At 40.4% G+C, this 144,179-nt stretch overlaps 1 protein-coding gene and 1 pseudogene across 3 annotated transcripts; one reads left to right on the forward strand and one right to left on the reverse strand.

Annotated features, from left to right (window-relative positions):
* Window positions 1–50,908: 50,908 nt before the first annotated feature.
* Window positions 50,909–100,384, forward strand: MTAP (methylthioadenosine phosphorylase). Of its 3 annotated transcripts, XM_066257355.1 has the most exons (9): window positions 58,639–58,684; window positions 59,894–59,936; window positions 62,348–62,434; window positions 63,676–63,734; window positions 65,517–65,684; window positions 82,027–82,129; window positions 87,815–88,054; window positions 92,423–92,545; window positions 99,392–100,384. In XM_066257355.1, the coding sequence occupies exons 2-9, from the start codon at window positions 59,934–59,936 to the stop codon at window positions 99,428–99,430; spliced, it is 822 nt and encodes a 273-aa protein (XP_066113452.1). In that variant the 5' UTR covers window positions 58,639–58,684; window positions 59,894–59,933; the 3' UTR covers window positions 99,431–100,384. The 3 variants fall into 3 exon arrangements, with proteins under 3 accessions (XP_066113450.1, XP_066113451.1, XP_066113452.1); XM_066257353.1 differs by lacking the exons at window positions 58,639–58,684; window positions 59,894–59,936 and adding an exon at window positions 50,909–51,285; XM_066257354.1 differs by lacking the exons at window positions 58,639–58,684; window positions 59,894–59,936 and adding an exon at window positions 53,605–53,628.
* Window positions 100,385–137,386: 37,002 nt separating this feature from the next.
* LOC136322883 (eukaryotic translation initiation factor 2 subunit 3, X-linked pseudogene) lies at window positions 137,387–138,801 on the reverse strand (annotated as a pseudogene).
* Window positions 138,802–144,179: the final 5,378 nt, after the last annotated feature.

Raw genomic sequence — 144,179 nt, forward strand, 5'->3', positions numbered from 1 at the left:
AGTTAAAGTACAGTATATCCTTTAGCAAAACTGTCGTTGTAGAGTCCTTTAATTTCCTGTGATGGCTTTAACTTGGATATAACTCACAATACTCTTTCTGTGGATCTACATAAACTGGATTACTACAAGTCAACCTAATGGAAGCGTCACAGTTTATAGTAATAAACTCTGCAATGTGACTGCCTTGGTCTAAATTCCTACTCTTTTACCTAAGGTTTACTCTTTTTGAATCACACAAGCTCCCTTGGCCTCAGTTATTTTATCTGTAAAATGTAGATAACAGTTGTATCTGTCTTAAGGGGCTGTTCTGAGGATTAAATGAAATGGTGCGTGTGAAGTATATTCAGTCTGGCACCTATATAGCACAAGTGTGTGTGAACTGCTGTTGTGGAGTGGAGTAGAGGGGAGTAACCTGAGTGTCCTTCTATTCTCCCCTAGATCTGCTTCTGTGGGATCTTTGGTAATTTATTTAGTTTTTAAACCTTGGTTTTCTCATCTATAAATAAGGAAATAACAGATAACTGTGAAGATTAAATTAGAAAAGTATATGTCAATAAAAAAAAATAAAGTCATATTGAGAAAACAAAAGAAAGAATATGTAAAGTAATCATGATACCTAGCACTTAGTAGGTACTCAAAAAAGACAGCCCTTGTTGCTAATATTGCTAATATTAATATTATATAAATCAAAGGGAAAGTAAAATATTCTCAGTAGTCTTATTTTCTAAACTTTTAAAATTATTTCTTAGGGTAAAGTAATTTGAAGACATTCTTGAGATATATATATATATTTATTTTTGTTTATATAAAACAAAAATATATATATATTTGTATTTTTCCGAAGATAGAAGCAAGGAGTCAGTCAGACTCCGGCATGCTCCCCACTGGGATCCATTTGGCATACCCACCAGGGGGCGATGCTCTGCCAATCTGAGCCTTTGTACCTCTGCAACTGGAGCCATTCTAGCACCTGAGGCAGAGGTGGGGGAGCTATCCTCAGCGCCTGGGCCAACTTTGCTCCAATGGAGCCTTGACTGCGGGAGGGGAAGCGAGAGACAGAGAGAAAGGAGAGAGGTAAAGGTGAAGAAGCAGATGGGCACTTCTTCTGTGTGCCCTGGCCAGGAACTGAACCTGGGACTTCCACACACCCGGCCGACGCTCTACCGCGGAGCCAACCGGCCAGGGCTGAAGACATTCTTAATATTTAATGAGAACCCATGATTGCCCCTTTTTACAGTGAAAATCATTTAATGGGTGTCTTTTTATTTGTATTAGAAATTTCCCGGAGGGTTTCTACTTGCCAGCAGCATTTACTCCTTTCCATTTTAGTACTTAGTCTTTATATCTATTAATATATATCAGCAATTTTCAACCATTTTTATCTATGGTACACATAAACTAATTACTAAAATTCTACGGCCCATGAAAAATCTATTTATTGTCAATCTCACACACAAAAAATAGATATAATTTTAATTCATTCAAACTGCATGGCTATTGTTGTGTTGGCTGTTGTCATTTTTTAATTTGACAGTCTATGGGAAAAACGGTCAGTGCCCTGACTAAATTGTCAGGTATTGCATATTTAAAAGTCCTTGCTGCACACCTGTTGAAAATCACTGGTTTATATATCTGTTTGGGGGGGACTGTTGCTATTTATTGCCTACCTCAGAGACCAGGAGAGAGGGATGTCAGCTTCCTTAATGATTACATTTCAAAATATTAGCTCTCAGTCCTTTGAGAACAGTCTTGGGTGTACAACTGGCTAGAGGCTTCAGAAAGAATTTACAATGGCATGTTTAAACGGTCTAAGGGAGGTAAGGGTCTAGAGTCAGGAAGAAGCTTGTCTAAAGTTTACTCATGCTGAGGAAAACAGAAAGCCATTTTAGTCAATATGTACACATATACTTGCTCATAATTTATCTTCAAATTATAGGCTATACTACCAGTGTTCACAATGTTTTCTTTATGATGTCATATTTACTTGATAGAATCTGCACATAAGCATTTTAAAAATGTTTTATAATTATATGAAAATTGCCTTATAGCACAAACAATATAACGGCAAAAATAATATGCTTTGTACATAAGCTTCATTGCTAATCAAATATAGACAAACCAACAGAGGTATGATATAGGTGTTCAATAAAGGCTTCTTTGCTGATTGATTATTGAAATTTGTCTGATTTTAAGGTTTGTTTTCTCCTAAAGTTTTAGAAGCTGTTTATCAAATGCTTTTTTATCTTTGAAGAGCATTTGGAAAGTATTTCAGGATATTCCTTGAAACTATTCATGCCACTAAAGAATATCACATACAAGGCTGAGAATGATATTTAAAGACTAATACCCCTGACTCTGGAGCAATGTTTGAAAAGCCCCCAAACTCTAAAATCAGGATAGATTCTGAAGAACTGACATAGCATTATTCAAATTCCTAAAAGCTTTAATAGCAGAAACTTATACATGTGGACACAGAGCTGCTTCCTCCCAGGTGGTGGGCCAGGCAAAATCCACACTCCTCCCAGGACGGGGTCCCATTTTCATAGGGGGTTAACAGCCAAACCATATGGTGGTTTGTCACATAGACCACTGGAAAGAACCATTTATTTCTCAGTTAAAAGATAACATAAGTCAGTTGCTACATTCTATACATTTATTAACCTCCCTCCTTTGGGCAGCAGCATTCCGGCTTTGGCGCAGTCAGCCCAGAGTGAGGTTGCAGAGTCACAGAGAACTCAACACTGAGAGCATAGTACTTCCCAGAAACCTCTGCTGCGGGAGCTATAACACATCTGTATAATGAGTTCCCTACATGCAGCCAAGGAGCAAATACAATATGTTTACATAGGAAATGTTTACATGGCATTCATCTTTCTATCAAATGGAGTATCTACTCTCAACTCCAACTCAGTCTGGAAGTTCTTTCTGAATGAAGTAAAACATAACAATTCCTTTTTTTTTTTTCTTTTTCATTTTTCTGAAGCTGGAAACAGGGAGAGACAGTCAGACAGACTCCCGCATGCGCCCGACCGGGATCCACCCGGCACGCCCACCATGGGGCCACGCTCTGCCCACCAGGGGGCGGTGCTCTACCCATCCTGGGTGTCGCCATGTTGCGACCAGAGCCACTCTAGCGCCTGGGGCAGAGGCCAAGGAGCCATCCCCAGTGCCCGGGCCATCTTTGCTCCAATGGAGCCTTGGCTGCGGGAGGGGAAGAGAGAGACAGAGAGGAAAGCGCGGCGGAGGGGTGGAGAAGCAAATGGGCGCTTCTCCTGTGTGCCCTGGCCGGGAATCGAACCCGGGTCCTCCGCACGCTAGGCCGATGCTCTACCGCTGAGCCAACCGGCCAGGGCAACAATTCCTTTCTTAAGAAGTAGGAGGCACCTGACCTGTGGTGGCGCGGTGGATAAAGCGTCGACCTGGAAATGCTGAGGTCGCCGGTTCGAAACCCTGGGCTTGCCTGGTCAAGGCACATATGGGAGTTGATGCTTCCAGCTCCTCCCCCCTTCTCTCTCTCTCTGTGTGTCTTTCTCTCCTCTCTTTCCTTCTCTGTCTCTCTCCCTCTCTCTCTCCTCTCTAAAAATGAATAAATAAAATAAAATAAAATAAAGAAGTAGTAGGCAGCAGACTGACAGAGAGATAGCAACCAGACAGTGCCCAAGAGTGATAGAAAGCAGGAGATTCAGGCAAATGGAAAAAGAGGTCATTCCAGAGGGATTCCGAGAGGCCAGCAGTGTGGGGAAGTGTCACTTTCTAGTAATACACTTATTAAAGACCATAAAGGAAATAATTCCATGACCAAATTTTTTTTTGCTATAATGGACGAACACTGACATGAGGAAATGACCATCTTAGTAAGGTCAGCAAGGATCGTAGAGGTGAGAATAAAAGGGATCTAGAAAACAAAGGAAAAAATTCAAATGAGACAAACCAGAGATGGTTAACCAACACATATTGGCTTATTCTTGGAAAGAAATGATTTGAAATTTTGGCAGAGACCTACAAATTTCACTTATAATATGTAATTATATATTATAATTTAAATAATAATTTATAATGAGTAATTATTCCTAAGTGAATGTACTATAAACTCTATATAGTTTCTATTCTAAAATTAATTTCAATGATTATTAATCCTTTATATTTTTTATAAAGTCTGAAGATAAAAGACCTGTCCAGATATTGAAGATAGGAAACCAGGTCAGAGGAACCCCAACTGACAACTGCAGCTAAAACTCTGGTGTCCTATAGGACGAGGAAGACAAATAAAGCCCTCTTCACAGGCCTTCTTCATGTCTGGGTCTGCTCCCACGACCAAGCTTGGAATAATGAGGACTACCAGCAACCTATTTTCCTGTACTTCAAGTAATACCTTCAGGTGTTTTCTCACAAGAAATACATGAGTAGCATTTAAGGAAACTTGGCAGTACTCCTTGCAAACTGAACTCCCCAAGCTTGCCATTGGAGATCAACCACTTATTGTCTAAACAAAGATCAAGATTAAGCTTGAAGGATTTAACTAAATCTCTAATACAAGAAGATTCAATTGAGATTGGAGCTCATCTCCTTCTACCTAAACTTCAAAAGAGATAAAATCTGTCTGAGGTACTGGGGAGCAAGGATGCCTGCATAAATATTATTTATAATATTGTCCTCTAGAACTTCGTGAAAATGAATCTACAGGAGGCATTTAAACTCCATCCATTTTTTTTCTTTCTACTTTCATTTTATTTACTTCAACCCAGGATCATCACATGGTTGGAATGATTAAGTCCTAAAGAGAAGGAAAAATGGTTGGGTGAGTTTCCGTTTCATTTTTTATATCTGGCTTGATAGATCATTGCAGCAAGAACGTATGTATATTCAAAAATGCATCAGGCAGGTGTAAGTAATCTCTATTCTCTTGACATTTTAATCAAGTTATCAAATAGAAGACATTAGACAATACTTTTGCCAGCAATGGCATTTTCTTTAAATAAAATTGATCAGTTGAAAGTGGAACTAGTATTGTTTAATACAAGTCCATTTTCAGCTCATTTAAGCATTTATATATCTCTATTAACATCTTCTATTTCTGACAGTCCTGTGAGCCTAGCATCTGGAAAATTATAATAGCCAACTTCTCTACCTGTGTATCTACAGGGAATTGACAGGCATGTGAATTTAAGAGATATATGGTGTCATGGAGTCACAGAAAATATCACAGTGGCTCCAGGAAGGGGTCAAAAGAATCTCTTAAAAGGCAGAACGAGGTATCAGTTTCCTCTGCCTTGGTTTTTATTACAAATCATTTTTTTTCCTTTGGAAAATCTAAAAATTTTGATATATCCAGGTTTTTAAACTTACCAAGAAAACATTATACATTTGAGATTATCAAGAAGATAGCACTGCCTGCTCTTAATAGCCAGGAAAAATGAAAAAAAAAATCAAACCACAAAGAAGACCCTAGAGGACTGAGCTTGTAAGTAAAACACATTATTTCCTTTAGTTTGAGATTTTTCATTTTGTGAGGAAAACTCTAAGATATACAAAAAAGAGTTCTTTATGGCTAGAGGTTCTTATATTGCTTATTGACTTTTGACAGTGAGTTACAGTTTGTTTAACCCAATTGAATCTGGTTACTCATATCAGTAGCAAAGCAAAGTAGTTGACAGCGGGCGTATTTTTCAGCCACCAGTTCACATCAAACCTGCAAATTCAGTTGTCTGAAAAGAACAGATAGGGACAGAGAGAAGCCAGAGAGATATAATTCTAATCCAGGCTATTCCAAAATTTGAATTTGACTATGGAGAAGATATTAATTATAAAAACAATTTTTGCTCATTCTCTAAAAAACAGTGTGAAAACTTTCTAGTGGAGTATAACCCACTCACTCATGGAAAGATAGTCCCAAATTATAAATATATTATCAACCATGTACAGCATATTTACACACACACACACACACACACACACACACACACACACACACACAACCTATGCTGGTTATACAAATCCTTGAGGTTTTCAAAATATACATAGAATAAATTCCCACTTTCCTGTTTCTATGCTTTTACAAATTGTCTCCTTTGCCCAGATATCTTCTTTGTACTGACCAAGTTATCCTTCAGAATGCAGCAGAAACTCCCTGGTCGGTTAGCTCAGTTGCTTAAGAGTGTAGTCCCGGAACAACAAGGTTGCAGGTTTGATCCCTGGTCAGGGCACACATGGGAAACAATAAAAAAAAAATGCACAACTGAGTGGAATAACAAATACTCTCCTTTCCTCTCCCCTCTCTCTCCCTTCCTCTCTCAGTCACTCTAAAAATCAACAAAAATTAAGTCCTGGCAGGATAGCTCAGTCCCAGAGCATGGTGGGTTGCTGTTTAACTCTACAGTCAGGGCACATACAGGAGCAGCTATATGTTTCTGTCTCTCTCTCTGTCCCTGCCTCTCTCAAAAAAACAGAAATGCAGCAAAAACTCTACCTTCTCTACGAAGTCATCCAGGATCCCCTAATGTCCATAGCACTTTGTAAATCCTCTTAATTCAATGTCCCTCAACCTTCTTAGTGCTCCTGCACCTCTGGGATATTGCACGATCCTGTTAGTAATGTGGCTCAGTGGGATTCTGTATGAAAAAGGAATGCCGCTGTGAGACATGGAGGGCAATGCCTCTCTCCTTTGGGGTTGAAATTTTTAGGATAGAAGTATAATTTGAAACACCCACAGTTTTCTTGCCCAATTCACACACCAACAAAAATTATGGTTTATCCACCTCTAATTCCATAGTCAATTAGTGCTCCACTTTTTCCTTTTGTCATGATATCTTCTATTTGTTTACAGATCTGTCTCTGATACTAGATAGTATTATTCCTCTTGATAGTTCTCTTGCCCTCTACCCTCAGTACATTTCCTCATACATAGTAGGTGCTCAATAAATGTTTGGTCAATGAACAAGGATATGTGAACAAGTAAACAATTGAGTAAAGGAATGATTTCTGAGACATGATAGGCAGTTGGCATCCAAAATATGTGTCTATCAACAGATGAATGAGTAAAGAAAATATGGTGTATAAATATATACAATGGAATATTATTCACCCTTTAAAAAGAAGGAAATTCTGCTATATGCAAAAATATGGATTAACCTGTAGGACATTATATAAATATTAAGTGAAACAAGGCAAACACAGAAAGCCAAATATTGCATGATCTAATATATATGTGGAATCTAAAAAAAAAAGAAAGAAAAAAGTCAAAGTTATAGTAACAAATTTAAATGGTTGTTACCAGAGGTTGGGGGGGGGAGTAGGGAAGATATTGATCAAAGAGTATAAATTTTGTTATTAAATGAATAATTTCTAGAGACTTAATGTACAGCATGGTGAACATAGTTAATAATAATATATTGTATACTTAAATTTTGCTAAGAGAATAGATCTCAAGTGTCCTCACTGCCGCCCCCTCCACACACATACATAAAGTTAACTATGCAAGGTGATGTATATATTTATTTGTCTGTGGTGAACCATTTTACAATGTATACATATATCAAAATATATTGTACACCTTAAATGCACACAATTTTTATTTATCAAAAATATATCAATAATTTTTTAAATAAAATAAGGAAATGCTCACTTGAACGTCAAGTTGAGCAGTTTCTCTCCCATTAATTCATATGCTTTTGGCCAAGATAAATATTTATAGATGTTGTTATATAGAGCTGTATTGTGCTTGTGTGTAAGAGGAAGCAAGCTTTTACAAGTGGGGCCCTCCTGACAAACCATTTATTTACACAGCTTATGGAGCCTTTTCCCAAAATACTTTAGACCTTTTATTTCTACATAAGGACTGAATTTTGTCCATCAGTTAGAAAAATTGCAACACATTCACTTGATTATTTAGAGATTTAACTTTCCTGAGTGGTGGGAGGGCTGAGAATAAAACATAAATATCCTTATACCTGTATGTCCTAAAATTTTACTTCTGATTTCATTTTACCACCATCTACCTAGAATGATGCAGTAATAAGGGAATGGTGGCAGAGAGAGAGCAGGAACTATGACTACTGTTTTAAAGTTTTATTTCCACATCCAGTTTTCAAGACCGGTTCTCATTTTCATTTATTGGAAATTCGTTCAGAGTGAAGATTGTAAACCTATCCATTCCTGTGAAATGTTTGAAATATTGTCAACTTAAATGCAAACATCTGTAAAAGCAAAAAACTAAACCAGTCCATCAATCTTAGGTTTCAGAAATACCTAGATGCACTGAACAGAATAGCTTAATGACTGGAGTTTCAGTTTTCTCCCAGACAAAATTTTTTGATAGAGTCTTTCAGTTGTTTAAGATTCTCTCAATTCTCTCAAGCATACAACAAATTATAAATAACATAAAACTATAACTTCAGTATACTCTGATGTTACTTACCAATTCTTCTTCAGTTGGGTATAGATGATGCTTGCTCTTAAGCAGCTGTGACTAGACTAGAAATTTGTGTCAATATTAGTCTGGATCTGCTTCTCCCTTCTCCTAAATTTGTATTTATAACCCTTGTTGGTTTTTCTACATCTCCACACTGCTGTATGCCAGACTAGTTAGTCACTTCCTGGTAACAGGACAGTGCACTAAAGGTGGAGCTTTTTTGTCTACTTTGCAACTGTTCTAAACTCAGAGCTGCAAATGTAGGCTTTGATCTTAACTATGCTGACTTCATCAACCACATTTCTATAGCTCTTGCCATTTCTAATTCTGTTTGAATAGCTCTTCTATAAGTTCCTAGAGCAAGAAGTAGACTTGACGCTTTTATGTGAATAATGTCAAATGCTCTAGCCTTCTTGAGTGAATCTCTATGAGTGGAAGTGTTGGGATGCCATTTGTGGCTTTCAGAATGAATTAACCCTTTCACTCAAAGGCTGTCCTTAAAGTTTCCCTTACTGTTTAATTCCAAGAATGATTATGTTCTGATTGTTACTAATATGCTTTTTCCCCCTGCTTTATTGAGTATAATTGACATATAACATTGTAAGATACACTCTTTATATAGGTGGCAGACTAGTCTACCAAATGACTTGGCTTTTTAACTCATAGTCCTCAGTGTCCTCAATAGATATTTTTGAAAGATGCTGATTAACTGTTCAATGAGAAAAACCAGGTTACACTCTGTCTAAACTCCTCCATCACCTTGCCAGTGCTTCTTTCAGTATGGAGCTTTTATTCCTTCTTTGAAAGGTTTTAATGGAATTTCAGTGTTATGATCTCAGAGACTTCCAGCTTGATAATGACAGAACACCTTGTATCAAACTACTCTTTCCTCAGAAAAAAATTACAAACTCTGCACAAAATATTTAAAAACCAATAATTTAAAGGCACTGGAGAATGACCAAGAGCATATAATAAGATGATGTAACCCTTGAAATTAGGGAATCACACTGGATTTATACAGTCTTTCACCTGAGGGTGTCTCTGGTCTCTGTGGTGCTTGAACATAGAGCTCAAAAAAAAAAAATCTGCGGTCTTATTGGCCTGAAGAGTCAAATTAGGAATTTTCTTCCTGCCTGACCTGAGGTAGCTCTGTGGATAAAGCATCGACCTGGAACATTGAGGTTGCCAGTTCAAAACCCTGGGCTTGCCTGGTCAAGGCACATATGGGAGTTGATGCTTCCTGCTCCTCTCCCCTTCTCTCTTTCTGCCTCTCACCTCTCTCCCTAAAAATAAATAAATTAAAAAGAATCTAAAAAACTTAAAAAAAAATTTCCTCCTAGCTTGACCCGGCAGTGATGCAGTGGATAGAGAGTCAGCCAAGGATGCTGAAGACCCAGGTTGAAAACCCTGAGGTTGCCAGCTTGAATGGGGAGCTCATCTAGCTTGAGCCCAGGGTTGCGAGCTTGAGCTCAAGGTCATTAGCTTAAGCAAGGGGTCACTGGCTCTGCTGGATTTCCCTGGTCAAGGCACATATGAGAAAGCAATCAATTAACAACTCAAGTGCTGCAGCCAAGAATTGATGCTTCTCATCTGTCTCTTTCTCTTTTTCTCTCTCTCTTGCAAAAAAAAAAAAAAAATCCTAGAAAAGATGAAATCAGAGAAAAAGCAGCCTCAAAAATGAACAAAGCATCAATGATCTAGGATAATATCAAGCAATCTGACTTGCATGTACCATATTTTTCACTCCATAAGACGCACCTATGACCTGGAAATGCTGAGGTCGTCGGTTCGAAACCCTGGGCTTGCCTGGTCAAGGCACATATGGGAGTTGATGCTTCCAGCTCCTCCCCCCCCTTCTCTCTCTCTGGTCTCTTCTCTCTCTCTCTCTCTCTGTCTCTCCCTCTCCTCTCTAAAATGAGTAAAAGACGCACCTAACCATAAGACGCACCTAGGGTTTTAAGGAGGAAAATAAGAAAAAAAAATATTCTGAACCAAATGATGTGTTAAAATATGTATATTTAATAAAATATACCACAATAGTATTTCAACAAGGTAAACTCAATAGCAGTATTAACAACCATTATTAGCTCTGTTATTAACAAATGAGAAGAGACTTTATGTTCAAATACCCTTCTAGTTGTCCAGGAAGCCCAGGAACTCATCATCGCTAGTGTCAGAATTTAAGAAGCTCAGTTGCTCAGAATCACTGGGTCACTTTCTTCACTATTTGCATATATGATACCAACTCAGTGCCATCTAAGGCATTGCTAATGTCACATTTTTTGAATGACCATACTACGGTTTCATTCTTCACTGACTGCCATGATGTTTTCATCCATTCACAAACTTGTGATAGTGAGTCTCTTCATTCATCAGTTGGTGTCAGATCATGATTACCAGCAGCCATCCATTTGTTCCACTCTTCTTGCATAAAGACTTTAAATGGTTTGTTGATGGAAATGTCGAGAGGTTGTAACTGGCTGGTAAGACCCCCAGGAATTACAGCTAGATGAGTCTTCACTTCTTTAAATTTATTTATTTTTTTTTTGCAGTTTTACTAATATGTGCTCTAAACTAGTCAAGCACTAATAGGGCAGAAAGTGAAGTCAGCACTTCACACAGAGCTCCAGCAGCTGCAGTGCAGCCCTCCACCACTGCAGTGCGCCTCTCACGTCTGCCCTCGATGATGCCAGATGAATGCGCCCACACAAGTCATTTGCCTTCCCTCCTGTGCTACATGCAACTGTGGAAACCAGAACCAGGATATCACTCAGCAGATGTTGGCATTCCACACACCACAGGGGCAGGTATGATTATGCTTCTGTTGGTACTCGTTCTACATATGTTTACCAGCACAGTGCCCCATAGCAGCTCAAAAAAATGAACATTCATTCCATAAGATGCATGGGCATTTTCCCCTCATCTTTTGGAGGAAAAAAAAATGCATCTCAAGGAGCAAAAATTACGGTAATTAAAATTTCATCGGAAGTCAATGAGTTTTTAAAACAGAATGCCAGTCAAAAAAAAATTTCCATATAAGATTAAATATGGTACTCCAAAGATCCAAGAAGTTCAGTGAATTTCAAACATAATAAATCTAAATGTTATATTTTAAGTTTGCTTTAGAGACACAAGAAACACTTGAAGTTGGAGCCTCACTTCAAAGAGCTTGTTGGCCCTGGCTGGTTGGCTCAGTGGTAGAGTGTCGGCTTAGCATGCAGGAGTCCCGGGTTCGATTTTTGGCCAGGGCACACAGGAGAAGCACCCATCTGCTTCTCCACCCCTCCCCCTCTCCTTCCTCTCTGTCTCTCTCTTCCCCTCCCACAGCCAGGGCTCCATTGGAGCAAAGTTGGCCTGGGCGCTGAGGATGGCTCTGTGGCCTCTGCCTCAGGTGCTAAAATGGCTCTGGTTGCAACAGAGCAACGCCCCAGATGGGCAGAGCATCGCCCCCTGGTGGGCGTGCAGGGTGGATCCCGGTCGGGCATATACGGGAGTCTGTCTGACTGCCTCCCTGTTTCCAACTTCAGAAAAATACAAAAAAAAAAAAAAAGAGAGAGAGAGAGAGAAAGAGCTTGTCAATATCTCCACAAAGAGTGCTTTTCTCTCCATGAAGACAAAGGTCTTGGTTCCTGGTTATAATCATTGAAAAAGAAAAAAACAAAAAAAAGAGCTTTATTCTCCATTGTCAAATTGGTATACATTTCTCATTTATTGAGTTTCTACTATGTGCTAGGTCCGTGATGGCGAACCTTCTTATAAAAACCACCCACTTTTGCAGTGCTGGTCAACCTGGTCCCTCCCGCCCACTAGTGGGCATTCCAGCTTTCATGGTGGGCCAATTGCAACGCCGTTTGGTTGCTCTGCTATTGCCTACAATGAAAGCTTTCCGAGGGACACAATCTCCTCCAACGCTTCTACCTCGTTCTTGGTCTCTGGTTCGAATCCTTTGAAGTCCCTGTCTGCAACAACATCAGGCCATAACTTTTTCATGCTGAGTTCAAGGCTCTTCTTGTAACCTCTTGCCATGCCAAGTCAATAATGCATAAACATATCACAATGATGTAGTGATCTTTCCAAAACTCTCAAAGGGTTAGAATTGTATTCTCAGTCACCTCAAAGCAGCAGTGGAACAAGTGCTGTGTTGTAAAGCTTTTTAAAATTGGGAATGAACTGCTGATCCATAGGTTGCAAGATTAAAGTCGTGTTGCATGGGAGGTAGAGGACTTTCACGAATTTGAACTCATCCAGAATGTCATCTTCAAGACCAGGTGGGTGGGCTGAAGCATTATCAAGGATTAGTAATGCTTTCATCGGGAGTTTATTTTCTTGAAGATATTTCTTCACCACAGGACCAAAGACTAGATTTACCCATTCAATAAAAAACTGCCGCATAACCCATGCCCTAGCAGTTATGGGTTAACTGCCGCAAAACCCATAACCTGCAGTTTTTCTTTAAGAATCTTGTGAGTCTTAAAGGCTTGAGGATTTTCAGAATGATAAACTAGCAGTGGCTTTATTTTACAGTAACCACTAGCATTTGCACACAATGCAAGGGTCAGACGGTCCTTCATGGGTTTATGGCCTGGCAGCTTCTTCTCCTCTGCAGTGATGAAAGTCCTCCGGGGCATTTTTTCCCAAAACAATCCTGTTTTGTAACAGTTGAAAACTTGTTGAGAGATGTAGCCTTCCTTTGTGATAAGCGCAGCAAAATGTGCGATGTACTCCTCAGCTGCCTGAACATCAGCACTTGCAGCTTCACCATGCCTCACCACTGAGTGGATGCCAGATCTCTTCTTGAAATTTTCAAACAAGCCATGACTTGCCTTAAACGTATCTTCTGCTGCCTCTTTTGAGGTTGACAGTTCTTTCTTCTTCAAGTCGCCATAAATAATGCATGCCTTTTCGCGTATTACAGTCTCCATCACTGCATCTCCTGCCAGCTCTTTCTCTTTCACCCACACCAGCAGAAGCTTCTCCATTTCTTCATGGATATTTGTCCTTAATTGGCACAGAATTGTAGTTCCTTTCGCTGGATTTGCACTTTTGATGGCATCCTTTTGTTTAAGGATGGTACAAATTGTAGATGTACTGCAGTCATAAAGCCTTGCCAGTTCAATCACTCATACACCACGCTCATGTTTTTCTATTATTTCTTGCTTTATTTCTATCAACATCCTTCTCTTCTTCTTCTCACCATTGTCCTTTATACTCACTTTCTTCAGCTCCATGATACCACACAAAAAAGTTAGTAAAAATGCAAAAATGATGCAAGAATGAGTACAGCACACCAGATTCTACTTGATTCTGCAGGTAACACATGAGAAAGAACAAGATGCTGGTGTTGTGCTGCCAATACTGGACCCGTGTGCCAACGTGCCAACTAGTGGCAGTTTCCCGAATCATGACTCGTATCTCAGAATTTCACTCTGATCTCGAACAAAAATACGGACCAAGTTGCAGCTTGTATCTTAAAAAAAAAATTTCATATGTTGGTCTGCTCGTATCTCAAGGTTCCACATTATATACATACGTACATACACAGAGTTCAATAACTATTTGTTAAATTAATGACTAATTTTAAACAACCATAGGAATCTAGTGATATGTCATACACTGTCATCTCCCAGGTTTGGTCAGCTATGGCCTGCAACCAGCAAGCAAACCCTGATCACACCCTGAGCTAAACCTGGCCAAAGCAGTTAAGTACTTGCTGTTTCAGACTCATCCACTACTTTAATCTAGAATTAGTCTTGTTCCCCTAAAAAGAGTGTGCCAAGATCATCTCACCAGGCTGCTTTCTTTGCTCAGCAACTGGCTTGTTTACTCTGCAGTTCAATACTGAACTTGAACTTTAGTTTCCTACTGGATATTCCATTTACATAGTGCAATGGCTGTCCTTGGCTGAAGTCTGGTTATCATGATACCTTTCAATATGAGTAGACCCTACCCTCTTTATCCATTGGCAGGGGCCTTAACCAAACCAAATAGGGCAAGTGGAATCATGCTAATGACTTGGAAAATGACTTTGTCCCCATGGTTGTCACACACCTACCTAGAATGAGTACCAGTTTACTTTTTGGTCCTTATGGGCATTGAAAAATGGACTGTAGGCTCTGGCTGGTTGGCTCAGCGGTAGAGCGTCGGCCTAGCGTGCGGAGGACCCGGGTTCGATTCCCAGCCAGGGCACACAGGAGAAGCGCCCATTTGCTTCTCCACCCCCACCCCCTCCTTCCTATCTGTCTCTCTCTTCCCCTCCCCCAGCCAAGGCTCCATTGGAGCAAAGATGGCCCGGGCGCTGGGGATGGCTCCTTGGCCTCTGCCCCAGGCGCTAGAGTGGCTCTGGTTGCGGCAGAGCGACGCCCCGGAGGGGCAGAGCATCGCCCCCTGGTGGGCAGAGTATCGCCCCTGGTGGGCGTGCCAGGTGGATCCCGGTCGGACGCATGCGGGAGTCTGTCTGACTGTCTCTCCCCGTTTCCAGCTTCAGAAAAATACAAAAAAAAAAAAGAAAAAAAGAAAAATGGACTGTTACGTATGTCTAAGAACCATCCTATCAATGAAAGTCATATCCTGAAAATCATAGCGTTTCCCAATTACTTGGCCTATCCTTTATGAACCAGGCAGAAACTGATGTCCCAAATGCTTAGCAACAAAGCCTGCTAAAAATTGTTGAGTTTGCAAAATCCAATCCCTGTGACTATTTACCTGAATGTACGTGTGCTTGGTGAGCATTCAGTTGGAGGTAACACACCTAAAGCCATGCCTTTACAAAGTAACAGTAACAATATTAACTAGGATTTGAGTATTTGCTATCAGCCAAATTTACATATGTATTGTCTAATTTTTTTCCTCACAACAATCAAAAAGTATGGTAGGTAGAATAATGATCTCTAAAAATTTCTACATCCTAATCCCCCCCCCAACCTATGCATACGACATGTTACAATGCAAAAAACAAGGCAGCCGATGAAATTAAGGTTGCTAATCAGCCACTTTTAAAATAGACAGATTATGCTTTATTTATCTGAGTAAACCCAACATAACCACAAGAGTTCGTAAATATGGAAGAGGCAGAAGAGCCCTGCCGAAGTGATACAATGTGGAAAAAAAGCTCAGCTGGCTCTTGTTGGCTTTGAAAATGGAAGGAGATTATAAACCAAGGAACATGAGCAGCCTCTCAAATGCAGCCCTGCAAATATCTTTATTTAGCCCAGTAGGACCTACATCAGACTTCTGACCTACAAAATAAAAAAATAATCATGTGCTGTTTTAAGCTGGTTAGTTTGTGACAATCTGTTACAGAAGCAGTAGGATGCTAATAGGAGGCCAGGGTGGGTTACTATTATTTTCCTGAATTTTAGATGAGAAATGTTGAATCCCAACTAAGGGGAGTCAATTACCTCAATGTAGAAATACATTTTTAATAAGACAGTCTCTTGAGAGTAATGGCGGAGTAGGAAGCGATACCGATAAATCTCCCCCAAAACTCAACAAGATCTTCAACCAGAAACAGAAAAACCTATACTTGGAGCTTCCAGATTCTTCGCAATACACCCAAAGGTATGATTGAGTGAAAAATTGACTAAATATATAACCAAACCCCGAAGGAAATAGGGAGTAAGAAATGCTCCGCCTTCCTCACTAACCTAAACAGGGCAGCTTTCTCTGGTAACTGTGAATATAGAAACTGAGGCGGGCAAAGGGGGTGAATAGATCCAGGCCCCCGCAGCAAAAATGGCCGAACCAGGCTGTGGCTCAGAGATCCAAGCCGAGGAAAATCTGATCCTGTGGCAACCCGGGCAATACAAGCTAACACTCGCGCCAAACCCAAACAAAGAAAGACAAGCGGAGCGGCCATTTTACCCGGTCACCTGGTCGGTGCGCAGTTAGTGGAAGAGAGATTTCTTCCTAAGCCGCGGAAGTGGGTGCCCGTGTTGCCCCACGGAGAGGCAGGGTCAGAGGCCTTTCTGTGGGCTGAGGGCAGAGTCTCTGGGCAGCCCCAGCGCCCTGGGAAAGCCACACACGGGAGGGAGTGAGAACTAATCCCAACGGTGGAGATTTTCCGTGCTGGAGGCTGTTTCACTCAGAGGGAACCACGGCCGGCCTCATATCCTGGTTTGCGCGCGCAGATAAGGAGTGAGCGATTCCTCCGAGTGCCTCGGCAGTGCGCGCCCGTGTTATCGCAGAGAGGGGCAGAGTCAGGGGCCTTTGTGTGGGCCAAAGCGGAATCTCGGGCCGCCCCAGCGCCTTGCAAAAGCCGCACACGGGGACGGAGCGAGACTCAATTCCAACGCTGCAACTTTTCCCTGCGGTTGGGGGTTTCACTCAGAGCGTGAGACTGCTGGCCGGATATCCTGGTTGCAGACAGTGAGTGAGAGTTTCCTCCAAGCGCCCCGGAAGTGGGCGCCCGCTTGTGTTACCGGATAGAGTGGCAGAGCCAGAGGTCTTCGAGTGGGCGGAAAGCCCGCCTGATTATGCTGGCAGCTCTGACTGACTGAGCCTTACCCAGAGCCCTGTGCTGAGTGGAAATAGAGTGGGGAGTTGCCAGCAATTTGAGCCTCTTACTATCCAGGCAGAGGCAGCAGCAACCCCATACCTGGACTATCAGGCTACTAATTGAGGAAGGAAAGACTAGGAGAAAGGCTCCAGGAACACAGACTCTCTCACTGTCGGAGCCTATAAATGCTAATGAGCCTCGACTCCGAACGAGAATAAAGCACAATACATGACATTGCCATAGAGACTTATCAACTGCAAACCTCTACCTGAGCGTGCCAAAGGGGCAGAACCCGGGGTACAGAGTCACCGACCAGGAAGAGGGAGAGAAAAGAAAAAGCAAGAAGATAACCTCTCAAAATCAAGAATAATCTGCAGACTTTATAACCTATCCCATTTTATTATATTTGTTCGTTTGTTTCTCTTATCTTCATTCTTGAGACTTTTTTTTCCTCCTCCAATTTGGCCGATTAACTCTCTACCGGTCTTACTCTCTCCTCTCCTTGAACTACACTACCCATAAGTGTTACATCTCCCATTATCATTTCTCTTCTCTTCCTTTCTCTCTATGAGGGTTGCACTCCAAAACCCTTAACTCTCTCTCTCTCTCTCCTTTCTTTTTTCTTCTTTTAGTGGTTCCCTCTTTTTTTCTCTCTCTCTCTTTCTTTTCTCCCTCTATATTAGTTTCTTCCTTTCTCCTTTACATCTCCTCTCATTCAAACCTCAATAACAAACAAATTATCTTATCTGGGACTCAAACCTATGTTTGTGGCATTTTGGGGGGTTTTTACTTCACCTTTTTAACTCACTAGCAGTGCTCCCATCCCTGGCTCTCCATATTATCTAGTTCTTGTTCCACTAAATACAATAGTAAGTTTTTAATTTGTCCCCCCATTTTTCCATTTTCCTCTTATTCCTCTCATCATAACTCTTAGAAAACCAACACCTAAAAGCAAATCATTTTATTCTTGACCCAAATTTTTTCCTTATTTGCTTTTTGTGGGTCCATACGCTTTTTTTTTCTTTTTTCTTTTATTTTTTTTCCTTTTTTTTTTTTTTTTTTTTTTCTTTCTCTCTTTTTTGCCCCTTTATTACTTTTCCCCAATTCAGGCCCTCCATCACAGGCATTGTTTGTTATAACTCACAGTCCACCACAAGATTTTCTCAAGAAAGAGGGGAGAGGAGAGGAGAGGAAAAAAAGAGGGGGGGAATAATTTCCTTTTTTAAAAATTTTTATTTTATTTTATTTTTCTTTATTTCATTATTAATTTTTTTTTAAAAAAACAACTCTTTTCGATTTGTTATTTTTTTATTTTTTTTAACTTTTTATTCTTTATTAAATCTCATTAATACTATCAACAAAACCACCCTCAGATGCCATTAAGGAAGAGAAAATCGAATATCATGGATACAAAAGAAAGAGAGGTAACACAGCTAGATGAGGAAAAATCTATGGAGAAAAAATTTAATATATTGGAAACCTTGGAGCTAAATGACAGAGAATTCAAGATAGAAATCCTAAAAATCCTCCGAGATATACAAGAAAACACAGAAAGGCAATATAGGGAAATCAGAAAACAACTCCATGAACACAAAGAATATATGTCCAAGGAAATTGAAACTATAAAAACAAATCAAACAGAGATGAAAAACTCAATTCACGAGCTGAAAAACGAAGTAACAAGCTTAGCTAATAGAACAGGTCAGATAGAAGAGAGGATTAGTGAAATAGAAGACAAGCAACTTGAGGCACAACAGAGAGAAGAAGAAAGAGACTCAAAAATTAAAAAAAATGAGATAGCCCTACAAGAATTATCTGACTCCATCAAAAAGAATAACATAAGAATAATAGGTATATCAGAGGGAGAAGAGAGAGAAAATGGAATGGAGAACATACTTAAACAAATAATTGATGAGAACTTCCCAAGCCTGTGGAAAGAACTAAAGCCTCAAGTTCAAGAAGCAAACAGAACTCCAAGTTTTCTTAACCCCAACAAACCTACTCCAAGGCATATCATAATGAAATTGACACAAACCAACAGCAAAGAAAAAATTCTCAAGGCAGCCAGGGAAAAGAAGAATACAACATATAAAGGAAGGCCCATTAGATTATCATCAGATTTCTCAGCAGAAACTCTACAAGCTAGAAGAGAGTGGACCCCAATATTTAAAGTCCTGAAAGAGAGGAACTTTCAGCCACGAATACTATACCCATCAAAGCTATCCTTCAAATACGAAGGAGAAATAAAAACATTCACAGATACAGAAAAGATGAGGGAATTTATCATCAGAAAACCCCCACTCCAGGAATTACTAAAGGGGGTTCTCCAATCAGATACAAAGAACAAAAAAAAACAGAGCCACAAGTAAAAGCTCCAAGAAGAACACAATAAAACCAAATTTAAACTGTGACAACAACAAAAAGAAAGAGGGGGAGAAGACGGAGATTAACAGTAGCAAAGGACGATGGAGTGCAAAAGTACTCACAAAATAGTTCGCTACAATGAACAGGGTAGGGACCCTTTTCATTACTCAAAGGTAACCACCATTGAAAAAACCACCACAGAAGCACATGAGATAAAAAAGATAGCAACAGAGGAAAGATGTATGGAATACAACCAAATAAAAACAAAAGATAGAAAAACGAAAGAGAAGGATCAAACAAGACACAAAACTAACAGAAAGCAAGATATAAAATGGCAATAGGGAACTCACAAGTATCAATAATTACACTAAATGTAAATGGATTAAACTCACCAATAAAAAGGCACAGAGTAGCAGAATGGATTAAAAAAGAAAATCCAACTGTATGCTGCCTACAGGAAACTCATCTAAGTAACAAGGATAAAAACAAATTCAAAGTGAAAGGCTGGAAAACAATACTCCAAGCAAATAACATCCAAAAAAAAGCAGGTGTAGCAATACTCATATCGGATAATGCTGACTACAAGACAGGAAAAGTACTTAGAGACAAAAATGGCCATTTCATAATGGCTAAGGGGACACTGAATCAAGAAGACATAACAATTCTTAATATATATGCACCAAACCAAGGAGCACCAAAATATATAAGACAGCTACTTATTGATCTTAAAACAAAAACTGACAAAAATACAATCATACTTGGAGACCTCAATACACCGCTGACGGCTCTAGATCGGTCATCCAAACAGAGAATCAACAAAGACATCGTGGCCTTAAACAAAACACTAGAGCACCTGGATATGATAGACATCTACAGGACATTTCATCCCAAAGTGAGTGAGTATACATTTTTCTCCAGTGTACATGGATCATTCTCAAGAATTGACCATATGTTGGGCCACAAAAACAATATCAGCAAATTCAGAAAAATTGAAGTTGTACCAAGCATATTTTCTGATCATAAAGCCTTGAAACTAGAATTCAACTGCAAAAAAGAGGAAAAAAATCCCACAAAAATGTGGAAACTAAACAACATACTTTTAAAAAATGAATGGGTCAAAGAAGAAATAAGTGCAGAGATCAAAAGATATATACAGACTAATGAAAATGACAATACGACATATCAGAATCTATGGGATGCAGCAAAAGCAGTGATAAGAGGGAAGTTCATATCGCTTCAGGCATATATGAACAAACAAGAGAGAGCCCAAGTGAACCACTTAACTTCCCACCTTAAGGAACTAGAAAAAGAAGAACAAAGACAACCCAAAACCAGCCGAAGAAAGGAGATAATAAAAATCAGAGCAGAAATAAATGAATTAGAGAACAGAAAAACTATAGAAAAAATTAATAGAACAAGGAGCTGGTTCTTTGAAAAGATCAACAAAATTGACAAACCCTTGGCAAGACTTACCAAGGAAAAAAGAGAAAGAACTCATATAAACAAAATACAAAATGAAAGAGGAGAAATCACCACGGACACCATAGATATACAAAGAATTATTGTAGAATACTATGAAAAACTTTATGCCACTAAATTCAACAACCTAGAAGAAATGGATAAATTCCTAGAACAATACAACCTTCCTAGACTGAGTCAAGAAGAAGCAGAAAGCCTAAACAGACCTATCAGTAGAGAAGAAATAGAAAAAACCATTAAAAACCTCCCCAAAAATAAAAGTCCAGGCCCTGACGGCTATAGCAGCGAATTTTATCAAACATTCAAAGAAGACTTGGTTCCTATTCTACTCAAAGTCTTCCAAAAAATTGAAGAAGAAGCAATACTTCCAAACACATTTTATGAGGCCAACATAACCCTCATACCAAAACCAGGCAAGGATGGCACAAAAAAAGAAAACTACAGACCAATATCTCTAATGAATACAGATGCTAAAATACTAAACAAAATACTAGCAAATCAAATACAACAACATATTAAAAAAATAATACATCATGATCAAGTGGGATTCATCCCAGAATTTCAAGGATGGTTCAACATACGTAAAACGGTTAATGTAATACACCATATCAACAAAACAAAGAACAAAAACCACATGATCTTATCAATAGACGCAGAAAAGGCTTTCGATAAAATACAACACAATTTTATGTTTAAGACTCTCAACAAAATGGGTATAGAAGGAAAATATCTCAACATGATAAAGGCCATATATGATAAACCATCAGCTAACATCATATTAAATGGCACTAAACTGAAGGCTTTCCCCCTTAAATCAGGAACAAGACAGGGTTGTCCACTCTCTCCACTCTTATTTAATGTGGTACTAGAGGTTCTAGCCAGAGCAATCAGACAAGACAAAGAAATAAAAGGCATCCATATCGGAAAAGAAGAAGTAAAGGTATCACTTTTTGCAGATGATATGATCCTATACATCGAAAACCCCAAAGAATCCACAAAAAGACTACTAGAAACAATAAGCCAATACAGTAAGGTCGCAGGATACAAAATTAACATACAGAAGTCAATAGCCTTTCTATATGCCAACAATGAAACAACTGAGAAGGAACTCAAAAGAATAATCCCCTTCACGATTGCAACAAAAAAAATAAAATACTTAGGAATAAACATAACAAAGAATGTAAAGGACTTATATAATGAAAACTATAAACTATTGTTAAGGGAAATCGAAAAAGATATAATGAGATGGAAGAATATACCTTGTTCTTGGCTAGGAAGAATAAATATAATCAAGATGGCTATATTACCCAAAGCAATATACAAATTTAATGCAATTCCCATCAAAATTCCAATGACATTTTTTAAAGAAATAGAGCAAAAAATCATCAGATTTATATGGAACTATAAAAAACCCCGAATAGCCAAAGCAATCCTAAAGAAAAAGAATGAAGCTGGGGGCATAACAATACCTGACTTCAAACTCTATTATAGGGCCACGACAATCAAAACAGCATGGTATTGGCAGAAAAATAGACACTCAGACCAATGGAACAGAATAGAAAGTCCAGAAATAAAACCACATATATATAGTCAAATAATTTTTGATAAAGGGGCCAACAACACACAATGGAGAAAAGAAAGCCTCTTCAATAAATGGTGCTGGGAAAACTGGAAAGCCACATGCAAAAGAATGAAACTGGACTACAGTCTCTCCCCCTGTACAAAAATTAACTCAAAATGGATCAAAGATCTAAACATAAGACCTGAAACAATTAAGTACATAGAAGAAGACATAGGTACTCAACTCATGGACCTGGGTTTTAAAGAGCATTTTATGAATTTGACTCCAATGGCAAGAGAAGTGAAGGCAAAAATTAATGAATGGGACTACATCAGACTAAGAAGTTTTTGCTCAGCAAGGGAAACTGATAACAAAATAAACAGAAAGCCAACTAAATGGGAAATGATATTTTCAAACAACAGCTCAGATAAGGGCCTAATATCCAAAATATACAAAGAACTCATAAAACTCAACAACAAACAAACAAACAATCCAATAAAAAAATGGGAAGAGGATATGAATAGACACTTCTCCCAGGAAGAAATACAAATGGCCAACAGATATATGAAAAGATGCTCATCTTCTTTAGCTATTAGAGAAATGCAAATCAAAACGGCAATGAGATACCACCTCACACCTGTTCGATTAGCTGTTATTAGCAAGTCAGGTAATAGCAAATGTTGGAGAGGCTGTGGAGAAAAAGGAACCCTCATACACTGTTGGTGGGAATGTAAAGTAGTACAACCATTATGGAAGAAAGTATGGTGGTTCCTCAAAAAACTGAAAATAGAACTACCTTATGACCCAGCAATCCCTCTACTGGGTATATATCCCCAAAACTCAGAAACATTGATACGTAAAGACACATGCAGCCCCATGTTTATTGCAGCATTGTTCACAGTGGCCAGGACATGGAAACAACCAAAAAGCCCATCAATAGATGACTGGATAAAGAAGATGTGGCACATATACACTATGGAATACTACTCAGCCATAAGAAATGATGACATCGGAACATTTACAGCAAAATGGTGGGATCTTGATAACATGATACGAAGCGAAATAAGTAAATCAGAAAAAAACAGGAACTGTATTATTCCATACGTAGGTGGGACATAATAGTGAAACTAAGAGACATGGATAAGAGTGTGGTGGTTACGGGGGGGAGGGGGGAATGGGAGAGGGATAGGGGGTGGGAGGGGCACAAAGAAAACAAGATAGAAGGTGACAGAGGACAATCTGACTTTGGGTGGTGGGTATGCAACATAATTGAACGACAAGATAACCTGGACTTGTTATCTTTGAATATATGTATCCTGATTTATTGATGTCACCCCATTAACAAAATAAAATTATAAAAAAAAAAAAAAAAAAAAAAATAAGACAGTCTCATAATTTTGACTATGAAGAAGATAATAAGGTGAAGTTTGTTTTCTTTAATGACATTATTATTTCTTCCACCCCCTCCCCCAGAATGAATGTGAAACACTGGTTGACTGCACTTATCATCATACAGCATATGGCTTTAAAAATTAAAAAATTAGCCTAATAAAAGAATTTTTCTGAAAAGAAATATTCATCATCTCACTATCTCGAGATGAATACTTCACATAACTCAAGTGACAAAAGCATCCTCCCTGTTCTAGTACAATTTTTTATGTAAAAAGTTCAAGAACCAAAAAAAAAGTCAATAAAAAGGAGTTACTAAGTAACAAAATCTACCAAAAAATGGTTTAAATCTATCAGAAAATGGCTTACATGCAGGAATAGCATATGGCTGTTTTTAACTGAGCTAAAGTGCTATTTTCAGTTGTCTACTGTAGAAATAAAATAGTTATATCTCTTGAATAAAACCACCTTATATTAGTGTCTCTGGCATTATACAGCAGAGCTTTAGTGTTCGTGCCAAATTCCTGAAAGGTGTCAGACACATCACATCAGCATATTTCACGATAAGCCCTGGACGTGTTTTTATTAAATATTACAGTAAATCCTCACCTGCATGAGTCTGAATAATATATTTCTGTGGTAAATCCTTCACTGGGCTATGATCTATATACTGAGACTAAAATTGCCTCAAGCACCTTCATTTTAGTACTTTGTTCCAGTGACTTTAATCTACAGCTTACTTCATGAGCAAAGTATACACCAATATATTTAATGAGGCCTAAACTCTATTTGGCTTAAAATATCATTCTCTTGGGAAATGAAATGTGGTTACTATTATGAAACCAGCTAGCAACATAAAAACTATGTTTAGTAATTTATTAATTTCATTTGTAAGGCTGCAAAACAGAGAACCAAGACAACAATTGCCTTAATCCTTTGTTCCTTATCCTATTTCCACCCACTGACAGGCAGCATTTGGTTGGCTCCTAGGACTTAGCTTCAGAGTCTGGCTGGGGAAGAGCTGTCATTCTGGCAGGCTCTCTTACACACCTGGCCTTCCACCTTTTCCCTGACCATGCAAACAAATCTCAAGAACAGTTCTCTCACATGTGCTTAGGCCATGTGTTCAAGTTCCTTACTCGTGGCTCTTCATTTCTGATTTTCTCTCTCAGATGACTCAGAAAGACTAAAGATCAGAAAGAATATTTTCCTTCTTATGCATCTTTAATAATTTTGAGTGCAACTCGTGGCTACCTAAGTCACTAAAGTCACAATATTGATGCATTACAAACCATCTTTAAAACTCAGAGGTTACAGCGATAAACATTTATTCTTACCCACGTTGAGCTGCAGGTGATGTGGTTTAGCTAATCCAGCTCTTTGAGAATGTGCACTGGTTGACCTTGGCTGTGGCTGTCAGTTCAGTTCAAGTATGCTACAAGGGTCTTGGTTCTGGGACTAGGCTGACGGAAAACAGCTATGCAGGGTATGTTGTCCTCATGATGGAATACGGGCAAGCAGAACCATTCAGGCACGTTTCTGGTCTCTGTTTGTGTCACCAACACCCCATTACCGAAACAAGTTACCTGTCTAAACCCAAAGTCAGAGGAGGAAGAACCCACTTCACTCATACGAGAACAAGGCAAGAGAAAATATAAATCTGTTATTGGAGAATGAAGAATTAAAATAAAAATTCAACCTACCCCAGTAGATTCCGTCTATCCATAGACTGTTGTACTTCCTGGTGATCCAATTCCTGGCATGTTTGGAGAAGAGCAAGGTTTAAAAAATAATAAAACAAACTGCAGTTAGAATAGCAATAAGTTCCCAGCAAGAAATTAAATTAAGCAGTTATACATTTACATAACATTAGATGGATTTATTAGCTAGCATCTTTAATTCTTTTATTTGGAGCATAATTAAACTACATGACACCTTTACAGTTACACATCTGTTTCCTCCCCCCCCCCCTGTGTAGATATTCTTCTACTAGCATTGAGGTGTTTAAAAATAGTGCTAGCTCTGGAGTTTGAAAGATCCAAAGTTTAATGACTTACCTACAATATACTTGCTATGTAACCCTGAGTGAGTCCTTTTTTTATCCTAGCTTTCCTCATCTTTAAATTTCAATATTATCTGTGCTATAGATGTCTTGTAAAGATTAGACATAACACATATGATACATAGTAAGGGTCTAAAAATTGGGAACTGATTTTCTTATCATTTGTCCTTACTTTCTCCCTTCATCCCATCCTTTCATGCACCATGGAATGTTTGTTTAGAACAGTCAGTAGACGGTGCACTCTCTATCCATCCAATCTGACCATTTGTCAGTGGTCATGTCACTTGACACAGCAGAAGCCCTATAAATTGGTCAAATAAATAAATACATAAAAGAATAAATGGACTAAACCCAAATAACAAGTTAAGGCCATGACATTGGGGGTATCAGGAGCACACCATCTAGAGAACTTTCTCACAGATTGGCACATCCTTGACTTTGCTCTCATTCCTGTGGTAAATCTCAGAAAAAAAATGTACGTATGAAATTCCAAGCACTTTAGTGTCTAACTGTGCAATCAACTTTCTACTAGCCTACAGAGAAAAGCAGATCCCTATCCCTGCCAAGGTCCTTTAGATCAGTAGGGTTTAGAAGCTTTTTTTTTTTTTTTTTTGTATTTTTCTGAAGCTAGAAATGGGGAGAGACAGTCAGACAGACTCCCGCATGCGCCCGACCGGGATCCACCAGGCACGCCCACCAGGGGGCGACACTCTGCCCACCAGGGGGCGATGCTCTGCCCATCCTGGGGGTCGCTATGTTAAGACCATAGCCACTCTAGCACCTGAGGCAGGGGCCACAGAGCCATCCCCAGCGCCCGGGCCATCTTTGCTCCAGTGGAGCCTTAGCTGCGGGAGGGGAAGAGAGAGACAGAGAGGAAGGAGAGGGGGAGGGGTGGAGAAGCAGATGGGCGCCTCTCTTGTGTGCCCTGGCCGGGAATCGAACCTGGGATTTCTGCACGCCAGGCCGACGCTCTACCACTGAGCCAACTGGCCAGGGCTGGGTTTAGAAGCTTTTAATATTGCTTTATAAGAAAGAATCCCTTGAGATCCCACATTCCACCTCAAACTTAATGTTTGACTCTACTTCAACTTCCTAATAGAGCAATTTTCAACCTTTTTTTGTCTAGTAGCACACATAAACTAATTACTAAAATTTTATGGCACACCAAAAAATATAGTTTTTGCTGATCTGACCAAAAAATAGGTTTAATTTTAATTCATTTGCAGCAGACAGTTATTGTTGTGTTGGCAGTTGCCATTTTTTTATTTGACAATTTACTGGAAAAGTCAGATATTGCACGTTTTAAAAAATTCTTGCAGCACACCAGGATGGCTCTCACAGCATACCATTGAAAATCACTGTCCTAGTATGCAGCATAAATATAATTTACTCATAAATTATGTAATCAATAGAATACCACACACTATTTCAAGAAGATAAGGTTTATCTCTATTTTCCACCACTATATTCTTAGCACTTGACATTCATAAGTCCTATAAATTTGTCAAATAAATAAATAAGAGAATTAATGGGCTAACCCTAAACTTTAAACAAATTTAAGGGACTTCCTAATTAAATACAAATACAAACTAAGCCCATTAATTATTTTATATTTAGAGAGAGAGGAAGAGAGATAAACAATGAGAGAGATAAACATCAGTTTGTTGTTTTAATTATTTAGATCAACATCGGTTGATTCTTGTATGTACCTTGACCTGGGATCAAATCTACAACCTTGGCATATCAGGATGACACTTTAACCAGTTGAGTTACCCAGTCAAGGATCTAGGCCGATTAATTTTATTTCTCAATCCAAGAGGCATATTTCTGTACCCTCTTACGCCGTTATTTTCAAATAATTTTCAGTTTAAGGCCTCAATTTTTGAATTATAATAAATTACTCTGTAATTTACTGTATCATGGCTCAATTTTCTACTTTGTGAACATGCAGCAATGAGAGGTTAAAGAGGAAGTTATTATAATCTAACCAGAGATGTATCTGAATTTCTAAAACAAATAACAATGTTAAAATGAAGCTCTCATTATCCCATAGTTTGATCTTAAACAAATGGACTTTAATTGTTAAAGTCTCATAAAATGATAAAATTTCACCTAGGCTTATTTGTCTTTATTGTACTTTCTTTAGAATGAAAAGCAAATATTTGGCAATCATTTAAAGAGATTATTATAAAATCACACTTCAGAATTTGAACTGAAGTAGCAGTTCAAGGGCTGCCAAGGAATTTACTAATCCATGAAGTTATGTGTTTGTGCAGCTGTGCATGCGTGTGTGTGGAGATAATATATATAATATATTCTAATCCATTAATTTATATAAATATATACAATGCATAACTACAGGTAATATTTTCTGTACATAGTTTTATATGTAATGCACGCCTAATGCAAAAGAACAAATATAGGTGTATTTAAAGTATAATGTCTTATGGATTTTATAGAAAGGTTTTTAAATAATAACTTTTTGTTCTAATTAACTTAATTTAATTTGACAAAGTTTATAAGCCTATGGGAAAAAATAAAATCACCTATATGAGGAGATTCCTCCTACCTAAGTAGTAATAACCCTTTAGGCCAGATTTTCAAACCAGGCCACCTGTCTGGTTAATAGCCAAACAATAGATTGGTGGTTCTTTGGCTAGATACCTGATCCTGGCTGAACCAGTCAGGGTAGCAGATATCATATATTCACAGGGTTGAGAACAATGCTAATTGAAGTGTGGTACCTGCAAAAATATTCTAAGGTAAACAAGATGCTTTCAGGTGGTACATGAATACATAAGTAGTTATATTATTTTTAAGAAAGATCAATAAGATAACCTCTTTTTAAGAATATGTAAGTCAGTTTAGTAATGATGTACAACTTTCATTCATTCATTCAACAAATATTTAAGAATCTTCTAGATTCTAGGCTCTGTTTATAAACATTGGGGATGACATTATGCACAAGACAGATGAAAGATCTACCAGCAAGAGGCTTACATTCTAGTAAGAGAAACAAATAATTAAAAAGTAAACAAATATTTCATTTAAATTCAGATTGTGATGAGTAATATGGAGCAAATAAAGGAAAGTAAGGGAATAGAATATGTTTAGGCAGCCTTGACTTGATTTTAGATAAGGAGTTCTGAGCATCCTTTCTATAAAAGAAAGGAATGAGCCATGTGAAGATCTAAGGCAACACAGAAACCTGAAAGAGAGCAAGCTTCGTGAATTTCAGAAAGCAAAACCAGCCAGCTTGCCTTAAGTAAATGGAGTAAAGGAGCATTGGTGAATCAGAAAGGTGATTCAGGGGTCAGATGGCAGAGGGTCTTATAAGCCTTGGTAAGGATTTACCTTGTTCAAAGTGTGAGAGCAAGCCACAGGAGGGTTTTAAGCAGGCTTATTAAACAAATTTACATTTTTAAAACATAATCTGCTGCAGTGTGAGGAAATAATTGGACGTGAGGAACTAATTGACCAGGCAGTGATGCAGTGGAGAGAATGTTGGCCTGGATGCTGAGGACCTAGGTTCAGAACCCTGAGGTCACTAGTTTAATGCGGGCACAACAGTTTGAGCAAGGGGTCACTGGCTTGAGCAAGGGACCACTGGCTTGGCTGGAGCCCCTGGTCAAGGCATGTATAAGAAAGCAATCAATGAACAATGAAACTGTCCCAATTATGAGTTAGTTGATGCTTCCCATCTCTCTCCCTTCCAGTCTATCTGTCTCTCTCTTACTCGCTAAAAAAATAAAAACTAAGAAATAAGACAAGTTAGGAATTTAATGTCACAGCCAGATACGGTAATAACTTGAACCAAAATGATAAAGGTGAATGTAGTGAGAACTGTCAGATTCAAGGTCTGTTTTGAAGGTAGAGCTAACAAGGCTTGTTGACAGAAGTATAAGTTTGAGAGAGGATGATGCCTAGATATTTGAAGTAAAATTCAGGCAATGGTGATGCCATGTACTGAATAAGAAAAGAGATGTAAAAAGAAGAAAAATTAATAATTTTTTAATAAATAATATAAATAAACAATAAATTATTAATGAATGATTTTTAGTTATGCTTTTAGACATACAAGTGGAAGTATCCAAACAGATAGTTAGATACTCAAACCAGAACTTAGGGAAGTGGATGAAGCAGGATTGTCATCAGCATGAAGATGCTATTTAAAGCTGTGTGCCTGAATGATGTCACCTTGGAAATGTGTACAGACTGTGAGGAGGGCAGGACCAAGAGCTTGAAGCTGGAATGCTCTGACATTCAGAGTTCTGGAGAAAAAGGGAAGGGTAAAGAGGAAACCAGAAAGCAACAATATGAGATGAGAGATCAACCAGGAGAATGAGGCGTGCAAGGAGGCCAAGAACAATGCCTCAGAGTAGATGGATGATTGTGCCAAATCTTCAGGGAGGTTGCATAAGATGAAAATTGAAAATGGACCCTTGCTCTTAGTAATGTGGAGATCACTGGTAATTTTCTTTTTTTTTAAATTTTTTAATTTTTTATTTATTTATTTTTTTCTGAAGCTGGAAACGGGGAGGCAGTCAGACAGACTCCTGTATGCGCCCGACCTGGATCCACCCGGCATGCCCACCAGGGGGCGATGCTCTGCCCATCCGGGGCGTCGCTCTGTCGCAACCAGAGCCACTCTAGCGCCTGGGGCAGAGGCCAAGGAGCCATCCCCAGCGCCTGGGCCATCTTTTTGCTCCAATGGAGCCTCGGCTGCGGGAGGGGAAGAGAGAGAGAGGAAGGGGGCGGGGTGGAGAAGCAGATGGGCGCTTCTCCTGTATGCCCTGGCCGGGAATCGAACCCGTGACTCCTGCATGCCTGGTAATTTTCACAGAGCAATTTCAGGAGAGTAGTGAAGACAAAATTCCGACTGACAAAAGTTAAAGAGACAGAAGTGAGAAAGTATGACAGGAAGTACAAAAAGTTCTCAATATGTCTTGCTAAAAAAAAAAAAAAACAGCCCAGAAATGCAGCTGGAACTAGATTGTGATGGGAAGTCTAGGAAAAGTTTGTTGTTTGTATTTTTAAGATGGGACATCTCTATTCATAGGCTGATGAGAATGATCTAGTAAGATAGAAGAGTGTAAGTGCAGGAAGTGATGCCCAGAGTGGAGCATTGTCTATAAGAAGAGCAGGAACTGCTCATTCTTTGTAACTGAAGGTATGAAGCAAGGTTGGTAGATTTGGTAAAGGGGGAAAGTAGCAGTTCTTTTCTGCTTGCTTCTATTTTCTCAGTCAAATTTTAACAACTGAGGTTATTAGCTGAGAGTGAGGACTGGGAGGGAGTGTTGGAGATTTAAAAAGAGAGACTAAGATACAAAACAGTCATCTAAAAAAAGTGGATAGGAAACTGATCAGCGTGTTCTGGAAGAATAATCCTGCAGTGCTGAGAACCTACTTGAGATTTGTGGCCATATATGTAAAGTACATGTGTTTTTCTTCCATCCCCCTTAGCTGCTTGAATGCAGATTCACAGAGTTGAATATAACCAGAGTTCAGGTTTTGCCAAGCAAGTACAATGGTGATAGAGGACAAAAGAGTTAAGTGTGCACACAAAGGAGTTATGGTGACAATCTATGGAATCTAAGCTGGGTAAGGAAAGAAGTAAGAATGAGAGAAGAGAATTGAATGAGAAAATGTCATGGGGTAGATACAAATGGTGGTGCTCTTGAGTGAGGACTCAGGAGGAGATGCTATGAATATCAGAAAGTGAGATGATGGAAAACACGTGTGAGATTACTGATAATAGAAAGATTTAATATATGGCTGTGGGAGTAGATAAGCCTGGTTTGGGGGGGGAAAGGTAGAGAGTAGGAAGAGGGGTTGGAGTGAGAAGGTCAACGAACTAGAATGAGTGTCCTAAGTAAGTGGTTCTGAATTATGCCTGCCTGTTCAGACCAAGAGTTTAAAAAAAAAAAAAACAACAAAAAACTAATACCTGAACCCTATCTTGACTAATTAAATCAGAATCTATGGGACTTGTGGATGGTCTGAGCACAGGTAATCTTTAAGTATAACCTCAGGTGATTCAAATGTGCTGCCAAATTTAAGAACCAATGATATATGTAGATGGTGAAGTCGCCAAAAAGTATGTCAAGAGTAGTGGCAGAAAGAAATTCAGTGAGTCGGTTGCTAAAATCTTCCAGGAATAAAGCAGAATGACTGGGTGGAGAGCAAATGAAAGCAGTCTATTATAATCTAAAAGGAACTGGGGTTTCTGAAAGAGACACAATGATAAAAAAAGGAAAATGTCTATTTTCTTATTCCCCCTTCTAGGGCCTAGCAATGTAGGGCATGGAAGCAAAAACAACCACCCTTTGAAAGGGCAGCAGGTAAGCAAGTAAGTGGAGAGAGCCAGGTCTTAGAGCAACAAGGGGAAGGTATTTCCAGAGAAGAGCTTGAAGGTAAAAGTGGTTATGCTCTTCAGGCTATGAGTTCCAATAACTGCACTGGAAGAATTGCAGCTTTGAAAGGATGGGGAGAGTGCATCAAGATAAAGGGACACACTGACATGTATGATGAGAGCTCCTATGTTGATCCAAGAGGCTTAGACTGCCAGTGGCAACTGAGGTCAATGACAGTGGGGGACATGATTAGTCTTGTGGCCTTTTAGGGAAAAGTGGAAAATTAATCCTAAGTATAGCTTTCTTCTTGGGAAAGAGTGCTTTGGTGGATGTGGTGATGAAGCAGGTGGGAGAACTGGGATGGTGAATGGTAAAAAGGGAGCCTGTGATGCTCTGAAGCTCTTTCAAGTTGGACCAGGGACAGTGTCAGTAGGGGCTACGAGAATAGTCTTACTAGGAGTAAAATATGAGCCTCCTTTTTAAAATCTTTGACACAAGAAATTAAAGAGTCTGAACTTCAGGATTTCTTGAATTATATTTCAGTTATCTATGTGCCTGTCTACAACTTGGTTTTAAGTTACCCCAGACAAATCATTTTACTATTTATCTTTTTATCCCCAGCACCTAGCACAGTGCCTGATATAAAGGAGATGATTAATAAGTGTTTCGTGCACTGAAATGAAATGGTTAAAAAGCCAAAGGGTTTTGTTGTGTCTGGAGTGAAGTAACTGAGTGAAACATAATATTTTGTTAGAAAATCTGTATTGTAACCTTACCAGGCTGAACCTTTTGCTAAGTACACTTAGAGTTCTAACCACACTTTTATTTTTTATTCATTAAAATAATTAAATTAAAATAGTCTTTGCCAGGAATCAGTGCCATAATATTATATATGTGTTTAAGTATTACATTAAGAAATCAATATTTCTATCTTGCACAAAGTATGTTAAGCATCTCTTAATTTATATATTTTGTATTTTAGTGAGAGGAGGGGAGGCAGAGAGACAGAGACTCCCACATGCATCCTGACCAGAATCCATCTGGCAAGCACACTAAGAGGCAATGTTCTGCCCATCTGGGGCCATTGCTTTTGCAACTGGAACTATTTTCTTTGGCGCCTGAGGCAGAGGCTGAGCCATTCTCAGTGCTCGCGGTCAACTAACTAGAGCCAACCAAGCCATTGCAGGGGCAGGGGAAGAGAAGAAGGGGGAGGGTGGAAAAGTAGACAGCACTTACTTCTTCTGTGTGCCCTAATGGGGAATAGAACCCGTGACATCCACACATCAGCCTATGATTTACCACTGAGCCAACCAGCCAGGACCTAAGCATCTCTTAATTCAAAAGCTTGAAAAATGCAGTATACATAAGATTAATTTTCTGAAAAGATAAATTTGATCAACTAATCAAAGAAGACAATTAGATCTTAACATTATCTTTAGTTCTAAACTTTTGCTTTATTTGAGGTACAGGTATTTTCCTTGCTTTGGAGTTCATTGTTTGGAATCAAGGCAATCTAACAGCAAAAGCAAAGAGACTCCCTATTCAATCTGCTGTCTGCTCTCAGCCTCTTCAGCATCCTGTTCTATCCTGTTGTAGTTCTCTTTTATTTATAATAGTATATCTCAGAAAACTAAATGCCAGGGTTTAATCTATATGATGGTTTGCTAGAATACATGTTTTTAAATTTTCTTATGCTGTATATCAAAGTAAACTCCAAAGTTAAGAATTTATCTAAGGAAAAAGAAAAGAAAAATTAGAAAAATAAGAGTCCTATTTGGATGCAACAAAAAGAATTCAAAGGAAAATATTCAAATATACAAAAAAATTTTTAAATCACAAATATGTAGATTACAAAGCAAAAATTGAGAGAGAAATTATTTTCACCAAATGTAAAAAGGGTTAATATCTATATTCAAGTATATAAGAAAAATTACCCAAATAGTTAAGTGAACATTAATGTAAATGACTTCACACAAAAAGATTTAAATTATAAAGAAAATAAACAAAATAATAATCAAAATATTAGTTTGTATTTATCAAATGAGCCAAACTAGATTAATAATAATCCAAATGCAAGTGAGGGTGTGGTGCAAAATATTCATACAATAGTGTAATTTAGGGCAACCATTTTGGAAATCTATATTGAAATGTCTTTGTATTAAAGTTCATACCTTCCCCTCTCCTCCTCACCTTCCCCCCAATCCCTTCCCCCTGGTAACCGCTTCGCTTTTATCTATGTCCGTGAGCCTCAGCTTTATATCCCATGTACGTGCAAAATTATATAGTTCTTAGCTTTTCCTGAGTTTCTTATTTCACTTAGTATAGTGCTCTCACGTTCCATCCATGTTGTTGTAAATGGCAATATGTCATCATTTCTTATGGCTGAGTAGTATTCCACTGTATATATGTACCACTTCTTTTTCAATTCCTCCATTGAGGGACACTGATTATTTCCATGTCTTGGTCACTGTGAATAATGCTTCAAAGAACATGGGAGTGCACGTGTCTTTGCATACTGATATTTTCAAGTTTTTTAGGTAGATACCCAGTAGAGGGATTGCTGGGTCATATGGTAGTTCTATTCTTAATTTTTAAGGAAATACCGTACTTTCTTCCATTAATGACTACCAGTTTACATTCCCACAAGCAGTGGATGAGAGTTCCTTTTTCTCCACAGCCTCTCCAACACTTGTTATTACCTGTCTTGTTGATAATAGCCAATCTAACAGATGTGAGGTGGTATCTCATTATAACCTTGCTTTGCATTTCTGTAATAACTAATGAAGATGAGCATCTTTTCATATATCTGTTAACCTTTTATATGTCTTCTTGGGTGAAGTGTCTGTTCAGGTCCTCTCTCCATATTTTAATTAGATCATTTGCCTGCTTGTTGCTGAGCTTTGTGGGTTCTTTATATATTTGGATATTAACCCTTTATCAGTGCTCTTGTTTGTAAATATCATCTCCCATTTGGTTGGTTGCCTTTTTGTTTTGTTGTCGGTTTCTTTTGCTGTGCAGAAGCTTTTTAGTTTGATATAGTCTTATTTATTCATTGTTGCCTTTATATCCCTTGTTTGGGGTCAAATTCATTAAAAAAAAGTTCTCTATGGCCAAGGTCTATGAGTTTAGTACCTATGTTTTCTTCTATGTAAATTATAGTTTCAGATCTTATATTTAGGTCTTTGATCCACTTTGAATTAATTTTTTGTGCAGGGGGATGAGGTGTAGTCAAGTTGCATTCTTTTGCATGCAGCTTTCTAATTTTCTCAACACCATTTATTAAAGAGGTTTTCTTCTTTCTATGGTGTGGTTTTGGCTCCTTTGTGGAAGAGTATTGGTCCGTATATACGTGATGTTATTTCTGGGCTCATGGTTCTGTTCCATTGGTCTGTATGTCTTTTTCTGCCAACACTATGCTGCTTTAATTATCATGTCTCTGTAGCATAATTTGAAGTCAGGTAGTGTGATACCTCTGGCTTCATTCTTTTTTCTCTGATTGCTTTGGGTACTTGGGGTTTTATTTCAATAAAAAATGTTTTAATTGTATGTGTACCCACCTAACTAATGGTGGCACAGTGGATAGAGTGTTGACCTAGGATGGTGAGGTCCCAGGTTCGAAACCCCGAGGTCACTGGCTTGAGCACAGGCTCACCAGCTTGAGCACAGGATTGCCAACTTGAGTGTGGGATCATTGATATAATCCAATGATCACTGGATTAAACCCAAACACTGTTGCCTTTAGAAAGGGGTCATTGGCTTAGCTGGAGTCCCCCAATCAGAGCACATATGAAAAGCAATCAATGAACAACTAAAATGCCATAACTGTGCGTTGATGCTTCTTGTCACTCTCCCTTTCTGTCTGTCTCTCTCTTTGTCTTTCTTTCTCACTAAAAAAAGAAAAAAAAATTGTATGTGCACTGAGATTATACTTCCCCCAAATATGTGGAATTTAGACTAAGATTGAAAGGGATTACAAATTTTAACATAATTAATTTAAAATTAATAAGAATAGTAGTTAATATTTTCTAAGTACTTAATAGTGCCAAGCTCTATTCTAACTAGCTTATATATTTTATCTAATGTAATTCTCAAATAACCAAGTAGGTACTATTTTATAGATGAGGAAATTGAAGCCCAAAGAAGTTTAATAACTTTTTTCAAAGTCACTCAACTACAAAGGGGCATAGTCAGAATTTAACTTCTGGCAAACTAGTCTCATGATGACAGAACGATGAATATTTCTTTGTTTTCAAGCTGTCCTAGAAGAAATTTTATGCAAACTTGTCCATTCAGAGAAAAGGTATAGAAAATAAATCTTTAGTTCTTTGCCAAATGTCATGGGGATTTCTCTAACTCTTTAAGAATTATTTAGGGGTTTTTTTGTTTGTTTGTTTTTATTTAGATAATTAAATTTAACGGGGGTAACATTGATCAATTAGAGTACATAGATTCAGAGAAAACATTTTCAGATTATTTTGACATTTGATTATGTTGTATACACATCACCCAAAGTCAAATTTTCTTCCATCACCTTCTATTTGGTTTTCTTTGTGCCCCTCTCCTCCCCCCACCCTCTCCTTCCCTTCCCTTCCCCTCCTCCTGGTAACCAACACACTCTTGTCCATGTTTATGAGTCTCAATTTTGTGTCCCACCTAGGTATGGAATCATACAGTTCTTAGTTTTTTCTGACTTACTTATTTCACTCAGTATAATGTTATCAGAGGTCCATCCATGTATTCGTAAATGATCCTATGTAATCATTTCTTATGGCTGAATAGTATTCCATAGTATATATTTGTACCACATCTTCTCTACCCAGTCATATATTGAAGGCCTTTTTGGTTGTTTCCATGTCTTGGCCACTGTGAACAATGCTGCAATGAACATGGGGTTGCATGTGTCTTTACGTACCAATGGTTTTGAGTTTGGGAAGTATACATTCAGTAAAGGGATTGCTGGGTCATATGGTAGTTCTATTCTTAATTTTTTGAAGAACCACCATACTTTCTTCCATACTACTTTACATTCCCACCAACAGTGAATGAGGGTTCCTTTTTCTCCACAGCCTTTCCAACATTTGTTATTACCTGTCTTGTTGATAATAGCTAATCTAACAGGCATGAGGTGGTATCTCATTGTAGTTTTGATTTGCATTTCTCTAATAGCTAGTGAAGATGAGCATCTTTTCATATATCTGTTGGCCATTTGTATTTCTTCCTGGGAGAAGTGTCTGTTCATGTCCTCTTCCCATTTTTTATGGGATTGTTTTAAAAAGTAGGAAAAACAAGGAATATCCTTCCTATCACTCTTAATAAACCAGCCTTTACTATAACTTGATTCAGAGAGTGTTAATACAGCCTGTTCTGCATAACAACCCACTCTACCTTGCATGCTGGGATCAAGATTATGTTTATGTGTTTCTCATTGACATGGCACTCTGGTGATCTCTACACTCTACCACAGGTGAGAGCATCTGCCTGGAGAAAGAACTACAGTAGTGTCCCCCACTTATCAGTGGGAGATACAGTTCAAGATACCCATGAATGCCTGACTCCATGGATAGTAGTACAAACCCTACATATGCTATATTGTTTCCTATGCATAAACTGTGATAAAAAGTTTTAATTTATACATTAGGCACAACAATAACAAAATAGAACAATTATAACAATATACTGTAATAAAAAGTTATGTGAATGTGGTCTCTCACTCTCTTCCTCGCTCCCTCTCTCTCTCTCCCAACCCTATCAAAATGTTTCATTGCACTGTATTAATTAGCCTTTCACTTAAAAGAAGCACATTTAGGGCTCCTTTTTACCCTGTCTGAATTGCCATCATCACTACTCTTGCACTTTAGGGCCATTTTTAAGTAAAACAGAATTACTTGAGTATAAGACATTTAATACCACCACAGTCGATCTGATAACCAAGATGGTGACTAAGTGCATAATGGGCGTAGAGCATAGACAGCATGGGTACACTGGACAAAGGGATTATTCACCTCTTGTGAGAGATGGCAGGAGATTTCATCACACTACTCAGAAAGGCGAGCGATTTAAAACATGCACTGTTTACTGTAATTTTCCATTTAATATTTTTGGATCTTGGTTGACTATGGGTAACTGAAACCACAGAAAGTGAAACTGTGGATAGTAGGGGACTACTGCACAATTAAATCACAAAATATCCTCTTTCCTGTGTGAATAAATGCAGAGGCACAGGCTCGAAGAAAGTGTGTTACAACAGTTGGGTAATTTTTCCCTTTAGTAAAGAAAAGCCTGAAGGAAATTCTATCTTGAACATTTGGGCCAGATGAGATAAGATTCTTTTTGCTTTCATTCAACAACAGAGGTTGAATTTCAGTGTCATCCCCACATATATTCAGTTTGGATTTCTTTTAGAGGAGCAGTTCATTGATTCCTCTTGCATAGCATGAGATCACAGGATTGTGCTAACATTTTCAGCAAGCTCCAAATACTGATTCATCACCCCAAACTAGTCCTCTTCTCCAGTTCATTCCTAAGAATCAATATTATTTTTCTTATTTTTAATATATTAAGATTTAAATATTTTAGGAACTTTTCCTATAAGTCTTTAGTAATAATGAAAGAGACCTGAGTCAGAAGACAGAGACAACATGCATAAAGATTAATTTTCAGCTAAAAGAAACTCTGTTGAACTACCTTTGGGTTAGAAATTGCTTTTATTCTCTGGAAATACTCATGACTATTTGGATTTTGCTGATTATTTTCCCTTTGATTTTTATCAGGGCATCCTGGATAGTGTACAAGATGTTCAGCAGATTGTTCAGTACGTGGGATGAAGTCACTAATTTATTCTCCTTGCTTTTTACTGACTAACAAGCAAATTCACTTAGACGCGAGGCTCCAGAAATGCCTTCTACATGATGACTGCGGTTAAACAATGTGGCTTCTGGGACAGGATAATGTCAGCAGCCAGAGTCAAGGCTAAACCTTGCTCATGTTTTTCAATTTTGCATAAGTTGTTCAATTATCAGTCTTGCTTTCTCTTAGTGGCCAGATGAAGAAAGGACAATGATTTAAATCTACTCCATGGCACATTTGTAAAACATTTTAAGATTTTTCTAAAGGGATTTTTTTCCTACAAAGTTCAAAACATAAAATTACATTAGCTATGTATGCTATTTTGGGGGGAGATGTTTATACATATTATATATAATAAATTTCATATATTTAAAGAGCCAATGTGTTGAGGGAGAAAATTTATATATAATATACATCAGCAATTTTCAGCATTTTTTTTCTCAGGGTACACATATACTAATTACTAAGGAAAAAGAAGGGCACTGACCTCTTCCTCTTTAGTAACTAATTTATGTGTGCCATGAGAAAAAACAGAAGTTGAAAATTGCTGATATACATGACATATATTATTTGATACCAGTTGAGGCTTCCCTTTAAAAGAAAAAAATATAGTCAATAATACTGTTCTAACTATGTATGTTTTCAACTGGGTACTGAAAACGTCTAAGGGAACACTATGTAAAGTACACGATTGTCTAACCACTAAGCTTTACATCTGAAACCAATACAAAATAATATCAAAAGTAAAACGTAATTGAAAAAAAAACTATGTAGTAAATTTATTTATTTATTTATTTGTTTGTTTGTTTGTTTTGTATTTTTCTGAAGTCAGAAGCGGGGAGGCAGAGAGACAGACTCCTTCATGCACCCAACTGGGATCCACCAGGCATGCCCACTATGGGGCTATGCTCTGCCCACCTGGGGTATTGCTCCATTGCAACTGGAGCCATTCTAGCACCTGAGGTAGAGGGAGGCTAGGGAGCCATCCTTAGCCCCCAGGGCCAACTTTGCTCCAGTGGAGCCTTGGCTGCGAGAGCAGAAGAGACAGAAATGAAGGAGAGGGGGAAGGATGGAGAAGCAGATGGGCGCTTCTCCTGTGTGTCCTGGCTGGGAATCGAATCCGGGACCTCCATACTCCGGGTGGATGCTATACCTCTGAGCTAGCCAGCCAGGGCATGTAGTAAATTTATTTTTAAGAACATAAATTTATTTAGAAAGGGCATAAAGAAAGATTCATTGACATGGAAGATATTGTGTAAATAAAGCACAATTCAGTGTAAAATTTCTAACACTTAATTTGAATAGAGTTATAGAAAAGATTTCATAGACCTAAATTTTAACAGCTGAAATGCATTTCTTTTCAGTTAGTGTTTTTGATTTTTATTAAAGTGGCCATGATATGAAACAAATAGGAACATCAGTTGCCTGGCATAGAAAGGGGAATTTACTTCTTTAAAGCTGTGGAACTTTTGGCCCTAGCTGGATTGCTCAATGGATAGAGCATTAGCTTGGCATATGGACATCCCGGGTTCAATTCCCTGTCAGGGCACACAGGAGAAGCGCCCATCTACTTCTCTCCCATTTCTCTCCTTCTTCCTTTCCCACAGCTGGTGGCTCGATTGGTCCAAGCATCAGCTCCAGGAGCTGAAGATAGCTTGGTTGTTCAGAGCGTTGGCCTCAGACACTAAAAATAGCTCAGTTGACTCGAGCATCTGCTTCAGACTTGGGTTACTGGGTGGCTCCCAGTTGGGGCACATATGAGAGTCTGTCTCACTATCTCCCTTCCTCTCACTTAAAAAATAACAAGAAAAAAGCTGTGAGATGTTTGCTAGAATTTAGTTTTGATGTAAAGGAGAGGATAGAAAATATTCACCTCTAGTTGATCCCATTTAGCTGTAAGATTCTATTAGTGCTTTTTCCTAAAAATTATTTCTAGAACATTTTCACAGAAAATTCTGAGGAAAAAATATATTCTCATTTGTTTCTTTCCAAACACTGACTGTTTAAAGCCCTCATAAATCAGAACTCATGGCTTCTTCTTCTGAGTCAGGAGCTCCCGCTCTGCCCCTCAAGTACACTCTTATGTCATTGTGCTCCGAGTCACAGTTATTTGTTTGCAGGTTGACTTCCTCCACTAGACTATTATCTCATTGAAGGTCAGAATCAGTGTCTTATTCATGCAAGTATACCCTTTCTATAAATATTTACCATAGCAATAGACCCCCTAAAAACAGAGAATTGGCAAGAGCTTTGCACATAGCAGATTCTCTACATTTGTTCGATAAATATTACGTAAATCAGAAGCTTAAACTTGATTTCCCAGAGATGGGCACGGGTTAGCAGCAGAGTCTCCTTTCTCCCTCCAGTCTATGACACCCTTACAAGCCGGTGCCCTGGTGTGACAGCGAGTTTTATGTATCTATTTGGCTAGGCTATGGAGCCCAGTTGTTTGGTCAAATACCAGTCTAGATCAGGGGTCCCCAAACTTTTTACACAAAGGGCCAGTTCACTGTCCCTCAGACAATTGGAGGGCCAGACTATAAAAAAACTATGAACAAATCCCTATGCACACTGCACATATCTTATTTTAAAGTAAAAAAACAAAGCGGGAACAAATACAATATTGAAAATAAAGAACAAGTAAATTTAAATCAACAAACTGACCATTATTTCAATGGGAACTATGGGCCTGCTTTTGGCTAATGAGATGGTCAATGTGCTCCTCTCACTGACCACCAATGAAAGAGGTGTCCTTTCGGGAAGTGCGGTGGGAGCTGGATAAATGGCCTCAGGGGGCCGCATGCGGCCCGTGGGCCATAGTTTGGGGAACCCTAGTCTAGATGTTTAGGTACGGGCATTTTCTCACATGTGCTTAACATTCAAATGAGTAAGCTGAGAAAAGCAGATGACCCTCCACAGTGTGCTGGGCCTCATCCAATCAGCTGACAGCCTTAAGAGAAAAACTGAGGTCACTTGAGGAGAAGGAATTCAACCTTTAGACTGCCTTCAAACTCAAGACTGCAACAGCAGCTCCTCCCTGGGTCTCCAGCCTGCTGTCTGCCAGCACAGCTCTCCCGTGAGGAACCAAACAGTGCTTTTACAGAAAGCCAGAGCATGAGTATATGATTAGTTTATCCCTCTCACGATAAGCTTCGCTGCCCCCTCTCCCTGGACCAAAGGGAAGTGGGTGTGAGATGCTTTGTGAACATCTGCATCACTCTGCACTCTGACCCCAGCACAGTTGCTGTTGCTCTCCCTCTGCTAACCATTCAGGAGCCTGAACCACAAGACAGAAAAGCCCTGAGTTTATTTGTATCTACCACCCCAATTTAAGTCATGTGCTTTTTCTCTGAAAAGTCATGGATTACCTGAAGATGACAGGTTGTCTCTACTAGTAAGAGTCGGTTTTAGATAGCAAACCCCATTCTGCGAGAAATACTCTGTTGCCTCTCAGTAACTTTTGTTTTGTACCAGCTCCCTCCTCGGTTGAAACGTATGCATTCCCTTTAGCCCTTTCCAGATATGTTAAAATTTGATTTTATTTCCTTATCAATTCCAAGGAGACCATCTACTGGTCCTTAAAGGCGCTGCCAAACTAGATTGAGTTCTCCTCTTAAAATCCTCGACCACTTGTGTACCTTTAAAAATAACACAGAGATGCCTGAAAGATTGATTGATCGCTCTTCTTTAATAAAATGAAAGATCGCAATTTTCAAAGAGTTCTATTTTCTAATACATCTTACAGTAAAAGCTAATAATATTTAATTGTCCTGGTGTATGTCCAGTCACTTCTTATGATAAAACTTTTGTTAAAAGCTGAAGATAATTTCACATCTTGTCCTTCAATCCACACGAAAGTGCAAATTAGATCACAGTAGAGCTTCCTTAAAACACTCCAGTCCTCTGTATTTCCTGTAGAATAAAATCAGAACTCCTTAGCATCTTATATATATATATATAAAGATCAGAGACACAAATGCTGGTCAGCTGGAGAGGGAAAGGTCTGGGACAAACTGGGCAGTACACATGTCATCCACTGGTGCTGTGCTAGAATTAACACATGATTGCAAAACCATCTAAACATACCAGAAAGCCTGGAGATGCACATATTTCCATGTAAAACATCCTAAATTTTAAATGTGGAAACTGTATTTAAAAAAAAAAATTACTGAATGAGCTGAACAAAACCCAATCTGATTTCCGAATTCAACTTATGGGCCCTACTTTGCAATGATTCCACTCTGACGTTCATCCACCTGTATGACTTCACCCCAAACTCTGCTGCTTAGATACTTACACTGTACTCTGATAAGGGATAATGGTGGCTCTGTAAATGCATCACACCGGGTCTCACGTCCATGCCCTCGGTTGCTTATTCCCCAGCCCACCTTTAGTCACATGTTTATATATCCCCTTCTTGCCTCGCCTTTAACTTCTGTGTTAAATAAGGCCAGGGCCTTAAAGTCTGGGCAGTCCTAAATGTTATGTCTTGCCAAATATGAAAATGTAGCGCAGTATTTAGTAGATTCAGCTGTAATCAGGATGAGCTGACAGAAACACAAGGGATGAAAGTACCTAACTGCAAAGAAGAAATCAACAGGTAATTGACCAAATAGTCTATATAAGCAATAGTATATATATAAGCACAGCTCTGGGAAGCAGAGCTTTGGATGTGAATTCCATGTCCTTTACTTGTTGCAAGTAAATAAGACTACCTTGCTACAACAATGTCTCCTTCTTGACTAGAGCACCCCAAAAGGCAAAGCCATTGAATTCGGTACCAAAAACACATAGTCATATTTCATGATTGCTCTCAAGGGCTTTTCCTCAAGGCATCCCTCAACCCTATTCGAGCCACATGCGCCACACTATATCCTATTCCCCAAACTCTATACAACTTTCCCATTACACCTGTAATATTTTGTTGTTGTTTTTTGTATCGTTCCAATTTTAGTATATGTGCTGCTGAAGCGAGCACTGTTTTTTTATTTACCTGATTCCCCTAAAATATTCTAAGCTCCCCAAAGGCAGGAATAGGACCTTATCAATTTCTGTATTCTTAGTACCTAATGCAGTGTCTGGTATACCATCATCATCATTAGCACATATAATACTTATTATGTTTTTAGAGTGTGACAAGTATAAAACTGAACTTTCACACCAACCCCACACTCTCATCCCCATTTTACAGATGAAGAAATTGAAGCAGGCTACAATCGGATTCAACAACAAATAGTAGAAGAGTCAGAGACCATGCTTCTAGTCCACATTTTCTCCCATATGATGCAGTGTTATTGTCACAAGTTTGTGCCACCACATTATTAGTTTATCTTTAAACTATTAACTTTCTTATCTTCTCTCATTCTTCAACATATCCCTGATGAAATATGCTGAACACGTCAGGAAAGGGCAGAAATTCCAGAGCAAGTTAAGCTGCTGGCAAGAACCAGGTAAGAAGCCCAAGAACCACAGCTCAGAAATAGGTTTGCACCAGAAGGATCCAAGAGGTGCCTGAAACCCCTTCCCAAGTGACCTCAAGGAACTATCCCTCACTAACATGATAAAGCTCATACCCAGTGGAGACTTAACATTAAAATGAGATGTCATGTATGGCCAGGCATGTTCCAAGCATGTTCAGAAATTGTTCCTGTTCCCCCACAATTCAGAGAAGTCTGCACCTTTTTTCTCAGAAATCCATACCCCTGAACCCAAATAGCTCCCACTAATCCTTTAGACCTTCCCGATATCCTCAAATCAGGGAAAAGGTATCTTTAGGGCATAAGCTCATCCTTCTCCATTCTTTGATCAAAGAATAAAGTTTCTGCTCCGCTTCAAGTACAATCTCACTTGGCAAGAGTGACACAGAGTAAAAGGGCCTTGTTTTGGGGTCCCTGACCGATAAGAGTCAGAGGCATTATTCTTCGGAGATAAAATTAAATCTAAGGATTAGTTCCTATAGTTGACTACTCTTCCATATTTCTAATCTCTTTCTTATGTATCTTTCAGTTGCTAGTCAAATAGAAGGGCTCAGAGATTGTTTTGCCAAAAAGGCAAAACTTTACTGAAAAAGTGGTGTCCAAAGAACCTAAACCTCACCTTTAGAATTCATCTGCCCTTGATTCAACCCTGGTGAAAAACAGAGTGCAGCCTGACCCAGTGATAACCCCATTAGGGACTTTCTTTTGGTGCAAACTGCAATTTAAGCAAATATACCCTCTTGTTTTTTTCTCCTACTCTTTGTTATTGTACTAAAATTCAAGTTGGGCTTCATGTGGGAAATCAAAGAGCCAAACAGAGAACTTCGCATTATAGGCAGAAATGCCATAGAATGCTTTCATTCCCATTCAAGCAGTTATTATTTATCCCCATGGCTAAGGAGCGGAAGATACCTTAAAAGAGAAACTAAGTGCTAGTCTGGCCTCTGTCCCTTCACCCAGATGGCAGTTTCACAGACCCGTTTGAAGTCTCAAGGCAAGTGCCCTCCCTCTCAGAAACCAGCAGATCTGCATTTTCCTTTGCAGTTAAAGTACTCAAACACAGACATTGTTCTTGTTTTTAATCTGATTATAAGTATCCAACTAAAGTAGTTAAATGTTTAGGAAAGGTGAAGACCCGATAAAATGTAAGAAAAGCTGAGTTACTGTGTTGACACTTAAATAATGTAGTCAAGGACAACGCAGGAAGTCATTTAGTGCTATTAATCAGTAATCTAAAAGCATTGTGTCTGTGTGCAAATGTCTTTCTCTTGGCTAACATCTGTGTACTGATAATCAAAAATCTGATAAATGAACATTCTTAAAGTACACAGTAAAATTCAAATGATTTCTATCAATTACAGCTCACATTTTGTAAGGTTCAAACTTGATGTTTTAAAACATTTTAGTTGTCACCTTGCTTCAAAATAAACAGTGTACATGTGGTCAAAATTCTACCTTCTTTTCATCCAGCTATCTAGACCTAAAAAGCTTGATCCCCTTCTTAATACTGATTTTACTTCTGTAGTTTTTAAAAAAACATTTCATGCCCAAATGTGCTTTAGTTTTCCCCAAAATCTTGTTCTATATTCCTGCGCTTTGAGAGGTGCTGCCATCTGCTGGCCATTGGTATATAACTATATGAATAGTTTGGGGTCCCTGAGTCAAGAATTAAGGAAAACCACACGCATTGTCCTAGAAGCCACTGAAATAAATGACAGTAAACGACACCTGCCTTTTAGAGTTCACCGCACCCATCTGTTTCTTTTCTCTTTCTTTTTTTTTTCTTTCTTGCATGAAGCCAACATGACTTGGGCATTAGACAATGTTGCTTTGTAGGTTAAAAAAAAAGGAAAGAAAAAAACAAACATTTGCTGCCCCCTACTGTTTAGGTTCCTTAACATTTCTGATCTTCGTTGCACTGAAACTAAAAACAATGAATGTATTTTTTCATTCAATCAATGAATGTAAGCTGTACAATGCACCTATAAGCATGCTTTATGCAAGATGACTGGGACACAAAAGTGACCAATATGATATGAAAACAAAAAATTTCAAGACAAAAGTACATGAAAGCCTGTTTTAAAGTGTCCTCAGAATCTGTCAGTTCAGTTGAAGCAAATCTGTGATACCTGGACTTAATAATAGTCTGAGGAAAAGAGGGAGAAGGAATGAAAGGGGAGAACAGGTAAGAAGAGGGAGGGAGAGAAGGGAAGAAGGGGCAGGCACCATGAACACAAGTAATCCAGTCCCTACAGCGACAGCACAACGTGAGGAGGACAACTTGTTGCTTCCTTTCTGTTTTAAGTCAATTATAAGCATAAAACTTTTAAATAAAGAACTACCATATTTCCCCATGTATAAGACGCACCACTTTTCAAAAAAATTGGGGTCTAAAAACTGTGTGCGTCTTATATAGTGGGTTGTAATTTTTTTACTTGCATTTTCTGCCTTTCGCACTTGTTTTTGTGCTCATTGCTGAAGGCAGTGATTCATCATCAGACACAGATGAAGACAAGCTAATGGATGAAAGTTTTGACAGTGATGAGGAGTAGTATGAATTTTATAATGAATAAAACTTGAGTGAGTTCAATAACTTTATGTAATACATTTATTTTCAAATTTTGGGCCCCCAAATTAAGTTGTGTCTTATACATGGGAGTGTTTTATATATGGGGAAATATGGTAAATTAGTTGAATAGGAGTATATTTCTTTTGGTGTAAGATTTGCATTTAATGTTTTAACTTAATTCTGGCAATTACTGTCAGATATCAGGACAAAATTTTGCATCTGGTACAAGCTCTCTGGGGAGGCCTAGGTAATTAAGCAACACCACGCTTCCTTTCTCTTACCTCTGCTCCTTTCGGCCAGCAAGAGATATTTTCACAATTTGATCAGAAGCTGCTTCAGTGATCACCAATACTTCATACCTATTCTTCAATCCAATCACTTGGAACATATGGCAATACCATAGAGGTGCTGTACCTCTATGAAGTATTATCCTTTGGCTTAAAACTTGACATTTATCTCTCCTTTTCACCTCCTTCCTCCTACTTAACTGACTAGGATCTGTCTTTCATGACCCTAATCACATATCACCTCTTCTGGAAGGTTTTCCTGAATCTTACCAAGCTACCAGTTTGATTAAGAACTTCTCTCTTCCATTTTTTCTCAGCATTTTATAAATACACTTCCCACTGCACTCTGTGAAATGGGTGTTTAAAAATTAATAAGCTCCTCTACAACCTCAATCTTCTTCCAGATCATCCCTTCCATCTCTTTGATTTTTTATTTATTTATTTTTTTAATTTTTATTTTATTTATTCATTTTAGAGAGGAGAGAGAGAGGGAGAGAGAGACAGAGAGAGAGAGAAAGAGAGAGAGAGAGAGACAGGGGGGAGGAGCTGGAAGCATCAACTCTCATATGTGCCTTGACCAGGCAAGCCCAGGGTTTCGAACCGGCGACCTCAGCAATTCCAGGTCGACGCTTTATCCACTGCGCCACCACAGGTCAGGCCCTTCCATCTCTTTGACCTCACTGAAACCTAGTCACCATTTCCCTCCACAGATCTCTCATGGGGAGGTTGATATACCTCTGATATAGGACTAGGCCCCCTACCAGTACTTCTGTTACCATCCCTCTGGGATTCTCTGGGATCTTGCCCCATTAGCCTTTCCGTTCTATTAGTATTTTACAGTTTTCCTTCTTTGTAAACTTCCCTTCCGCTAACAAATCTACTAAAAACACTGACTTCCAATCCTTTTCTTATAATGTTCTAATGTCTCCTCCTTCATCCAAACTTCTTTAAAGAGATAGCTACTATCTTTTTCTTTTTTTCTACTATCTCTTTTCCTCACTCCTGGACTATCCCTTATGCTCTTATTTTTTCTTTCTTTCTTTCTCTTTCTTTCTTTCTTTCTTTCTTCTTTCTTTCTTTCTTTCTTTCTTTCTTTCTTTCTTTCTGTGGGAGAGACAGAGAGAGTCAAGAGAGGGACAGATAGGGACAGACAGACAGGAAGGAAGAGAGATGAGAAACATCAATTCTTCATTGCAGTTCCTTAGTTGTTCATTGATTGATTTCTCATATGTTCCTTGACAGGGGGGGGGAGGGCTGTAGCAGACCGAGTGACCCCTTGCTCAAGCCAGCAACCTTGGGCTCAAGCTGGTGAGCCTTGCTCAAACCAGATGAGCTTGCGATCAAACTGGAGACCTCAGGGTCTCAAACCTGGGTCCTCCATATCCCAGTCCGACGCTCTCTCCACTGTGTCACTGTCTGGTCAAGCCCTTATGCTCTTTAATCTGTCCAGAGTTTCCGCTTTTGGTGGAATAGTCAACATGAGTATTTTGTTTTTATGTTTAATATTTTGGAGTTGAGAGCTCTGTATGTATAAAGAAATACTTACAAATTATTTGGTTTTAAAATTAACATTCAATTTATTAAGATCACAAAATACAAAAAAATATTTCTTAAATATTTAAGTTCAACTTATAAGTTTTGCTATTCTATTTCTAAATTAGGTATGATGAGAAATATCACCACTTTTTCATTGATTATTGGATTAATATTTCTATATTGAACAGAATAATTTCCCTTAGTCCTCTTTTATAATTATATTAAATTAAATACTTTAAGCATTTCTCAAAGTCTTAATACATTTTATTTTAAAGTATTTCAAATTCCTGACAAGACAAATTTACAACACCTACAAACAAAACATCTCCAAGAACTCAAATATTTTTGAAAATGAATATTTATATACTTACACTTATCTATATTATTATATACTTACACTTATCTATATTATTTAGAAATATAGCAAATAATTTTCTCCACAGCTTACTATTGTCAGGCCAGAAAGGGAATTACAAGGACTTCAATAATAGCAGCTGCTTTTATATCCAGCTGTTTCCTCTCTATATATATCCATTCCATCAGAAAAATTATTACTTTTTTACTATGAATAGTTGTAAGAACCACTGAGCTATCTCTTGACTTATAACCAGCTAATCACAAAGTTGGCATTCTTTTAGTTCATCCCAAGCAGAATATAGATCATTGATGATCTTACCTGAGATTATATCTTAGAAAATCTGATTATCTGATAATTGTCAAAAATAGTGTGGTCACCACCAATGAGTCAAGGAATTCAACCAATTTAATGGAACAGCCCTCTTATGTGCCAACCCAAAGGGCAACCCAGCTATCATGATAAAAAGAAAACAAATATTTAAGCAAATAACTCCAAAAGATGTTTTATAAAAACTAGTGTCTTGTCATTTGAACTGTAAATTACCATATCTGAAATAAAATGATCAAATGATTAGTTTATTGCTTATATATGGGCATTATGAACCTACAAAAACCTTCCCCTTTAAGCCAATGACACTAAGACAGACTCAGAAATACATCTGGCAACACGGTCCTCTGATCATGACTCCCCTCAAGTTCTACTTGTCCCACTCCCCTCTCACTGTACTGTAAATGTACTTGTCAGTGATGACATTGAGGGTTTTTTAATATTCTAAATTTACACCAATTCAGACACCTCTGAGGATTTTTTGCCAGCCTAGGCTTGCATGCCTGGGAATTTGAAGCAGCAACAACTTTTAAAATTTATTATTACTATTAATTGCTCAGGTGGTGGCGCAGTGGATGGATATTATTACTATTAATTTTCTTATTACCCTCTCTTTAACAATGTTCTGCTATATCCTGAGTGGATCCATGTTCATAGAACTTTCAGTGTTTTGTAAGCTTTCAATCCACAGGCCGTGTGTGTGTGTGTGTGTGTGTGTGTGTGTGTGTGTGTGTGTGTCGAGGTGACCAGCCTATGCGAAATGATGAAGACAAGATCCTGGATTCTGAATCTAGGTGTATGGAATGTTGCTTTGGGTGGGAGTTGTTAAAAATGGTCCAGGCCCGCCTGACCAGGCGGTGGCGCAGTGGATTGAGCGTGGGACTGGGATGCGAGGACCCAGGTTCGGGACCCCGAGGTCGCCAGCTTGAGCGCGGGCTCATCTGGTTTGAGCAAAAAGCCCACCAGCTTGAACCCAAGGTCGCTGGCTCCAGCAAGGGTTTACTCCGTCTGCTGAAGACCCCAGGTCAAGGCACATATGAGAAAGTAATCAATGAACAACTAAGGTGTTCCAACGAAAAACTGATGATTGATGCTTTTCATTCCCCCCCCCCCCCATTCCTATCTGTCAGTCCCTGTCTATCCCTCTCTCTGACTCACTCTCTGTCTCTGTAAAAAAAAAGGTCCAGGCCCTGCTGACTCAGGCTGGAATATAACCACTGTCACATCCGCTCAAAAGGCCCCCTCAAACGGAAGATCAGTAAGCTGTTGTGTGCGGGTGGTGGTGATGAGTCACCCTTCAGCGAGAACTGGAACGCAAACTGGACTGATTCTACAAAAGAGGCAGCTAAGACTTGGCAGAGCCGGGAGCGCTGCTCTTCCTTGCAGGTTTTTTGTTAAAGTTAACGGAGCTCGTTTGAAGTGCAGAGCAGAGTCTGGGACCAGACAAGCGCTCAATAAAATCTCCATTATTAGTAGTACCGTGAACCCATTAGTTTATAATTGGAGATGGAAAAAACAAAAAAGCAAAAAACGGAGAACCGGAAAGGTCTGCAGAGGAGGCGGGACGCGGGAACCTGGAATTGAGGAGGTGGGTGGCCGGGATGATCCCACACCCGCAGCCAATCCAGCTGTCCCCGGGAGGAAGAGGAGGAGCCAGAGTCTCTCGGGGACCCGCACTGCGCGCGAATCCGCCACGGTTTTTCGTACCGTTTGACTACCCTGCAGCCTCATCCTGGTGCAGATATGGCTTCAGATACCACCCCCACGGCCGTGAAGGTGAGATTAGCCTTCCCGGCAGCTACGGTCGGCCCGGCATGATGCTCTCTTGTTCACGCTCCCGGGGACCGCGCCTCGGGCCGTGCGCCTTGCCTATGCGCCCCCACCATGGCGGGAAGGGTCCAGGGCTTAGCACACGGAGCCAATACGCCCAGGGGTGGGAAGCGGAGGGAGAGGGAACGCTTGCAAACTCGCCCCCTCCGCCTTTGGTCTCAGCTGCTCCCTCACCGCACAGGTCGAGGGCAAGCCCTTTGGAGAGGGGCTGTGGGCCACAGCTCCTCCGCGCTCCAGCCTCATTACTCCTCTCCCGGGAGAAGCATCTGGCTGGGGCCACCGGTGTGCCGGCAGCTTGTGAGACGGTATTCTCGTGCGCTGCTGAACTCAGCTTCCGCTCGGATTCAGCTCACTCCCCGCGGCCCACGTGGGAGAACTGCGTGCTTGCTCTTTTGCAAGCTTCCGGCTTTGTTTTTCTTCATAAGGAAGCTTTTTCCCTGAAGTTTTCCTTTGCAGCAAAGCACAGTACTTTACGCGTTCTGAGAATTTTTTGCAACACCGAAATGGAGTACAGGCCAGCTCCCTGTTTGAAGGCCTCTGGCTTTTAACTGCCTGTTAGGAATCTTAAAAGTTAGAGATTAGTTTCATTGTGCTCTGGGATCCATTCTCGGCACTGGAGATCTTTGTGCAATAGGATCTTTAGCCAGGGGAGGGCACGAGTTCTGAAGGGTGCCTTGGGACTTTTAAACTTTTCTTTCCTGGTTGATGGCCCCGGAGAGAGTGTAGAATTACAGTGCATGAGGAGAAATTGATAAAACTTAAAATCTCTTCTCGGCTGTTCATGATTGGCTAAGAAGTAAGTTAACTTTAGAGATTATTGGCCGTTGGGGTAGAGAGGGAGGCCGGCTGCATCTCTTGGTTCCTCACTTTGTGTTCACTTCTCCCGGAAGAAGAAAAATCTCTGCGGTCAGCGTGTAATCAACCAGGGCGATTATTAGTTTATTAGGCCCTGGCAGCCTTTAATGAGACAGTGATGAAAGGATGTGGGGTCGGTAGTGTTGCAGTCACACTTCAATGAGAAAGTCCTGTTGCCATTTTGAAAAGAATCTTGCATTCAAAAAGATTTGTAGACCACTTCTCCCTTACCCGTTATGGAGTACAAAGCAGAAAGAGTGTTTGTGAATCTCGTGTGCAAAGAGTTCCTTAGATGCTTGTCTGTAAAGTGGGGATTTTACTGCAGGGTTTGCTGGGGTGTTTAGAATTGTATTGCCTGTCTAGCTGGCACATGGTTAAAACTTATTCAAGTGCTTTTAATTGGGAGAGCTAAGATTAATTTTGCATATCTTTTCTCTTTCTATCATTGTAACAAATTATAACGATAGTTATCATGGCCACCACTTTCAGTGGTCAAGCAGGAAACTCTCACCTTTCCCTAATAGGAATACACTTAGACTAATATGAAAAACAGAAAGAGAGATGGTATTTTAAAACAGTCTCATTCTACTCTAGTTCAGCATTCTCCTGCCACACAGTTCCCCTGTAAAATCAGCGCTGTGCATCTAAGTGCAGAGTGGGCACGGAGTAGAGCCTCATGTAAATATTGAATGATGTATATTTTTGGTCTTGGCGAGCTGCTGAATGTAATAATTAAGAAGTACAAGTAGTGCTAGGCCTGCCTGATGTTCTCTGTCTTGCAGGCTAGAAAGGTGATGCTTATGCTATTGAGAATCTGTGATGCCAACACCAAATTCCCAGGCTGCTGAGGCAGCATCTGTGTTGAAAACATGTGGTGCTTATGTCCAGAGCAAAATAGGCTAATAAAAATCATATCATGTCCCCAATCAGGAATGGAATGTAGAACTGGAATGTTCTGAAGACCAAATAGCCACACAAATGCCTTTTTGTGGGTGTGAAGCTGAGACCCAGAAAGGTCAGCTGAGGTGTCCAGTATTATTCAGTCAGACCTAGACAGTGACAAAATCAGGCCTCGAGCCTGACATTCCACCAACTAGGTGTGAGGTGTTTCTGAATCTGACATGTAGTCTCTGTGCCCTGTTCTGTTGTGTAAGTAAAGAGATCACAGCCTTCAGGAAGAGGGAACGTGGACTGAGTGCATGGCCACTGGACGCTCACCCAAGGTGCTAACAATAGTCATTGTCTGGAGAACCTCCACCATCAGCCGTGGGCAGGTGATTGACCATGCAGAGGGCTGAACAAGGCTTTGACATTCAGACAGGACATTCGGGAGGCCTCCTTCAAGCAGTTTACCAGCTTTTGCTCTGGGGGATTAAAAATAAGTCTTCTTTATCGTGGTTGCTATGACAGGGAAGGGATATGGTCCTGTTGCAGGTGAGTATTGGGCTGTTAACAGAATGGTATTAAGGGGGATGAGAGAGTCATGGACACTAAACTGTGGAGAATGGGCCTGTTATGCTCCCTTCTTGGTTGTTTGCATATGGCTGGCAAAGGCCTTTAGTCCTAAGGTCCTTGAGTGACCCTCAGAAACTGGGGGACAACGCACTTGCTTCCCAACTTTAAATGACCAATGAGTCATTATTTTTTGCCTAGGGACACGATGGCATCTTGGTTAGGACAATTCCTCTTTTTGTAAGCTGGTCCTGAGCATCATAGGACATAGAGTACAGCCCTGGCTCCTCCCCACGAAATGCTGGTAGCCCTCCTTCAAGTCCTTGTGGCAGCCAGAAACGTCCCCGCAGGCTTCCAGACACCTCAGGAAAGCAGGTTCACTCTTGATTGAGTGACCCTGGGCTAAATCCCTGGGACAGACTGCCTGGTGCCATGTAGGAGCAGCGACTTTGTGTCCTGACCAGCAGAGAAAAACATGCTAAGGGGCTTCTTTTGTTGCTTTGGGGAAAGTTTGTTTTGTTTTTGCTGAAGGTGGGAGAGTGTACAGGAACAGTGACAGATATTAATGCATTATTTCATTTGACTCTCATAACTTGACAGATTTCTTACCCTTCTATAAGCATACCTGAGAAATATTGCAAGTGCGGTTCCAGACCACCTTAATAAAGTGAATTGTAATCTTTTGCTGGTGGGAGCAGGTGCCTTGCCTTCAATTTGTAAAAAAAAAGAAAAGAAAAGAAAAGAAAAAATATCTGTGAAGTGTAATCAAATAAAGAGCAATAAAGATGAGGTGTGCCTGATCCTGAGCTATGATTACAATCATAGTATTCTAGTCTGCTTTGGAAACATCCAAGGCAGTGGTTCTCAGCACAGGGTGCAGCTGCATCCACCCAGAACATGTTAGAAATGACGATTCTTGGAAACCACCCCAGTCTTGCTGAAAGAGAAGCTCTAAGCAGTGGTTCTCAACCTTTCTAATGCCGTGACCCCGCAATACAGTTCCTCATGTTGCGGTGACCCCAAACCAAAAAATAATTTTGATGGCTACTTCATAACTGTAATTTTGCTACAGTTATGATTCGGAATGTAAATACCTGATATGCATTATGTATTTTCCGATGACTTTAGGCGACCCTGCAGGGGTTGCGACCCACAGGTTGAGAACTGCTGCTCTAGGGGGTGGGGCCCAGCAAATGGGCTTAGAGGAGCCTCTGTCCTATTCAGATGCCTGCTAAGATATGATGACTACTGACCCTGGGAACTTTGGAAAGGCCTAGTACCTGCAGGTTAACAGCCCTTCAAGTGATTCTTACTAGTATGTTAGTTTCCTGTGACTGCTGTAAGGATTACCACACACTGGGTGGCTTAAAGTAATGCAGATGTATTTCCTTATAGTTCTGGAGCTCAGAAGTCCAGAATGAATCCTAGTGAACTAAAATCAAGATGTCTGTAGGGCAGGGCAGGTCCTCTTGAAACATCTAAAGAAGAATCCCTTTGTTTCCTTGCCATTTCCAGCTTCTGCAGGTCGTGGGCCTTCCTGGGCTCTTGATCCGCGTTACATTCCCTAGTCTCCCTCTTCCTTCATAGTCACATAAAGTAGCAATCCCAGGTTCTAAGAATTAGGACACAGAATCTCTGTTAGGAGCTACCATATTTCCCCATGTATAAGACTCTCCCGTGTATAAGATGCAACTTAATTTGGGGGCCCAAAAATTTTTTTTAAAAATGTATTACATAAAGTTACTGAACTCAAGTTTTATTCATCATAAAATTCATACAACTCCTCATCCGAGCAAAAAAGCAAGAAATGCAAGTAAAAAAAATAAAAACAAACTACACCCCCCGTATAAGGCACACCCAGTTTTTAGACCTCAAAGTTTTTGGAAAATTATGCTTCTTTTTTTTTTTTTTTTCTTGTATTTTTCTGAAGCTGGAAATGGGGAGAGACAGTCAGACAGACTCCCGCATGCGCCCAACTGGGATCCACCCGGCACGCCCACCAGGGGCGACGCTCTGCCGCGACCAGAGCCACTCCAGCGCCTGGGGCAGAGGCCAAGGAGCCATCCCCAGCGCCCGGGCCATCTTTGCTCCAATGGAGCCCTGGCTGCGGGAGGGGAAGAGAGAGACAGAGAGGAAGGAGGGGGGGTGTGGAGAAGCAAATGGGCGCTTCTCCTATGTGCCCTGGCCGGGAATCGATCCCGGGTCCCCTGCACGCCAGGCCGATGCTCCACCGCTGAGCCAACCGGCCAGGGCCAAATTATGCTTCTTATACATGGGGAAATATGATATTATTCAGCTTGTGACACTCCACAAGCCCTGATTTTAGAATTTTATGGTCTAGGTCTATAAAGCAGTTCACCATGGCGCATGCAGGTTCACATTAGATTCGGACAGTTGGTAATGAAACAACAGAGTCAAGAACTGCTGGGCCATTAGCTTTAATCCTAGCTTGCACCCGGAGGGCAAGAAATTCACACAGTGGGAAAGCACTTCTCTTTCCATTCAGGGCTCCCAAAGCCACTGACTTATCCGAGTTTCCTAGAATCCAAGGTTTCTAACCTCACCAGCCTTATTCACCTCTGTTCCCTATCTCCTGCTCTCTGCACAAACTGCACTAACTAGCTTCTCTCCTTCAGCACTCCGCCATCTTGACTGTCTCTCCTCTCTTCCACTTGGCCTTACTCTGCTCTCCTATAGCATGGGCTCCTCCTAGAACAGCGGGTCTCAACCTGTGGGTCGCGACCCCGGCGGGGGTCAAACGACCAAAACACAGGGATTGCCTAAAGCCATCGGAAAATACATAATGCATATGAGGTATTTACATTCCGAGTCATAACTAGCAAAATTACAGTTATGAAGTAGCCACCAAAATTATTTTTTGGTTTGGGGTCACCACAACATGAGGTACTGTATTGCGGGGTCACAGCATTAGAAAGGTTGAGAACCACTGTCCTAGAACATAAACACTCTTCCCCCTTTTAAAACCTTTTGGCATGAAAGCCTTCTCCCAACACATCTTTATTATATGCAGCTTAAGTGTCTGTTTGTCGCCGATAGCTTATTGGTTGCTTGCATAACTGTACTAGCCAATGGGGTGAAGTTGCCACAGCTGAACGCAAATTGAGCGGGTCGGGGGAAGGTGAACATTTGTTTGCATTGGCAATCATCTGCTTTTGAAACAATTTAAGGCTGAACGCAAATTGAGCGTGTCAAGGGGAAGGTGAACATTTGCATTGGCAATCATCTGTTTTACATAAAAACTACGTCTTAACGTAATTTCTTTTAAGAATGCCTCCTAGAAAATACAGCACTGAAGAGGAGAGAAAAGGAGCTAAAGCTGCACAAAAACGGCCTTCTGGACAAAAAGAAACCACTGAGCAGAGAAAGACAAGGCTTGCTTCAGTCGCAGAGCAAATGCGTCTTTCTCGGCAAAATGAGACTGATGAGCATAGAGAAACAAGGCTTGCCTCAGATGCAAGACAAAAAAGCCTGTCTCGACAAAATGAGCCCTTTGAACAAAGGCAGGAGAGAAATGCAAAAAAACTTATGTTGCCTGTTCAAGAGTTCGTGAAAGAACAGACGTAAAATTAAAAATAATTGATGGTCCTCTGCAAGGCGAGCTTAAAAATGATGGAAAGATCTACACAAGAAATGTTGTGTACAAAGAGATCTTTGACATGTGAATTAACATTTTATTATTTAAATCACCTTTATTTATTGAGCTAGCCGTGGCTCTTAAGAAATGTACCGCCACGCCTGACCAGGTGGTGGCGCAGTGGATAGAGCGTCGGACTGGGATGCGGAAGGACCCAGGTTCGAGACCCCGAGGTCGCCAGCTTGAGCGCGGGCTCATCTGGCTTGAGCAAAGAGCTCACCAGCTTGGACCCAAGGTCGCTGGCTCCAGCAGGGGGTTACTCGGTCTGCTGAAGACCCACGGTCAAGGCACATGTGAGAAAGCAATCAATGAACAACTAAGAAGTCACAACGCACAACGAGAAACTGATGATTGATGCTTCTCATCTCTCTCCGTTCCTGTCTGTCTGTCCCTGTCTATCTCTGCCTCTGTAAAAAAGAAAAAAAAAAAAAAAGAAAGAAATGTACCGCCAGTGGTTTCCTTCATTGCACTCTACTTTAAGCAATTAAGCAAGTAGAAGGGGGAAACCCCGTGGGGCACTAAGCAAAGGGGCGTCCTCGCCACCTGCCCTGGGTAATTCAGTTTGAAGTAGCAGACACTTTTGCACAAATCACTTTAATTACAATTTATAATATCTAGAACAGCGGTCATTTCATATGACCGCTGGGCTTTCTAGTATTAACATAATCACGTGGGCAACAGGCTTCCATGTCAGCAGCGCTATCTTTAACAAAGTAAGCATAATATAATATATTTTATCTGCCCAACAAGGTCCTAGAGCAAGGTGCTCAATTCTGGCTGCACATTAGATCCACCTGAGAAGCTTTAAGAAAACAAACTGCCTTGGCTAATTTATCAGGATTCGTGGAGTCTGTGGCCTGGGCTTCGGTATTGAAAGCTCCTTGGTGAATCTGCTATCCAGCAGCTGAGCCAGGACGCACATTGGGAAGGATTCTGCCGTCCTCAGGTGTGGCAAGCTTTAGCGAGTACAGTAACTTTCAGGAAAATCCTCCAAAACTGTTGGCTATTTCAGGAGATGAACCGTATCTTCAAGAGGATGTCTATCCATTAGAATATCTTGACTTTGCAAAGGGAGATTGGTTAAATAAAAACCATGGATGTTCTGACCAACATATAGTGTTATTTGGTTTGCTAGAGTTGCCGTAACAAAGTACCGCAGACTGAGTGGCTTAAGCAACAAAAATTTATTTCTTCACAATTCTGGAAGCTGGAATTTCGAAGTTCAAGAACAAAGATAGAAGGTCAGGGTTAAATGAGCCCTTTCAACATTGCTGAAAGTAACCATTCTGCCCAAATAAACCAGCATTTAAATAAAATGTTTTCATACTCTCAGGAGTCAAATCCTCTCCTCATAAGGACACTGACTTGGTGGACTCTCAGTGGGTAAATGTGGGATGAAACAGCTGTTAAGATCTGGCAGTGACCTTGGTTGACCTGGGGTCCCTGTTCACAACTTTTTTTTATCTTGTGTAATGGGAAAGTCCTGGTGGGCAGAGTTGGCCCACATATTTCGTTTCAGTTCTGGGACACATTTCCTAGGCAGCCTGAGATTGTCTGAACTGAATGCTGATAGCATCTGCCCCAGGAGGCCTGGTACAGTCTTTTCATTGCTTCCTGAGTGTGAATGTGGTCACTGATGGAAAGCCCTTCCACCCCTCCAAGGTGGTGCACTTAGATTCCCAGGGTCACTTTTTCTAAGGTTGCTCTGTGACCTTGGTTTAGAACTTGACCTCTCTGAGCGTTTTCTCATAAAATGAAGATAAGTTTTCTTTTTTTAAGGTGAGAGGAGGGGAGATTGGCAGAATCCCACCTCACCCCCAACCAGAGTCCACCCAGCAACCCCATTTGGGGCTGATGCTCAAGTACCAAGCTATTTTTAGCACCTGTGGCTGATGCACTCAGACCAGCCAAGACTTCCTCGGCAGGCATGGCCACTCTAACCAGTCAAGCCACTGGCTGCGGGAAGGGAAGAGGGAGGGGAAGAGAAGTAGATGATTGCTTCTCCTGTATGCCCTAACGGGGAATCGAACCCAGAATGTCCATATGCTGGGCTGACGCTCTACCCAGTGAGCCACCAGCCGAGACCAACACCAAAATTTTCTAATATGGTATGATGTTATAAAGAGTCCCAGGGGTTATTGGGAGGTGGCATATCATAGTGGTCCAGCATGGAAGACCTGGGTTCCTATTCCAGCATTGCTCCTTGTGATTTGCTCTTGGACAAGTCTCTTAATTTTTATGCTTTCTGTTTTCAGTTTTGTAAAGTGGGTGTAATATAGGTCTGTCCTATAGGATAGTTGTCAAATGAGATAAGACCGCTGAAGCACCTAGCATAGTGCTTATGACATGTACTGTATTTCCCCATGTATAAGACGCATTTTCCCCAAAAAATTTGGGCTCTAAAAACTGGGTGCATTTTTTACAGTGGTTGTAGGTATTTTTTTACCTGCATTTCCCGCTTTTTTGAGCTTGTTTTTGCACTCATTGTTGAAGACAGTTATGAGAAGTTGTATGAATTTTTTGATAAATAAAACTTGAGTTCAATAACTATGTAATACACTTTTTTTTCAAATTTTGGGCCCCAAAATTAAGGTGCATCTTACATGTGGGATCATCTTGTACATCGGGAAATATGGTAAGTGCTCAGACACAGTTACTTTTTTTTATCAAAGCATTAATTACCAAGGCAAGTACAGCTAGTGCTCTTACTTACGACCATGATTGGTTCTGACAGACTGGTCGTAACATGATTTGGTTTTAAGATGAGTAGGCTATATGTACAGTACTGTGAAATGATGTTATAAAAATCTTTAAGTCATATTTTATCATAATTTTCTTTCATTATTGTTATATATCATAATTTCCTTTGTTATTTTTATGCCATTTGTATTATCTCTACGCCATTTTGTTTCTTACTTTTACATTCGTCAGGTTTAAGTAAAACACGGCATTACCAGTACAACTGGTTTAAGATTTGCAAAACATACAAAATTACAAAATACAGGTGCATACAAAAATACAGAATACAGGTGTAAAAAATACCATAGGAAACATTTTCCCAACTGCAAAACATATCAAAATATATAAACATGTACAACGCGGAGCAGTCATGGCTAGCGATTGTGGTCGTAAGTCAAATGGTCGTAAGTTGCATAGGTCGTAAGTCGATCAATACCTGTACTGAGTTGACTTGAATTTAAGAACTGCTGAATTAGGCCATCCCTTCTTAGGAGTTTCATCCTAGTGCTACTTTTTCATGAGGCCAGCAGGTGGCGACATTACCACAGCTTGTACTGCAGACCTCCCATCTGTGGCTGTAGGAAAATGGTTAGAAATTCAGTTCCCTGGGCTGGCTGTACTCAGTTGCTACATTTGTTCAGTATCCCTTGCAAGATAAGCGTTTCCAGAAACAACCTGAGCCAGTTGGGTGACTGGATGGACTCTTCTGCAGATAATTCCAGGGCCAGAGACCATGTGCTGGCCTTTTCTGGTTAGCTGTAGGAGCTCTTGCTTCTATGCGCAGTACATGTTCCTTGCTGAGGGCCAGATTACCAGCTACCTAATGCAGGTTCATCATGTTGCCAAGGTGGTGTAGACTGAAGCTTGAGGCCGCTAGGGGTGGGCTCAAGGGTGTTGACCATCAGCAAGACCTATTCGCATTTCTTGCCTGCTGCTGCGATTCTGGGCTGGCTCGCCTAAACTGACAGCATAGTTTCTAAGCAGAGTCAGGTTTGTTTTGTATACACCTGTCTGAGAATCTAGAATGTGAGATGCTACGACCCAGAGAACATCCAGAAACAGCCAAGTCAAAATGGTCACAAGTTTAAAAAAAAAAAAAGGCCCTGGCTGGTTGGCTCAGTGGTAGAGTGTCTGCCCAGTGTGTGGAAGTCCTGGGTTCAATTCCAGATCAGGGCACACAGGAAAAGTGACCATCTGCTTCTCCATCCCTCCCCCTTCTCTCTCTCTCTTCTCTCTCCCTCTCTTCCTCTCTCCTTCTTTTCCTTCTTCCTCCTTCCTCTCTCTCCCCCTCTGTGCACCCCCCCCCACAGCCAGGGCTCAAGTAGTTCAAGTGAGTTGGCCCCAGGCACTGAGGATGGCTCTATGGCCTCACCTCAGGTACTAAAATAGCTGGGTTGCTGAACAATGGAGCAATGGCCCCAGATGGGCAGAGCATTGCCCGGTTGATTATCCTGGTCTGTCTGCCTCCCTGCCTCTCACTCAAATTAATTAAAAAAAAAAAAGTTTTCATCCGTGTCAGACTCCCTGCAGACTAGACAGTAATTTCAGTTCTGTGGTCTGGAGTAATGACTGGTGTCGGACAGTTATTAGTCCTCTGTGATTTGTGGTGCTTCAGAGGTGCTTGAAATGAAAGGCAGAATGGCAAAGCCACCAGAGGAAGGTTTAAGATTGCATAACACGGTGTGATATTTTTAAAAAATGTTTTATTGAACTGGCATGATTTAAATATGTACAAACTTAAGTGAATATTTATGTTGATTTGAGAACTGTAAATGTGGTAAATGTAGTTAGTCTTTACTTATGATGTTAAATTGTAACAGAAGGAAGAGTCTTGAGGTTGGCATTGAATATGTAACCTGATGTAGTTTCAGTCAAGTTCCACAGAGTGGCACCAGCTTCAAAAACTGGTTTAGCCACTTGAAGTTATTTGGGACACTTTAGAGTTCTATATCATGTAACAGCAAAATCTCACCAAATTGCCCATATTTTCTGTTTTCCTCCTCTCTCCCCCTCTCTCCCCGTCTCTCCCAGTCTCTCCCTCCCTTTCTCTCTCAGGGAAAAATAAAGTACCTTTCTGTATCAGCAGTAAATGTGATAAAGTCCAAAAAGGTGACCCATGTTTTTGGTTATACAGAAGGACTTCAAAGTTTGTTGAATGACTTTTTCAGTAATTTCAGATTTTTAAAGAATAAGTAAGGGTTAGCAGGAATGGAGAGGAGTCTATGAGTAAATGAATTTACGTAAAGAAATGATTTTGTTTCTAATGAAAACTGATCAAATGTGGTACCTTTTTATTGTCTCCTGTAGATTGGAATAATTGGTGGAACAGGCCTGGATGATCCAGAAATCTTAGAAGGAAGAACAGAGAAATATGTGGATACTCCATTTGGCAAGGTTAATACCCAGTTAATGGAGACATACTATCTTTTTCCTTTCTCGTTGCTGGCTGGATTTTTAGGTTGAATTTTTTTTGTTTTAATTGCTGTTGTCTTGTCAGCCCAGCGCTGACAAGAGGGCCCAGGAGTCCTGTCAGGGGTTCTGCCCGCTGAGACAGTGTCCCTAAGGATGCCTTGGACTTTCCTATATTGGAAATATTGTTTTTGAACACGTGCAGATTATTTCTCAATTCATATTTCTAGAAGCCACATACTTATTTTAGATATGGCAACTGTGCTTTTCAGTTGTCTGCATTTAAAGCATTTAAATTGACTTCTAATTTGGGGTAGCTAAGTCATACCACACTAACTTAGAGAGTAGACTCTCGGGGAAAATGTCATACTAAATAAGCTCCGGCCTGTGCCGGAAGGGGATTTCTTGGGGATTTATAACACAACTGCATGGCTGAACTGGAAATAAAACCTGTTTTTTGTAGTAAAATGATGCTATTTTTTTCCCAGCATCTGTGTCGCCCAGCTAGGGTGAGGATACCTGCCTTCCAATTCCACAGTGCTACTTCCAAACACTGCAGTACTTTGATCCTACTAAGAAGATCCTTGCATCTGACAGTCTCAACCAAATCCTCTTTCAACCAAGTCCTTAGATTGACCTCATGCATCTGACAGTCTCAACCAAACCCTCTTTTCAACCAAGTCCTCATGTTCTCCAGTCCTGTTAGGGTCTTGGCTCACTGCTTAGCCTTATGTTTTCTTAAGCCCCTAGGTTCTTAGAACCTTTTTCTCCACTACGTCAGGTCATCCTGGCCATCTTATAGTTGGTTAACAGGGCAAACAGTTCCAGTGCTGAGTTCTTAAATCCCTGACAGTGGCCTTTTGCCACCTCTGCGTTTCCCTCTCACACCTGACAGGTGCCACAACACAGCTGTATGTGATCAGTCTGCCCTCAGAGTCCCCTGGGGTTCTTGCTACAAACAGGCATGGCTAAATAGCACCTACCCACGCACCTGAGGCAACCTTCTGGGTCCTGTGAATCTCTGCTTGTAAAAGGCTCAGTGAATATTTATCATTTATTGAGTGGTTACCCATCAAATCTAGACTTAGTTCTTCAAAGTATTCAGATTCTAGGTTTCCGTGATTCCTATCATGGTTGAACAGTTGAAGTGGCAGCTTTTTGTTGTTGTTGTTAATTTATCTATGTTTCCAAATCACCGAGTTGTAACCATGATTCATTATATGCAGCCTTCCGATGCCTTAATTTTGGGGAAGATAAAGAATGTTGATTGCGTCCTCCTTGCAAGGTAAGGTATTTTAAGCTTTTTGAATGTTACTACTAAAGAAGTGAAATTTAGCTCAGTATAAAGAACAGTGATGCAGGAAAGAGTTTTATGTGTTGCTGAAGCCAAAGCATCATAGTCACCTGTTTACCATTTATGATTTTGGGGGTAAGTTAGACTTACTTGCTCTCACACCCCACCCCACCCCCGCCTTTAGGAAGGGAAAGTGATCAGAGCAATCCATTGAGAGTTAAGATGAGTTTGACTAAAGTCAAAGCTGTGGTTTCCTTCCATTCCAGCTACAAGAGGAAGTGTTTTCGGAGTTTGTTTCTAGTTAATAAGTTAAAGAAAAAGTGCTTCACTCGTGACCCCTTGTGAATATCACTATAGTTCTGAGTTTGTGGGGAGTGGGTGTGGGTTCCCTGTGGTTTCCAGGACCAGGCAGTCTAGTGTGGCTCCAGATGACAGGAGGAGAAAAGCCTTTGTATCGCAACTTGAGGAAGTACCTATATTAGTTTTTTTTCTTGCTGCATAACAAATTACCACAAATTTAGCAGCTTAGATTAGAACAGCACACATGACCTTATAGTTTCTGTGCCTGAGCAAAGTGGGCACGGCTCGGCTGCGGCCTCTGTTGGGGGTCACACAAGGTGCAGTCACACAAGGTAGAATCAAGCGCTTGTTCTCATCTGGAGCTCCGGATCCTCATTCAGGTTCACGTGCCTGTTGGCGGCATTTCAGTTCCTCCAGGTTGTGAGGCCGGGGCCTTCGGTTCCTAGAGGCTGTCCACAGTCTCTGCCGTGTGACTCTCTCCCTGGAGTTCACATGCTAGCAGCCTCCTCCTACAAGGTCAGCAGGAAGGTCTCTGCTGTCAGGTGCAGCCTGACCATTAGGGTGACTCCAAGCAGCTTTGCTCTATGCCGTTGGTTGGAAGCAAGTCTCAAATTCACCTATCCTCAAGGTATCAGCAGGATTGGTTTCTTCTGAGGGTGAGCAGGGGAGAGGATCTGTTCCAGGCCTCTGGCTTACAGATAGATGACCATCTTCTCCTTCTTGTTTCCACATGCTCTGCCTTCTCTGCGTGTGGCTGTCTAGATTGTCTCTACTTAGAACGGCACCATTTATGTTAAATCAGGGCCCACCAAGTGACCTAATTTTAACTTACTCTATTTAAGGCCTTACCTCCAAAAATGGCCACAGTCTGCTAGGGTTAAGAATTCAACATAGGAACTGGGGGTAGGTGTAGGGCACAGTTCAGCCACAGCAATGGGTCGCACATGAGGTGTTCTCAGACAAAACCCTCAAGTGTCATCATAAACAACTGGGAACTCTAATATTTTAAATGTTTCATTAAATTATTTGGGTGATTAGGCGGAAGACATGGCGGAGAGATTCCCCTGGAAACTTGAGTTTTTATTTCTATTTCATGTCTTTCTTCGCTGGTACCTCTTGTTTTCTGTGTCTTGGCTCCTGTGACACCGGGTGCTTCAGAAGAGGGGGGTGGGGGAGTTAGTGCTGCACAGTATAGACACTACACATCTTCTTGGAGAGGGAAATCTATGACAATTATTACCTACTCTTGATAGGAGAACAAATAATACAGAAAGTCAAGCTGGCCTGCACTTTTAAAATCGAATAGTTTGTACAGAGAGTTAACTGGTGTTTGCCCAACCTCTTTTTCTCCCTCTTCCAATGAGGCGCTGTGGTGGGAAGGACTGGCAGGCACTGCTGAAAGTTAGTTTTCTTTTCTAACAGTATTAAAGCATGCTGCTCACTCACCTACCACATGTGCTCTTTTTCCTGTAGGCATGGGAGGCAGCATACCATCATGCCTTCTAAAGTCAACTATCAGGCGAACATCTGGGCTCTGAAAGAGGAGGGTTGTACTCACGTCATAGTGACCACGGCTTGCGGTTCCTTGAGGGAAGAGATTCAGCCCGGCGATATTGTCATTATTGATCAGTTCATCGACAGGTAAACAGTCGTCTGCAATGCTGTGGACACCTGTCAGATCACTCCCAGCTCACGGAGACAGTGTAAGGCAACTTGGGGGAATTGGGGGGACAGGCCCAGGCTCACAGACTTGTAAACTTTTTATTGTGGGAGTTTTTAGACATATACAAGAATAGAGTAATAATCATAAACTCTCAAGTACCGAATTCCCAGCTTCAACATTTATCAGTTCGCTGCAGTTACAACTTTAAATGATAAGGACTCTTTAAAAAAAACAAAAGAATTACCTAATATTTCCTCAGTAGGAGGTGTCTAGGCCTGTGATGGCAGACTTTTTTATAACAACTGCCCACTTTTGCAGTGCTGGTCAACCTGGTCCCCCCCACCCACTAGTGGGCATTCCAGCTTTCATGGTGGGCGGTAGTGGAGCAGGCGCCCTGATTGGTCTAGGCAATGTTCTTTTTCCTGTTGTCTCACAAACTTTTTATAGTTGACTTGTTCAAATAAGGGACCAGAGCAGGTCCACTGGTTACACACGTGAGCATAAGCTGTGTCCAGAGGTTTCCATCCCTTTGCTTCCCTTCTCGTCCTGGGAGTCTCACCGTCTGCTGGGTGTGACTGATTGTATCCTGGAGTGTCATTTAGTGTGTCCCCCTGCCTCCTGTCTTTGCCATTCATGGCTTGCTCTGGAAGCCTGATCAGAACCAGGTTCAGATTCTTTAAAAATCCTCTATGTCAGTGATGGGCAATCTTTTGAGCTTGGTGTGTCAAAATTCACCACAAAACCGAGCATAACTTGGGTGGTGTGTCACTTCAAGAAAAAAACTATAATTTCGCGATATTTATAGTTTAAATAACAAAAATGTATAATTGTAATATATAACTATTTAATAAACCAAAACTAATTATTTAACTTATCTGCTTAGTGACTTCTTTGTTCATCAGTCAGTCGGTTTCTTTTGTTGGTCTTGATATTATTTAACTTGTGTGGGGTGCCATGAACTAAGATAAGTGAGGGGGAGGGGGAATTCTTTAACTAATCTGCCTATTATTAGTGACTTTTTTATTGCTGAATTTCATTGGCTAAATCTTCAATTGAAGGTTGGTATTTTGTACACTTCAAGCCCAAGCACGCGCTACTAACTTCATCTGTCAATCTGTTTCTTTTGTTGGTTTTGATATTATTTAAAGCTCAGAATAAGGTCTCACTAAAGTACGTAGAGGGAAAAATTGCGAGTAAAGCCATTGCTATATTTTTCAGGGTGCTAAAAGTGTCTGGTAATCGGTTTCAGGCACTCCAAATATCCTGTTCGTAGTGGCACTCCTCTTGATTCTCCAAGCGGCACCTTTCCAGATCTCAAGCTTTGACCTCAAGTCGACAAACACCTGAGCCCAGATGCTGTATTAAGATTCTGCAAGTTGCATCTTATGTAAATTAAGATGGCTGCTGCTATTTCTAATGGCAGGAAACGGCACCCATAGCACAGGCCCTCGCCTCTCCCAGCCTCCCCCTCACTTATCTCAGTAATGATGGTCAGTTAGAAATCCACGACACCCCAGAACAGTAGATTGGATGATGGTTGCTGTGGTTATGTGGTTGCTGGTAATGGCGATCACAGGGCCCCCAGAGATGCGTCCCCTGAGGCATTCCGCTGCTCCCTGCTCCGCCGGCCGGAAGTGAGGTCAAAGATCCCCTAACGGCCTAACCGGAAGTCCCAGAACTAGATGCTCTGTGCCGGAGTTCTGTTGTTTTGGCCTACAGACCTCCGGCACAGAGTGTCTACACTACAGCAAATGTTTTATCCTCGGCTCCTGCACCTGGCCGTGCAGGAGCCGAAAATGAAATGTCCTTCTCGGCATGCGGCCCCATACTTCTCTGATGAGCAGCCACATGTCATCGAAAATGGCTAAGCGTGTCATAGGTTCGCCGTCACGGCTCTATGTGATATCAGGAGCTATGTAGTGCCTGGTGTCCCTCTGCTGATGTTAAGATGCATAGCTGGTTTGTTGGTTTAGGAGCTAGGGGTTTCTTAAATACATATAATACAAATGATAATGTCATGTTTCTTTACCCCAAATTGAAAAATAACAAGCTGAGCTTTTCAGCCTTTACAAATAGTTGAAGAAATCAGAAGGGAAAGTGTGGGTTTGGTGGGGGTTCCTACTATTCCTCATCCCTGTTCCATTCCTAGTGGAAATAACCACCCCCCAGGGTGCTCTGAGTGGAGACGTGACTGTGCTCCACACCTGATCCAGCACGGTGGGTGGGAGAAGTGCCAAGGAGTGTAAACCCTGTGGTGGTTCCTGCCAGAGCCCCCATTTAGTCACCTAGCCCACCCTCAGTGATCCTGCTCCTTTCATTGTTATCTCTGAGCCTACTATTCCCAGTGCCTCCTGCATCTTTTTGTTTTGGGAGGAAGGTTTATTCAGCCTAGTTCTCTGTGTGTCTTCTGCCTTTCAAGGACTTGTTATAATTTGTCATCCATCAGAAGCACTCTTGATTATTTCCATATGAAGTGAAGCTATCAGATTGACCTATGTAAAATTGTCCATTCTGTAAATTAGAAATAGTCAGAGATCAGCAATTGCCTGTGGTTCAACCTAATAAATAACAGGAATGGACTGAAATTACTACGGGCCCTTCCCCGGTCATTTTTCCTATCATTTTTTCTCACCTGACACTATGTATTTATTGTCTTGTCTTCTCCTCTAGAATATAAACCATATGAGGGCAAAGACCCTGTCTCCTGTTTGCCACTGGATCCCTGACACCCATAATACTACCTGGCCTGTACTTGCTTAGACAGTATTTTTTGAGTGATTGAATGTGATCGCTGCAGGAGAAAGGGAGACTGAGGGTTGTGTTTAGGGACACCTTCATCAAAATCTGGCTGTCAAAGACCATATGTTTGGAGATAATAGTTTAAGAAAATGGTTGTAGGACGGTTGTTTAATAAAGCAGAGTATAAACTTCATATTCAGAATGATCTGGATTTATAAAATATTATAGATGATACTGGAAAGAAAAGACTGACTTGGGTACTAAGCCTGGGATCAGTTTGTTATTTATGTGTATAACTGTGCACTCTTGCGTTTCCCAAATCATTTTCTCACATGAATGTAGATGTTTCACATACTGGTTTTTTCAAGAAAGCCATTGGGGCACAAGATGGAGAATAGAGAACAGTTGTTGCCATGGAAACTGGTTTTATTCCGTGTTGGCACTTATTAGCTGTGTAACCTTAACATCTGGTATCTGTTTTCTTTCATGTGCCATGTGGATAACCTAACTTCTTAGTCTTGCCTTGAAAGTTTAAAGTCTTTAGTGAGTGCCTTTTGTGGAATCTAGTATAGTTCACCTGCTCAATACCTGCATGCCATTATTGTGAGTTGGGACATGTTGGCTGGAGGGGTCCATAGTTAACTTTACTTGGCAACAACAAACAAAATTATAATGTTTAGGAAACTTTAGGTTAGATAAGGTATTAGAGCTGATATTACCTATTTCTCTCTAACTTTTTGACGTGGTCAATAGAAAATTCCAAGTGACATATGTGGCTTGCATTATATTGCTGTTAGACAGCATCTTCTAAATGACACTGTGGCTGATTGAGTCATGTGGTTTCCAGGTGACCAGCCTGGGCACCTATATCATTCACTCTTTGTTTGAGTGTCTCAGGAGAAGAGAAACAGAGCTCTTTGCTTTGTGAGTAATGCTCTACATGTGTTCTAGTAGTAGGACACTTTTTAAACAAAAGATATCTTGGTGTGTTGAGGCAAGCAGGTGGTTGATACCTCCCATTGGTGCTGTCAGGCATGGAATGGTGAAGTAGAGGCTGTGTTGTTTATAACCTGAAGTGCCCAAATAGCCATATCCACAGACTCAACTTGTTTGACAGAATTGCAATGGATTATAACCGGCTGGGTTAAGAGGTTTGGTCTTCACTCTGATTGGCCTCAGCGAAATCATTTTACATGTGTGGCCCTTGGTCCTCATCAAAGTCAAGGGTTGAACTCCACCATCACTAAGCTCCTTTTCCCTGCAGTACTCATGAATTCTTCTCCAGAGACTGAGCTTGAAACATACATTTGCCTATTGCTATAACTTGGCCAGCACATCATTATAGCAAAAATAGCCTCGTTCTAAACTGGGCTTCTGAGGCTAACAGGATTGTTTTAATCTCCCTAACATAAATTTGTGATAAAGAATCAGAATGGCCTGACCAGATGGTAGCGCAGTAGATAGAGCATCGGACTGGAATATGGAGGACCCAGGTTCAAAACCCCGAAGTCGCTGTTTTGACTGTGGGGTCGCTGGCTTGAGCATGGAATCATAGACATGACTCCATGGTTGCTGGCTTGAGCAAGGGATCACTTGCTCTGCTGTAGCCCTCCAGTCAAGACACATGAGAAAGCAACTGAAGAACAACTAAGGTGCTGCAACGAAGAATTGATGCTTCTCATTTCTCTCCATTCCTGTCTGTCTGTCCCTGAATCAGAATAGCCTGACTGGTGGTGCAGTGGATAGAGCATCAACCTGGCATACTGTGGTCCCAGGTTTGATACCCCTGGTCACCAGCTTGAGCGCAGGCTCACTGGTTTAAGGAAGGGGTCACTGGATCACTTTAACCCTCCCTCTCCCCGCCTCGGGTCAAGGCACGTTTATGAGAAAGTAATCGATGAATAACTAGGGTAATGCAAGTATGAGTTGATGCTTCTCATCTCCCTCCCTCTCTCTCTTTCTTTCCCTCTCTCGTGCATGTACCCACCCCCCAAATCAGAAGACTGGTATGGCTATTCTTGTTTAATAGATGGTGGACCCAAACATGTGGCTTTCTCTACCCTCAGTGCCCAGCACAGGGGGGGACAACAACAACCTGGTGTTTACCTTAGAGGTCATATGATCCAAGAGTGACAGGTGGCACTGGTTCTTATGGTTTTATTAAAAACATTAGATTTTTACACTAAAAATTACATATGCCCTTGAAGGAGTCGGATAGGCTAGAAGCTCTTTTAAGAAGATATGTCATTCTCTTCTGAAAAAAAAACATTTTTTTCTCTTTCTCATGCTCTGTAACAGCCTTTGAAAAGTTGCAAGTCTGAGCATGAGAAAAGTGGCATCCTTGGTGTGCCTGGCTTGGCTGGGGGTATGTAGTCAGTCCTTGTACCTGTTTCTCGGATATGCAAGGAAATGCCCGAGCTAATCTTTAAAGTGAAAACAGCTTTTCATTTGTGTTTAAGGCAGCCATAGAAAACAAAATACATCTTGATCTAGAATTTATATTCTAAAAGTGTGTTTGTCATATTTCCACTTTTATTGCCCAGTGACAGGTTTTATTATTACTGATTTTTCTTTATTTTTTTATTATTATTTTTTTATTTTTTAGAGAAGGAGAGAGGAGAGTGAGAAAGAAATAGAGAGAGAGAAAGATAGGGGAGAAGCAGGAGGCATCAACTCGTAGTAGTTGCTTCCTATATGTGCCTTGACTGGTCAAGCCCGGGTTTGCAAACTGCCACCACAGGTCAGGCATGACAGTTTTTCACTCTTCCTTTGCCCTGGGTTTTAGGGCCCGTTTGCCCTAAACACAAAATTAAAAATCGTAGTTTTTACCAAGAACTTGTAGACGGTTCAGCCACAGTAAGCCCTCAGTGCCTTCTGCCTCCTACTATATTGGAGTTAATTCATTTTTTTTTAACTTGGTGGCAGTCCCCACCTCCAGAGCCACAGTCAGTGGTTAAGGGGATTGCTTCGCTTTTGACCTCATTAAACAGTCTGTTTGAACTGAGGAAAGAATAAGCCTGACCTTTTGTCTGTCTTGAGAGAACGTTGTGAAGCTATTTATACTTTAAAAGGCTCTCCATGCCTGACCTGTGGTGACGCAGTGGGATAAAGCGTCGACCTGGGACACTGAGGTTGCCGGTTCGAAACCTTGGGCTTGGGCTTGCCCAGTCAAGGCACATATGGGAGTTGATACTTCCTGCTCCTTCGCCTTCTCTCTCTCTCTCTCTCTCTCTCTCTCTCTCTCTCTCTTTCTTTGTCTTTCTCACTCCTCTCTCTCTAAAAAATAATAAATAAAAAATTTTTAAAAAGGCTCTCATAAGGGAAACCTCCAAGATTCATGATTTGGGGTTCTTCTGTACAAACCCTTGTCTTGCAGGTTTCTCCTGGTTCTTGCACACCTGTGGGAAACTGGAACCAGACTCAGGTGGAAAGAAAAAATCCTCCTGAGATGCCAAGTTCATTCCCTTCCCCAGAACCACCTGCCCCCTTAGCAGTCAGTTGTGTGGTTACCATCTCTACTGGTGGTAACTGTTTTCAACAGAGGGCTCAGATGAAGCACCTCCCTGCCTATGTGGCCATTGTCCTCTCTTCAAAGTCCAGGGTTGAACTCCACCATCGCTTACCTCCTTTTCCCCGCAATGCCCATGAATTCTTCTCTAGGGACTGAGCCCATGGAGAGCCCCAACAAACTCTGAGGCAGGTCTTAGAGAAATTTAGAAACAACATGACTGTGGATTTACCTGGCTTTTGACTTTGCTTTTCAGCCTGCCATCTGGAAGACATGACCATCTCTCCCATTGCCACTGCCCACCCCACTTTTAAAGCTTGACTTTAACCATGCACTGTAAAGTGGAGCTTAGAAGCTATTTCTAATGAGGGTTTTGCCATTGGTGCAAGGCAAGACTGCCCACTAGCTGCTTTTATCAATGCGTGAGGCATTTTGTTTCCTCCTGTTTTCCTTCTGTTACACTCACCCTCCTTTGTCAAACCCAGTTACTGTTGAACACTGCTACAAATTGATTTGTCTTGTGGGAAATCAGTTAAATGGTCTTTCACTCCAAAATACCAGGCAAAGTGCACATAGGCAGAGAATTCTAGTTTCTCCACCCATCCCCCTTCTTCCCCCCTCTCTTTCTCTCTCTCTTTCCTTTTCTCTCTTCCTCTCTTTCCCTCTCTCCTTTTCTCCCTCTCCCTCTTTCCCTCCCTCCCCCCCCCTCTCCCTCTTCCCCTCTCCCCTTCTACCCCTCCTTTTCTACCCTTCTTCCCATCCCACAGCCATGGCTCGAGTGGTTCAAGCAAGTTGGCCCCAGGCACTGAGGATGGCTCCATGGCCTTGCCTCAGGCGCTAAAATAGCTCAGTTGCTGAGCAACAAAGCAGCAACCCCAGGTAGCAGAGCATCAGCCCCAGACGGGTTGCCAGGTGGATCCCAGTCAGAGTGCATGCAGGAATCTGTCTCTCTGGCTCCCTGTCTCTCACTTAAAAAAAGAGAAAAAGAAAAGGAGAATAATTCTTAGAGCCAAGTGTTTTTGCACAGTGTTGGCAACATGTTGGACTTTCGTGTCTGAGGCCCTCAGTTTGATTCTGGATGAAGAATGCATTAGAAGACGCCCAGCTTAGAAGAGCATCCAAATTTTTCCTGGGTCTGCCCCCAAATTCCATTGTCAGGTGATGTTCTTATTTATATGGGGGTGTTGGATTGATCCCTGTGAGTTCAGATGTCTCCCCTCAGGAGAGAATTAGTTTCTCACTGAAATTGGAAGGGGTTGGGGCTGGGATGAGCTTTTGCAATTGATGCATGCTTACTCATCACGGAAAGTCCCGCTGTAGACACAGTACTCATAAGGGATTATGTCAGGTTATTCCCCCTCCCAGAGTCGTTGACCTTCCTTGGTTTTCCCCTATGATGTTATGTGGAGTTATTCTTATCCTTGAAAGCACTGGCCACCAAGGTTCAGGTGTGCCCTGGTGTCAGTCACATCATCCCTCTTTGCGTGGGCAGGGTGTGGATTCTTAGTAAAAATGGGAGTGTATGCTAAAGAATGATACCAGACTCCTTTGCTTAGCTCTACCATTCCTGTCGACTGCTATTTTAAATCCTTACTCTGCTCTCGCAGCGTCCCTCCCTCTTGATTGAGAATGTCAACCTCTTTACAGGCAAGAAAACAGCTCTTTCTTCCCCTCCCTTTGCCCGTTACTTGCTGCATCCCTGTCCTGTGTTGTATTCCTTCCTGCACAGCTGGCAGAGCGGGGGTAGCTACTTTCTGTAGGAAGCGAACTCTTCTGGTGCTCTGCTCTGCAGCCTAATTCTTCACCGGATAGCCTCACCATTAAAAACACTGATAAGCACACAATTTTAAAATTCCTAGTAGATGCCACAAATCAATCCTTTTTACACATACAAGAGTGATTTATCCAGTTTATGGTTTAAGAAACTTCAGCTCAGAAATATTGACCATTTACTAGTAAATGGGACCTGTAGGGTTTCAATTTTGGTTAGTCCCAAGCCTGTGACCTCAAACCACCCCTCACACACAGACGTCCAGCTGTGCCCTCTCCCTCATGATCCATACTGGCTGCAGGACAGGGACCTAAAGATATGTCATACTTTGTATTTAAGATTAAATTATTCCTGGTGGTTGTCTTCTAACTCTTCCTACCCCACACTCCTTCCTCTTCCAAGCTCCCCATCTGGTATGTGGTAAATTGCTAATCCAGTGACCCTAGCACAGACATTCACCCCACGGTCATTGCTGGTCAGCCATCGGCTCTCCACCCAGACAGTCTCTGAGTCCCGCCTTTGCACACCTGGAGTCCTGCCCTCTCTTCTCTATCACCATGGCCCTCATTGGAGTCAGTTCTTTACTTAACATTTCTTCTTCTCCCCAACTTGACTCCCTTCAAAGCTGATTTCCATACCATACCCTAAAAATACAAAACAGAAACTGTTTTGTGATTTTTTTCCTAGTTCATTTTGTCATTGATGCCAGTGATCTGTTTTTAATTGATATGAGAGCAACATCAGTTTGTTGTTGCGTGTATTTATGCATTCATTGGTTGATTTTTGTAAGAGCCTTGACTGGGGATCAAACCTGCCACCTTGGCTTGTCGAGACGATGCTCTAACTAGTTGAACTATCCAGCCAGGGCTTGATGCCAGTGATCTTTGACATGTACTTAAAAATCTCCTGTCACCTTCGTGGTGATTTCTTCCATTGCTTTTGTACTTTATTATTTGTACTGCTCATTTTCCTCTTCCCATTAAAATACTAATGTTTATTACCTGGTTACATCTGGTCTTCTGAACATGAAGAAATTATTTCTAGATAGTTCTTAAGTGGAAGGAAATACTGAGTTTTCCCATGTGTTGGGAGTTGTTAGGCCCTGGATAATTACATTGACAGACCTATTACTGGTATTGATGGTTAGGACTTTTTTAAAAGCAATCTGACTCATTAAAGTTTAAGGGATGCGTGCTTTTTTTTTCAACCAGCCTTCCCCCTTTGTACTTTGGAATCCCAAAAAAAGACCAAAAGGTGCATTTTTCTAACCACATGTATCAGGAGTGTGTATATTATTAACTGAGTAAGTAGCTTATGGCAGTAGTTGAACAGCCATCCGGTGGAATGTTGTGAAGCTGTCAGTCAGATTTGTTAAAGTTTCATATGGTGACCAGGACCAGTGTCTATGGTACTTGACAGTGAAAACAGAACTGATACCCGATAAATGCTTTTATAGTTCTTACTGTGCTCCTGGTGCTAATTATCACAACCCTAGGAAGCATCTTATCCTTATACAAGTGAGAAATACAAGTATACCTTATTATCCCCTTATACAAGTGAGAAAACTGAGGCCCAAATAGACTTAATCACCACCTGTGTAAGAGCAGGGTTTTGTTCTTATAGTACTGCTCTATGTGCTTTATCAAGACCTGATGAGAATTAGACAGTATACATGGCACTATGTTACCCATTTATTGAGCAGTTCTGCCTCGTTGGAATATAAACATCGTTTGATTTTTCTCCTTTACTATTGCACCCTGTGCAGCTTAGGGGCATTCATTACATCGGAGTGGGAGGATCTTAATGATGTTAGTCTGAATTCATAGCCTTTCAGTTCTTCCCTGGTTAATAAAACACTCATTCCATTTCCTAATTTGTTGCCGTTCATGCCAAAACTCCTTCTGCTTTACCCACTGTAATTTTAAATTTTCTTCCTTTCTCTAGGTGCCTTTTGTACCCTGACTCCATGACGCACATCTGCTCTGATTTGATCCTTCACTTCTGTACTTGCTCTTTACAGCACTGTCCATCAATACGTGTGTGCACACCCACAAAAATATACACCTAGAAATTTAGAATTATTCTTAATCCTGTTAAACTTGAATTTATGCAGATTACCAAGGGTATAAATAATCCTGTTGTTCTAACCAGTTGGTTACTTGGCATTAATTTCTTTTTGCCATCTTGACCTATTATACTTTATTTAAAAAAATTTCAGCCTGACTAGGTGGTGGCGCAGTGGATAGAGCATCGGACTGGGATGCGGAAGACCCAGGTTCGAGACCCCTGAGGTCACCAGCTTGAGCCCAAGGTCGCTGGCTCAAGCAAGGGATTACTCGGTCTGCTGAAGGCCCGTGGTCAAGGCACGTATGAGAAGGCAATCAGTGAACAATTAAGGTGTTGCAGTGCGCAATGAAAAACTAATGATTGATGCTTCTCATCTCTCCATTCCTGTCTGTCCCATCTATCCCTCTCTCTGACTCTCTCTCTGTCTCTGTGGAAAAAAAAAAAATTTCAGTTGTCCATGGTAGTCTAACTGAGGTGACATCCAACAAGAATAACTGTTTTAAAGTGTTTTAAAAGTAACACGTTTGTAATAAAGTAAATAGTGTTGGAGGCTACAGTGAAAAGCAAACTCCCATGTTTCTGGTAATTGTGTGCCTTGTGACAGCCCATTGAAGGACAGTTTGGTGAAATCTACCTATCAAGACTCAATACAGCTCCTTTTCTTTGTTTCTTGAGAAACAGGTGTACTGGGAGCTCATGCAGAGATACTGGTTACATTTCTAATTATCCATTTATTGTATAGTAACTTAAATACTGGTTTCTCCATGGCATTCTACACAGGACTTTAAACAAACCAAGTGGATTTATGTGCTGATGTAGAGAAGTCTCCAAGATGTGTCATTCGCTAAATCAAATACATTGTAAACAGTCCATATTGTATACCATTTTTATTTATTTAAGTGAGAGGAGGAGAGACAGAAAGATAGGCTCCACATGCACCCAACTGGGATCCACACGGCAAGCCCCCTACAGGGTGATGCTCTGCTCATCTGTGCTGTTGCTAGGTAACTGAGCTATTTTTTAGTGCCTGAGGTGAGGCTCCAGAGGACTATCCTCAGTGCCAGGTGCCAACTCGCTCAAACCAATCCAGCCATAGCTGCAGGAGGAGAAGGGGGGAGGAGAAATGGGAGAGGTGGAGAAGCAGGCGGTCACTTTCCTGTGTGCCCTGACCAGGAATCAAACCCAGGACATCCACATGCTGGGTTGACGCTCTACCACTAAGCCAACTGGGCAGTGTGTGTGTGTGTGTGTGTTTTGGGGTTTTTTTGTGTTTGTGGGTCTTGGTGTGTTTTTTTGATTTGGGGGGTTTGTTTGTGTTTTTTTTTTTTACAGAGACAGAGCAGGAGAGAGAGCGACAGATAGGAACAGACAGACAGGAAGGGAGAGAGATGAGAAGCATCAATTCTTTGTTGCAGCTCCTTAGTTATTCAGTGATTGCTTTCTCATATGTGCCTTGACTAGGAGGCTACGGCAGAGCAAGTGACCCCTTACTCAAGCCAGTGACCTTGGGCTCAAGCCAGTGACCATGGGTTCATGTCTGTGATCCCCCATTCAAGCCAGTGACCCCTCGTTCAATCTGGTGAGCCTGTGCTCAAGCCAGCGACCTCAGAATTTCTAACCTGGGTCCTCCACGTTCCAGTCTGACACTGTATCCACTGCGCCACCGCCTGGTCAGGCAAGGCTGTTTTTTTTAACACAAAATAAAACTGTATGTTTGTATAGGAATTCTAGGAAATTTATTCCCTTTTAAAAATATCTTAGCCTTTCACACTTATAGTCAGACACCTACCATGACCTTCCTAATAACTACTAACTATGCTGTTCTGTTTTTGGATATCTGATTTATTTCAGCTGGCCTCTAAGTGGGAAGTTTGATTGTTTTTAGCTTCCTGTAGGTACTAACAGTGTTTCAGTTAACATTTTTGTGTCCTGTCGTCTTTGTGAAAATAAACCTGTTGGATAAATGACCAGCAGTAGAACTACTGCGCATCAAGATGGCTGTGACAAACTTACTGTTAAGCCCCTCTTCCTTAGAGCTCAGGCTTTAATGAAAAGAAGGATTGGAAGATTTTTATACTTTATCATGATTTCTAAAAGCTGAACTTGTCTCTATCCATGCACATTCTTGTTTGAATATCTTTTAAGTGATTGTTGGGGAAACAGATGTGTTAGACTTGCTCGCTTGCAATTGGCAGAGCCACGTGTGCATAGCCTGTATAAGGCTGTGGGTGATTTGACCCAGTGTGGATTGTAGATTTCCAGGCCCGCCACTGTGAGGGGCCTGTTTGCTTGTCTGCCGTTGCAAGAATCTATAAAACGGAATGGCCCAGTGCTTTCTGGCTCCACAGTTCCACTACCATCTGCCCAAATCCAATGTGAACCTGTCTGGCCTCGGCCACCAGAATTACAGTGATACAGGTCGGATCAGTTCCCCTAAACCACCCTCATGAATAGCCAGCGCTGGGCCCCACTATGCTGGTGAATGAATTTACTCATGCTCCTGTGTTGTAAAGCTTGTGGCCATGTACAGAGCTGGGAAGCGTCCTCAGATATGTGGGCTGTGTTTGCTTCTGCGTTCAAACCAGTGTTTTTCCTCCACTTGTTTGCAACTCCAGATTTGTGTAAAGGAAGTGATAAAGTAAAGGCTGTCTCTGGATCGATTCAGAAAAAAACCACCAGTCTCTTTCTCTGGGCTTTTTCCCCCCTCTGTCTGAAAGTGCCCAGTGTTCTTTCTTGGTCTTAAACTCATTTGGCTTGCCAATACACAGCATCGTTTTGTCTCCTTCCCTGCCACCATGTGCTGCTTTCACTGAGACAGCCACCGTACTTACACTCTCTTGTCCTCTGTCTAGGTTGCTTACAGGAGAAGTGTAATCTTTCTTATTCTTAGCCAGTCCGACATGGTCTGGGGTGAATTTAACCATGGCTCAGGAATAGATTTCAGTTCTGTCTCTTGATGGAAGAGCACATTCTATTCAGGGCCCCCTTTATCTGGAAAAGGTGCCCACCCAGGCACTGTTGCAAACCTCATGTCTTCAAGAAACTATCTGCAGGTTACTTCACTGACCTACTTCATATGCTGCTTTATACTGCGCCTGCATCCACCCACCTCTGATGTGATTTGAGTGAATTCTATGTGCCAGGTGCTGAGTCATTCTCAAGGCAATGGTAGTAATAGCTCTGCACAAATTATTATTGACCCCAAAATACATACAGCTGCCATATAAAATAGAGATGTTATTGCATCAAAGTCTGTTGGGATAAAACTGCTAGAGGTTTTTGAGGCCCTGTTTTTCTGTTTAAATAAGGGTATCAGTGCAGATGTTGCCATTACTTGCCTTAGAAAGAAAGAACTCAAGGAGGTTAAGTAATTTGATTAAGACCACACAAAAATTTAGTAACAAGATCAAATCAGGTTCAAAACTACATTTCCCATATTTTCTCCATATCACTGAGAAAACTCAGCATGAGAGTGAACTATTCTATTAGAAGAGCTGTTTTGGCTGGAATTGGCAGCCAACAGGCAGTCCCCCTATGAAGTACAGGCTCAATCTGGTACTGTTTCCAATGTGTGGGGCTTACCTAACAAGTTTATTTCTGGCATTTTGCTTAGTTTTAAAAACTCATTTCTCTCAGGGGAGATAAGAGCTCTGAAAATTACACACATTTCCATTCTAGCATTTCCCTTGGGTGGTGTCCTCCACTCAGCGTCATCTGTGATTGTGAAGCCCATTGCTGACTTCTATTACTCATCATTGTTCATGCTTTGTCCTTTTATTTTAGACTACTGGACAAGGAGTCTTGCTGTTTGTAATGATTTAACTTTAGGTCATTAAAATTTCCATTGAATATGTTGACACATTAAGTTAATTTTGGAAAACACCACAAATAAGCGGGCAGGCTATATAATGATGTGTTTCTCAACTGCTGCACCTTTTCCAGGATCTTGACAGTATAGTCAGGCCTGAAACCATTACAGACACTGGTTTGAAAGTCTTTATTTCTCCCCTGGGGCCACCCGCTTCACTTTGCCCATACAAGAGGTGGTGTTCTGAAATCCCCATCCGAGCCGCAGCTTGTCCTTGGTACTGGTTCCCAATTCTTCCTCTAGCACAGACCTCATTTCTGAGCTGCTCTGCGGTGTCTGGACTCCATGGTTGATTCCATCCTCATAAAGCCCTTATAAAAAGGTGGATAAACACTGTATTTTATGATTGGAAAATGGAGAATCAAAAAGATACAGCAATTTGTATTAAGCCATATAGCTAGCAGTTAGCTTTGTTTAGAAAGAAAAATGTAAAATGTTCTACTTGAAAGAATTAAAACTGAAGTTGATAATTATCACATACTTACAGCGTAACATGAAGTATGAATGATACATGATCTGCCTTAAGGTAAAAGTTCAGAACAAACAAAAGAGTGATGATTTAGGCAAAGAAGGGATGGAGGTAGAGGAGAGGAACAGAGATAGATAAGATGGAGGTGTGATTGCGTGATGTCTAGAGGGGTATAGCAGCTGAAGGTTTCTGTGGCCCCGTTTTCATACACAATCATGGTTGTAAATAGAGATGTTGCTAATACATTACTCATTGAAGACAGACCAAGCCAGAGCTGGAATATGTGGCACCATTTTATTGGTCAGTTTTACAAAAATAGGCCTGTGATAATATGGGCTGGAACAGTCCCTTGGCCTGTTCTTCGTCCCCATCTAGAATAGCTTTGGGATTAAATTAGCCTTTTCTTTAAGACATAGACATGGTTTCATTCCTCCACAGCACTGGGGCCTCATCTTTGAGCGAGGTGGCTTTGGTGTCAGCTACTCTCAGGGTTCGGTATGTGACAGGATGTAGGTAACTGGTTAATATTAGTAGGTAGACATGCCAGCTGTGTAAACTGAACTGGTAAGACAGTTTCTCAGTGCTGTTCCGGAAGTAGGCATTAAGTGACCTACATACCTTGTTGGCTTCCCTTGCCCCACCCTCTCCTGTGCTCCCCTCTGTAGGAAAGGTGAGCATTCTCTTTCCTGTGTTACTCATGAGTTCAAATTTAGAACAATATAATAGACTCAGAAAGTGGCTTGTTCTGAAGGTTTCTGGAGAGAAATTGCTCAGTGACTTGGCATGGGGTTAATTTTAGCCTCTCTTTGTGAATTCAAAAATGTTTTATGAAAAAGTGGAACCAAGAAACTTCAGAACTAATTATGGCGGGTAGAGAACAAGCCAAACCAAGTAGCAGAGTGATAGATTCCTGAGTGTGCATTGGGACGAAACACTGCTTCTTTGGGTCAAACACATGAAAATAAGATTGGGGGCTGAGGGAAAGAATCACTCCCAATTTATAACGTGACAGTCAAATGCAAGCTGAGGACTTTGGACCTGAAACTACCAAAGCATTTGTTTTTTTTAAAAAGGACATTTTTTGAGGACATCAGAGAAATCTGCACGTGTTCTATTTATTGACTAGCTGATATTGAGGAATTAATGTTATTTTTATTAGATGTGGTAATGACATTGCAGTGGAAATCCACATATTTTGGTCCATCTGAAGTAGGGGTGAAATTACAAAGTCTAGGATTTGCAACCATGGAAATGCTAACAGATAAAGCACATTTGACAAAATTTTGGAAATGGTTGAATCTAGGCGGTGGACATTAATGCAGTTCATTGTACAGTGTTCTACATTTACAGTGATTGGGAATTTTCATATTGACTCAAGTGTTTTACTTGCCCTCCTGAGCCCCGAGTTGAGTTGTACCTGTAATCCGGTGTGGTTATCCTGTCACAGCCACTGGACCACAGACACTTCAATTCCTGTTGGAAAGTGTGTTGCCACCAACCCAGAGCCAGAGAAGCCAAATACCATCCTGAAGTGGCTTTTTTTTTTAATCCATTTTTAGAGACACGATGCACAATTTGAGGGAGAAAAGAAGAAGGGGAGAGGAGCGGGAAGCATCAATTCCCATATGTGCCTTAACCAGGCAAGCCCAGGGTTTCAAACTGGTGACGTCAGCATTGCAGGTTGATGCTTTTTCCACTGTGCCACCCACAGGTCATACTTGAAGTCGCTTTTTTACCAATTGCCTTCAGCTTATCCAGAGTTGTTGATTCTGAAGTGAGGACCAAGATGGTAACCTTAGGTACAGTTGATTTCACCAGCCCCCAAAGAATGGAAAGATAACCTTCTTTAAAACAAAACAACCCCCTCCAAAAAAAGCCCTTTTTGCTTTATTTTGTAGGACCATCGTCAGGCCTCAGACCTTCTATGATGGGAGCCATCCCTGTGCCAGAGGAGTGTGTCATATCCCAATGGCTGAGCCGTTCTGCCCCAAAACGAGAGAGGTTTGTAATCTTTTTGGAAGCTACACCAAAATAGATCGTGAAGGCTTGGGGTGGCATCTAGAGTTAGGTTAATTGGCTAATAAGCACACTCTTCCCCTCTCAAGTTTACTTACGCAAGATTTTATGAAGACTGTTTTCCCTTTGCTAAAAATGCCTCCACTACTGTTGATCAGTGTAAGCTGAGTCAAAGTTGTAACCTACATTTTTTTTTATAAGTTTTGATTTTGCTGTCAGGATAACTTTTAAATAATTTATTGTAGACTAACATATTAGTCAAGAGTCTATAGTTTGGCCCTGCCAGGATAGCTCAGTTGGTTAGAGCATCATGTCAAAGTGCAGAGGCTCTTTGTTCAATCCTCGGTCAGGGCACATAGAGGAGCAGATTGATGTTCCTGTCTCTCTCTCTCTCCCTCTCTCTCTTTTCCCCCCTTTTCTCCCTCTCTCCTCCTTCTCTCCTTTTCTCCCTTTCTCCTCTCCTTCTCTCTCCCTTCCTATCCGCCTCCCCCTTCCTCTCCCTCTCTCCCTTTCTCTCTCCCTTCCTCTTTCCCTTCCTCTCTAAAATTAATACAGTAAACATTTTTAAAATAATTTAAAAAAAAAGAGTTTATAGTCTGGAACCAGGTTACTTGGGATCAAATCTCTGATCTTCAGCTTAATACCTGTGTGTCATTGGACAAGTTTCTTAACACATATAGACTTCAGTATCCTTGTTTATAAAATGAAGGTAATGATTACATGTACATCGTAAGCACAGTGCTCATTGGTATTGAAACATCCAGTGACTGGTAACTGCTTTTATGAGTTAAATTATTCTTAATTGGTATTCTATAAATTGTCAGATTGGCATCCTTTACCTTTGAGCTGAGTTTGGCCATTACTCTTTAGCCTTCTCTCTGAGACAAGAGTAAAATCTCAGAACTAAGAGGACAGCCCCACAAAGGTTGCAATCACAGCCTTAGCTCTTAGGGAATAAAAATGGCCATCACAACACAAAAGTCCATCTCTTGGTCTATGCATGGTACTTTTCATATAGTCCCCAATCAGGGCAGCACAACAGATTGGATGCATTGTTAGAGGTAAACTGCCTGGTGAAAGCTACTCTTAAGTTAGTTTACAGAGCATAAGTACTGAAATAGGTTAGTCATTCAGCTAAGTGTAACACCTGCATATGGAGAGCAGAAGATTTGTAATAGCTTTTGTAGTATCCATGTAAAATTAGTTTCTTTTTTTTTTTTTAGGTGAGAGGAGGGGAGATAATCAGTGCCTGCTTGTGCCCTGACCAGTATTCTCCCAGCAACCCCATTATGGGCAGATGCTTGAGTACTGAGTTATTTAGCACCTGAGGCTGATGCTCTCCAACAGAGCCATCCTCAGTACCTGGGGCAGGGCTCTAAACAGTCAAGCCATTGGCTGTGGGAAAGGGAGAGGGGAGGGAGAAGCAGATGGTTCCTACAGCTGTGTGCCCTGACCGGGAATTGAACCTGAGACATCCATATGCCAAGCCAATGCTCTATCCACTGAGCCACTAGTGAGCTACTAGTTCTAATAATAGTTAACCTCAGTCTGGTCTCAAAAAAAATCTAGAATGCAAAGTCTAGATTTGGCGGGTAGCCATTTGGGATATACCACTGAATGTGCATTCTTCTGTGAAAGTACATTTTTACTTGTTTAAAAAAATGGTAGATTGTTCGCATGTATTAAGATGTATATGTCTATGGATAGTTACCAGCACAACATATGGGAATGCTGCCAGTCTTCCCTCTGAAACACAGATCTGTCCACATAATAAATTTGCTCTCTAGGGGAAACTAGATGTGTATCAAATTCATGTCCACTTCAAAATGGGGGCGGTTAGGGACAACATCTTGTTAGTAGGAAATTAAGATCTTGTCCCAGGCAGGAAATAGTGACTTACAGCATTAGAACTAGAGATGGGTATGGGAAGTGCTTGTGGTAATTGCAGAGCACGTGTAAATGTGGTGACTGGGTAATAGTTGTCAGTAATACAGCTTGATCTTCCTTGATAGGAAACAGTTGTACATATTCTTTCACTTATGTTAAAATTGTGTGTATCTTTAAGTGTAATAAAGAGGTGAATATGACAATATTTATATGCAAATAGTGTTTCTGGAAAGTTGACCAGAAAATGATACAGGTTCGATCCCTGATCAAGGCTCATAAAAGAATCAACCAATGAATGCATAAATAAATAGAACATCAAATCAGTTCTCTTTCTGTCCTCCTCCCCATTTTCCCCCCTCCCACCCCATCCCTTCTTTTCACTCTATAAATTTAATAAAAATTTTAAGGCCCTGACCAGTTGGCTCAGTGGATAGAGCATCAACCTGCATGTGGACATCCTGGATTCAATGCCCAGTCAGTGCACACAAGACAAGCGACCATTTGCTTCTCTCCCCGTCCCTCTCCCCCTTCTCTCCTTCTTCCCTTCCTGCAGCCAGTAGCTCAATGGGGTGGAGTGTGGCCTTGGGCACTAAGGATAACTCTGTTGGTCAAGCGTGTCAGCCTCTGGCACTAAAAATAGCTCAGTTGATTCAAACATCAGCCCAAGATGGGTTGTCGGGTAGATTCTGGTCGTGGCACATGTGGGAGTCTGCCTCACTGTCTCCCTTCCTCTCACTTAAAAAAGAAATTATAAAATAATAATATTTTGTACTATGCAAGTGTTACTTATTCTAAAAATAGTATCACTTCTTGTCATTTTAGGAAGTGATTTGAATACTCTCTTTGAGAGTCCTGACACATGAAATAAATTTAGCTTTATTTAGCCTGGTGTTCTAATATTGCTTGTATCTTTGTGAGAATGGTGGTAGATTTAAGATTTCTGTATTACTCGAGGCGTAAAAATAAATGCAGCTTAGCCTCAGATCCAGAGATCTGTCAGCCTGTTTTTTGTCTTCCTCATACTTTACGACGGTGTTATGTGTTCTGGTGGTGCAAGTGGTGAGGTCCCAGAGTCAATCACTGGCCAGCCCACATCCAGGAGCCTGTGCACCCTCCTCCTCCTGCCATCTTGCACCCACCTCCCAGGATGATGGTGAGGACTTACATGCCACAGGCCAGTGGCACGGGGTAGCTGTGGTCTTCCTTCACTCATCTCTAGAAGCACTCTGAAGGTGGCTGAGACATGCAGCTTGGTTATTCAGGATTTTTAAAGACATTTAATGAAGACAGGACTGGGCTGGTTATATATTAATTTTGAGAAAAGGGAGGGGCATGATTTAGGCCTTTGCCTTTATAACCTATACTTTTTGGGGAAGAGATTTGCTTAAGCATAATCTTATTTTCAGCACATATAGAATAAATAAACAATATAGCATAAATTATTCATTGTGTATGGCTTGTCGTGGTTCTAATTTTGGAATTGCGAAGGCTCTTGTAAAAATTCTTTCTCCCATTGTCCATAGCATAGTATAAGTTATTTTTTAAGGAAATAGATTCATTTATTAATGTGGTTCAAACATAAACAGGCAAGACTTTTCCTAGACTGGCACCTTCTGTTGACTTTGAGTCACTGCATTGTGTGTGTGTGTGTGTGTGTGTGTGTGTAGTATTCTACAAACTTTTGCCAATTATTTGGCAAACCTATAGAAGCTGCCAGTACAGTAAATCCTCATGTAACTTTGTTGGAAACTGACTTTATGCTGAACAAAATATAATGAAAGCAGTTTTACAATAGGCTGAGATAAACAAGAGTTAAGTTCTTAATGCACATTTCTGGTGACAGAAACATCACCAAACTTCTAAATATAAAGACAGTTCCAAAATCCTTCTAATATTAAACATTGAAATATATGTGAACCATACATACTTTTAAGAGAAATGAATAACCTGATTCTTGGTGGCAGAATGGATAGAGTGTCAACCTAGGACGCTGAGGTTACCAGCTTGAATGTGGGATCATCCACTTGACCAAAGGATCCCTAGCTCGGCTTGAGCCCCTGGTCAAGGTACATATGAGAAGCCATCAATGAACAACTAAAGTGCCACAACTATGAGTTGATGCTTCTCATCTCTCTCCTTCCCTCCACTCACTAAAATTAAAAAAGAAATAGAGATATATAAAAAACAAGTAAGATAATTATTTTCCTACCCGCTCAGGGACACAGGTGACCAGAGCTTATCCAGGCAGCTCAGGGTACCAGGTGGACCCATCTTGGAGTGGCTGCTCTCCCATTGCAGGGTGCGCTCACACACAGCCACACTCAGAGTAGGACAGTGTGGATACAGCCTTACATCACATCTTTGGGGTGTGGGAGGGAACCTGAGTGCTCCGAGAAAACCTACACAGAGACGGGGAGAACTGGGAATCGACCCTTCTTCCTCATCAGTGTTACAACAAACTGACATTGTTCAAGAACCTGCAGTGCTAATTAAATCGATAGAAAATTACTTTATTGTTTATATGTTTAAAATATGTGATATTTCTGTGCTTTATATCCTTCGCTCATTTAATCTTCACAGCATCGCTTGAATTATGCAATATTATCCCCATTTTACAGGTGAGAAAACTAAAGACAACAAAGGTTAAGTGGATTTTTAGCAGTGCCTAATTAACAGTTAAGTTTAAAAGATTTTTTTTTAATTAAAAAGGGATGTTGAAGCACAGGCTAAGAAAAAAATGGAATTAATTAATAATCTGAAGATTAGCTGTGCATTATTTTTAATTAGACACTGGGAAAAAGTAATCAAACTTTTAAATAATGTTTCTAAAACCCATGCATGGCCTTGCCATGAAAAGGATGCTAAAATGTTTATCCCCCGACAGAAAACATGAGCACAGCCCCATTCTCTTGTTACTATATGTCCTTGGAGAGGAGAAAGGCAGAAATTAGAAAAAATACTTTCTAAGCAAAAGCTTTCACAGAAGTTCAGTTTTATGTCTTTTTGTTTTTTGGTTTTTTTTTTTTTTTACAAAGACAGGGGGATAGACAGGGACAGACATACAGGAACAAAGAGATGAGAAGCATCAATCATTAGTTTTTCCTTGCGCGTTGCAACACCTTAATTGTTCATTGATTGCTTTTTCATATGTGCCTTGACTGCAGGCCTTCAGCAGACCGAATAACCCCTTGCTCGAGCCAGCGACCTGGGTCTAAGCTGGTGAGCTTTTGCTCAAACCAGATGAGCCCGCACTCAAGCTAGCGACCTCGGGGTCTTGAACCTGGGTCTTCCGCATCCCAGTTCGACGCTCTATCCACTGTGCCACTGCCCAGTCAGGCGTCTTTTTGTTTTTATACAAAAGAGCAATGAGACTGAATTTCTTAGAAGCTTGGAAACAGTTCTCAGCACAGCTCTTGGAGATATGAATGACACATGCCACCTTCGCTGATTCAGAGCTCCGACCCACGTCCTCTTCACAGTCCTGCTGAGTCTCTTAGAGCTGTTAGGCAGTAGAGTAGCATGTAAACAGATTTCTGGTGCTTAGAGAAAGCTCACTGTTAGCTCTTTTAGCTGTGAACTAGATATGCAAGGGCTAAGGAAACAGGATATATAAGCGGGTGAGGGTCTGGCGAACTGATTTCTCAGGTTCTCTGAAGGGCCTGCAGCTACTAGGCTTTTCTAGTAAACATCTTCAATTAACTTCTTAAATTTCAGGGGAAAAAATAAAATAGTGAGCAGTGCTTACATTTGTATGATTTGAGTTTGTGGTTCTTTTTCTTCTAGGTCCTCATAGAGACTGCCAAGAAGCTAGGACTCCGGTGCCACTCTAAAGGGACAGTGCTCACAATTGAAGGGCCTCGCTTTAGTTCTCGAGCAGAAAGCTTCATGTTTCGCACCTGGGGGGCAGATGTTATCAATATGACCACAGTTCCAGAGGTGGTTCTTGCCAAGGAGGCTGGACTTTGCTACGCAAGTATTGCCATGGCAACAGATTATGATTGCTGGAAGGAGCATGAGGAAGCGGTAGGTGGAATTCTCTCCACGGTGTGTACGGCCTGTTTCCAGGGGCCATGAACGCCAATAAGAGAGACTCTTAACTATTTGTTTTTGTTTCATTAGTTCCAGAAAGGGCTTTCTATCAGGTTTTATTTATTTATTTATTTAATTTAGTGAGAGGAGGGGAGGCAAAGACTGGCTCCTGCATTCTCCCCAACAGGAAGCCACCCAGCAATCCCACCAGGGGGCAGTGCTCTGCCTACCTGTGGCCTTTGTTCCATTTCAACCAGAGCGATTTTTTAGTGCCTGAGATGGAGGCCATGGAGCCATCCTCTGCACACAGGGCAAACTGCTGTAATCAAGCCATGGCTGCAGAAGGGGAGGACGAGAGAGAGAGAAGTGAGACAGAGAAGGGTGGAGAAACTGATAGGCGCTTCTCCTGAGGGCCCTGACCAGGAATTGAACCTGGGACACCGACACACTGGGCCAATGCCATACCACTGAGCCAGCTGGCCAGGGCCTCTACCGAGTTTTAAAGTCAACTTTTACTGCATTGTCATTAGGTATTACCAGATATTTTCCATAGTTCCCTTTGGAATATAAGAACCAAGATCTTCATAGGAAACAAAAGGATACTTTCCTCCAAGGACTAACAGTGAACAGTACATTGTAGACATGTAGGTGTGCTGGGAACCATCTTGAGGCTTAGGCCTTATTTTAAGGATAAACTTTTGGTTATAGTTTCCTTGTGCTGTGCTACTGTTATGTTCTTTTTAAAGGGAAAAACTTACCTTTCTGGTATGTGGACCCTATTCATGGCTATCTGTTTAACCTACTATGACTGGTTACCATGCTTGGTGTAGGTGGATGACAGCAAACAAACATGTAAAGAGCTACCATTCTGGGTATTTGGGGAGTGGTTAGAAATAAAGGGAATGAAAGTCAGAAAGCTCAGGATTATAAAGAAACAGTGTGGTAAGATACAGAAGTATGAATTCAGTTAGCCACATATTTGAAGTCTGGGAAGCCTTCCTTAGCTGTGAGGGGAAAGGAGGGCATGCGGGAGAGGAGTGGAGAGGAGAGGAGAGGAGGGAGCGAGGGAGGCGGGGCTGTGGAGACGGTATTTCAGATGGGCAGTCCGGTATTTCAGATGGCAGTCCGTGCGGACTTTTAGGCAGGAAAGACAACAGGGTCCAGCTGGTGTTTGAGGATACTACTGGACTACTGAGGTCAAGCTTACAAAACAAGTATTTTTATTGTGGAAAACTTCAAACATCTGAAAAATTAGATGCCCACCCCCCAGCTTTCCGGTTATCAGCCATGACCAACTTGTCTTATATATATGCCCCTACCCACTTCTCTCTCCCCTAGCTCCATTGTTTTGAAGTAAATATTTTTCTAAAAGCCCCTTTTTTTAAAATAAAATAATAAAAGAATAACAATAGGATCATTATTATACCAAAAAATATTGATATTCCTTAACATAATTTAATATCTAGACTGTTCACATTTTCCCTCTTGTCTCATCATGTTCAACTGTTCAAATCAGGATCCCTTATGATCCACACATTACGTTTGAACAGGATGTCTCTTGAGTCTTTAAACCTAGTATTCCTCTTTCTTTTCATCCTTTGCATTTTACTTGAAAAAAACAGATCATTTGTCTTATTTTAAAATAGAAAAACAGGCAAACTACAGTCAAGGAATTTTTAAGAAAAAAGTGTAAGGGTGGCTGTTCTGAGCACATTTAGGACAGGTGACTTCTGCAAGGAGACCTTGACCACCATCCCAGAATGCTTGTTTCACCGTCCAGTTCCATGTAAAACAGGGTGGTGTATTGTTACTGTATGTCCATCCATTCATAAAGATTTTCGGTCATAGATGAACACAGGTTCTTTGTTTTGTATGATGTCTCATCCTGACTCCTCATTGTGATTAACAAGGATGGGGTTTTTTTTGTATTTTTCTGAAGCTGGAAACGGGGAGAGACAGTCAGACAGACTCCCGCATGCGCCCGACTGGGATCCACCTGGCACGCCCACCAGGGGGCAATGCTCTGCCCACCAGGGGGTGATGCTCTGCCCCTCCGGGCGTCGCTTTGTTGCGACCAGAGCCACTCCAGTGCCTGGGGCAGAGGCCAAGGAGCCATCCCCAGCGCCCAGGCCATCTTTGCTCCAGTGGAGCCTTGGCTGCGGGAGGGGAAGAGAGAGACAGAGAGGAAGGAGAGGGGGAGGGGTGGAGAAGCAGATGGGCGCTTCTCCTGTGTGCCCTGGCTGGGAATCGAACCCGGGACTTTTGCATGCCAGGCCGACGCTCTACCACTGAGCCAACCGGCCAGGGCCAGGGATGTTTTTTAATGTAAGAGATTTGTAAATTGTGACACAACATAATCTCTGACTTGGCAGCTTTGGTCACCTTAGGGGCTACGCAGCCTCGTGGCATTGAGAAATGACTTCCAGTTAATAGAAGAATTTGGTGTCTGCCATTCACTGAGAGCACGGTGCTTTCAGCTCAATCTAGGAACATTTGAGTCTGTTTAAACCTAATATTCCTCTCTTTCTGCAGAACTAACAGTGCTTTCCCTTTCATGGGCCACATGAGGTTTGGGAAGCAGTCAGATAGAAATATTTCAGAGAAAAGGAGAGAGACTTAAGTTCTGTGTAAGTGATAAAGCATAAAGGCAATTAATGTTAAAGTGCCACAAGGAAGATGTAACAAAGATGGTATCATCTCCGCCTTGTATGCCATTGTGCTTCAAACCAGATGGACAGCCGGGCATGAGAAAAGTTGCCAGCCCACCTTCAAATTCCTGTTGCTTCATTTACTTGTGAAACTGGGCAGGTAACCTAACAAGTTATTCTTCTGTAGGATGGAGCCAGGGCTTAGAGGTGAGGGGTGTGAGTAGTTCTGTTAAAACCCTGACCTTGCTGAATAGCCAAATGGTGGATGTAGAGCAACTAGTGCAGTGCTGGCTCCTAGGGGGGTGGTCATTAGATGGTAGCAGTGTTGGAGTTGGGGGTGGAAAAACAAAAGAAGTTTGAGATTTGATCTGATTGTGAGGAGGTTACTAGAAAGGCATTTTGGGTGGAGCCCAATAGCAGGAACAAAGAGAAGTCAGTCTATGAAGAAGTACCAGTCATAGGAAAAGGGTAAAGAAAAGAGTAAACATCAGGTAAATCTCTTGGTTGCTTTATGACCCTACATTCCAAGACTCCATTTAAAATGTGACTATACATGTGCCTGACAGGCACCTAGCTGGTCACCACTTTGTGTTCCCATAGTAATGGGACTCTCTCTGCTATGGAATTGATCGGTTTCCTAAATACATCTTGGTATTTATGGGATGGGTTTGGACATTATACTCATGGAAACAGAATGAAAGCTGTAATCATTGTGCCCCTGAATCCTGGATTTCTTCTGAGTGTAGTGAAGTATGACAAGTACGCTACCTCTGATCATCCATTTTATATTCACCACTTTTCCACCTTTCCTTATGAAGCAATTTTAGTTATAAACGAAGGTAGACAATACTATGGGTTTACGTGAATCCAACATCCAGCTTCAACCATTATTGTGTCAACTTAGAACCAATCATATTTTATCTCTACTCTGACCCATAACTTTGTCCATAAACATGTTAGGACATACCTATCGTAACCACATTGTCGTTAGCACATTCCAACCAAGATTACTTAATATTCCCAGACAAAGTTCACATATCTATCTCACATGATTGTTTTTCTTCTGTTTTCTAAAAAGAAATCAAGTGATTTGACCTGTAGTTTCCAACAGTCGGAATTAAGGAAATCATCTCCTTAAAGTAATTTATCCAGCTTCTCTGTCCTCTGTATTTTATTAAATTTGCAGCTGACTCTAGAGAATTGATTGGATTCAGGCGACATGAGTAGTCTTCAATTTTCCATCAGGAAAGTGTGTTGTTTATTTGTTTTGGGTTGTTTGTTTTGTGATGTTAGCAGGCCATTTACTAATTCATTGGGAGATGTTACGAGAAAAAATCATACTTGGAGTCCATTGTTTTTCTTTATTAGCTGAAAGACTTCTATAAAGAGAAATGTTTATGTTCTGACTGGTTGATTATCCAGTGTAGAAGCAGTTTTGACTGGAATCCATTCCGTGGACGGGGAGAACAGCCACAGCCTTCTAGACCTTGCTAACATTATTTTACATCAGAGATAGCTTCTCAGCCACTATATTGAAAGCGATGCTCTTCAGAGGTGTCATCGGGTTTTTCCAAGACCTCTTGCCTAGGTTCAAGACCAACTTGATAAGTGTAGAACTTGGACTAAGGGAATTGAAAGTGGAGTTAAGTGACTTCACAGATCAGGCAACAACTTAGGAAAATACTGGTAACATCCTGTACTGTTGTTTCTCTAGGTTTCGGTAGACCGGGTATTAAAGACCCTGAAAGAAAATGCCAACAAAGCCAAAAGTTTACTCCTCACTACCATACCTCAGGTAGGATCTATGGAATGGTCAGAAACCCTCCGTAATCTGAAGGTAAGTATCCTGAGCAACCTGCAAGAAAACACTTCCAAAGATCCTCAGCTCCTGTTCGTCTTATTTGCATTTCACATTTGGTCGGTCTTCTCATGTATTTTATACTTCCATAGATGTTTTTGACAAGTTTTCATTTCATTTACTATGATAGTAACCATTTGTGAAATTGTGGAGATGTGTCTGGCTGGTAATACAAGACCAGGGAAAGTTAAAGTGGGGAAAGTTTTATTATCTAGCCTGCCAGGTTCTTGATATTGATCTGCTCTGTGTTGTGTTTCTGAGTCTTATTAGGAAGAATGATAGGCCTGACCACGCAGTGGTGCAGTGGATAGAGCATCTGACTGAGACGTGGAGGACCCAGATTTGAAACCCTGAGGTCACCAGCTTGAATGCAGGCTCATCTGGTTTGAGCAAGGGATCACTCGGTCAAGGCACATATGAGAAAGCAATCAATGAACAACTAAGGTGCCCCAATGAAGAATTGATGCTTCTCATCTCTCTCCCTTCCTGTCCGTCCCACTCTTTGTCTCTCTTAGCAAAAAAAAAAAAAAAAAAGATTGATAGTGCTTGTTCTGCACATGACCTGTGTTATTGAGGGAGCTGTTTTTTCTCGGGCAGATCCATACAAAGTGCTTGCAGCCTATAAAGCTAAAACTGACATAGCGATATGTTTGGTCCGAGTTCAGGGGCAAGGGACGAAGGGGTGCGAAGAGCCAGGAACTGGAAAGACTCATGTAAGCAGATGTCACATGCTGTACTGGGTGGTGGCAGCAACCTGATGCAGTGTATAGGAGTTTTATAGTAAATCACACAAAAGTGACACCAAGCCATAATTATAAGAAGTGGTGGTAACATCATCAGTTATAGAAGGCAGGCGTGCAGGTGTACATCCTGGCCTGTTTCCCTTATCCATGCACGGCTGGATCTGATACAGCAGACCTGCCCACTGACTTTGTCTTGTGCAGGCTGCTTACCAATTCTGGGAAGACCAGCTTCTCCACACAGTAACAAAATGGTGCCAAGGAATATTTTTTTGACTCTAAATGTTTGTCATGCTGTTGGTTGAGGCCAAGCAGGTCCACATTGGATTTGGGCAGACAGCAGAGAAACTAGAGCCAGAGAGCATTGGGCCATTCCTGTTTAATAGATTCTTGCAATGGCAGACGAGCAGACAGGCAGGGAAAACCTCTTCTTAGGCAGAAAAACAGCTAATTGGCCCTTATGGTGGCGGGTAGAGAATCCGCAATCTGCCTTCGACCCTGAGTGCAAGCACCCATAAGCGTTATATAGATTACCCACACGTACTGCTGCCAGGGGCTAATATACTAATCAAGCAAAGTGCTTGCATCTGGTAAACCAGCAAGCAATCCTAACATAGCTGTTTGCCCCACATTCCACCCCTTTAGGGTTGCTTACCTCACAATCTATAGGACAGGTATCTTCCGCAATTGTCCCTGTGCGAGGAGTGAAGTACATTACAAAAACAAACAGACTACATCAACAGTACAAGTTATAAGTAATTACAAAGGTGCCCTTCACACAGTCTCCTTGAGCACTCTGTCCAGAAAGTTAACTGGAGGCCCACCTCAAGCCCCCTACCCCACAGTAGGTGGGAAGATCTGTATAGACCAGGGCCATGTCCATTGAAGAAAATATCCTTGGTGCATCTCTGCAACTGGGTGGGAGCAGCTTCCCGGTGCAAGAGGGCCTCCACAGGTGCCGTGCCCCTCCCCCCCCCCCCCATCAAGGTCTCATAGTACCGTCCACAAGCGGCATGCCCATCCAGCCAGGGAGCTAGTGCCCCCTTCTGGTTGCAATCCGAGACCAGTACACTGCTCAATGATCAGTCCACGATAGCCCAGCTCTCTGTGCAGATCACCAAGGTAAAGGTCCGTTACAGGCAACTAGCCATATAGCTCTTTATTAACAGGTCTCAGCACCTTTCTATACCTCTCTGTCTGTTGCAACAAGCCCCATCCAAACCCCTCACCAAGCTCACAGGGGCAGGGAGGGTCAGACACATTTGAGGCCTGTGCTGCCTTGACAGTTCTCTTTCAGCTGCTGCTGCTAAAAGCACCTATTACTACCTTTTAATGCCAACACTGACTGCACATTAGAAGGGGACTAGTGGACTGCCAATTCCACATGCCCATCCCTGTTGGATGTGTCCCTCAGCCTTCCCCCTGTTCAAACTGGTATAATGAGTGTTGGGGAGCCTCTTCCTCCACAGCTGTTTCCAACAAGTAATCTTGCAACTGTGCAAGCCAAATGCTAGCTGTTTTTTGGCAGCAGCCAGGGCCGCCTGCTTCCCCCACTTTTTCAGCAGCTGGAACCTCTCTCTGTTCTGGCTCAAGCTGCCACCAAAGCTCTAACAGGAATTTATTATACCTGCCATCTAATTTCTCTGTCTGCCCTGGCCGCAATCAAATCTACCCACGTCTGTGTTCAGGTAACCTTTACAGGCCCCTTTCTCTTGTTATTTGGCGGGCGGGGGGCAAGGGAGTCAACACGGGCAGCAGCCCACACAGACTTATGATTCTGTGCTGTCTCCAGCTTCCCCAAATCTGCTACCATCTGTGCAACTATGTTGATAGGCTGCCCCACATAGGGGCCCAGGATAGCCACTAGTGACCCAGAAAGGGCTGGCGGGGCGCTACTGAAAATAAGATTCCTCGCCCCTGCCATAAATACTTCCTCATCTGGCCCACGGGACATCGGGTTGAAACCAGCATTCTTCATACCTAGTTCCCAAAGGACCTGGGACAGCTGACTCTAGGACTGCCACCGACTCACTGCCCCCAGCAGGTCTGCAGCATTCTGCCAGACTGTACGAATGGCAGCCATCACCAGTTCAAATAGGATATGGTTTCCTGGGTTGCCATGGCAGTTCTGAAGACGCTGCCTCAAGGAGGAGTGCAGGATATTGGCAGCCAGTTTCTCCACCTCTGTTCCGGAGAGCATGATGCCATCTGCCCCCTATGTCCCACAACCACAGCAACCAGGCTGCTAGGGACTTGGTAGGTTTCTGCCTGCATTTCACCCCCAATTCCATCAGCTCTGCCTGGGTGTAGGGCCAGACCACAGAGTGCTCAACTACCTGCAGAGGGGGCTGTGCCTGCCCTTAAGGCACTCTTGGCTGTTGGGTTTTTAACCTTCTGGGCTCTAAGTCTACAATGGCAGCTTCGGCCCAAGCCTCCTCCTCAGAGGAGTCAGAGACAATTATAACTGCCGGCTCAGAGCCACTCCACCAGCATGGATGCAGCTCCATCTTCAGCACCAGCTTCAGCTCCTGCAGCTGCCGGCTCCCGTCCTGAAGGTGAAGCTCAAGATCTTGAACCTACAGTTGCTTCAACAACTGTCACTGCCACTGTTCTGCTTCCAGGGCACATGGCAGCTCGCAATCCTGTAATTTCTTCTCCAGCGCTTGTTCCAGTTCACTCCATCATTGGCGCTTGGTCTCTTCTCACAAGGTTGTAAAAAAAACACCCAACCCATGGCCCCCACCAGGACAGCCATGAGGAACCATACACTGGAGTACAGCAACCACTTCTCTCCCCACCTTTCAAGGATATTGGTGGCTCCATACCAATTTGCCCCAAATCCTGCCCACTGCGAGATGTAATGCCAGTGGTTGAGGCCAGACAGGTCCACATTGGACTCAGGCAGATGGTAGAGAAACTGGAGCCAGAAAGTGTTGGGCCATTCCCATTTAATAGAGTCATGTAATGATGGATGAGCAAACAGGCAGGGAAAACTGCTTCTCAGGCAGATGACCAGCAAAATGGCCCCTCACAGTGGCAGGCAGCCAAATCTACATTCTGCCCTGAGCACAAGCACCGATAGCCTTACATAGACTATCCACACGTGGCGCTGCCACAGACTGCTTAAGCAAAGTGCTTGCCCAGACTCGGTGGGCAAGCCTAACACAGCTGATTTCCTTACAGTATTGCATCAAACTAAGTAATTAATGATAAAGATCAGATGGGTTACAGATTGGTAACTTTGCAACTCTGGTATTCTCAGAATATACAGGGTGGGACAAAAGTCGGTATACAGTTGTTCATATGGAAAATAATAGAATAATTACTAATAGTACAAGAATAAACTGTTTTGTGTACTTATAACTAACCCTACTTTATCCCACCATGTAATTTAAACTGTGAAGCTCAGAGATGCATAATTTTTATTTGGATACTTGACTAACCATATTAGATATGGAGTTGCATCAAATTGATTGGATATTACCTTCATTTAATATCCAGAGAGGATAGCCAGTATATTCTGAGGTCTCCTGGGACACACCCATGCTCTTCGCCTGTGGCAGTAGTTGAGAGGATTTGATAGAAGCCCTCCCTACTCCAGTTACCGTCAGTGAGAGCCACAGTTTCAGTATGATCAGAACACAATGTGATAGTAATTGACTGACAACCACTGGGCCTGGAGAAGCCATGATTTATAGCAGGGGTCCCCAAACTTTTTACACAGGAGGCCAGTTCACTGTCCCTCAGACCGTTGGAGGGCCAGACTATAAAAAAAAACTATGAACAAATCCCTATGCACACTGCACATGTCTTATTTTAAAGTAAAAAAAACAAAATGGGAACAAATACAATATTTAAAAGAAAGAACAAGTAAATTTAAATCAACAAACTGACCGGTATTTCAATGGGAACTATGCTCCTCTCACTGACCACCAATGAGAGAGGTGCCCCTTCCGGAAGTGCGGTGGGGGCCGGATGCGGCCCGCGGGCCGTAGTTTGGGGACCCCTGATTTATAGTGTTTGCTAATATACATGATGTAAATAGTGCAAAAGAGCTAATTTCAAGCTACCAACATAAAGCCCCGCTGATAAGCTGGAACAGGATACACAGAACTGGTTCTTGTAAACTGGTATGAGCAGGCTCTCGCACAGCACTGTAACAAAGGTGCCTTTAGAACTTAGCGATGTCAGGAATATGAAAATCTAATCTATTTCCTACTAGACTGAGTCCATAAGGAGCAAGAAGCATTATCACCCCAATTCTTACTAATTTTTATTCCCCTTCATAGTGTTGATAAGGGCTTTCTGTATTTTAATTATTATAAAACACTTCATGATAACCCCTTTCCCCCATGAAGTACAGTGTGAAACAGTGCAAATTTAACTCATTTAAATAAGCCTTCTATTTCTAGGAAATAAAACATATTTGCTGCTGAGGTTAATGTCATCTGCAAGCTGGGATGGGTTTTGTTTTCTTTAGGTGTCCTACCTAATAGTACTTGACCATAGTCTTGAACTTACAGATAATTTGTCAAACAACAAACATTTCAGCTTCATTTTTTAAGTAAAAATGTTGGATATTAGAAATCAATGTTCTCCAACCCTTCTCTGAATCTTCTGAAAGTTGGTGTAAAATTGTGTAGTTTTCTATGCATATATATATATATTTTTTGTATTTTTTTCTGAAGCTGGAAACGGGGAGAGACAGTCAGACAGACGCCCGCATGCGCCCAACCGGGATCCACCCGGCACGCCCACTAGGAGGATGCTCTGCCCACCAGGGGGCGATGCTCTGCCGCGACCAGAGCCATCTAGTGCCTGGGGCAGAGGCCAAGGAGCCATCCCCAGCGCCCGGGCCATCTTTGCTCCAATGGAGCCTTGGCTGCAGGAGGAGAAGAGAGAGACAGAGAGGAAGGAAGGGGCGGGTAGAGAAGCAAATGGGTGCTTCTCCTATGTGCCCTGGCCAGGAATCGAACCCGGGTCCTCTGCACGCCAGGCCGATGCTCTACCGCTGAGCCAACCGGCCAGGGCTATGCATATATTTTTAAAGAGGGTGTGTGTAGCTTTCATCAAATTCTCAAAGGAATATGTGACCTGAAGTGAGAAAATGAAATATTGCTGATCTAGAAAAAATGGAGAATCATGGTGTGGGGAAAAGAGCTGTGTTAGGCTTGCACGCTATTTTACTGGCTGCAAGCACTTTGCACAAATAGTGCGTGAGCACGTGGCAGAAAGCCACATGTGTGTCTCTGAAAAGCTATGGGTGTTTTCCCTGGGGGGTGATTCTCCCAGATCGCTTTCCCACCACTGCGAGGGTCGGTTTTCCTGATTCCTTGCCCTTCACTGCAAAAACCAGGTTTTCCTTGTTTCCAGTAAATGGGTATGGCCCGAGGCTTCTCGAATCCGAATCCGCAGTTCTAATGTCTGCCAGAATTCAGTAAGAACCTGCACTGGCCTCAGCCACCACCAGCATTACACGTGGCTTTCATTCTATAGCATTAAGGAACATGTTACAATAATTTTCTCTGCTGGGGTAGTATTTTTCAGTTCTCTCAGCACTGAAATGTGTATCACTCTTTCACTCATTCATTTCAGAAACAGTTAAGTTCCTGTTATATGTCAAATATAGTTTGCAAAGATGCATAAGACTTTCTGTCATAAAGAAGATTCTGTTTTGTTTGGAAATAACATACAATTCCAATGATTATTTCTCAGTGGGATGGGTTTAAAAATGGAGGTTGTATAAACAAAAATCCAAGCTGGGGGTTTGTGTATAAAGTGTGCCCTAGTGCATATACCAGGGCATGGCGATAGGAATCAGAATCAGCCTCTGAGGTATGCATTATGAACCTTGCTTTAGGCTAGGAGAGTAAGCAAATTAGTAGCTATGTGGGAAGTCCCACATCTAGTTATTGATTTTTACTTTAATGGACATTAGATTTTTTTTGGAGAGTTTTTTAAAAGTGTCTCATGAGTTCTCACCCTATAAAATCAGAATGTGGCTTTTAACTGCATTCCAGCTAAAATCATGTGTAAAAATCAGTAAGTGCTTGGTTATAATCTGTGCCGATTTTTTTCCTTTCAGAATATGGCCCAGTTTTCTGTTTTATTACCAAGACATTAAAAAGCATGGCCATCCCAAAGACAAGAAAGACTTTCTAATTCTAATCATTAGGGGAATTCCTGCTTAATTTGAAATGTGGAAAAGCTTACGTGTCCCTGCCTGCTAAGGAAGAACACGTGATAAGACAAGACCATGTCGATGTGAGAGATGCCTTCTGAAAGACACAGACTGCTTCAGAAAGACAGAGGAAAACATGATCAATAAACATGTGGGAAAAGTTCTCGGCTTTAGGAAAAAAAGGCAAGAAGACACCATTTACCCTTGCCCCATTGAATTCATAACAATAAAGGGTGAGAGGTAACATTCCATTTCCTGCGTTGCCAAGGAATATGAAGACGGAACGGGACTCTTAGACTGTTATTGCTGTCCCTGTAAATTGGTACAATATTTTTGGAGAGTGATTTGGCAAGTATCAGAAGGTTTAAAAATATACTCTTTGTCCTGGTAACTTCTTTTATCTTTAAAAATTTATGTTTAAAAAGTTAGAAATGCATACAAAGAGTCATGTGTAAAGAAGGATGTTTAATATAGTGTTCATTTTAATAGCAAATATTCAAAACAATCTGAATATACAAAAATTGGAGATAATTATGATTCAACTCCGATTGTGGAGTAGCCAACGGAAGATCACGTTTTTATATAACATTGAATGTCCTAGAGAATTGTTTGCTCTATAATATGAAATGAAAAAAGGACATGGAAGCATTATACAGTACTAATTTTGTTTTCAAATTCTACATAAATATATAAAAAGACTAGAAAGAAATACAATCTTTTGTTATATTTTGGGGATATACTGTATAATTTTAATGTTTATATTTTTGTCTTTGCATTTTTTTCTACATGAATATAATCAAATAGTAAAGTTGTTTTAAAAATAAAAATTACTTAGATTCAGTTGTTCAACATACTGTTTCTGATAATGAAGCAAAAATTAAGATGGTAATACCAAGAGTTCTTTTTGAGTTTCGTCTTTATTTTTTTTAAAAAGTCATTAATTACTTGAACATTCGTTACGCTACTTGGAATTACAGCAACTTCTTGAGAAGAGTTAAGCGCTTAATACTGATATGGTAAAAGTGAAACCAGCAGTTTTCAACATTTTTACCACGGATCAGTGAAAACAGAATTATTTGAGGGGCCACTAAGGCAGAAATCACCCTGATCCTTAAGTGAATTTGGGGAAGATCATTGGGTCTGTTATCTTCACCCAACAACAGGGGTGTTAACTCTTGGGACCAGCACATAATTTTTGGTGTCTGGCCTGCGGACCAGTGGTTGAAAAACACTGAGTTAAACTAAAACTATATACAAACATTAAATGTGTGCCGGGTATTTTTTTGAATTAATATTTTATTAATTTCATAGGAACATGTTTAGTTTTCTATCACAGGGAAATCTTTTTTTCTCAGAATTATTCATTTTCTTTTCACTATGCTCTATTACAGGGTCCTTTAATGATGTATCTTTTATCTGTGTAAAGAGTCCACGAAGTCAGTGTTTGTGTCTATGAGATTGCCTTCAAGATTACAAGCTACTAACTATAAACAATGGAATAAACCAGTAACCCTTCAGCATTAATATTGAGCTGCTTGGGTTACATATGGTTGTGACTCTTGGATTCTCTAATGCAGTGGTTTCAATTCTGCCCGTTAGAGATCCACAAAGGATCTCGTGGGTGTGAACCAGGGTTCTCTAGCTCTGTAACCCATGGTCGTTTTTACTACCCTAGATGTCTGAAGATATCAAGGCAAAAACATGGGTATTTTTCTTGCTGCCTTCAGAAAGTACAGTGCTCCCCAACTTTCAGAGGTGCTTTCCTTGAACCATTAGCCTTTTTTAGCAACCTCATTTTCAGTCTTAAATGGACTATACTCCTGTTTTCTGTAACCCATCATTCACTCGTTACACAGAGCCAATATAATTTTTCTCATACCTAATTCTTGAGGTCTTTGCTGAATACTTCTCGGGTTTTTTTTCTTTTTTTTTTTTCTACCAAATTAAGTGAACACCATAGTTTTGAGCATTTGAAAGTTACCTAGTAGATTATGGACACAATAGGAAAGTCCTACCATAGTGATTTAGGTCTTGTTACTATATAGTTAGTACATTGGCATAACTTAGAAATCTTTATTGATATTATGAGCTGCTTATTTTTCATGATTTTGAGGATGAGAACCAGAATAGTTTATACTCAGAGTTGTTAACAATAAGAGTGGAGAAGGCTAGAATAGCAGGATTACATTTGAGACAAAAATGTTTTTGCAAATTAACCTCAGGGCTTCCTGGAGTTGTTTATCCTAAGCAACTGAAAAAGAGATACCAGTATGTGCTTGATTTCAGAGGCATTTTGTTAGCTCATTTTTACAGAATAAAAAACAAAAGCATTTGATGATTTCATTTAGGGAAGATGAAAAGAAATTGTCAGTGTTTTCAAACTGTGCCCTCAGTTTTATAGATGATTCAGGTTTAAAAAGTCGACACATTGGAATGTGGTGACACATTCGTAAATTCCTCTTTTTGACCTCACTTTGGTTCACAAATCCCCCCTCCATAAGAATCAAGATTACAAGGCTAAACCAGGAAGTAATAAAGCCAATTTCAAATGTATACAAAAAATACAAAGAACAGTAATAAACCCTTATCCATTACCCAGCTCCAAGATTTATTTCAGGCAATGTTTCTTTTAAAATTCTACCTGTTACCCTCCTCCCGTGTTATTTTGAACCTTTTTTTATATAGTGTAACCCACGAATATTTCAATGTTACTTCTAAAGGATATGTATTTTTAAGATAGCCACAAAACCATTAGCACACAAAAGATGGATAAAAATAAATTCCTTAATGTCATCAAATATGCAGTGTATATTCAGAAGTTCACATATTTCACAAGTGCCATTTTTTACACATTGCTTTTAGAGTCAGGATTCAGTTAAAGTTCACACATTGCTAGTGGTTGATACGTATTTTCTTTCTTTTAATCTCTCTGTTCACTCTCCTTCTCTTGCTGACTCTCCTCCCCTCTCCTTATCTTTTATCTTTCATATTCTTTCTCTTTGTCTTGCTCCTTACAGTTTATTTGGTGCAGAAACCCAGTTTGTCCTTGAGTTTTATATAATCCAGATTCTTGTAACTACATCCCTATAGTGTGGTTCGATATAATCCTCTGTCTCCTGTATTTCCTCTAAATTGATCATTTGAATCTTATTTATTTTTTGTATTTTTCTGAAGTGAGAAGCAGGGAGACAAAGAAACAGACTCCTGCATGCACCTGACCGGGATCCACCTGGCATGGTCATTAGGGGGTGATGCTCTGCCCATCTGGGGCATTGCTCCGTTGGAACTGGAGCCATTCTAGTGCCTGAGGTGAAGGTCATGGAGCCATCCTCAGCGCCTGGGCCAACTGCTCCAATGGAGCCTTGGCTGCAGGAGGGGAAGAGAGAGAAAGGAGAAGGGGAAGGGTAGAGGAGCAAATGGGTGCTTCTGTGTGCCCTGGCTGGGAATCAAAACCAGGACTTCCACACGCCGGGCTATCGCTCTACCACTGAGCCAACCGACCAGGGCCTAGTTGGGTTTTTGGGGGTTTTTTTTTAAGACTACTTCAGAGGAGGTGGTATGGTCTTATATTAGGAGGGTCATAATGTCTCATCTCTTGGATGTTAGCAGCCATCAGCTTTTAATGTCTTTATCCATTAATTTAATGAGTTGTAAAAAATTATATTCTAATTCAAAGTTACTTTCATTTACACACATGAAAAGTAAGATGACAGTCTCCCTATTTGAATGAAGATTAAAACCAATAAACTTATACAATTGAACAGTCATTAACAGCAAATAAGCTTAGTAAAAAAAATAGGAATTCCTTAGAATTTAAGAATGGAGCAGATATATACTATGAGATACATATTTGATAAATAAGGAGGAACAAGACCACAGGAAGAAAAAACATGGAGACTATCTTAAAATAACTAGGCAGATTTTTAAAAGAACTGAATAGTTCTGATGGAAATTTGAAATAAAATTAGAAGCTCAAGAGTTACTCAGAACATTAGGGTTGGAGAGAAAATTGGTGGAGTGGATTATAAACTCAAGAAAAAACCAGGATGTATGCAGAATAAAGAGATGGAAAATTGATAGCTTAAAATGTATAAGTTCTCAAATAGATATTATTGAAAGAAAATACATGTTCTGGAAAGAGGAAATAGAGAAAATGGGGGATGTGAATGACTGACTTCACCATGAGGAACTTGACTTACCAGCAAAACTAATGAAAATCATTTCAAAACAACCAGTTAAAATCTCAATATGGTTGAAGGATATATAGCAACTAAATAAAACCACATATTCAAGAAAATTGATTAGAATTTGATAAGAACAATGAGTGAGTGTGGAATTTATACTGAGATTGCTTCTCCCAACTTGGCAAGACAGAAACTTCACTCCAGACTGGTGCAGTCGAGAAGACGGGGCCCTGTCTCCTTCAGCTCCCAGTTGGAGGGCTACCATCCCAAAGGGCCAGGATGTCAGTATTTCTCATCCTGCTCCCACCTGTCTGATGGGCATTTGTAGGTGAGAGGTGAGGTTTCTCTTCAACCCAGGCTCCACGGAGGTTCAAGTCTGAGTGTGGTGCTGGTAAGATTGTGAGGGTCCAAATCCTCTTTCTGGTGATTAGGCAGTGAAACCATGCTGGAAGAGTCGAGGGAAAAAGCTGAAGGTACTGTTTCCCACTACCACTACCACTGCACGCTTAGCAGGTAAACTGATTGTTAGAGGAGCTTGCCATTGTCCCTACTTCCAGCTCCAAAGGCATAAAACCCAGAAATGTAGCCTAGAGAGAGCAGGCCATAAATCAGAGAGCTCCTATTCTTTTCCTAAAGGAATCGACTTTATTTGAAAGAGTGTGGAGAAGTTCAAGCCTAAGGGTGCTGTCAAAAACACTGGAAGTTGCCTGACATGGTGGTTCAGTGGCTAGACCGCAGACCTGGGATGCTGGGGACCCAGGTTTGAAACCCCAAGGTCGCTGGCATGAGCAAAGGGTCACTGGCTCGGCTGCAGCCCCCTGGTCAAGGCACAAATGAGAAAGCAAGCAATGAACAACTGAAGTGTGCAACTATGAGTTGATGCTTCTTCTCTCTCCCAAACAATGGAGATTGTAGTGAAGGACAATTAGTATAATATTGGTAGGATCATATGACATATAAGCTAAATTTCAGGCTGGCTAGTTTGCATGAGAGAACCTTGAAAGAACTTAGCTGGGAGGAGACTGGGGTCAGAATAAATCTTTTTTTTTTTTTTTTATTCACTTTAGAAAGGAGAGAGAGAGAGAGAAGGGGGGAGGAGCAGGAAGCATCAACTCCCATAAGTGCCTTGACCAGGCAAGCCCAGGGTTTCGAACCGGCGACCTCAGCATTTCCAGGTTGACGCTTTATCCACTGCGCCACCACAGGTCAGGCCCAGAATAAATCTTGATAACATGTTCAGAACTATCCCTTCAAAGGAGTCTGAATTTCATTTGTTGGTGAGCAATTTATGCCCCAGGGCATTATTGAAAGCAATAAGGCAATCGCCCAGCAATTAGTAAAGCTTAACAGCTGGGTATAGTCAGGGAAAGAGACAGCCAAAAAGAACCCTGTGAAAATCATGGTCTCTTCCCACACCCTGCAATACAGCCTTGTATTTGGTTCCTACATAACTTAAAGAGAAGCTTTAACAATATGAAGAGTCTTGATGTCCTGCAAATAAAGGACAATGTCCTCAAGTTTCTTGCATCAGGAACCCACTTAGGTAGCACCAACCTTGTCTTCCAACGAAACAGTACATCTACAATAGGAAAAGTGATGACGTCTACATCATAAACCTGAAGAGAACTTGGGAGAAGCTGCTTCTGGCAGCTCATGCTATTGTTGCCATTGAAAACCCTGCTGATGGCCCTGGCCGGTTGGCTCAGTGGTAGAGCGTCGGCCTGGCGTGCAGAAGTCCCGGGGTTCGATTCCCGGCCAGGGCACACAGGAGAGGCGCCCATCTGCTTCTCCACCCCTCCCCTTCTCCTTCCTCTGTCTCTCTCTTCCCCTCCCGCAGCCAAGGCTCCATTGGAGCAAAAGATGGCCCAGGGGCTGGGGATGGCTCCTTGGCCTCTGCCCCGGGCGCTAGAGTGGCTCTGGTCGCGGCAAAGCGACGCCCCGGAGGGGCAGAACATCGCCCCCTGGTGGGCAGAGCGCCCGCTCCTGGTGGGCGTGCCGGGTGGATCCTGGTTGGGCGCATGCGGGATTCTGAATGTCTCCCCGTTTCCAGCTTCAGAAAAAAAAAAAAAGAAAAAGAAAATCTGACTTTTCAGCGAAACAACAGAGGCCAGAAGCCAGTGGGATAATACATTCAAAATGCTCAAAGAGGCCCTGGCCGGTTGGCTCAGTGGTAGAGCGTCGGCCTGGCGTGCAGGGGACCCTGGTTCGATACCCGGCCAGGGCACATAGGAGAAGCGCCCATTTGCTTCTCCACCCCCCCTCCCTTCCTCTCTGTCTCTCTCTCTTCCCCTCCCGCAGCCAAGGCTCCATTGGAGCAAAGATGGCCCGGGCGCTGGGGATGGCTCCTTGGCCTCTGCCCCAGGCGCTAGAGTGGCTCTGGTCGCGGCAGAGCGACCCCCGGAGGGGCAGAGCATCGCCCCCTGGTGGGCAGAGCGTCGCCCCTGGTGGGCGTGCCGGGTGGATCCCGGTCGGGCGCATGCGGGAGTCTGTCTGACTGTCTCCCCGTTTCCAGCTTCAGAAAAATACAAAAAACAAAAGCAAAACAAACAAAACAAAATGCTCAAAGAAAGTTAACCAAGAGTCCTGTAGTCAGCAAATTTATCTTTAAAAACTGAAACAGACGCAAAGACACAGGAAACAGATTAATAGTAGCTAGAGGGTAGTGGGTTTGGAAGATGGATGAAAAAAGAGGTACAAAAGTAGCCTGACCAGGCAGTGGCGCATTAGAGCATCGGCCTGGGTTGCAGAGGACCCAGGTTCAAAACCCAATGGTTGCCAGCTTGATCCCAAAGGTTGCTAGCTTGAGGCCAAGGTTGCTGGCTTAAGCAAGGGGTCATTGTCTCAGCTGTAACCCCCCTCCCCAGTCAAGATACATATGAGAAAGAAATCTATGAACAGCTAAGGTGCCACAATGAAGAATTGATGCTTCTCATCTCTCTCACTTTCTGTCTGTCGCTCTCTCGGCTTGCTCAGTTAAAAAAGAAGTACAAAAGTAGTCACATAATGGGATGTAGAGTACAGTATGGAGAATATAGTCAATGATATTGTGGTGACTATGTAGGGTGCCAGGCAGTGCTTGGGATGACAGAGGAGCATTTTGTAAGGTGCATGATTGTCTGACCACTAAGTTGCACACCTGAAACTGGTACAAAATAGTGTTGAATGCAAACTGTAATTGAAAAATAATAAAAATTAAAAAAAATAAAATTGAAGGTACTTCAAGATAAAAACAGATATTTGTTACTAATGGACACTTCTTACAAGAAATTTTAAATCAAGTTAAACTGACAGTGACTCTAAAAGGTAATTCAGTTCTTATGAAAAAACAAAGATACTAATAAAGGTAACTGTAATTATAAAAGCATAAATGCATATTTTTTCTTCTCTTAATCACTTTAAAAAGCAATTGTATAAAAATATGTATGTACTGTACATTTGAGCTTATATATAAATGTGATTTTTTTTTTCTGATAACAGCAGAAGGGAGGCTCAGCAGAAAGGAGAGCAAACTTGTATTGGGCTAAGGTAATAGTTCCAGGCCGTAACTTGAATCTGCAAAAATGTATTAAAGGAACTAGAAATAATAAATAAGAAGGTTGATATAACAAAGTCTATGAATATATACTTACTCTTATTACTTCTCATAACTAGTCTAAAAGACAAAATTATATAAAGTAATAATTATAGCTATGTATGTGTTGTTGGATTTCTAACATTTATAGATGCAATATGTGTAACAATAATAGAAAACAGGAAAGGGAATAAAATTATGTAAGAGTATGTTTCTAAATCTTACTGGAATGAAGTTACTATATATCTGAAGCTGATTCTGATAAATTGATCTATCTAGTAAACCCTAAAGCAACTGCTAAGAAAGTTACTTTACAAATAGTGTAGGGTGAAAGAGGTGAAGGGACCAAATGCACTAGTTGGCAGTTACAAAATAGTCACGGGGAAGTAAGTAATGCATAGAAATATAGTCAATAATACTGTGATAACCATATATTGTGTCAGCTGGAGTATTGGAAATATCAAGGAGCACATTATGTAAAGTATATTATTGTTTAACCACTAAGCTGTTTACCCAAAACCAATACATAATAAAAAATATGCAGTGCAAAAATTATTAATGAAATTAAAATGCTACATCAGATATTAACTGAATGCAAAAGAAAGAAGTGAAAGAGAAATAGAGGAACAAAAAAGACATGACACACAGAAAACATAAAGTAAAATGGCAGATATACATCCAACTATATTAATAACATTAAATGTGATGGCTTAAACAGTCAAATCAATCAAATCAGAAGGCAAAGATCATCAGACTGGCTTAAAAAGTAAGATCCAACTAGATATCTCTATAGGAGACACATTTTAGATTCAAAATATATATGTAATCAAATATATACAAATATAAAATTATTATATTGTACACCAGAAACTAATATAATGGTATTTGCCAATTATACCTCAAAAAATACAAATAGATTCAAAGTAAAGGAATAAAAAGGATATATTATGAAAACAGCAACCACAAGAAAGCTGGAGTGGATATACTAATATCAGGGGAAAAAAGAACACTAAAAAGAAGGCTGCTACAGATAGAGGGACATTTTACAGTGATAGTCAATCCATGAAGAAGATATAACAATTATAAACATATTTACCTAATAACAGCATGAAAATGTATGAAGCAAAACTAAGAGAAATGAAGAAATAAGTAGCCAAGGTAAGAATAATAGTTGGAAATTTCAATACCCATTTCAATAATGGATAGGATAGAACAACTAGAAGATCAACAAAGAAATAGAAGACTTGGACAGTTCTATAAACCAACCATTTATAAAACACTACACATAACAGGACAGAATATACTATTTTCAAGTATACCTGGGACATTTTTCAGCATAAGCCATAGGCCATAAAACAAGCCTCAGTGGGCCCTGGCTGGTAGGCTCAGTGGTAGAGCATCAGCCTGATGTGCAGGAGTCCTGAGTTCAATTCCCGGCCAGAGCACACAGGAGAATCGTCCATCTGCTTCTTCACCCCTGCCCCTCTCCTTCCTCTCTGTCTCTCTCTTCCCCTCCTGCAGCCAAGGCTCCATTGGAGCAAAGTTGGCCTGGGCTCTGAGGATGGCTCTATGGCCTCTGCCTCAGGCGCTAGAATGGCTCTGGTTGCAACAGAGCAATGCCCCAGATGGGCAGAGCATCGCCCCCTGGTGGGCATGCCGGGTGGATCCCGGTCGGGCACATGCAGGAGTCTGTCTGACTGCCTCCCCATTTCCAACTTCAGGAAAAAAAACAAAAAACAAGCCTCAGTAAATTTAAAGTACTGAAGATAAAAATAATTAAAAGATTGTTTAAAAATAATTGTTTTAATAAAATATGCAGCATAGAGATAATTGTAAGAATAAAAAACCCTAGAAATGATACAAAATATGTTTTCCAACATTAAAATCAATAAAAGAAGGAAAACTGGAAACAGCACAAACATAGAAGTTGAAGAACACACTCTTAAGTAAGTAATAAATCAAAAAAGAAATGAAAAGGGAGCTTAAAAAATCCCATTTACATTTCCTTCAAAAAGAATAAATGCTTAGGAATAAATTTAACTAATGAACACTTCAAAGTGTTGATGAATGACATTAAAGAAGAAACAAATTAATAGAAATACATCCTGTGCTCATAGATTGGAAGAAAAATATTGTTAAAATCTCCATATTACCCAAAATGTTCTACAAATTCAAAGCAACCCCTAAGAGAATTCCAGTCAAATTTTTTCAGAACTAGAAACAAATTCTAAATTCATATGGCATCAAAAAGAACACAGAATAGCCAAACCAATCTTAAGAAAGAAGAACAAAGCTAGACACACCACACATCCTGATTTTAAAATATATTACAAAGCTACAGTAAATAAAACAGTAAGGTACCAGCAAAAGACAGACATATAAACCAATACAACAAAATAGGAAGACCCAAAGTCAACCTATGCATATACAGTCAAGTGATTTTCAATAAAGGTGCCAAAAATACATAATGGAAAAGTGATAGTCTCTTTAATAAATAGTATTAAGATAACTGGTTATCCAATGCAATAGAATGTGAAGTTGGGTCTTTCCCTTATACCATATATAAAAATTACTCAAAATCGATTAAAGACTTAGACATCAGACTTAAAACTATAAAAGTAGGATAAAATATAGGGGAAAGCTTCATGACATTGGATTTGGCAATAATTTCTTGTATATACCACCAAAGTACAAGCAACAAAAGTAAAAATAGACAACATGAAACTTTTATACTTCTGTGTATCAAATGACACAATCAATAGAGTGAAAAGATAACCTATGAAATGGGAAAAGATTTTCTATCTGATAAGGGGTTAATATCCAGAATATTATTAACAACTCCTACAATTAAAAAATATAGGCAAAAACCTGAACAGACAATTATCCAAAAATGATATTTAAATGACCAACAAACAAATGAAAAGATGCTGAATCTTATTAATCATTATAGAAATGCAAATCAAAACCACAATGAGACATCACCTCACATCCATGAGGACAACTACTATAAAAACAAAAGAACAGCCCTGGCTGGTTGGCTCAGTGGTAGAGCGTCGGCCTGGCGTGCAGGAGTCCTGGGTTCGATTCCCGGCCAGGGCAAACAGGAGAAGCGCCCATTCTGCTTCTCCACCCCTCCCCCTCTCCTTCCTCTCTGTCTCTCTCTTCCCCTCCTGCAGCCAAGGCTCCCTTGGGGCAAGGTTGGCCTGGGCACTGAGGATGGCTCTGTGACCTCTGCCTCAGGAGCTAGAATGGCCCTGGTTGCAATAGAGCAACACCCCAGATGGGCAGAGCATCGCCCCCTGGTGGGCATGCCAGGTGGATCCCGGTCGGGCGCATGCGGAAGTCTGTCTGACTGCCTCCCCATGTCCAACTTCAGAAAAATAAAAAATAAAAAAAAGAAATAATAAAAGAACAAACAAACAGAAAACACCTGACCTGTGGTGGCACAGTGAATAAGACTTTGATGTGGAATCTTGATGTTGCCAGTTCAAAACCCTTGCCTTGCCCAGTCAAGGAACATACAACAGCAACCAATAAACAATTAAGTAAAGCGACTATGAGCTGATATTGCTCACTCCCTTCTCTTCTCTCTGTAAAATCAATAAATAAAATATTTTTTTCAAAAGCAAAAACAGTAAATATTGCCATATAATCATGCAATCCCATTTCTAGGTATATATACAAAAAACAGGATCTTGAAGAGGTATGCCATATATCAGTGTTCATAACATCTTCAGTCATAAGAACCAAGAGGTGAAAGCAGCCCAAATTTCCATCAAGAGATGAATGGCTAAACAACATATGATATACAAACACTTGAATATTATTCAGCCTTAAAAATGATACTGTCAAATGCTACAGCATGAAAAAACCTTGAGGACATCATGTTAAAAAAATAAGCCAGTCACAAAAAGACATACTATATGATTCCACTCATATGATGTATCTAAAGCAGTTAAACTTACAGAAACATAAAATAGAATAGTAGTTACTAAGTACTAGGGGGAAGGGGAAATGGAGAGTTGTTTAATGGGGATAGAATTTTACCTTTGCAAGATGAAAAGTTGCAGTGATCTGTGGCACAATAATGTGAATATACCCAACACTAACAACTGTACACTTAGAAATAGTTAAGATGGTAAATTTTGTGTAATGTGTTTTACTATAATTTGAAAAAGATTGAAAAAGAACTTATACTCTAAAAACTACAAAACACTGTTCCAAGTAATTAATGATCTAAATAAATAGAAAACCACATTGCCTGACTAGGTGGGGGCACAGTGGATAGAGCATTGTATCGGGATGCAGAGGACCCAGGTTCAAAACCCAGAGGTCACTAGCTTGAGCGAGGGCTCATCTAATTTGAACAAGGCTCACCAGCTTAAGCCCAAGGATGTGTTGGCTTGAGCAAGGGGTCACTCAGTCTGTATAGCTCCCTGGTCAAGGCACATATGAGAAAGCAATCAATGAACAACTAAGGTGCCCCAACGAAGAATTGATGCTTCTATTCTCTCTCCCTTCCTGTCTGTCTGTCCCTATCTGTCCCCCTCTCTGTCTCTTTCTGTCTTAGTCACAAAAAAAAAGAAAAGAAAATCATACTATACTTATAGATCTAAAGACTTAATATTGTTAAGATGACAATACTCCCTAAATTCTTCTAGAGATTTAAAAAAGAACAAGGAGAAATTTACAAAACCACAATAAAAGTGAAAGATTTTTATTTCTCTCTCTCCATAACTGATCATTGAATAGACAAAACCCTTCAGTTTAGATATGAGATTTTAACAACGTAATTATCAAATTTTATTGAATAAACATATCTTATATGTGACAATTAGAAAAGTTACATTAAAAAAAACACATTACATTTACAAGAAATAATGATATTTTAGTATACAAATCATGTTTCAAGTTTATCATAGGTTTAATTCCCCGACTACAAAAAATTAAAAATCATAAATAAATAGTATCATTTGTAAGTTTAAAAATACATTTCTAAATAATATATATGTAAAAGAATAAAGTATAATTGGAAAGTTCAATTACATATCAAACTATAAAATGCAGCTAAATCTTACAATTAGAAAGAAATTTATAGCCTTTAAATGTTTATGTTCAAAAAGAAGAAAAACAGAAAACAATTGCACTGCAATCAATTAGTTAATGGCATAAGAATTTACTTTTTTAAATCATTTATTATCTTTTAATTACAGTTTACATACAATATTATATTAGTTTAGGTGTATAACCCAGTAATTAAACATTATATAACTTACTAAGTAATCATCCTGATAAGTCTTATTTCCATATGACACCAAACATAGTTATTAGAATATTATTGACTATTTTTTATACTGTACTTTACATCCACTCCCATGACTATTCTGTAACAACAAATTTTTACTTTTTATTGCCATTTTATTGTATATATATACATATTTTTTGAGAGAGAGAGAACAGCAGGAAAAGATTGAGACAGAAACATTGAGTTGCTTCTGTATGTGCCATGACTGAAGAATCAAACTGACAACTTTTATGCCTAAGTTAATGCTCCAACTGGCCAGGGCTTAATTTTTATTGATTTTTAGAGAGATAGAGAGAGGAATGGAGAGAGGGGCTGGGGGAAGGGAAGCATTTGTTGTTCCACTCAGTCTTGCATATTTTGGTTGCTTTCCATGTATGCCCTGACTGGGGATCAAAACTGCAACCTTGTTATTTTAGGACAAGTCCTTAATGACTGAGATAACCTGTCAGGGCCTTGTTCATATTTTTATATTTAATTCTTCCTCTTAAAGAAGACCCTTAACATTTTATGTAATACTGGTTTGGTGGTAATGAGCTCATTTAGCTTTTTCTTGTTTAGGAAGCTCTTTATATGACCAATTCTAAGTGATAGTTTTGTTGGGTATAGTAATCTTGATTGTAGGTCCTTGCTTTTCATCACTTTGAATATTTCTTGCTACTCTCTTCTGGCCTGCAAAGTTTCTATTGAGAAATCAGCTAATAGTTTTATGGATGCTCACTTGTAGGTAACTAACTGCTTCCTCTTGCTGCTTTTAAGATTCTCTCTTTGTTTTTAACCTTTTGCATTTTAATTATAGTGTGTCTTGGTGTGGGCCTCATCAGATTCATCTTATTTGGTTCTCTCTGTGCTCCCTAAACTTGTATGTCTTTTTCCTTCACCAGAAAGAAGAATCAAAACTATTATTAACAGAGGAAATGTACAAGTGAAAATACAAGGTCAGATTTATTATTTTTTAAAGATTTTATTTATTTAATTTAGAGAGGAGAGAGAGAGAGAGAAAGGAGGATGAACAAAAAGAATCAACTCCCATATATGCCTTTGACCAGGGAAGCCAGTGTTTTGAACCACCAACTTCAACATTTCAGGTCAACCCAAGATTATATTTAAAGGCAAATCATTAGAACTACTATGTAAGTTCAGGAAGTTTACTGGGTACATGATGAAACATATATTTCTATGTGCAATCAATAAACCTTTAGATATATACTTTTAAAAGATCCTACTTATAATAGCAACAAAATAAGGTTTCTAGGAAAAAGACTTAGAAAAAATGTATAATAAATACATGGAAAAAAATAAAAGTCTATTGAAAGACACTAAAGAAAGCCTAAATAAAAGGCGAAGTCTTCATGAAAAGCAAGACTCAGTGTTACTAAATCATTAGTTTTCCTCAAGGTAAACTAGCTAATACAATTCTGATTTTTAAAAAATTTGAACAGCTTGATCTGTATTGGCAAAGTGGATAAAGGGTCAACTTGGAATGCTGAGGTCATTGGTTCAAAACCCTGGGCTTGCCCAGTGAAGGCACATACAGGAAGCAACTACTATGAGTTGATGCTTCCTGCTTCTTCCCTCTCTTTTTATCTCTCTCCTCTATCTAAAAATGAATAAATAAAAAATTTAAAAAGAATTTGAACATTCATGGGCTTTTAAAAGTATTTTATATTATCTCATAACACTTTAAGTTTAAGTTTAATAGAGTAAAAAGAAGTTTTATGAAGCTTGACCAATTTAAAGAAGATAGAGTCCTAATAGCACTTTGATTGATTATCTCAGAAATACTCATATATCAGGCAAATAAAATTGGCAGATTTTAGAATCTTGGCACTTGTATTTTGCTATTGCTTTTCTTATTGTTATTAACTATAAAATCCTTAAAGGAGAGTGACGTCACGGAAATGGCGCCGTGAGCAGCGCGTCCGACAGCTCTCCCCTAAATCACAACAAATTTATCAACTAGAAACAGAAAAATTTATCCTCGGAGCATTGCGGAGTTCCACACAAACTGAAAGCGAAAGGACTGTTATCACTTGAATCTGAGAGACGAGGGTGTGGAGGAAGCTACCGCAGGGACGTTCATTCAAGCCACCAGGGAGTGCGCCTGTGGTGAGTCAGCCCACACTCGGGAGCCGCGAGCAGCCGCGGGCGCACCCGGTCCGGTTGCAGAGCGAGCACCGCCCACACTCGGGATCAGCGAGCAGCCGCCGGCGTGTGCCCGGTCCGGTTGCAGAGCGAGCACCGCTAACGTTCCCAACGGCCCGCACACTGCGAGTGAGAGTCGCCAGCCACCGGTGCCCGGAGCACCCCATTCGCGCGCGGGCCCTGGGCATTCCACACGCCCAGAGCACCCTACTGGCCCGCACACCCAGGGTGCCCCATTATCCTGCGCCTGGTGCGATCCAGCCGCCAGCGGGGCCAGCGGGAGAGGCACCAGGGTGGTCTTCTACTTGGGAGATTCTCTCCGTGGGCGGGGCACCTCACCCAGCCATTCAAGCTAACAATCAAGCGTTGGGGGAGGGGCGCGCGCAGGCAGCCTAAAATACTTTTGGGAGCACAGCTGCAACCCAATCACTGAAATTAGCTTAACCCATGAAATCTGCGCACCCTCGGTTCTAATTGATAAGATCTCTCTCAGTTCAGCGACCCAAGACAAGAGGCGTGATATTTTTTAGTGCCTCTCGCTAAAGGGGCGGGGGCAACTTCTGATTGATAGAGCCTCCATATTCAGGGATAAATGCTAACAAGAAGGACTTGGCAGATAATAAGATCTATACTACACTAGTCGCAAGCAGAGACTAGTGCCTCTTCCTCCCAGCCAAAACAGGCTACAAAATGTGGAAAGCCTGGGTTGAGAGGTCCAACTAAATGCTAGGCACTGAACAGTCACCTTGACAAGAATTGACTCCCACCCCCGCCTGATTACACTGGAGGCCCTGACTGCCAGAGCCTTTCCCAAAGCCTTGCACTGAGTGGGGATAGAGTGGGGATTTCCCAGCTCTTTGAGCCTCTTACTCCCCAGGCAGAAGCAGTTGCAGCCTTATAGCTGGATCACCAGGCTGCTAATTCAGGAAGGGGGGACTAGGAGAGAGAATCCAGGAAAGCAAACTCTCTCATCGTTGGACCCTGCAAACGCCAACAAGCCTTGACTACCAGCAAGACTAAAGCCAATTATATGACATTGCCATAGAATCCCATCAACTGCAAATCCCTACCTAAGTGTGACACAGGGGCAGAGCCTGGGGTACAGAGTCACCAACCAGGAAGAGGGAGAGAAAAGAAAAAGGAAGAAGTTAACCTCTCAAAATCAAGAAAAATCCACAGACTTTACAACTTGTTCCACTAATTTTGTTGTTGTTGTTGTTTGTTTCTTCTATCTTATTGCCTTTATTTCCTCCACCTCGGTCCTTCTATTCTCTGCCCATCTTATGCTTCCCTTTTCTTGAACTACACTACCCATGAGTGTTACATTTTATTTCTCTTCTTCATCCTCACCCTCCTTTAAGGTTATACTCCAAAACACTTAACTCTCACTCTCTCCTCTTTTGATTTTTTTTGTTTTGCTTTATTTTGTTTTTTTCTCTTCCTTTTTTATTTCTTCCTTCGTTTTTCTCTTTTTCTTATTTTTGCCTTTCTATTCGTTTTTTCTCTTCTCGTTTTACTTTCCTCCCATTTAATCCTCAATCACAAACAAATTAGTTAATTTGGGACTCAAGGCTTTTTTTGGCTTTATTTTTCTTTTTTGCTTTTGTTTTTGTTTTTTTCTTGTTTGTTTATTTTTGTGGCATTTTGGGTCCTCCCAACCCAAGGTCTCCATTGTATTTAGTCTTCGCTTCACTTAATACAACAGATTTTTACTTATTATTTTTATTTTTTTCTTCTTTATTATTCTTTTTTTGGTCCTTTTTTCTGGTTCCCTCTTATCCCTCTCATTATATCTCTTAGTTGACCATCACTTACAAGCAAATCATCTTATGCTTGTCTAAAATTTTCTTCCTTTTTTTTTTTGCATTTAGTAGGTCCCTACTTCCTTTCTTTGCCCCTTGAACTCTTCACCCCAAATCAGGCCCTCCATTATAGGCACGATATTTCCCTGAGGAGGGGAGAGGAGGGAAAGAGAAGAAAGAAAAAAGGGGGAAATAATAAATTATTACTGTTGTTTTTTTTTGTGGGGTGTTTTACCTTTTTTTTTTTTTTTTTTTACTTTTTACTCTTTATTAATTCTAATTAGTGCTATCAACAAGACCACCCTCAGATGCCAATAAGAAAGAGGAAATCGAATATTATGGATACAAAAGAAAGAGAGGTAACACAAATAGATGTGGAAAAATCTATGGAGAAAAGACTTAACATATTGGAAGCCTTGGAGCTAAATGACAGAGAATTTAAAATAGAAATCTTAAAAATACTCAGAGATATACAAGAAAACACAGAAAGGCAATATAGGGAGATCAGAAAACAACTCAATGAACACAAAGAATATATTACCAAGGAAATTGAAACTATAAAAACAAATCAAACAGAAATGAAAACTCAATTCACGAGCTGAAAAACGAGGTAACAAGCTTAGCTAACAGAACAGCCCAGATTGAGGATAGGATTAGTGAAATAGAAGACAAACAACTTGAGGCACAACAGAGAGAAGAAGAAAGAGACTCAAAAATAATAAAAAATGAGAAAGCCCTACAGGAATTGTCTGACTCCATCAGAAAGAATAACATAAGAATAATAGGTATATCAGAGGGAGAAGAGAAAGAAAATGGAATGGAGAATATACTCAAACAAATAATAGACGAGAACTTCCCAAGCCTGTGGAAAGAACTAAAGCCTCAAATTCAAGAAGCAAAGAGAACACCGAGTTTTCTTAACCCCAACAAACCCACTCCAAGGCACATCATAATAAAGATGACACAAACCAATGACAAAGAAAAAATTCTCAAGGCAGCCAGGGAAAAGAAGAGTACAACATATAAAGGAAGGCCTATTAGATTATCATCAGATTTCTCAGCAGAACCTCTACAAGCTAGAATAGAGTGGACCCCAATATTTAAAGCCCTGAAAGAGAGGAACTTTCAGCCAAGAATACTATACCCATCAAAGCTATCCTTCAAGTATGAAGGAGATATAAAAACATTCACAAATACAGAAAAGATGAGAGAATTTATCAACAGAAAGCCTCCACTCCAGGAAATACTAAAGGGGGTTTTCCAACCAGATTCAAAGAACAAAAGAAAACAACACCACAAGTAACAGCTCCACCAAGAACACAATAAAACCAAACTTAAACTGTGACAACAAAGGAAAAAAAGGGGGGAGAGGATGGAGATTAACAGTAGCAAAGGACGATGAAGTGCAGAAATACTTATAAGATAGGGTACTACAATGAATATGGTAGGTACCCTTTTTATTACTTAATGGTAACCACCCTTGAAAAAACCACCACAAAAACACTTGACTTAAAAAAGATAGCAAGAGAGGAAAGAAGTATGGAACACAAACAAACAAAAACAAATGATAGAAAAACAAAAGAGAAGAATCAAACTAGATACAAAACTAACAGAAAGCAATTTATAAAATGGCAGTAGGGAACCCACAAGTGTCAATAATTACACTAAATGTAAATGGATTAAACTTACCAATAAAAAGACACAGAGTAGCAGAATGGATTAAAAAAAAAATCCAACTATATGCTGCCTACAAGAAACACATCTAAGCAACAAGGATAAAAACAAATTCAAAGTGAAAGGCTGGAAAACAATACTCCAAGCAAACAACACCCAAAAAAAAGCAGGCGTAGCAATACTCATATCTAATAATGCTGACTACAAGACAGAAAAAGTACTCAGAGACAAAAATGGTCATTTCATAATGATTAAGGGGAAGTTGAATCAAGAAGACATAACAATCCTTAATATATATGCACCAAACCAAGGAGCACCAAAATATATAAGACAGCTACTTATTGACCTTAAAACAAAAACTAACAAAAATACAATCATACTTGGAGACCTCAATACACCGCTGACGGCTCTAGATCGGTCATCCAAACAGAGAATCAATAAAGATATAGTGGCCTTAAACGAAATACTAGAACACCTGGATATGATAGACATCTACAGGACACTTCATCCCAAAGCGACAGAGTATACATTTTTCTCTAGTGTACATGGAACATTCTCAAGAATTGACCATATGTTGGGCCACAAAGACAATATCAGCAAATTTAGAAAAATTGAAATTGTACCAAGCATATTTTCTGACATAAAGCCTTGAAACTAGAATTCAACTGCAAAAAAGAGGGGGAAAAACCCACAAAAATGTAGAAACTAAACAACATACTTCTAAAAAATGAATGGGTCAAAGAAGAAATAAGCACAGAGATCAAAAGATATATACAGACAAATGAAAATGAAAATATGACATATCAGAATCTCTGGGATGCAGCAAAAGCAGTAATAAGAGGAAAGTTCATATCACTTCAGGCCTATATGAACAAACAAGAGAGAGCCGAAGTAAACCACTTAACTTCACACCTTAAGGAACTAGAAAAAGAAGAACAAAGACAACCCAAAACCAGCCGAAGAAAGGAGATAATAAAAATCAGAGCAGAAATAAATGAAATAGAGAACAGAAAAACTATAGAAAAAATCAATAAAACAAGGAGCTGGTTCTTTGAAAAGATCAACAAAATTGACAAACCCTTGGCAAGACTCACCAAGGAAAAAAGACACAGGACTCAAATAAATAAAATCCAAAATGAAAGAGGAGAGATCACCACAGACATCATAGAAATACAAAGAATTATTGTAGAATACTATGAAAAATTATATGCCACCAAATACAACAATCTAGAAGAAATGGATAAATTCCTAGAACAATACAACCTTCCTAGACTGAGTCATGAAGAAGCAGAAAGCCTAAACAGACCAATCAGCAGGGAGGAAATAGAAAAAACTATTAAAAACCTCCCCAAAAATAAAAGTCCAGGCCCAGACGGTTATACTAGTGAATTCTATCAAACATTCAAAGAAGACTTGGTTCCTATTCTACTCAAAGTCTTCCAAAAAATTGAAGAAGAAGCAATACTTCCAAACACATTTTATGAGGCCAACATAACCCTCATACCAAAACCTGGCAAGGATGGCACAAAGAAAGAAAACTACAGACCAATATCTCTAATGAATACAGATGCTAAAATACTAAACAAAATACTGGCAAACCGAATACAACAACATATTAAAAAAATAATACATCATGATCAAGTGGGATTCATCCCAGAATCTCAAGGATGGTTCAACATACGCAAAACGGTTAACGTAATACACCATATCAACAAAACAAAGAACAAAAACCACATGATCTTATCAATAGATGCAGAAAAGGCTTTTGATAAAATACAACACAATTTTATGTTTAAGACTCTCAACAAAATGGGTATAGAAGGAAAATACCTCAACATGATAAAGGCCATATATGATAAACCATCAGCCAACATCCTATTAAACGGCATAAAACTGAGGACTTTCTACCTTAAATCAGGAACAAGACAGGGTTGTCCACTCTCTCCACTCTTATTCAACGTGGTGCTAGAAGTTCTGGCCAGAGCAATCAGACAAGACAAAGAAATAAAAGGCATCCATATCGGAAAAGAAGAAGTAAAGCTATCACTTTTTGCTGATGATATGATCCTATACATCGAAAACCCGAAGGACTCCACAAAAAGATTATTAGAAACAATAAACCAATATAGTAAGGTCGCAGGATACAAAATTAACATACAAAAGTCCATAGCCTTTCTATATGCCAACAATGAAATATTAGAAAACGAACTCAAAAAAAATAATCCCCTTCACGATTGCAACAAAAAAAATAAAATACCTAGGAATAAACATAACAAAGAACGTAAAGGACCTATATAATGAAAATTACAAAGCATTGTTAAGGGAAATCGAAAAAGATACAATGAGATGGAAAAATATTCCTTGTTCTTGGATAGGAAGAATAAATATAATCAAAATGGCCATATTACCCAAAGCAATATACAAATTTAATGCAATTCCCATCAAAATCCCTATGAGATTTTTTAAAGAAATGGAACAAAAAATCATCAGATTTATATGGAACTATAAAAAACCCCGAATAGCCAAAACAATCCTAAGGAAAAAGAATGAAGCTGGGGGCATTACAATACCTGACTTTAAACTATATTATAGGGCCACAATAATCAAAACAGCATAGTATTGGCAGAAAAATAGACACTCAGACCAATGGAACAGAATAGAAAGCCCAGAAATAAAACCACATATATATGGTCAAATAATCTTTGATAAAGGGGCCAACAACACACAATGGAGAAAAGAAAGCCTCTTCAACAAATGGTGTTGGGAAAACTGGAAAGCCACATGCAAAAGAATGAAACTCGACTACAGCCTGTCCCCGTGTACTAAAATTAATTCAAAATGGATCAAAGACCTAAATATAAGACCTGAAACAATAAAGTACATAGAAGAAGACATAGGTACTAAAATCATGGACCTGGGTTTTAAAGAACATTTTATGAACTTGACTCCAATGGCAAGAGAAGTGAAGGCAAAGATAAATGAATGGGACTACATCAGAATAAAAAGTTTTTGCTCAGCAAGAGAAACTGATATAAAAATAAACAGACAGCCAACTAAATGGGAAATAATATTTTCAAACAACAGCTCAGATAAGGGCCTAATATCCAAAATTTACAAAGAACTCATAAAACTCAACAACAAACAAACAAACAATCCAATAAAAAAATGGGAAGAGGACATGAACAGACACTTCTCCCAGGAAGAGATACAAATGGCCAACAGATATATGAAAAGATGCTCAGCTTCATTAGTTATTAGAGAAATGCAAATCAAAACTACAATGAGATACCACCTCACCCCTGTTAGATTAGCTATTATCAACAAGACGGGTAATAGCAAATGTTGGAGAGGCTGTGGAGAAAAAGGAACCCTCATTCACTGTTGGTGGGACTGTAAAGTAGTACAACCATTATGGAGGAAAGTATGGTGGTTCCTCAAAAAACTGCAAATAGAACTACCTTATGACCCAGCAATCCCTCTACTGGGTATATACTCCAAAACCTCAGAAACATTGATACGTGAAGACACATGTAGCCCCATGTTCATTGCAGCACTGTTCACAGTGGCCAAGACATGGAAACAACCAAAAAGCCCTTCAATAGAAGACTGGATAAAGAAGATGTGGCACATATACACTATGGAATACTATTCAGCCATAAGAAATGATGACATCAGATCATTTACAGCAAAATGGTGGGATCTTGATAACATTATAAGGAGTGAAATAAGTAAATCAGAAAAAAACAAGAACTACATGATTCCATACATTGGTGGAACATAAAAATGAGACTAAGAGACATGGACAAGAGTGTGGTGGTTACCAGGGGTGGGGGGAGGGAGGACATGGGAGGGAAGGAGGGAGAGAGTTAGGGGGAGGGGGAGGGGCACAGAGAACTAGATAGAGGGTGGCGGAGGACAATCTGACTTTGGGCGAGGGGTACGCAACATAATTTAATGACAAAATAACCTAGACATGTTTTCTTTGAATATATGTACCCTGATTTATTAATGTCATCCCATTACCATTAATAAAAATTTATTAAAAAAAAAATCCTTAAAGGAGCTTTTATTAGGAGTCAGAGAAGAGAACAAAAGGCTATAACACCTCCCTTTGCCAGGTCTATGGAGGAAAATAAAAGGGTAGTCAGAGCCACAAGAGCAAGAAGGAAAAGAAGACTGAAAGCTAGGGGCTAGTCACAGGATGGAATGAGAATGTGAAGAACCCACTTGGTCTTGAAAAGACCTGTATAATTTTCTGATAGGCTGCTTACAGCCAATGGCATAGCAATACAAATACAATTAATAATAATAATAATAATTTTTAAAAACAGAGTAGATAAAGGTTATACTCTGTCCTATGACTGAGTTCTAAATTTGATTCTGAGATCTCTAGCTACCAGGAAAAAAAAAGAAATGAAAAGTATGACAAGTGTTATAGCACTCATTACTAGAAATCAGGCAACATGTTAAGTTTATAATAAATCTCTATGTAAAGTATATAAGCAATAGCTGTCAGACTGGATTCTCACATGCAAGAAACAGATGCCATCTGCAGCTGAGTTAAGCAAAAAAGTAATTCACTAAACATATATTAGATAGCCCAAAGAGTCCACCACGATGGATAGAGATACAGGCTCAAGTTTAAGCTACTAGGAAAAATGCACTGATGGATATTTTAGAATTAGTCTGGAGATAGAACTGTTCCCACTAGTGCCAAAGATATTGCTATCAACAGATGAATAGATAAAGATGTAGTATATTTATTTATGTATATTTAATGAAATATTACTCATTCATAAAAAAAGGAATGAAATAGCCTGGCCTGTGGTAGCACAGTGGATAAAACATTGACCTGGAACACTGAGGTTACTGGTTTAAAACCCTCGGCTTGCCTGGTCAAGGCATATATGGGAGTTGATGCTTTCTGCTCCTCCCCCTTCTCTCTCTCTCTCTTCCTCTCTCTCTTTTCTTTAAAATGAATAAATGAAACCTTTAATAAAAAAAGAATGAAATATTACCAGTTGTGACATAGATGAACCCACAGGGTATTATGCTAAGTGAAATAAGTCAAGCAGTAAAACACAAATACCATATTTTATTTATATGTAGAATCTAAAAAACAAAACAAATGAACAAGTAAAACAGATTCATCAGAGAAAAAACTGATGGTTACCAGAGGGGTGGGTGTTGGGGGCTAGGTAAAAAAAGTAAACATAAATAAAAGGTATAAACCTCCAGTTATGTATATTTTAAGGCCCTTGTCAGTTGGCTCAGCAGTAGAGTGTCAGCCCGGCATATGGAAGTCCTGGGTTCGATTTCCAGTCAGAACACAGAGGAGAAGTGACCATCTGCTTCTCCAACCCTCCTCCTCCCCTTCTCTCTCTCTCTCTCTCTCTTTCTCTCTTCCCTTTTTGCAGCCATGGCTTGAATAAGCAAGTTGGGTGCTGAGGATGGCTCCAAAGCCTCACTTCAGGAGCTAAAATAGCTTGGTTGCCAAGCAATGTAGCAGAGGCCGCAGATGGACAGAACATCAGCCCCAGATGGGGATTGCCAGGTGGATCCATGTCAGGGTGCATGCCAGAGCCTGTCTCTCTGTCTCTTTGTTTCTCATTTGATAAAAAGAAAAAAAGCCACAGGAATATAATGTACAATATTGGGAAAATACTCAGTATCATCATAATTTTGTATGGTGACAGATGGTTACTTGACATTGTGGTGATCACATTATAAAAAGTATAAAAATTAAATCACTATGTACACCTGAAATATATTATTGTATGTGAACTATTATTTTTTAAAAGAAATTTCATTGAGTTCTAAAAATAATTTTTGCTTGTGCTCATATTGACTTACTGACCTAACCTCAATTCTATAATGTATTAGAGCACTGACTTATTTACTGTTTTCAGTAGAGGCTATTTTTTTTTTTGTATTTTTCTGAAGTTGGAAACAGGGAGGCAGTCAGATAGACTCCCACATGCACCCAACTGGGATACACCTGGCATGCCCACCAGGGGGCAATGCTCTGCCCATCTGGGGTTTTGCTCTGCTGTGACCTGAGCCATTCTAGCACCTGAGGCAGAGGCCATAGAGCCATCCTTAGCACCTGGGCCAACTTTGCTCCAATGGAGCTTCGGCTGCTGGAGGGGAAGAGAGAGACAGAGAGGAAGGAGAGGGGGAAGGGTAGAGAAGCAGATGGGCACTTCTCCTGTGTGCCCTGGCTGGGAATTGAACCCAGGACTCCTGCATGCCAGGCTGATGCTCTACCACTGAGCCAACTATCCAGGGCCTTCAGTAGAGGCTATTAACACATTAATACATATAGCTTTCTTGGATAAAATTTAACTTGACTAAAGGGTAGAATCCAGAATTCCTGGAAGAGTAGATAAAATACACAATTTTTTTATTATCTCTAAGAGCTTTTAATAAAACCAAGTTTATCTCAATCAATGTGATTCATCACATAAACAAAAGGAAGGAGAAAAAACACATGATAATTTCAATAGATGCAGAAAAAGCATTTGATAAAATCCAGCACCCATTCATGATCAAAACTCTCAGCAAAGTAGGAATACAGGGAACATACCTCAACATGATAAAAGCCATCTATGAGAAACCCACAGCCAACATCATACTCAGTGGGCAAAAAATTAAAAGCAATACCCTTAAGATCAGGAACAAGGCAGGGGTGCCCCCTTTCACCACTCTTATTTAACATGGTCCTGGAAGTCCTAGCCACAGCAATCAGACAAGGAGAAGAAATAAAAGGCATTCAAGTTGGAAAAGAAGAAGTAAAACTATCATTATTTGCAGATGATATGATATTGTATATAGAAAACCCTAAAGTCTCAGTCAAAAAACTACTGGGCCTGATAAATAAATTCAGCAAAGTGGCAGGATATAAAATCAATACTCAGAAATCAGAGGCATTTTTATACACCAACAATGAACAGTCAGAAAGAGAAATTAAGGAAACAATCCCCTTCACAATTACAACCAAAAAAATAAAGTACCTAGGAGTAAACTTAACCAAGGAGACTAAAGACTTGTACTTGGAAAATTACAAAGCATTGATAAAAGAAATCAAGGAAGATACAAACAAGTGGAAGCATATACCGTGCTCATGGTTAGGAAGAATAAACATCATTAAAATGTCTATATTACCCAAAGCAATCTATAAATTCAATGCAATACCAATTAAAATACCAATGACATACTTCAAAGATATAGACCACATATTCCAAAAATTTATATGGAACCAAAAGAGAACACGAATAGCCTCAGCAATCTTAAAAAAGAAGAATAAAGTGGGAGGTATCACACTTCCTGATATCAAGTTATACTACAAGGCCGTTGTACTCAAAACAGTCTGGTACTGGCATAAGAACAGGCATATAGATCAATGGAACAGAACAGAGAACCCAGAAATAAACCCACAGTTCTATGGACAACTGATATTTGACAAACGAGGTAAGGAAATACAATGGAGTAAAGACAGCCTCTTTAACAAATGGTGTTGGAAAAATTGGACAGCTACCTGCAAAAAAATGAAACTAGATCACCAGCTTACACCACTCACAAAAATAAACTCAAAATGGATAAAAGACTTAAATGTAGGCCGTGAAACCATAAGCATCTTAGAAGAAAACATAGGCAGTAAGCTCTCGGACATCTCTAGGAGTAATATATTTACTGATTTATCTCCACGGGGAAGTGAAATAAAAGACAGGATAAACAAATGGGACTATATCAAACTAAAAAGCTTTTGCACAGCTAAAGACAACAAGAACAGAATAAAAAGACAAACTACACAATGGGAGAACATATTTGACAATACGTCTGATAAGGGGTTAATAACCAAAATTTATAAAGAACTTGTAAAACTCAACACCAGGAAGACAAACAACCCAATCCAAAAATGGGCAAAAGAGATGAATAGACACTTCTCCAAAGAGGACATACAGATGGCCAATAGGCATATGAAAAAATGCTCAACATCACTAATCATTAGAGAAATGCAAATTAAAACCACAATGAGATATCACCTCACACCAGTCAGAATGGCGCTTATCAACAAAACAACACAGAATAAGTGTTGGCGAGGATGTGGAGAAAAGGGAACCCTCCTGCACTGCTGGTGGGAATGCAGACTGGTGCAGCCACTGTGGAAAACAGTATGGAGATTCCTCAAAAAACTGAAAATTGAACTGCCTTTTGACCCAGCTATCCCACTTTTAGGAATATACCCCAAGGACACCATAGAACGGCTCGAAAAGGAGAAATGCACCCCCATGTTTGTGGCAGTATTGTTCACAATAGCGAAGATCTGGAAACAGCCCAAGTGTCTGTCAGAGGACGAGTGGATTAAAAATCTTTGGTACATATATACTATGGAATACTACTCAGCCATAAGAAATGATGACATCGGATCATTTACAACAACATGGATGGACCTTGACAACATTATACGGAGTGAAATAAGTAAATCAGAAAAAAAACTAAGATGAATCCATACATAGAAGGGACATAAAAATGAGACTCAGAGACATGAACAAGAATGTGATGGCAACAAGGGTGGGGGTGGGGGGAGGAGGGATGGGGTGAAGAAGGAGAGAGGGGTTAGGGGAGGGGAGGGGCACAAAGAAAACCAGATAGAAGGTGACAGAAGACAATTTAACTTTGGGGGAGGGGTATACAGCACAATCAAATGTAAAAATAATCTAGAGATATTTTCTCTCAACATATGTACCCTGATTTATCAATGTCACTGCATTAAATTTAATAAATAAATTTAAAAAAAAAAAGAAAGAAAAAAAGAAAAAGAAAAAGCAATGACCCAGTGGGGCGAGGCATCCCCCATGCCTGAGAGGAACAGAGTTGAACAAGGAGCCCTGCACGACAGCAGGGGGTAGAGCCCAGCAGCTCTTGCGGCAATGGCAAGGGGCGGAGCCCAAAGGGGAATTTCTTGTGCCCATGGCGGGCAGAGCCTGGTGAGGCAAAGAGTCCCCTGCACCTGTGGGAGACAGAGCCAACGGGGTGTCCCATGTGCCCACAAGGGGTGGATCCCGGCAAGGCAGCCTATGTGCCCACGAGGCAGCCTGAGCTGCGACCCGTGAGCCCATGCACCTGACACTGCTAGGCCTGGGTGCCCACGGAGGTGGTGGTGGCAGTGGGCCATCAGAAAGACCACACCTTGGGAATAGAGAGGCCACCCACACTGGTCAATAGTAGATAAAAGCCAGCCTAGGAGTGCAGCTGATATTTACAATTGCATAAGAGCCCAGCAGATGCAGCTACAAGTTCTGGATTACTGGTAGATCCAAGAACATTGCTAAGGGCCAGTCATAAGCAGAGACCCCCACTGGCCTGTGCCAGGTTCTGGCCAGGGAGGTCCAGGGCTGGTATATCCAGCAGCCAGATATAGAAAGCGTCAGGTCAGGACCTAAAAACCCTAGTTAGGGTGGTATCGTAAGGAAGAGCTCCTCACACCTGATCCAGCTAAGGCATAGAAACACTGACACAAATAGCAAAAAGAGCAACTGCAGCAGACAAGTAACCCACAGCAGATTAGAAAAACAGCTGAGGCCAACCCAAGAAGATCTAGAAACAACACAACTGAAAGCTGGAGGCCGACAACACCAACCCTATACTCAGCTAACTATACAAACAGCATATCCAAAGGAGCAATCTATACAAAGACAAAATGGGAAGATAGAGAAATGCAATTCAAATGAATCAACAAGAGAAATCCCAGGAAAAAGAACTGAATGAGATGGAAATAACCAAGATACCTGAAGCAGAGTTAAGAATAGTGATTGTTAGGATGCTCAAGAATCTTAGAGTAATAATAGATGGACATAATGAACATCTAAACCACTGGTAGTCAACCTGGTCCCTACTGCCCACTAGTGGGTGTTCCAGCTTTCATGGTGGGTGGTAGCAGAGCAACCAAAGTATAAATAAAAAGATAGATTTAACTATAGTAAGTTGTTTTATAAAAATTTATTCTGCCAAACTTAGCGAAAATTCAACATAAAGTACTTGGTAAGTAAGTTGCTGTAACTCGGTTTTATAAATTTTATGAAGTAAAGTTACTTCCCTATTTTATAAATCATCATTACTGTGGAACCGATGGGCGATTAGAAAATTTTAATACTAACAGAGATACAAAAGTGGGCTGTAGGTATAAAAAGGTTGACTATCCCTGATCTAAACAAAGAGATAGCAAGGATAAAAAAGGACATTGAAATCATAAAAAAGAATGAGACAGAAATGACAAACACAATATCAGAAATGAAGATTATACTAGAATGAATTAAAAGCAGACTGGATGAAGCAGAGGATCAAATCATCAATTTAGGCCCTGGCCAGTTGGCTCAGCGGTAGAGTGTCGGCCTGGCGTGCGGGGGACCCGGGTTCGATTCCTGGCCAGGGCACACAGGAGAAGCGCCCATTTGCTTCTCCACTCCCCCTCCTTCCTCTCTGTCTCTCTCTTCACCTCCCGCAGCCAAGGCTCCATTGGAGCAAAGATGGCCCGGGCGCTGGGGATGGCTCCTTGGCCTCTGCCCCAGGTGCTAGAGTGGCTCTGGTCATGGCAGAGCGATGCCCCGGAGGGGCAGAGCATCGCCCCCTGGTGGGCAGAGCGTCGCCCCTGGTGGGCGTGCCGGGTGGATCCCAGTCAGGCGCATGCGGGAGTCTGTCTGACTGTCTCTCCCCGTTTCCAGCTTCAGAAAAATACAAACAAACAAACAAACAAAATCACCAATTTAGAGGACAAGATAAGTGAAAGCACAGAAGCAAAACAGTAAAAAGAAGATTAAAAAAGTCTGATGAAACTCTAAGAAAGCTCTGTGACAACATGAAGAGAAACAACATCTGCATAATAGGGGTTCCTGAAGGAGAAGAGAAATAGCAAGGGATAGAGAACATGACTGAAGAAATCATAGTTGAAAACTTCCCTAAATTGGTGAAGGAAAATATCACACAAGTTCAAGAAGCACAGATCATTCTATTAAAGAGGAATCCAAAGAGACCTACACCAAGACACATGATAATAAAATACCAAAGCTAAGAGATAAAGAAAGAATACTAAAAACTGCAAAAGAAAAGTATTAAATCACCTACAAAGGAGCTCCCATAAGAATGATATCCAACTTTTCAACAGAAACACTTGAGGCCAGAAGGGAATGGCAAGAAACATTCAAAGTAATGCAAAACAAGAGCCTAAAACCAAGACTTCTTTATCCAGCAAAGCTATTGTTTAAAATTGAAGGAGAAATAAAAAGTTTCCCAGACTAAAATATCTCAAAGAATTCATTACAACCAAACCAATGCTGCAAGAAATGTTAAGGGGCCTGTTGTAAACAGAAAAAAAAGGGGAAAAAATCTTGTAAAAGAGGAATGTAGATTTAAAGAAAAAAATGGTGATAAAAAAGGTGATATCAATAATAACCTTAAATATAAATGGATTAAATGCTCCAATTAAAAGACATAGGGTAGCTGTGTAGATAAGGAAACAGGAGCCTGACCAGGCGGTGGCGCAGTGGATAGAGCATCGGTCTGGGATACAGAAGACCCAGGTTCGAGACCCTGAGGTCTCCAACCTGAGTGCAGGCTCATCTGGTTGGAGCAAAAGCTCACTGGCTTGAGCCCAAGGTTGCTGGCTTGAGCAAGGGGTTACTCAGTCTGCTGAAGGCCCGTGGTCAAGGCATATATGAGAAAGCAATCAATGAACAGCTAAGGTGTTGCAACACGCAACGAAAAACTAATGATTGATGCTTCTCATCTCTCCTTTCCTGTCTGTCCCTCTCTCTGACTCTATGTCTCTGTAAAAAGAAAGAAGGAAAGAAAAGGAAACAGGACCTGTACATATGCTGTCTACAAGAGACCCACCTCAAAACAAAAGATACACATAGCCTGAAAGTAAAGGGATGGAAAAAAATATTTCATGCAAATGGAAATGAAAATAAAGTTGGGGTAGCAATACTTATATCTGACAAAACAGACTTTAAAACAAAGGCTATAGTAAGGGATAAAGAAGGTCACTACATAATGATAAAGGGAGCAATCCCTTTATATATGGAAGATATAACCATAATAAATATCTATGCACCTAATACAGGAGCACGTGAATATATAAAGCAGCCTTTGATGGACATAAAGGGTGAGATCAACAGCATACTATAATAGTAGGGGATTTCAATACCCCACTAACATCAATGGATAGATCCTCAAGAAAGAAAATTAACAAAGAAACAGCAGCTAAAGACTCACTAGATCAACTGGATTTTTTTTTCTTCTTTTTTTCTTTATTCATTTTTTTAGAGAAGAGAGAGAGAGAGAGACAGAGAGAGAGAAGGGGGGAGGAGCTGGATGCATCAACTCCCATATGTGCCTTGACCAGGCAAGCCCAGGGTTTCAAACCAGCGACCTCAGCATTTCCAGGTCGACACGTTATCTACTGTGCCACCACAGGTTGGGCTCGATCAACTGGATTTAATAGAGATAGATCTTCAGAACCTTTCACCCAAAAGCAGCAGAATATACATGCTTTTCAAGTGCTCATGGTACATTCTCTAAAATAGACCACATGTAAGGACACAAAATAAATCTCAATAAATTTAAGAAGATTGAAATCATACAAACATCTTCTCTGATCATCACAATGGCTTGAAACTAGAAATCAAATGCAAAGAAAAACCGAAAAACATTCAAACACTTGGAAACTAAATAGCATGTTATTAAATAACGAATGGCTTAACAATGAGATCAAGGAAGAGATCAAGAATTTCCTTTAAACAAATAAAAATGAACATACAACAACTCAAAATTTATGGGACACAGCAAAAGCAGTACTGAGAGGGAAGTTCATAGCATTACAGGCATACCTTTACAAAGCAAGAAAAAGCTCAAATAAAAAATCCTGCATCTAGAAGAACTAGAAAAAGAACAGCAAGTAGAGCCCAGAGGAAGTAGAAGGAAGGAAATAATAAAGATTAAAGTGGAAATAAATGACACAGCCGCTAAAAAAAATAGAGAGGATCAATAAAACCAAGAGCTGGTTCTTTGTATAAAGGTAAAGAAGATTAATGAACCTTTAGCTTGACTCACCAAGAAAAAAGAGGACTCAAATAAATAAAATTAGAAATGAGAGTGGAGAAGTAACAATTGACACAGTAGAAATACAAAGGATTGTAAGAAAATACTATGAAGAACTGTATGCCAAAAAATTAGACAACCTAGGTAAAATGGACAAATTTCTTGAAACATATAATCTCTCAAAAATCAATCAGGAAAAATCCAAAAACCTAAACAGACCGATTACAACAAATGAGATTGAAACAGTTATCAAAAAACTCCCAACAAACAAAAGCTCTGGGCCAAATAGCTTCACAGGCAAATTCTACCAAATATTCAAAGAACTAACTCCTATCCTTCTCAAGCTATTTCAAAAAATTAGGAGAAGGGAAGACATCCGAGCTCCTTTTATGAGGCGAGCATAATTCTGATTCCAAAACCAGACAAAGACAACACAAAGAAAGAAAACTATAGGCCAATTTTCCTTATGAATTTAAATGCTAAAATTCTCAACAAAATATTAGCAAACTGGATCCAGCAATACATGAAAAAAAATCATACACCAGGATCAAGTGGGATTTATTCTGGGGAAGCAAGGCTGGTACAATACTTGCAAATCAATCAATGTGATTCATTCATCACATAAACAAAAGGAAGGAGAAAAACCACATAATAATATCAATAGATGCATAAAAAGCATTTTATAAAATCCCACACCATTTATAATCAAAACTCCCAGCAAAGTGGGAATACAGGGAACATACCTCAATATGACAAAGGCTATCTATGACAAACCCACAGCCAACATCATAATGGAAAAAAATTAAAAGCAATTCCCTTAAGATCAGGAACAAAGCACGGGTGCCCCCTTTCACCACTCTCATTCAACATCGTTCTGGAAGTCCTAGCCACAGCAATCAGACAAGAAAAAGAAATAAAAGGCATCCAAATTGGAAAAGAAGAAGTAAAACTATTATTATTTGCTGATGACATGATACTGTACATAAAAAACCCTAGTCTCAATCAAAAAACTACTGGACCTGATAAATGAATTCAGCAAGGTGGCAGGATATAAAATTAACATTCAGAAATCAGAAGCATTTATATACACCAACAATGAACTGTCTGAAAGAGAAATTAAGGAAACAGTCCCCTTCACTATTGCAAAAATAAATAAAATAAATAAAGTAGCTAGGAGTAAATTTAACAAGGAGGTTAAAGACTTGTACTTGGAAAATTACAAAACATTGACAAAAGAAATCAAGGAAGATACAAGTGGAAGCATCTAGCATGTTCATGGATAGGAAGTATAAACATCATTAAAATGTCTATATAACCCAAAGCAATTTATAAATTCAATGCAATTTTTATTAAAATACCAATAACATACCTCAAAGATATAGAACAAATGTTCCAAAAATTTATATGGAATCACAAAAGAACATAAAGAGCCTCAATAATCTTGAAAAAGAAGAATAAAGTGGGTGGTATCACACTTCCTGATATCAAGTTATACTACAAGGACATTGTACTCAAGATAGCTTGGTACTGGCATAAGAACAGGCATATAGATCAATGGAACAGAAGAGAGAACCCAGAAATAAACCTATACCTTTATGGACAATTGATATTTGACAAAGGAGGTAAAAGCATACATTGGAGTAAAGATAGTGTCTTTAACAAATGGTGTTGGGAAAATTGGACAGCTACCTGCAAAAAAAAATGAAACTAGAGCACCAACTTACACCATTAACAAAAATAAACTCAAAATAGATAAAAGACTTAAATGTAAGTTGTGAAACCATAATCATCTTAGAAGAAAACATAGGCAGTAAGGTCTCCGACATCTCTCACAGCAATATATTTGCTGATTTACTGCCACAGACACATGAAATAAAGGACAGGATGAACAAATGGGACTATATCAAGCTAAAAAACGTTTGCACAGCTAAACACAATATGAACAAAATTAAAAGACAAATCACACAATGGGAGAACATAGTCGACAATACGTCTGATAAGGGGTTAATAACCAAAATTTATGAAGAACTTGTAAAACTCAACACCAGGAAGATAAAAAATCCAATCAAAAAATGGGCAAAAGAGCCTGACCAGGCGGTGGCGCAGTGGATAGAGCGTCGGACTGGGATGCAGAGGACCCGGGTTCGAGACCTCGAGGTCGCCAGCTTGAGTGAGGGCTCATCTGGTTTGAGGAAAAGCCCACCAGCTTGAACCCAAGGTCTCTGGCTCCAGCAAGGGGTTACTCGGTCTGCTGAAGGCCCGCGGTCAAGGCACATATGAGAGGGCAATCAATGAACAACTAAGGTGTCGCAATGCGCAATGAAAAACTGATGATTGATGCTTTTCATCTCTCTCTGTTCCTGCCTGTCTGTCCCTGTCTATCCCTCTCTCTGACTCACTATCTCTGTAGGAAAAAAAAAAAATGGGCAAAAGAAATGAATAGACACTTCTCCAAAGAGGATATACAGATGGTCAATAGCCAGATGAAAAACTGTTCAACATCACTAATCATTAGAAAAATGCAAATTAAAACCACAATGAGATACCACTTCACACCAGTCAGAATGGCGCTTTTTAACAAAAAAAACACATAATAAGTGCTGGCAAGGATGTGGAGAAAAGGGAATCCTCCTGCACTGCTGGTGGGAATGCAGACTGGTGCAGCCACTGTGGAAAACAGTATAGAGCAGGGGTTGGGAACCTATGGCTCGCAAGCCAGATATGGCTCTTTTGATGGCTGCATCTGGCTCACAGACAAATCTTTTTTTTTTTTTTTTTTTTTAGAGAGAGAGAGAGTCAGGGAGAGGGATAGACAGGGACAGACAGACAGGAACAGAGAGATGAGAAGCATCAATTATCAGTTTTTCGTTGCGCATTGCGACACCTTAATTGTTCATTGATTGCTCTCTCATACGTGCCCTGACCGCGGGCCTTCAGCAGACCGAGTAACCCCTTGCTGGAGCCAGCGACCTTGGGCTCAAGCTGGTGAGCTTTTTGCTCAAACCAGGTGAGCCCGTGCTCAAGCTGGCGACCTCAGGGTCTCGAACCTGGGTCTTCCGCATCCCAGTCCAACGTTCTATCCACTGCGCCACCGCCCGGTCAGGCTTTTTTTTTTTTTTTTTTTTAGAGAGAAAGAGAGAGAGAGAGAGAGAGAGAGTCAGGGAGAGGGATAGACAGGGACAGGACAAATCTTTAATAAAAAAAATAATGTTAAAAATATAAAACATTCTCATGTGTTACAATCCATTCATTTCCTACCGCTCATGTTCATGGTTGTGGGTGGCTGGAGCCAATCACAGCTGTCCTCCAGGACAACACCAAATTTTTATCAGATAATGCGTAATGTACATGGGTCATTGTATGGCTCTCACGGAATTACATTTTAAAATATGTGGCGTTCATGGCTCTCTCAGCCAAAAAGTTTCCCGAATCCTTTGAGGAAATTCCTCAAAAAATTAAAAATGGAACTGCCTTTTGACCCAGCCATCCCACTTTTAGGAATATATCCTAGGAATACCAAATCAATGATTCAAAAAAAGAAATGCACCCTCATGTTTATTGTAGCATTGTTTACGATAGCCAAGATCTGGAAACAACCCAAGTGTCCATCAGTGGATGAGTAGATTAAATAGCTGTGGTACATATACACAATGGAATACTACGTGGCCATAAAAAAAGAAGGGAATCTTACCTTTTGCAACAACATGGATGGACCTGGAAACTATTATGTAAGTGAAATGAGCCAGGCAGAAGAAGAAAAATGTCATATAACCTCGCTCATTTGAGGAATCTAATGAACAATGTGAACTGAGGAGTGGAATAGAGGCAGAGGCAGGATCAAAGGGACCAAAGGGAAAGTGGACAGAGGGAAAGGGGATGAGAGGATGGGATCAAAGAGTGAAATTATATATACATAACACAGCATTATAGAGAGCAGGAACGCAAATCCTGGGGGGAAAGAGGGAGGATGTTGAGGGGAGAGGGGCAAGGGGGATGTTGAGGGGAACATGGGGTTGGTGGGGGGATGTATTCGGTGGGACACTTGAATCTATGTAAACACAATAAATTAAAATCAATAAAAACTTTAAAAATGCAATGAGTATGCCAAGAACAGAAATATCAACACAGAATTGTTTACTTTAAAATGAAATTAGCCACTATATGACTAGAAACTGAAATTTCCATCAAAAATATAAATCTCAAAATTGACCAGTTTATACAAAGAAGTGAAAATTGCAATAATTATCAAAAGCTATTGGAGAGAAGATCAATTCAACTACATGCATAACCATCTCAAATAGGCTACATTGTCTTCTCTCTGAGTGCAAATGAAAAAGAATTCCATGCTTGACTGTTTCTTTCTGTGGTGTTGAATGGAACCTGCTCTGTTAAATGACTTAAATTGTAGGCTATTTCAGAAGGTTGGATTCAAGGACAGTATAATTATAGTATGGGTGCCAGTAAGGATGGCTGAGGCATGCTTAGGCTTGCTGTGGAATGATGATCCCTGGCTTATCTGGACAAGTTAGCTTGAAACATATAACCTAGGAGTAAAAAAAATCTCCATGGCCAACTCTTAACCATTATCTAAAATGTCATCTACTGATACCATAATGTATGGAATTAGGAAGAAATGCTCTTGAAGAAGAAGAGATAAAAAATACAGATCAGAAACATCTTTGCAGCTGCCTGCAGAGCTGCCATCTGTCCAAAGGGCACTCTGGGCTTCTCACCAATGCTTTCATCAAAGCTGCTTCTCCACTTGCTTCATGAACCCGTATGATTCATCTTTTGCCAGTAATGCAGACAGGTCTTCGTGTTGTTAAGATTTGAACAAACAATCCTGACTCACACAAAAAATAAAGATATACAAGGGTAGGAAAAAGTAGGTTAAATTATCAGACATTGTTAACTAAAGGATAAATCACAAGTAAGGACACAAAATAGTAACAATAGCAATACTAATAAAATAAACAATATAAGAATTAATAAATAAATAATAAAAGAATGAACGTACTCACAAATGTAAACCTACTTTTATCTACCCCGGTATATTAGACATTGAAGCCAGGATGAAGCAGAGGGGGGAAAAAAATCCAAGGCCGTCCTGGCCAGATAGCTCATTAGAGCATGGTTCTGAAGCACCCAGGTTGGCAGTTTGATTCCTAGTCAGGGCACATACAAGAACAGATTGATGTTTCTGTCTCTCAGGGCAGAAAGAAAGTTATCTAATAATACATGAAAGTGTTTTGGTTCTTGTTGTTATTGATTAATAAAGATTGAATTTTTTTTTTTTTGCTCTGAAGGATAATATTATTGGAACCTATTAATTTCTTTTCACTCAACACTGCAAAAATAAAGCAATATAAAGTATGAGGCAAAGGGAGGCTGATTTTCAAGAATTTGTGTCTTTTACTGGTGTAACAATCCTTTCAAGCCTAGAGTTACTCAAAGATGAATCATGCATATAAGAAATTTCAGTGGTATGTATGTGACAGCAAAGGCCACTCATAGCAAATAGTTTTATTTTAAACCTGTATTGATACATAAATTAGACATTATTTGGGAATGATTCATTTCTGCTAAAATGTAGATTCAATCTAAAGTTATGCTAATTTTTGTATTTATTATTCTTTTGCATTTATTAATAGTAAACCCTATTTTAGTACTAGGACTAAATTTTCATCACCAAATAAATGAGAATAACAGCTACTACTAAGGTAATGAGCTGTAAATTTATTCCCCAGTTTTGCTTTGAAAATATAAATATACCCCTAGGTTGTTAAGAGAAAATCTGACTTTATCTAAAGGAATTTTTTTTTATATAATTTAATTTTTTTAATGGGGTGACATCAATAAATCAGGATACATATATTCAAAGATAACAAGTCCAGGTTATCTTGTCGTTCAATTATATTGCATACCCACCACCCAAAGTCAGATTGTCCTCTGTCACCTTCTATCTTGTTTTCTTTGTGCCCCTCCCCACCCCCTATCCCTCTCCCATTCCCCCCTCCCCCCCCGTAACCACCACACTCTTATCAATGTCTCTTAGTTTCACTATTATGTCCCACCTACGTATGGAATAATACAGTTTAAAGGAATTTTTTTAACAGGAATATTTCAGTCATCATCTAGTTGGCTTGTCACTTCTTTTCTTATTTGACCCCAACCAATTAAATAAACACCAATGTTTCTCAATTCTTCTGCTGAGGGCAATTTTTTCTCCTATTTCTGTGCACACAGGATTAGTCAAAATGCTTTTGTCCAAATCAGCCTCAACTGCACTAACTCTCCCTCCTGTTGACAAGGATCATATGTTCACCATGAGCACCTCACTCACAGACAAGTTTTGCACCTTTGCTGCTTTCTTGGCTCCTTCAGTGCATACACCTAGAAGTCTTCAAGCAGGAAATAGGAGATTTCCAATTCTGTGAAAATCTCAGGTAAAGCTTCAACTGCATCAAATATCTGCCTCATCATTCTCTCAGTCCAGCACAAAGTGGGGTCAATTTTTGTAACTACTTCAGTAAGACCTCCTACAGCAGCATACTGAAGATCATTATGTTCTACAAATAGTGGTATAATTTTGGAAAAGATTGGTTTACAAATGATTTTTCCTTTACTATCTTTGAAAAAAATGCTAGGTCTGACTTGTATCTCCTGGCTCACCTTTAACAGTCCTTTTAAAATCCTGTCACCCGTTACACCTTCTTTAAGGTCATTCACTTTACAGCCAGGTTTGTTGATATCAAAAGACCTAATAACAATAAGTCAGGGTTCTGAAATAAAGTCTCGTGGGGTCACTGGAATTTTCTTTACTATGTACGTACATACAAATTCAACATTTTATTTCAGCTGCACAGAAATAAGAATAATAGGAGCTCTTGCTACTACTGTACCTGTACAAATGCAAGGCTCTGTTCATTCTGTTCTTTAGCTCGGCTCTCTTTTACCAAATTAATCTTATTTTATAGAATCAAAACATGCTTCAGTTTCATGACTTCTGTAGCATCCAGGTGTTCAGAAGTCTGAGGCTAAGGACAAGACTCATTACCAGCTATCAACAAAAGAGCTGCATCCATTGCTGCTACACTGTTAAGCATAGTAGCCATCAAATTATCATGGCCAGGACAGTCAACAAAGGAAATATGTGTAACTCAAAGTTTCCCTTGGTCCTAGAGAATGTCTATAGGAAAGTCATTAGATGTACTACTTCCACAGGATCTATATCATTTTGGGCAAGGACAACTTGAGTCATCAAGTTTATAAATCTTGGCATTAGCACATCCAAGCTTGATTGTAATATTTCTTCCTAGTTAATTTTTGGACCTGACAGTGTGAACTCCAGAAATAGCTTTTACAACTATGAATTTCCTATGAGCTATATGACCAATTGTACCTATATTAATTGTGGCTTGTCTGCTGATAACTTTATTTGAAAGTGGCATCAATTTGGTAACATCCAAGGTAGTGAAATTCTAGCAAAAAAGATGCAACTAGCCCAGAGCCACTCCACCCTTGTACTCCCTGGCCATTTTGCCTGGAAAAAAAGTATTGATTTTTATTATTATTATTATTTTATTATTATTGAGAGGCAGGGAGAAAGAGAGATGAACCTCCCACATATGCCTCGACTAGGATCCACTTGGCAAGCCCCCTACAGGCAACACTCTGCCCATTTTGGGCCCCTGCTCCATTGCTCAGGCAACTGAACTATTTCAGTGCCTGAGGCGAGGCCATGGAGCCATCCTCAGCACCCGGGGCCAACTTGCTCAAACCACTTGATCAATGGCTGTGGGAGGAGAAGGGAGGGTGAAGAGGGGTGGAGAAGCAGATGGTCTCTTCTCCTGTGTGCCCTGACTGGGAATTGAACCAGGGATTTCCACATGCTGGGTAGATGTTCTACTGTTGAGCCAACTGGCCAAGGCCTATTTTTTTCTTAATTAATTAATTTATTTTAGAGAGGACAGAAAGAAAGAGAGAGAAGGGGGGAGGGAAGAGCAGGAAGCATCAATTCTCATACGTGCCTTGACCAGGCAAGCCCAAGATTTCAAACTGGCAACCTCCGCATTCCAAGTCGACACTTTATTGACTGCGCCACCACAGGTCAGGCTAAAATCACTAAATAAAATCTTTTTTTAAAAAAGGCAGCAGATGAAGAGATAGCCAGACTCAATTTCTTGGAACTTGAGGTAATAAGAGACATCAACTCAAACTGTCAAATAAGATGACAAAAAGAAGATAAAAACATGATCAAAATGTAAAAATATTGTTTTTAAATGTACTTAATTTTTTAATTTTTAAAATTTATTGATTTTAGAGTGGAAAGGGGAGAAAAGAGACAGAGAAAGAAAAAGATTAATCTGTATGTGCCCTGACCAGGGATCAAATCCACAACCTTTGTGCATTGGGATGACACTCTAACTCAGTGGTCCCCAACCCCCGAGCCATGGACCAGTACCAGTCCATGGGCCATTTGGTACCCGTCTGTAGAGAAAGAATAAATAACTTACATCATTTCTATTTTATTTATATGATATTTAAGTCTGAACGATGTTTTATTTTTTTTAAATGACCAGATTCCCTCTGTTACATCCGTCTAAGACAGGGGTCCCCAAACTAAGGCCCGCGGGCCACATGCGGCCCCCTGAGGCCACTTATCTGGCCCCTGCCGCACTTCCGGAAGGGGCACCTCTTTCATTGGTGGTCAGTGAGAGGAGCACATTGACCATCTCATTAGCCAAAAGCAGGTCCATAGTTCCCATTTAAAATACTGGTCAGTTTGTTGATTTAAATTTACTTGTTCTTTATTTTAAATATTGTATTTGTTCCTGTTTTTTTTGTTTGTTTTTTTACTTTAAAATAAGATATGTGCAGTATGCATAGGGATTTGTTATAGTTTTTTTATAGTCCAGCCCTCCAACGGTCTGAAGGACAGTGAACTGGTCCCCTGTGTAAAAAGTTTGGGGACCCCTGGTCTAAGACTCACTCTTGATGCTTGTCATGGTCACGTGATACATTTATCCGTCCCACCCTAAAGGCCGATCCGTGAAAATATTTTCTGACATTAAATTGGTCCATGGCCCAAAAAAGGTTGGGGACCACTGCTCTAACTAACCAAGGTATCTGGCCAGGGCTTTAAATGTACTTTATAAAATAAAATAGAATTATAGGAATGAAAAACATAGTCATTAAAAGTAAAATTCATTAAAAGGGTTAAACAGGTGAATACAACTGAAAAAAATATAAGTCAACTGTATTATAGACATGAAGAAATACCTAAAATAAGAGAGGGGTGTGAGAAGAGAAAGAGAAAGGGTGAATATACAAGAGATATTAAATGAAATGGAGTATAGGGAGGCTAACATCAAATCTAATATCAATAGAAGGGCCAGGCGGAGAGAACAGAGAGGATGAGAGAATGAAGGATTGATAGTCAATGTTTGAGGGAAATATAAAAGCTTAAATGTTTACCAAAATTAAAGAAACACTCAAATACTTAGATTCTGGAAATAAAGTATGTTTCAGGCTGGAGGAATTAAATTTATACTTAAACAAAGGTTGTAAAACTGCAGACTTCCAGCTAATGTAAAATCTAACAGCACCTAATGATAAAAGATTACTACAAAAGGGCACTCATCAGTTATCGGCAGATGTGTCATCACCAGTAGCCATAGAAGTTGTATAACAAAGGAGAGAATTACCAGAATATCCAGTAAACTGTGTCCTATGACTTAAAACGAATTCCTTTTGAGATGGAAAAAAACAACAACGTCAGTTATCTGTTTTCTTGCCAGTGAATGCTTGGCAGTAATTCACGAATAGCCTGGCAACTGAAAGCTGAACCAGCAATTAAAACTAAGGTTAAACCACAGTATTTTTTACTAATTAAGATTACAGTGAGGCCCTGGCCGGTTGGCTCAGCGGTAGAGCGTCGGCCTGGCGTGCGGGGGACCCAGGTTCGATTCCCGGCCAGGGCACATAGGAGAAGCGCCCATTTGCTTCTCCACCCCCCCCTTCCTCTCTGTCTCTCTCTTCCCCTCCCGCAGCCAAGGCTCCATTGGAGCAAAGATGGCCCGGGCGCTGGGGATGGCTCCTTTGCCTCTGCCCCAGGTGCTAGAGTGGCTCTGGTCAGCGGCAGAGCGATGCCCCGGAGGGGCAGAGCATCGCCCCCTGGTGGGCAGAGCTTCACCCCTGGTGGGCATGCGGGGTGGATCCCGGTCGGGCACATGTGGGAGTCTGTCTGTCTCTCCCCGTTTCCAGCTTCAGAAAAAAATACAAAAAAAAAAAAAAAGATTACAGTGTATGTGATTCTATGAAGAAATGTAGTTGGGTTAAGAGTCAAGTGGGGAGTTGGAAATGCTTAGTGAAGAAATACCAGATGCTGGGGTCAATAATCTAGATTTTGGCTATTCAGACAACAGAGATACAATGGTTGTCAGCAGTGTTTAATATACTTTAGATTCTAATGCACTGACCTGCAAAGTCTGTCACATAATATTTCTAATGCTTAACAGTTTGTACATGATAAAACAGAGCTATCAACTTTAAAATGGTGTGATTGGATTTCAGTCTATTCTTTCTCATAAATAATACTTTTTTTACTACAAAAGTAATTTCTACCTGAAACTTTTTTTTTTCCTGTATTTTTCTGAAGCCGGAAACGAGGAGAGACAGACAGACTCCCGCATGCGCCCGACCTGGATCCACCCAGCATGCCCACCAGGGGGCGACGCTCTGCCCCTCGGGGGGGGGGGGGTCGCTCTGTTGCGACCAGTGGCCTCTGCCCCACTCTAGCACCTGGGGCAGAGGCCAAGGAGCCATCCCCAGCACCCGGGCCATCTTTGCTCCAGTGGAGCCTCAGCTGTGGGAGGGGAAGAGAGAGACAGAGAGGAAGGAGAGGGGGAGAGGTGGAGAAACAGATGGGCGCTTCTCCTGTGTTGTGTGCCCTGGCCGGAATCAAACCCGGGACTTCTGCACGCCAGGCCGACGCTCCACCACTGAGCCAACCGGCCAGGGCTCTACCTGAAACTTTTAAAGAAATATACAAATCACAAGAAAACATCTAAACATAGGACATCACCCAAAGAAAACATTAGTTTTTTTCTAAAAGTATATTTTGTTTTATTATTTTTTCATTAAAATTTTTATTTTGAGAGACTTATAGATTCACATGCAATTCTAGGAAACAATACTAACAGATTCCGAGTACTCTTTATTCAATTTCCCCCAATGGTAACATCTTGCAAAACTATAGTAAAATATCAGAGCCAGGATATTAATATTAATACAATCAAATACAAAACATTTCCTGCATACAAGAAACCTTCATATTGTCCTTTTAATGAATACTGAATCTAAGAATTCCCAAGTTCTATACTGATTGGCAACATCATGAATGGATTACCACACTATGACATGATTTTAATTCTACAGGTATAGTAAATTATATTTATTTTCTTGCATGCTTTCTTAACATTGGACTTTTCCATTATTCCTCAACGTCGGCAATATAAATGATTTTCATATTGTAAATAACTAACCAGTCCTACCTTCACCTTCACAAAAGGGAGGAGGATGTATGATAAGCATAAAATTACTACGTGAGTGCCTTATCTGTGGTGGCGCAATGGCTAAAGCATCTACCTGGAATGCTGAGATCACCAGTTCAAAACCCCAGACTTACCTGGTCAAGACACATATAGGAACTGATATTGATGCTTCCTGCTCCTCCCCCACCTTCTCCCTTGCTCTTTCTCTCTCTCTTTCCTCTCTAAAATGAGTAAATAAAAATATTTTTTAAATTTGTTTAAAAAATGCTATCTGATAGGTATAAAAATAGCTAATATCCATTCAACACTTTCCATGTGCCTGATAGTATGTTATTTATTTATATTAACAAGCATTAAACATTTGATTCTCACAACACATTCATGAGGCAGATACTATTAAATTCATGGATGAGAAAATTGAGGCTCAGCTACGTTAGGTAACTTACCCAAGTCACTTACAGTTAACAGTGGCATAACCAGGATCAAATCCATTTGGCCTGTCTCTAGATTCCATGCTGTTTAACTTCTACATTAGAGCAATGCCTTCTGCAGCACTACTTTGTATAGCAGAGAGCTCTAAACCATTTCGCCTGGTTTGGTAAAGGAACATAATGGACAACTTTTAAGAATTCAAAAATAGCATTTGTTTCATTCATTTATTTGCTATGTAGCAATCACGTTGTATTCTCTTCATAAGGAGAGACTAATTTTTCAAATGAAAATGTTTGTAAATGAGCAAACAAAATTGATACAGACTCAGAGATAGAGAGAGAACTGCCACTGCCACTGTGAGAGGCAGTTTTCCTGATCCCTTGCCCTCTACTGCGAAAAGCAGTTTTCCTTTATTTATTCACTTTCCCTGCTCTCTGAGCCTCCAGTAATGGGAATGGCCTGATGCTTTCTGGCTCTGCAGTTCCTCTACAGTCTGCCTGAATTCAATACATAAATATATGTGAGGTGTTGCGTAAAGCTTCCATGCCCTCTTCAGCACACCATCTCTCAGATCCTCAGTATGTTCACAACTCAGAAGATCTCTGAACCTCGTTGTTTATGGGTTTGTATGGAGGTTTTACTGCACAGATATAATTGATCAAATCATTTGCCATTGGTGATTGAACTCAATTTGCAGAGACTCTCTCTCCTCCACTGAGGAAATCATGGCTTGATCTCAGGAGATTTGAAAGGAATCTGTGCCAGAAAGGAATGACAGAGGGGGAAACCAGGGGAGCAAAAACCAAATATATTTCTTTCCTTCCTTCCTTCCTTCCTTCCTTCCTTCCTTCCTTCCTTCCTTCCTTCCTTCCTTTTTCTTTCTTTCTTCCTCTTTCTTTCTTTCTTTCTTTCTTTCTTTCTTTCTCTCT

The sequence above is a fragment of the Saccopteryx bilineata genome, chromosome 2 (assembly GCF_036850765.1).
Source record: "Saccopteryx bilineata isolate mSacBil1 chromosome 2, mSacBil1_pri_phased_curated, whole genome shotgun sequence".
Lineage (NCBI taxonomy): Eukaryota > Metazoa > Chordata > Mammalia > Chiroptera > Emballonuridae > Saccopteryx > Saccopteryx bilineata.

Bases quoted from the DNA above. Each gene is read 5' to 3' on its own strand.
- MTAP (XM_066257353.1), top strand. From the start codon at position 51,253: ATGGCTTCAGATACCACCCCCACGGCCGTGAAG. The intron at 62,435-63,675 runs GTTAATACCCAG...CATTATATGCAG, and splicing joins TGGATACTCCATTTGGCAAG to CCTTCCGATGCCTTAATTTT. The intron at 65,685-82,026 runs GTAAACAGTCGT...TTTATTTTGTAG, and splicing joins ATTGATCAGTTCATCGACAG to GACCATCGTCAGGCCTCAGA.